Source organism: Cupressus sempervirens, chromosome 11 (genome assembly GCF_028749045.1).
Source record: "Cupressus sempervirens isolate cs-2001-9-10 chromosome 11, ASM2874904v1, whole genome shotgun sequence".
Classification (NCBI taxonomy): domain Eukaryota; kingdom Viridiplantae; phylum Streptophyta; class Pinopsida; order Cupressales; family Cupressaceae; genus Cupressus; species Cupressus sempervirens.
This window is the reverse complement of record NC_143128.1, coordinates 34,675,569-34,819,747: the sequence shown is the minus strand read 5'-3', so window position 1 is coordinate 34,819,747 and position 144,179 is coordinate 34,675,569. Positions and strand designations below refer to the sequence as shown.

The window sequence follows — 144,179 nt, the reverse complement described above, 5'->3', positions numbered from 1 at the left end:
TTTTTGGGTTTTGAGGGCCAAATAGGGAAAGAAAGTATTTTATGGTTCTTACTAGGAATTTTTACTCCATATTAATCCTTTTAAAAAGTTTGGTAGAAAGTAGAGCAAGTCTGGGTAGACAATTTACAAAATTGCAAAAATGCTCAATTCTTGCAAAGTTGTCATTGACAACTTTTGCAACTTTTATGCAAAAAGAGAAAATTATTTGTGGGAGAACTTCGACCACTTAAAGTAGTGGGAAAATTCCATTCCAATCCTATATAAGTTCAAACTCAATCTTTTCAAGAGGTTGGAAGAAAGAGAAATAATAGTTTATGGATTGTAACAAGCAATTTTATCTATTACAACAATTTCTTGCTTTGAGTATTTTTTTCATGCGTTGTATGGATTAGAATTAGGTTTTTCTAAGTTGGAAGTGTTAGTAGTGGTTTTACTTCATTTATATTTTTATCTTTTAGTTGTTATAGAGAATTTTGTGTGTTCAAATAAATTATTTTGTAAGTTAGCAGGTTGTTGTTCTGAACTGTGCAGCCAACAAAGAAATAGAGTCTTAGGGCCATTTCCCATCGTATAAAATGTATGGCATCTTGTAATTTGGAACCAAACTCCTTGTACATTATATAAAACAAAGGAGAACCCATGGGAAGCACACCAAGAATTTTTAAAGTGATGCCCTAGGCAAGCCAAATGTAACTTGGCTAGGAATTGCAGTTGGAAAAATGAGCTATGGAGGGGATTAAGTGTGTAAATACCTCAATCTAGCCACATGGTGCGAAAGGATAAGGTCTAACCTTTCTTTAGTCCAAAGGATATGTCTTGGAATGTTTTCCAAGGTGATTTTCCATCACAACAATGATAAAGCACATGAAACCCTCATTTTTGGCCTAAAATTGTACTTTGGTTGTATAGATAGTTTGGGGGTTGAAAAATCATAGAATATTGAAGTAATCTAAAATGGGTATCCATAAATGTAATTTTTTTGTAGGTTTGTTAGGAATTTTTCCAAGAAATCTTGGTGCCAACTATTTAGGAGGGCTAATTCCTAGTAGCCTTTTTGGAGCAATTTGGTGTATTTTCCATAGTAGATTGAATGCACCTATGAAATCAACATTATTTAGATTCATGGATGTTAGAAGGAGTCTAAAAAAGTCCTAGATAAAGAACTAGCACCCTTGGGATATAGATGGACTTGAGCATTAGTAGTGGACTAGAGCCAGCTAGTAAGAAATTTGATGTTACTTTGTTGCTATGCCCCCAACTAAAGGATTAGGATCTCTTGAGCAAGGTCCTAGTAAGCATAGGGTGTGAAGAAGCCCTAGTGGGTGTAGTGAATGACCTAAGGTAGCCATGAGAGAGCTTGGGGTTTGGAAGCAAGGTTGGGGTCTTACATCACACAATAATAACCTCCCACTTAGAGATTGATCATAGCACTACTAAACCTGTAGCTCCCACTAGAATATTAAACCACCATGGACTTTGCTATTCTTTTAGTCTTCTCAGTCTAGAAGACTAACTAAAGATAAAGAGGAGTTTAGTTTCTCCCTTGTTACTAGCTTGGTAAAAATATCAGTTGGATTATCATCTATATGTATCTTCTCCAGCTTTACCTATCCATCATTCAAAACTGACCAAATGAAATGGTACCACAACTATATGTGTTTTGTCCTTGAATGTACAATTGAATTCTTTGTAAGATGAATGACACTTTGGCTATTTGTGAGCAAATAAGTATCCCTCTATGGGTGTACCAATTCTTCCATAAAGAACTAAAGCCATATCATGCCCTTGGCTACCTCTATAGTAGCAAAATACTCTACCTTTGTATAGGATAAAGCATTAACTTGTTGTAATTGAGAAACCCATCTGACTCTTACCCCACCAATAGTAAATAATAACCTACAACACTCTACCTACTATCTATATCCCCTACCAAATCTGACAACATATACCTATAAAGTAGTAATAGAGCCCCCAAAGTGTAAACACTTATTGGATGTTCCTCTCAAATATCCAAGAATCCATTTAACTACATTCCAATGCTCACTTCTTGGATGACTCATATACCTGCTAACAACTCCCACTGCATCTGCAATATCTAGCCTAGTACATACCATAGAGCATACATTAAGCTTCCTATTGTACCTTAGACATCTTGTCCTCCTCTTCTTGTGTCTTGGGACATATCTCTTTAGTCAACTTCAAATGACCAAGTAAAGGTGTGCTGACAACTTTAGTATTCTCCATAGAGAAATGTTACAACACCTTTTCAATATAATCAACCTATGATAATGTCAATTTTTTGTTCTTTCTATCTCTACAAATCTTTATACCAAGAATTTTTTTGGCTGCCCCAAATCCTTCATAGCAAATTCATGTGCTAACTGGCATTTCAGCCCCTTAATATGATCCATGTTAGACCCAACTACAAGCATACCATCAGCATATAGATGTAAAATAATAGCTATTAGCATTCAACCTCTTAAAATAAACATAATAATTTGAATGACACCTAATATATCCATGCTCATGTATAAAGCTATCAAATTTTAGATACCATTGCCAATTTGCTTGCTTCAAGCCATATAAACTTTTCTTCAATTTGCATGCTAAGTTCTCCTTACCTTTGACCTCAAATCCCTATGGATATGCCATATCTATCTCTTCATCCAAATCACCATGAAGGAAGGCTATTTTAACATCAATCTTCTCTAAATGTAAATCTTCATTAGCCACAATACTTAAAACAGTGCAAATAGAAGTTATTTTAATAGTAAGAGAGAATATCTCATCAAAATTAATTCCTTTTTTATGCAAATACTTTTACAACTAACTTGGCTTTAAATCTTTTCTTACCTCCATCCTATTCTTTCAACCTATAAACCCACTTATTCTATAAATCCTTTTGACCTATAGGCAACTTTCATAATTCTCATGTCTTATTTTTCAATAGAGAGTCCATTTCTTCTTTCATTGTAGACTCCCACTCCTTTTTCCTATGGAGTCCTTGGAATAGTTATTTGTCTATGAATACCATCAATGGAAAAATAATCTTCAAATTCATGATTACAACACTCACCACCATTATCAGATCTAAGACATTTTAATTTCTTTCTAGTCTTATTTTCAACCAAGCATTTTCATTTCTTAAAATTTTGAAATACATCAGATTTTTGTCTAAGGAAATAAACCCATACTTTTCTAGTTGCATCATCAATAAATGTAACATAATAATGAGAGTCACCAAGGGAAAATACTTGAGCTAGTCCCCATACATCTGTATGCACAAGCTTTAATCTCTCACTTCTCTTTTCCTTCCCAGTCTTCACAAAACTCAATCTCTTTTGTTTTCCATACACACAACTTTCATAGAAATCCATATTGACACATTTTAGACCTGGTAAAATTTTCTTTGAATGAAGTACTCTCATACCTTTCTCACTCATGTGCCCAAGTTTTTTGTGCCATAGTGTTGTATCAAAATCTACAATAGCTATTTTTTCTCCTTGCTCAATTGCAGCAATTGTTCCTAAAAATTTATTTTTCTTTGAAATAATCAAAGTAGAAGGAAAAATATAACATATACAAAGATATAAGGTGGCTACTTTCACACCTTTTTCTAATATGAGAGAACCTTTTGAAACCTTTCAATTTTTATCATTAAAAGTAACTACACAACACTCATCACTGAATTGCCTAGCTAAAATTAAATTCCTACTCAGCCTTGGAGCCAATGATTCTCATTCTATAACTTAATCTTAACTTTTGCTTTCCCAAAAATTTTATAGGGTTCATTATCCCCCAAATAAACAAGCCCAAAATGCCCTTGGACATAATCAATAAAATAACCTCTATGAGGTGTAGCTTGAAATGAAGCACCAAAATCTAAAATTCATGAATCATCAACACTTTCTAAAGGTAGAAGCAAAGCATCCTCTTTAGGTTTGTTACTTACCACATTTGCCTCCTTGTTCCCTTATGGTTTATCTCCTTCATTATTCTTTTAAGTCCAACAATATTTCTTCTTATGCCTTATTTTTTTACAGTACCAACAATCTCTCAGTCCTCTAGATTGAGACCTCTTCTCCTTTGACTTTTCTCTTGATTTCCAATATTTTTGGAATCATTTCCTCTCTCAGTCATTCTGTCTCTACTTTGTTCATTCAAAGAAATTCTTGATGTAGATCCACTTGAGGATTTCTTATTAATTTCCTTACTCAAAATAACACCAATCACATCATCAAATTTTAGGGTATTAGATCTAGAAACAAAATTACTCATAGCCATTACCAAGCCATTCTAGCTTCCAGGCAAAGAACACAAAATCAAGAGAGCCCTAATTTCTTTATCAAAATTAATATTCATAGAAGATAATTGACTATTAATAGTATTAAACTCATTTAAATGATCTGCAATAGATCTACCTTTTACCATTTTCATATTAAATAAATGCTTCATGAAAAATATCTTATTTGAAGTAGAGTACATTCCATATAATTTCGCTAGGGTTTCCATAAACTTTTTCATCATCTTCTCTTTCATAATGTTAAATGTTAGTGATGGTGCAAAGGATAATCAAATGCTTCTGAGTGCCTTTCTATCTACAATCTCCCAGTCCTCATCTGACATAGTTCCTTGTTTCTTGAATTTTCCTTCCAATGGCTTCCATAAATCCTTCTGATAAAGATTTTCTTCCATTTACATCTTCCATAAATAAAAGTTTTGCCCATTAAACTTCTCTACCTTTAGCTTACCCTTGTCTACCATTGCTCCCACTCAATCATGAGACTCCCACTCAACCGTGAGACCTTCCTATAGAGGATCGCTAAATTTTTTTTTAAAATGATGATGGTCTACCAAAAAAAAAATGATAACCATTTGGATTTGATGCCACTTGTTAGGATTAACCTTAGAAAAAAATAATAGTTACATACAATTATAACCAATACCAAAAAATAGTAGATCACACATAAGAGAACACAAGACAACAAGATTTAATGTGGTTCACCCAATCCCTAGGCTACATTTACCAACAAAAAGTCCAATATTATTACGATCTAGTGATTATAAACAGATTACAATCCATAATTCCTTACAACTCAATACCACCATAAGAACCAATTTTTACTTCATCCCTTATGAAAATCCTTAACCCTAAGCCTTTTTATAGAAGATTTTTTTCCCTTACAAAATTAGGGCTAGAATAACAGAAAAATAGTAGCCAATGCCTTTTATAATATAAGGTCATTTTTGGCTTCAAGGGCTCTACTGATGTAGGAGCATCTTGGGTTTTCTTGCAATCCTACATGTTTGGAGGGATTTTGGTTAAGTGTTATGGAGCTTGGTAGATACTGGTGTTCGACATACACTAGGAACTCGACATGGTCTTTGGTTGCTCGACATGGTCTAGGGACTCAACATGGTCTTTGGTTGCTCAACATAGTCTAAGAACTTGACATGGTACTTGGTTGTTTGGCATGGTCTAGGGACTCAAAATGGTCTTTGGTTGCTCGACATGGTTTATGGACTCAACATGGTCTTTGGTTGCTTGGCATAGTTTGTGGAGCTTGGCCTTGCTTAGGAATTTGGTGCTTATTACAGGCTATGTAACTAATTTTTGACAAAGAGTTAGAAGATGAAAATTTCAGGTATTGAAGAGGGTCTAGAGTATGAACTATGGTTCAAAGTGAAATTTCTAATTCATTTAGAGCTAGGAGATATCATGATTTTACTCAGACATTGATTTTGGGCATTTAATTGCTGTTGTAGGCTGACTTGTGGCATTTAATTTATGTATTGGTATTTAATTTTTATTTTGGTCTTACTTATGGCTTTGATTGGTATAATTAGGGGTTTTGGGGAAGTCTTTAGTCATTATTCATCCATCATGGAGATGAGGAGGAGCTTGAAGAGAAAATTTGGAGAAGAGCTTGTAGTTGTGGCTTGGAAAACAAGGAGATTGCTTCATGGGCTTGCGAGCACAAGTTGAGATCTTCCTTGGGGGTTTCTACCAGAGTGTGGATCTAGAATAGCTAGGGTTTGGATTAGATCTTGAGGGATCTTATAGAACTATTATTGTAATTACTATTGTATTTGGCTATAATTGGGAAGGCCTTACAACTGGGCACATTGCATGTAATAGTTATTTCATAAATAAAGAGTTGTGATTTGGTATTAGATCTTGTGTTATTGTTTCTTGTTGTTGTGTTTCTACTATGTGGTGATATAGATGGGGGCTTGGACATATCCTTTGGGGATTCTCCTACCTTTTACTACGTCAAGTGGTATTAGAGCATAGTTGTTCTTGAGAGTGTTGACATATCACCAAAGTTGTGGTAGTGTGCACTAGGACTTGGGTTGATCTTGTGGATGATTGATCTTTTGGTTGGTGGATTTGTTGCTTTGGGTTTGCTATAATTTTGTAAGATGCCTCCAAAAATATTGGACCCTAGGGTAATTGTTGATCTTATTGATGTTGCAGAAGAATAGATTTTACAAAAGGTTAAAGAAAATTTTAGTTATGAGATGGAGGATGTTAGAGGAGAGTTTAGATCTTAAATATCATCAATGAAGAGTGACATGATTGCTGAAATTGTGAGTGCTTTAGGTGGTGTACCTAGGCATGTGGGTACTAAAGGTAGTTATGAGGAAGTTTTTGAAGACTTTGAACTTGCTGGATCTAGTGGTGAGGATAGATTTGATCATGTGGAGAGATCTATTGGAATTAGGGCTAGTCAATTTGCTTGACCCAGATCTCAGTTGAAGTTGAAGCATAAGATGGAGGTTTTTAATTTTAAAAGAAATTTGAATCTTGAAGACCTAATTGATTGGATTGGTGAATAGGAAGACTACTTTGAGCTTAAGGATATTGAGGATCCACTTAGAGTAAGGTTGGCACAAACTAAGTTGAAGGGACATGTTACTCTTTGGTGGAAAGACCTACAACAAGATAGGGAAAAAGAAGATGAAATGAAGATAACTAGATGGAGGTTGATGGTGACTAAGTTGAAGGCTAAATTCATTCTTGTTGATTATGAACTTGAGTTGTTTAAGAAGTTGTAGAATCTAAAGTAGAAGGACATGATTGTGAAAGATAATATAAAGAGGAATTCTACAAGTTGACTATTTGGTCTAGGCATCAAGAATTGTCAAAAGAGAAGGTAGCTCGATATATTAATGGTTTGATATTCAATATTCAGAGGTTGGTATGCTAAATATTTTTTTAGTTGAGGATACTTATCAATATGCCTTGAGAGAAGAGGAGAAGCTAAAGAGGAAGAATCAAGGTAGCTCCTAAGGGAAGAAAAAGTAGGATAGTTTAGCACAAGCTAAACCAAAAGCAGAAGGTGAACCAAAACCTATTGAACAAAGAAGAAAGATAGGTGGAGGTAGGTTTAGAGGTAATTATTTCTAGTGTGATCAAGAGGGGCCTAGATCTTTTGAATGTCTGATTGGTAGGATAGCTACTATTGTGAATGAGGATGAAGTCCAGAATAGTCATCCTGAGCAAGGAGAAAGTTTGATGGCTCAGTGAGTTGGTTGGTGAGAGGACATTGGATTCTTGTCAAAGGACTAGTTTGTTCAAAACTCATCATAAGTCTGGTGGTAAAGTCTATAAAGTGATTGTGGATGGTGGTAGTATGGATAACCTTGTTGCTAAAGAGATGGTTTAGAAACTTGGTTTAAAGAGAATGAGACATCCTTATCCTTATAGGATTGGCTGGTTGCAAGGTGAGCATGCTTATGAAATGAGGAAGCAATGCCTTGTTGATTTTCAGAATGAGAAGTATAAGGATCAAGTGTTGTGTGATATTGTGGATATGAATAGTTGTCATGTATAAACCATGGTAGTATGATTGTAGGGCTATGCATGATTATGTTAGGAATGTGTTTACTATTGAGAAAGGTGGTAGGAAGTTTTCCCTAATTTCTATGTAGAATGAAGAGCTCAGTAGGAGGAACTTGAGTATTGGTAGTTGAGTTGAGTTGGCAGATTTTGAGAAGGATGGAGATCAAAATGGAAAGAATACATATGGAACACTTGTGGTGGATGTAAAGAAGAAGAAAGACAAGGGAAAGAGTGTACAACTTGAAGGCTCAGAGGATATGTATGTGAAGAACTAGTTTGGGATTTATGTGTTGAATCCTAGAAGATGTTTTTCCAATTACTAGAACATCTTTTTGAACCTAGGGTGTCTAATGTAGGAGCATCTTGGGTTTACTTGCAATCCTTCATGTTTGGAGGGATTTTGGTTAAGTGTGATGGAGCTTGGCAAATACTAGTGTTTGACATACACTAGGAACTCAACATGGTGTTTGGTTGCTCAGTATGGTCTGGGGACTCAACATGGTCTTTGGTTGCTCAGCATGGTATGGAAACTTGACATGGTATTTGGTTTCTCAACATGGTTTGGGGACTCAACATGGTCTTTGGTTGCTTAGCATGGTCTATTGGCTTGACATGGTCTTTGGTTGCTTGGCATTATCTGTGGAGCTCAACCTTCCTTAGGAATTTGGTGCTTGTTGTAGGCTATGTAACTAATTTTTTAGAATCAGTTAGAGGATAAAAATTTCAAGGATTGAAGAGGGCCTAGATTAATAACTATAATTAGAAGTGTGAGTTCTATTTAATTTGGAGCTTGGAGATATCATGATTTTAGTTAGACATCAATTTTGGGAATTTAATTGTTGTTGTAGGCTAACTTGTGACATTTAATTTATGTATTGGTATTTAATTTATGTTTTGGTCAAACTTGTGGCTTAATGTAGTATAAGAAGAGGTTGTAGGGAAGTCTTTAGTCATTATTAATCCATCATGGAGAAGAGGAGGAGCTTGGAGAGAAAATTTGGAGAAGATCCAGTAGTTGCAGCTTGGAAAACAAGGAGATTGCTTGGTGGGCTTGCAAGCACAAGTTGAGATCTTCCTTGGGGGTTTCTACCAGAGTGTAGATCTAGACTAGCTAGGGATTGGATTGGATCTTGAGAGATCTTGCAAAACTATTATTTTAATTGCTATTAAATTTGGCCATAACTAGGAAGGCCTTATAGACTGACACATTGCATGTAACAATAATTTCATAAATAAAGAGTTTTCATTTAGTATTAGATCTTGTGTTATTGTTTCTTGTTGTTGTGTTTTCACTACATGGTGATATAGCTAGGGGATTGGACATCTCCTTTGGGGATTCTCCTACATTGTACTAGGTAAGATACCCCCAAAAAGGCCCCTCAACCCCACCCTATGCTATGACAAGGAGCACACCTGGGGCATTGTCCCTTGAACCCATCTTGGGGGCGCTACCCCCAAATCTCCATAGATATAATGTAGAGGGAAATTGTGCTGAATAAAATTTTGAGTCTAATTAGGCTCCACATCACAACACTTCATCCTCTTCATCCACCTTAGGGATGGTTTTTGGGACTAAAAAAATAGGTATCACATTTCTTTATATCTTCAACTTCCTAGTCCTCCTAACCATAGGTTTAATCATAGCTTTCTTAGAAGCTAACAAAGAGGCTTCTTCCTCTTGTATAGGTGGGGATACCTCCTATGCTTCCTACTCTAGTTTTTATTCCTATTGCTATTCTGGTGGAGGCACCTATAGAATATATTAAGCTTGAGCTACTTCTTCATTCTGAGGCTCTCGGTTTTTAGGTGCTTGAGCTACCTCTTGAGGTTGAGGTTCTTCAGCTATGGTTTCAGCTTGCTTTGGAGAATCTCTTTTCCTCTTATTCTTCCATTTTTCAGCTTTAAAGTAACCAAATTTCCTATCATTCTTATATATCATTTCTAGCCTAACCAAAAATTGCACAAGGAAAGCCAATACTATTACTTTTGCACCTTTACCCTTAACTAGGCATGTTGTGGCTTGAAAGATAATTGTCTAAGGAATTGGGTCTAGCTTAAAGGGCTTCTTGATCCATTCCATTGTCAATTGGATTATATGTCTCACCCTATGATTGATATCTATAGTCTCTTCCCTATCAACCTTTTCATTCATAATTAGTCTATCAAATATCTTGTCATAATTGTACAAGGGATCTAAGACATCTTGAGTGTCTTGTTTTACAACCTTTAGTGGGATTTTTATCTTTAAAGCACTTCCTTCTAGATATAAATTAATCCTACAATAATTCCTAATTTGGATATCATAGTCATCTATGATATTCATCCAATTATCTTCTATTGCATCTTCATGAACAAATTTTTTTTCTGCCAAAAGTTAAACTCTACCAATATTGTCAAAAAATAGATGAAGGGATTTGTAGTTCTCTATAAGATATTGATCCCATTATACATCAAAGGTCATGATGTCCTATTTCTACTCAACTTCAAATGGACCTATAGTGATGGGCCATACCTAGGTCTTCCTATGTTGTTCCCTCACTCTGTCATATGTAGATGTGAGTTGTCTTGCAATCTCCAATAAAATGAGCCTATCTAATAGATATCTTGAGAGTTTATTCACATTTATAATTTTATATGCTACCCTTAGGTAGGTGAATGTCTTAAACTAGATGTAATAGCCACCCATCTTTGTAATCCTTGTTGCTACCTCTATTGACATTCTCTTGGCATAATCACCCTCATTGAACTAGATGATTGTAATATAAAAGTATCATTCACTATCCTATACTCTTTTCTTTGATTCAATAGCTTATTCTTTACTAGTTGGGGATATACCACATAAGGCCAGACATTAGCATCTTGCATGCTTCCCTTATTATACAATCCTAGATAGTCATTGTCCTTGCTGCCAATAAATGCATCAAGTATGATGTCATGTAAAACTTGGGGTTAGATTTGACTCCTACCAATTTCTCATCTAAGTTTTCACTTAGTATTATAGCCCAATCAGTTGGAATTTTAGCTATTTTGATGGTCTAAATGAAATGTACCATCCAAATATTTAGGTGCCTAGCTATTGGTAAACCAATAACACTTCTCAGAAGCACAATGAAGTATCTTGTAGTCATATCTACGTTGCATGCTCTTCATCTCACTAGTGTTATATCAATAAGGAATGATGATTGTATGATCTCTTTAGCTTATTTTTATCATCCCTATACCATATTTCTACTTGATGATAAGTAATTTTCATATATTGATCAGCTCTTGGGAGATGGAAAAATTTCTCAATGTTTCTCAATCTTAAGTCTAGGACTATCTCCCCTGGTATACTCTTTATAACTCTTTCTTCTAAAACATAGTTCTCATCCAAGGCCATGATTAGCTTTGAAGATAGCACTACTATGGGATGTGAGGTTGCAATAACCAAGCTTGATCTAATAAGTGTTGAGACCATCAGGGAGCACTCTTTTGGCTTGTTGCAAAGTAATAGGAATGTATTCCAATCTATATGGCCCAATTTCATATTTCTAATCTCTAAATGTGCATCATGAAAGCATGATTTCTTAGGTGCCCCTTGAAAATTGAAAAAAACTTGTTTTAGAGTGATCTTTTCTACAAGTGAGAATGATGATGAAACTATTTTATCTGCACAAAACATAAATGTATAGTTTGGAGAGGTGAAAATTAAATCCTAACAAAACCCTAATTACTAAAAACCAAATCCAAGACCTTAAAACCCTCACAAAGCGAGTTTAATTCCCCTTTTAGCTCTATTTATGAAGTTTAGCACACCTTGCACACATTGATAGGTATACTAGGTGCACTAAATAAGCTTTACAAGGTTATTTTGTAGTGGTGCACTTGTGTAGGAGTGCACCTTTGTGCATGAGAACACCCTTGTGGAGTGTGCATATGCATATGTGCACTACTGAACACATTGCAATGTGATTTTAAGGGTTGTAAAGGGTTTGCAGGGTTAAGGGTGTGCATATGTGCACCATTACCAAGGTTCTTTAGGTACTATTATAAAAGGTGCACACATGTGCATGTTGGATAGGTACACATATGTGCACCTTTCCCTTAGGTAAGTTAGCATTTCAAGCTTTTTTAAATGACAAATAAAAGTGTGCACCTATGCACCTTGGATAGGTGTACAAGTGCACATCTTTCTTTTGTTAACCTAATGTTCAAGTGTGTGCACATAGGTGAAGATATTAGTGCACCACAAAGGGTGCAGAGATACTCTCCTTGATACTCAAAGGAAAATTATGAATAAGGGGAGGGGGTGGTCCTAGGTATTTATAGACCCAAGACCATGCACACCTTTATGTTGTGTGCACCTACATATGTTCAAAAGTGTGCACCTCAAAAGGGTGTACATGTGCTCTAGTTCATCTAGGACACTTACACACCTATGATAGGTGCACGTTTGTGCTAAGTGTGCTAGAGTGCACATTAATATAAAATTTCCCCTTTTTCCTCAAATCCATCAATTTGAGCACATGGTTTTTAAGGTAGAGGACCAGACGGGACCCAAACTCTAGGTAGAGCCCCAAAAAAGACTCAGACCCTAGACTAGGGGTCTGGGAAAGTAACAAAAGGAAAGAAATGACAAAGGTATTACTTCATCAACAAAAATTCTTCTAACATATGTTAAATACCAAATTATTCTTGAATACTACAACCGTATTTCAAGTCGCTTCATAGTCAAAACCTCAGAATCTCAAATCTCCAAGTTGAGTTTGTATCTAGTGTATTCATTTCCTTTGACATCTTAGAATGCAATATATCATGAGTTTCTAACAACTTGGAGACAATCTTCCACCTTGTCAATCCATTCATTATGAATCCCCACAAAAACTTGTTTATCAATCACTTATCTAACCAGATGGGAGAATCCATTCTGAGGGATTTTAACAGGTTATCATTTTTCATTTGAGGTCCTGGGTAATCTTCTAAATTTTTATTCATGTAGCTCTCATGTTTTCATTTGATATTTCCATGAAATAATGTTTTAGATACTAGATAGCCATTTTGGAGTGCATATCCCTATTGTCACATTACCCTTTTCATACTTTTTCAGAATCTTTCATTCTTAACACCACATTTTTCATTTTTTCTTTTCTTTCTATACATTGACCATGCTTATATTGTGTATCCAAGATATTGGTTTCATTTCTTAGATTCATTATTTAGTTGACATCCCTTGCATTCTTCTTTTAAGAACTTTTGAAAACTCTCATGCCAAATAGTAACCTTATCAATTCTTTGAAAAGGACCTTTTGTTTGAACTAGTAGGGTTTTGACTATTGCTTGCTACCATCAACCTTGGTTTAAAAATAATAAGATAGTCTATCTTTAAATTTACAAAGTGTTGAGAATTGTTTAGCAGCAATTATGAATTCAATATTGAAATTCCTCTATTACTGCAAGTAACATCTGTTCTTCAGTTGTTATAAAAAAAAAATTGAATGCTTTGAAAAAGAAATACCTCTTCCCAAAAGTCAAAATGAAAAAATGATTTATGAAATGCATCAAGATAAAATATTTATTGTACCTAACCTTGAAACTAACATAACTTTGAAAGAAAACAAACAACTAAAAGCAAACACACTTGCAGAAATAAGCACATGACTAAAAGAAAACACACACAAAAATTAAACACACATGCAAAAACGATTTTTTTTTTTTTGATTTTTTTCTGGTTTTTGGCATCAAAGTAATGTTTAAGGAACTACCCATTGACTAGTAGTGGAACCAATTCCCCTTGTAAGAAACTCAACCTAAAAGTATTTTGTCCCAAAATTTCTAGAATTTGATAAGGACCAATCCAAAAGAATTAAAACTTAGTATCACTCACTAGTACATGTGGGGGTCATTTTCTACCTAAATTTTTGACAGAAAGCCAATTTGGCTTGTCAAATTCATTTTAAAAAAAAATTATCCCAATAACATTGGAATTTTGATGAAAGTTAAGTTGGGAGTCAAAATCTCAACACCATCAAGGATATAAAAAAAAGAAAGAAAGTGAAACTTCATTTTTTTAATGTAGAAAAGTCCAGGTGTGTGGTAGGGAGGCTTGAGGAAGATTTTTATAGCAACATTTAAAGGTAAGGGTTTTCTAAACAACTTAATAGTTTGCTAGCTGAGACAAGTAGTTTCTTTTTTTAAAAAAGAAACCCTTCTTTTTGCCATTGTTGGAGTTTATATACTATTAGATTAGGAAGATATCACATCTATTTGGTTTCCTATTCCACCATGTCAATCATATTTGAATTTTGGTCAAGCATTTATCATGCAGTGTTGAGTTTTGTGCTTTGAGCATTTTATTGGTGTCATTTTTCAAAAAATTGGAGGGATAAGATTATTCATTGACAATTGTCCTATCCAAGTTACAAAAAATTTCTGGTGCTGGGAAATGACCTACAAATTTTGTGGTTCTCCTGTCATGTCCTCATCCTCACCTGCCTACTCATTCAACATCATTGTTCTATGGCATCCAATCATTACTCCCATGGTTAAGTTGATCACCCTAGGTGTCTAAAATTTCCTTTGGGCTTGTGTGACTAAATCACAAAGGATTTTCATGCCATTGAGAAGCTTTCCTAGGGCTATTGAGGACCTTCTTCACAAGAACCCTTACACTTTCTCTTTATCACCTACCCTTTGTATATGGTAGAAATTGACAATGAATAGTTCCTCTTTGTGTTTGACATTATGAATTTTCTTTTCCTCATTTTCAGCATTTTCATCAATTTTAGTAGATTAATTCATTTTTTTCCTAACAGGTATGGGATGCTTCAACCCCTATTATTTTTAGGGAAGGATTCCTTGCCTTTTAGGCTTACATGATGTTTAGTTTTGGGGAAAAGTAAGCATTTATAGGATTTCAAAATGAAGGTGAAAGAATTTATATCTTGTTATTTCTTAGATTAATGTGATAATTATACTAAAACATAGTTCTTGTCCATAAAATTGTGTTAAAAGTGATGATTGACAATGGGAAGAGAAATACAAAGGTCTTCAATATGATTGTAGTTGTGGAAGCTAGGTTGTCTAGTTCTACTTTTTGGGTTGTGGATTTTGGTTTTAAACTTTTGCTTCTATAGAATTAGAAAATACCTTGATGCACAATGACCTACAAATCCCCACTAAAATATTTGATAAGAAGCTACATTAGGTTCTATTAGTTCATTTTCAAGAGAACGATGAACTAGAACTTCAAAAACTTGACAAATTCATCATCCAAAAATATATGGTTATTCAACAACCAACAATTATCAAACAATGGTTTCCTTCTATTTATAATTTTAATTTACCCTTAAGAGATTGAACACTATTTTAAGATACAATTATCTATTATCTTTGGAAACAAAACATTTTAATTGCAAAATATTTAGGAATGCAAGTGATATACCCCTCAAAGAGACCCCAATGATAAGGATGGTGAGTTGTATTGGCTTGAAGTACTTTCTACAACTCCTCTCTATTTAGATAAATCAGTATCTTATCTCCAATGTAGAGATCAATTTCATTTATTTTTTTCAAAGCTTGATGAGAAATAGTAGCCAACCAAATTGAGGTGAAAAAATTGTGTCAAGCAAAATATATGTTAAATTCCTAATTAGGTTAGGTGCAATTAGATTATTTATGTTATCATATGTATCTCTTTTTAGCTATGCTAAGAAAAATTGTATTTGGGGTTTGATATACTTTTATTCCTATTGCTTAAATAAGATGGAGTGCAAGGTTCCTTTTGAGTTTAAAGGATGAAAAATGAGCTAGTGCCAAGAGTTTACCATGGTAAAAATCTTTTCCTTATCTCTTGATGACATTTCTTGAGTTGAAATGTCAACTAAGAATTCATGTAATGTGACATCATGTATATCTACTATATCTCCTATATCAGCTAATTATATTGTTGTTCATGTCATTACAAGCTTGTGACCATTTATCTTGGTAGTATTCTTTCAAATATTCTAAATTGTTACACACATTTTGATCCATTAAGTATGAGCTATTTGATACTAAACCATGTGACCATAAGTATTCTCCATTTTTTACACTTATCTCCAAATCCAAAATGGGATTCACTATCTACAAACATCAATTTTAGAGTCCACAGTATTATTTTATACAAAGTTGTAATCATATAGGTATCATTGAAGAAAACTAGATGAATGATTCTATAGCTTCATATATTCTCAAGAACACTACAAGTGTAACTATTGTCACAAAATCTTGCACGCTTGTCCAAATTTTTTACCTAAGGACAACCTTGTGAAACATGGAAACAACCTCCAAGCTATGGGACTCAAACTATGGGGTTGAGTTTTCGGAGAAAGCTAGCTTCCTCTACTATCAAGATGTACGTAAACTATTCTTGAAGAGAAAAGGGAGAAGGAATACATGAAAGTAACTACCTACTCTATTCCAAGGAGGTGATGCACCAAAATAGGGTGTTTAGACCAATCTCTGGCAATACATGCACAATACCATTATCATGACAATCCAAAGATATATAGATTCAGACTAGCTTTAATCTATTAGCTACATATAGATCAAACAACCAAATGAGTGGCACAAGTAAAAAGGGCATCACTTCTTATCATTCATAGGCCAAAAGAGATACAAAAATGTAGATTATAGATATCCATAGTACATCAAAGAGAGATAGACAATGCTTGCATAGTACATTAGTGGCTGAAGGAGATAAGACATGATGTCATATAATTTAGAGGTAAAGAGGGAATTTATAGTAGCATGTCAGGGAAATACTAGAGAAATAGAGAAGATTCGACCCTAAGAAGAGTACAAAATCTACCTTTATACTATAAGCACAGCTTAGATAACTTCGACCCTAACATAAAATTCAACCACTACATCAAATTTATAGAGAATAATTATTGCAAAAATTGGAAAAGGTTTGATCACAACAAAAATATAGATGCAAAATGATTATGTATTTACCAAAAAAAAATTTTGTGAGGTCAAGAGAAACAATCATTAACTTTTGACTAAATAGATGGATCAATAGATAATGATCGAGTATCCCTTTGCATTTATCAAACCTAGGGAATGATGAAAGTGGTTGTAGGAGATCAAAAAGATTAGACCCATCATCAAGTAGCTACTTCCTCTATCATCAACTTGCCAAATCAGTTGTATTATTTGATCAACTAGAGTCAACCATCAAGCCTTTCTACATGGACAAAAAATCTCTTACCATTCTACCACTATATTATCATTCAACCTTATATCTTATGTTTGGCTGCCTGTGATCACAACTTCACCACCGCCTTTCTTCAATAATAGTTCTTGCTTGCAAAATCATGACCAATTGGTTATTGCTACTTCATGACCTGGCCTTGACATCTTTTATTAACTACTATGATCTTGCAAAGAATGAGATCCTAACCATGTCTGCACCATCACCACATTGACCTAAAATTCACCTTCTAACCTTTCAATCAAGTGAAACAAGGGAAAGTGCTTGATTGCAACTCTAACCTTAGCTTATTCTTAGCTTGATGTGACCATTCACTTTCCATATATTTGAAAGATCTAAGGTGAGAAATGTATCCTTGAAACACTTAAGACATTCCCTTTTCACACTGTCATGACTTAAACCACAGTATGTTAATATAACCTTGTGACCAGGCAAAAATAATACAATTGTGCCTTTGCCACCTTGACCTTGGTTGATCCAACTAACTCTGTGATGATGTGAACACAAAGAAATCACACCTTTTCCACCTTGACCTTGGTTGATCCAACTCTATGAAGATGTGAACACAAAGCAATCATGCCTTTGCCACCTTGACTTGAGTTAGCACTTAAGCAACTGTGACTTTGTGAATCACATGGTTGCAACTTGAAATGTTCTAAGGCATAACATGAAATAAAGGATATAGCCATTGTTAAATTATTTCATAAAAAACCCTTTGTGGCTATTGAAAAAATTATCATTTGAATTTGATTTTTTGGCAAGAGGGCATTTGGCTAACATTTCTGGCCACTCAGAGGGGATACAAGCTTGCTTGGCATAAGACCAATGATTGCTAAAATATCCATTGGGCTATGGAGTCTCTACATTTGAAAAAGAAAACTTATCCATTTTTTCACATTTGCCACATTCAGAGCTATAAAACATACCCTTCTACCTCAGCAAGTCTGCAAAAAACAAGAACCAAAACTCTTTGCTACAAAAAATAACATGTGCCCATGCACTTCTTGGAAAATAGGAAAGAATAGGAAGTAAAATAACTAACTATATACATGAAAATTCATTCCTATTAGAAACAAGGCTTGAGATATATTCCATTGATTGGAATAGGTAAGATTTCACCATTAGGCTTGCTTAACTAGAAAGCATTGGCTTGCTTAAAACTGATGATTACATAGGGACCACTCCATAAGGCATCAAATTTTGAGTGTCTCCTAGCTTTTTCTCTACCTACATCCCACTTCATCATAGGATCACCCTCTTTAAAAATTATGGACTTAGCCTTCTTATCAAAGTTCCTCTTCATCTATTGTTGATGTATTTCTAATGTCTACATAGCCTAATTTCTTTTCTCCTCTAGCCCCATCAAATCTACCATTCTTATAGATGTAGCATCATTTTCAATTAGTTCTAACTGATGAGCCGACTCAAGGGTAGGGAACTCCAATGAGATAGGAAGTCTAGCTTCCTTGCCATATACTAACATAAATGGAGAATTTCCAATAGCCCTCTTAGGCATTATTCTATCAGCCCATAGGGTCATCCTCAATTTTGGCTGCCAACATCTTTGGCTATCCTCAATAGCCCTCTCGATGATTATGATCAAATCCTTATTGGATAACTCAACTAAACCATTACCTTGAGGGTAGTAATTGGAATATGTGCTCAAGTAAATACCATGATAAATTACCTATGTGCAAATATAAGCTCCTAAAAATGATTTGGCATTATATAATATTATGGTGGAAGGAGAACCAAATGTTGTAAGAATTCCATTAAAGAATTTGACAACTGAAGCTTCTATAGAATCCTTGAAGGTTACTGTCTCTGTCCACCTTGTTAAGTAATCTGTTGCAACCAAAATCCACTTGTGACCAGAGATAGAAGGTAGATTAATAGGACCAATAAAATCTATTCCCCACTTAGCAAAGGGCTGATCAACCTAGATGGGGTGAAGTGGAAGGGTTGTAAGTTTCTATTTACTTAAGAAGAAATCACAATTTTCACACTTCCTTACATGTATGTGGTAGTCATGGATAAAGGATGGTCAGTATTAATCATCTCTCATGATCTTAATTGTAGTGGTTCTTGCTAAAAAGTGGCCACCATTAGGACCATCATGAAGCTCCTTAATCATTCTCTCTTCTTGATCTACATCAATACATCTTAGCAAGGCTCCATTGAAGTCCTTCCTAAAAATAACACCATCAAATATAGTATAAGGAATAGACTACAATCTGAACTATCTTCTTTTATTTTTATTCAACTCTTGAGGATATCCATTCCTAGATAAGATAGTATTCATGTCATATATACAACTCCTTGGGTTATCATTCCTCACCTCCTACTATTCTCACAACACCAAGACAAATTTATCATTAGTTTCGCAAGATGAGATCATATATTTGCACTACCTTTTCCCTCTTACTAGTTTGGTAATCTAGATTTCCACATCATGCTCCATCACCTTAGTGATCCAACCTACCCTTTTCTCACTAGTATTTATGCTCACCAAGAAATATTTAACACTTTCATGAGGGATTAATAAGTGGATCCTATTGTGGGATAGAAGATGTCTAAATTTTTCAAAGATCTTATGACTATGAGGGATTTCTTCTCTACACAGCTATATTTAACTTCATACTCCTTCAATCCTTCACTAAAGAAAGTAATAGGTTGTTCTTCATTCTTATCATTTAATTGAGTCAAAACAATAGAAACACTCGACTAACCTCTTAAGGTGTAAAGAATGAAATCCTTATCAAAATTTGGATTGATGAGAGTAGAGGATGAAGCTATGGCTACTTTGATCTCTTCAAAAATTTCTTTCCCTTCCTTGGTCCATGAGAAGACCATATTATTTTAAAGAATGGTTATAAGAGGTTCACCATGGTAGCTAAATTAGGAATAAATCGCAACACAAAATTTATGTAGAAGTCATGAAAACCAACTTCACAGATCACTGAGACCACTTGCATGCAAATAACCCACTGAAGAGAAACTAGAGAAGGAAAGGAAATACTTGGAGAATCTCAATGATGTGAGAGAAAATATATTCCAAAAATGACAAATGAAATTTCTATAAAAAAATATGGTAGGAGAGCCTACTTATAAAGGCCTCTAGGATGCTTCTAGAATTAGCTAGAAAGATATGGCGGATAAGCATGAAATATAAGCACATGTCCAAAAAAAGTGGATTATCCTCCACATAGATGAGAGGATAAGTATGACAAGGTGTATCTCATGTAGAGATGATGTAGAAACCATGTTCTAAAATAAAGTGCTAACTCCTATGTTGTCAACAGGACAACTTGTGAGAGTATGTAAACTCCTAGGTGACAAACTAATAAATAATGCATTTATCTAAGTAAACTTAAGTAAAGTGTAAATAATAATAATTTACACTAAAAACCCACCTTAAGTGCAACTTAGGGGAATGCACTCAAGGTCACAAAGGCTATGATGAAAAAACATAATGGGTCCCAACAATTAGGCCAAGAAAGGTACCCATGTACAAATGCAAAGGAATGCAACTTCTAAAAATGGGGAAAGAGGGAAAACCTCATGGGAAAAACCCTCCCCCAAAAAGAGGTAAGTACAAACATGCTGAAAAAACATGAAGGAAGGAAGGCCTCAACAAGACCTCCTAATGACAACTTTCATAACCCCAAGAATGGACCACAACTGAAGATAGCACAATGGTGTAAAAGGTTTGGTGAAGATGTTAGCAACTTGCACGTCAGTGGGAATGTACTCAAGAGAGATAACACCATCTTGGATTAGCTGATGAATGAAGTGTATATGAAGCTCAATGTATTTAGTGCATTGATAATCCACTGGGTTGTAGGAAATATGAATAACACTCTAACTATAGCACTATAGAATAGTGGGATGATCCAGAGGAAAACCAAACTTAGTCATCAACTGATAAAGTCATAAAATCTCCTGACTAGAAAGCACTGCTACTCTATACTTGGCCTCTATAGATGAAAGTATATGAGCATGCTACTTCTTGCATGACCATGTGATAGGACTAGAGCCAAGACAAAAAACAAAGCCAAAAGTAGACTTTTGATCATTGACATCACTGGCCCAGTTTGAGTCAGTGTAGCCAACAATGTGAGGAGTCCCTGATGTGTAATGGATTCCATACATAAGTCTACCTTGAATGTATCTCAAAATGAACTTGGCATCTTGCCAACGAATCTCATGAGGCTCCTAGGAAAATTGAGAGACAAGGCCAATTGTAAAGGAGATGTCAAGATGAGTGTGTGTTAGGTCCCACAAGCTACCAACCAACTACTAATACAAAGTGGCATCCACTAAAGGAAAAGAGTAGTAGGTAGACAACGTGACACCTAACTAAAAAGGTGTTGGAACAAGCTTGTAATCAAGCATGTCAAAGTGGTGAAGCATGCCAAGATCATACTTCTACTTATAAACAAAAATCATAGTAGAGGATTGAACAATCTAGAGACCAAGAAAATAGTGTAATAGGCCAAGATCAGTCATCTCAAATTGGTCCATCAATACACACTCAACATCCTAAAGTATAGAGGATGAGCTACTTGTGAGGATTAGATCATCACTATATAGGACAAGGATCAAAACCTCAACTCCGAGATAATAAATGTATATTGTAGGATTGGAATGGTAGCGAGTGAAGCCTATATAAAGTGAAAAGGAGTCCATCTTCTCATACCAAGTCCTATGGGCCTATTTGAGACCATACAATGAGCATCAAAGTCTATAAAACAAGGAGGAATCCTACACAAATCCCAGAGGCTACTCCATGTAAATTTCCTCAGTAAGATCACCATGCAAGAAGGCACTCTTCACATCCATCTAAAAAATGGGCCATCTCTATGAAATTGTGAGGGATAAGACAATGCAAATAGAATTCATCTTGGTGACAGGAGAAAATGTCTTAGTGTAGTCAATACCCTCAACTTGTGAAAAACCATTAGAAACAAGACAAGCCTTGTGCTTATCAATTGAGCCATCAACAAAAAACTTAGTACGATATATCCATTTGCATCAAACTAACTTTCTTCCCTTAGGAAGAGTAGAAAGATCCCAAGTACCATTCTTCATCAAAGAAGAATACTCTTCCTTAGTGGCATGATCCCACTCTGATTATCTTGTTGCTACTACAAATGTCTAAGGATCATCACAAATAACATGACTAAGAAGAATAGAACCCACAGTATGAGATCAGGTGTGACAAGAAGTGGAAGGGTCACTAGCTAGAGATCTTATAGCCTCAACTATAGCCTGAGCCCATTTTGGTATTTTTGGAGGATATTATAGTGAAGGTAAATGGGGATCACCAAAATAATCATCCTCATCATCCCAAAAAAATACTAGAGAAGAGGAGGGAGTAGTGGTAACTAAAGTAGACTGTGGAGGTAGGGTATAAACTGTAGGAAGGCTCTCATCAAACTAGACATCCCATAAAAATAGGACCTCTCTAGAATTATGATCAAACAACCTGTAAGCATTAACATCCTCATAGTAGTCAAAAAAAATAAGGGGTCAACTCTTCCACTCCATTTCTCTCCTCTAAGCATTGGGTACAAATGCCCATGTTGCACTACCAAAAACTTAGAATGAAGATACATTGGGCTTGACATGAGACCAAGCCTCCTTAGGAGTCATATGTCAAATAAGCTTGTGAAGCATCCAATTCAAAATATAGGTTGCACAATTGACTACCTCTTCCCAAAAACATGAATCCATGGACCTAGACTAAATCATAATTAGCCATCTCCTGAAGTGTTCTATTCTTTCTCTATACCACATCATTCCACTAAGGGGTTTAGGGCACTAATAATTGATGTTGTAGACCATGTTCAAAGAAAAAATCTCTGAAAGCCTAGTTCACGTACTCCCCCCATTATCTGTGTGTATCTACCAAATAGAAAGACTAGACTGCTTCTCCACAAATTTCTTGAAGACTTGAAATAAATCAAAGACATCAGATTTGTACTTCAAAAAATAGAGCCATGTAAATCTGGAGAAGTCATCAATGAAAGTAAGCACATATTTGACATCAAAAAAAGGAGTGGGGAATGACATTAGGTCACTATGAATCAAGTCCAAAGGTGCCAAAGTACAAGTAGCTCATCCATGTGGAAAAGAATCCCTATGTTGCTTGCCAAGTGCACATCCCTAAAAAATAGCATCTATACAAGAGATCTATGGAAGCCAAAAAACAAGTGCCTATGTGCTCATCTGCTAAATATATTTGTAATTGACATGGCCAAAATGCTCATGCCAAAGCCTACTTACTGAATCAACATGTGCAACAAGATAGGAACCTGTGTCATCAAAAGACTCAAATCCATCAAATTTGTAGAGGCAAGATGCAAAGTTAATACTCCCAATAGCCACAATCATCTTAGAATCATGTAAGTCCAAGATAAACACATCATGTGGTGAGAACTCAATTGTCCACTTAGAAGACTAAGCAACCAGTGCTTGGTTGGAAGAGCCAAAGGCATCCACCTATTGGATCATTTTTTGTTCCCATGTCAACCAATCACAAAATGTCTCAAAAGAAGGCATTTGATGTTTGTTACCCAAGGCATCCATAGTGGAGTAGAAAGTAGAAGGAAAGAACTAATACTATCCTTGCAACTTTGAGAGAATAAAAAAAAATACACTCATCATCTATTTTATTTTTCCCACATCCCAAAAAAACTATATGTACAGATTTGAACTTCATCAAGAAGACTTCAATGGTGGGGAAGCTAATTGGTGTCAAAGAAGTCAACTCTGCATCAAGCTATAGTGCCCATAACTCATTCACTATGCCAAACAAGCTCTGAAACTTGGTCCAAATAGCCCAAGGAGTGGTTAAACCATATAAGTGAAATAGTAGACTATCAGAGATGTTCAATGCAATCAATCTCATGGCTTCATCCATTTTGTTTCTATGTTGAAGAACCTCAAAAGGGCACTGCAAAATAGGTTGGTTCTCATCCAGATATGACCATAATCCTTGTGACATAAGAAGCTAAGTCATTTGTGCTTTCTAGGTGTGATAGTTGTGTGGCATGAGCTAGGTCATAGAAGGGTCCGACATTGAGAGAAGAAGATGGAAGCAAAAGGGTTGATTCTAAAGAAAATTATAGAAAAGAAAATGCTCCCCCATTAAATGTATAAATATATTTCTCAAATACCAAAGCAACAACTATTGAAAGCACAAAAATTGAGATAAGCACCTAGATTTCAAATGTATAGAGAGAGGAAATTGAAGCCTCTACTTCAATGCCAAAAATAGGAGCCCAAATGGACTCAAAATGAAATGAAACTAGCATCATTGTCTCTATCTTAGAACCAAATTTTGACACTTCTTTTAGATGAGAAAAATACCTCCGTATGCTCAAGTTATGGCCAAAAATCTTACTCCTACTCCAAAATCAAGCTTTTTGGAAAATTAAAGTCACTAAATTTTTTTTGATGGTGATATAGCCATCAACTGCTCAATGCTAAAATAGAAATTCGTCTGCCAAAAAATGATGTTAGTAGCCGAAAAGTGATGTCACCCTACTGGAAAATGATGTTAGGAGGGGGCTGAGAAGATGATGTCAGTAAATCATGAAGTGACATTAGCAATCAAAATTTTGATGTTAGCCACCTATTTGGTGACTTTAGTAGCTATTAGAGAGTGAGTAATGGTTGAGTGGAGCTCTATGATGGTGGTGGTAGAATAGGGTGGCTTGATCAATGGAGGCAACTGTTGGGTTGGGTGGAGGTGGTCAGAGGGTAGCCTACCGGTGGCAATGAGGTGTTGGCTAAGCCATGGTTGTGCAACCAATGGTGACTAAGCCCTAGTTGGGCATGGATTGTGCTCTAGCGGTGGTGGGGTGGCCACTAGGCGAAGTAGCCCGGGTGACCAAAAAATAAGTTTTTTTTTTTTAAATTAATTTTTCATCCATATAGCCCTCCAAGAGGCTAATATTTTTTTCTAAAAGCTATAGTGGCCAAAAATTAAAAAAAATTACATGAATTTTGGTTGTACCAAGCCTTCTGAGCATGATGTCTACATCTATTTTTTCCCAAAGTGCCTACAAAAAATGCACTTCCTCCTGATTGAAGAAAAAACCTCAAAAAAGCTAAGGTTTGTGTCTCTAAATTGTAGCTTCAAAAATCTTCAAACTAGGAAGTAGTAGGGATGCTTAGATACCATGTAGAAGTTGTGAAAACTAATTTCATAGATTGCTAAGACCACCTACATGCAAATAACCTACTGAAGAGAAACTAGAGAAGGAAAGGTAGGACTTGGAGAATCTCAATGGTGTGAGAGAAAATATATTTTAACAATGAAAAATGAAATTGTTGTACAAAATAAAACTAGGAGAGCCTATTTATAAAGGCCTCTAGGATGCTCCTAGAATGAGCTAGAAAGAGCTAGGAGATAAGCATGACAACTAAGCGCATATCCATCAAAAGTGGATTATCCTCCATGTAGATGAGAGGATAAGTATGACAAGGTGTATCTCATGTAGAGATGATGTAGACACCATGTGCTAAAATAAAGTGCTAACTCTTATGTTGTTAGTAGAACAACTCATGAGAGTATGCAAAATCCTAGGTGACAAACTAATAAATAATGCATTTATCTAAGTAAACTTAATTAAAGTGTAAATAATAATAATTTACACTAATAATTTATTCTACCAAGAAAAATTTGCAGACCTTTCTTGTGACTAGGAAGGGAAATAGCAAGTATTTCCTTTTTTATTTCTATATAAATGGTTAGATCATCCTTAGATACAACATATCCTAATAATTTCCCTTGATTCTCAGATTTAAAGATACTCCATATTCTCTAAATCTTACAAGTAGTTGTCTAAGATGACCAAAATGCTTTGCAACATCTTTTGAATACACCATGATATCAGCAAAGCAGACTAACACAAACCTTTCAATCTTGTTTTTGAAGGTCATCTCTATTGCCTTTCGAAATGTGGCACTTGCATTTTTATCCCAAAAGGCATTTACTATAGTCATAGGTGCCCCATTTGGTAGTGAAAGTAGTCTTATATCTGTCAGCCTCTTTGACTAACACTTGATTATAACCCAAGAATCCATCCAAGAAAGAGAATCTCTCTGAACCACTAACCTTTGACAATATCTATTCCATGGAAGGGAGAAGATGATGATCTTTAAGGGAGGCTGGGTTAAGATCCCTAAAATCTACACATAGTCTAATTTTTGCATTCTTTTTCCTAATAGGGACAAGGTTATCCACCCAAGAGGAGTGCTTAATAGGAAAAATGATATTGCCCTCAATTAATTTGGATAGTTCATTTATCATTAGTGGCTCAATCTTGGGATTTATTGGTCTCTACTTTTGCCTAATAAGCTTGACATTGTCAACTAGATCTATGGGATGTTGAAACAAACTAGGGTCAAAACCCTTTAAAACATCATATAGCCAAGAAAATACATCATTAAATTCTTGACATAGATGAATATAATTTTCTTTCTTAGTTTTAGAACATACCTTCCCCATGTTTATCCCCTCCATTAGCAATTGCAATTGGCATATGATCTCATTTGTTTACAACAAGATCCATGCCTCTATCCCTTTCTTTAGGATTGAAGATGCTCTCTGATGTAATAAGACCCGTAAGAAACTTATTGGAGCTAAGGTTGATGATTTCATCACCATACTAGTCATGCAATCTTAGTTGATTTCTATCTAAGAACTTTGCTTCATTCTGATTGATCACCAACTCACTATCTCCATATACACTTAATGCTTGAATTTTTCTTTTTTGAACAAGTAAGAGACCTTGAATCAATGCCTCATACCTAGCCACATTATTGGCACAACTAAATTGAAGCCTAAATTTAAAAAAATACCTTTCTAATGTAGGAGAAACCAACATCACACTAGCCCCTTATTCATTTTTGTTCCTAGATCAATAAAAATTATATACTCCATGTCCCACTTATATCTTCATTGATTTTCATTAAGCTAGGAATAAGAGAATCCTTTTGTAATATACAATAAGTTCCCAAGATGGTCTCCAAGGTTTCTAGTATAGGATCAAACTAATATGCATTAGCCCATTCATCTAAGAGGAAATTAGGTATCTCTATTAGGGAAGTGGAAAAATTATTTTCTATGTCATTCTCATTTATCTCTAGAATGGTTTAGTTCATATTGATGAGATTAGGAGTGTAGGGCTCAATATGATGGAGGGCTAATGGTTCTACTCTAATTGAATCTTTGGTTCCATATCTAGTTCTGAAAAACATATATGACCAATCATAAGATATGTAACCACCTATTTGGGTAGTAAAATCTCTTGAAAGACAAATGAAAAATTGTGATTTAACCTCAACAATTGATATATCTAAAACTATAGTTCAATTAGGGAATGCATATAGGGCCATTTCAACATTCCCAAGGATTCCTATAGTCTTGATAGTACTACTATCTAACTATAATATGTCCTTAACAATGGGTTCATATTTCACTTCTAAAATGTCAGCAACACATTTGGACATTATTGAACTACTAGCCCGTAAATCAATTATACAATTGTGGACTAGTTCATCACCTATAATCGAAGAAACATAAAAAAGAGGACATCTAACCTTTTTACTTGTTTCTACCTACTTTGATGGTTGTACCAAACTCACTTCATATGTTATATCTTCTATGATGATGTATCATGTATGAAAAGTGGTTTCATTTACTTTATTGCACTTGCATCATGGATTAAAATATGATGATGTACTTTATTTCACACATGTATATTCTTTTATGTCTTTCATACCTTGTGACATGTACAGTGGTAATATTTGAGTTTAATGCTTTACAACTCCTACTATAGCAGCCTCTTTTTTGATGGTATAGTAGCAACAACATCCCACATAGAAACACAATTGTCTTCCTCATTTAATCTACCACAATAAAGAGGCATTAGATGCCTTGGTAGAATCCCTTGATGTAGAAGGTTGAGATGGAACACATGGAGGGTTCTTCACATATCCTTTACTTTTATTTTGCCTTTGTTGCTAAGGAGAATTAGCAGGTTGCTTAGCATTGTATTGTTGGGTAACTATTCTACATAAGGAACTGCACTTGATGTTGAAGCCTGATTAGGAGCAGGAGTAACCTCTTCCATAGGTCTTCTCTTTCTCCTTGTATTATAAGCACAAGAATCCTAGTTTACATTACAATTCTCTTCTACAAGATAGTTCGTGAAAGAATAACCATCTTGCTAAAAGGTATCTACATGTTGATTAGCATTGTGTTTCTAGGAAATTTCTTGCTCTAGTATAGTTATAGCTAAGTAAGATTCTATCTTTTGACACATGCAATATCCATAGGAGTAGTTACAATAAGGGTAGAAATATTGATCTTGGGAAGGATTTTTCTAAGGGACTAAAGCCCTATTTAGGTTGGTGTTTGAAGTTTGGGGGTGGTTGATAGGTCTATTTTGATTGTGATGATGGTCAATAGGTCTATTTTGATTATAGAGGAGATGACTCTAGTTTAGGGGTCTACCATAAATGGGACCTTGACTCTAGAGTTGGAGAGGCTTATTATTTGTAGACTGCTACCTCTTTATAGTCTTCAACTCATTTCTCATCTTTTTTACCATTGTGCTATTATCCTCCATCTTCTTTTCTTGATCCTAGATCCTCCTCTACACATTCTACATCAATGTCTACATCATGGCCTTAATCCTATCAGCTCCATTAGAGGATTTGGAGTCTACTGGGACCACAATGAAAGGCTAACTTGTAGAGGAAGTATGAATAGGGGCTATAGTAGGCTAATGATTGGGCATGTCGAGGAAGAAAGGCATTGGGGGCCTTGGAGCTAACTTCCCTCCCTATATCAAAATATTTTTTGCTCTTATGGAAACTTCAAAAGTATTTGGTAAAGTGTCACCTCCCATAGATTGTATACTGGTAGCAATATCACTATTCAAGGCTTTGGGATAATACAAGAATGCATTACCGGAAGAGGGCTTCATTGCAGTAGATATTTTGTCCCATGCCTTTTGAAATCTACAATTGAAATCAATTATATATTCATTGGGTACCATCTTGGTAGTTGTCAGATATTCTAAAAGTGATAGGTGATCACTTTTGTCCTCAAAATGCTTGCATAGGCCTACCCCTAACCCATCTCAATCAGCAATAGAGTTTTGAGGAAAACATCTATACCATTGTAGTGCCTTCCCTTTCAAGGATGAGGCTAGAAGATTGACTACTACATCAACATTAGGGATGCTATGAATATTATAGATGTTAGACACCTCTTGAATATGCTTGATAGGGGAAATGGAGGTTTCACCAATAAACTTAGGTGTACTTTTAAGAGCAGATACTAGTATGTCATGCCTTTGGACTAATAGGAGGGGGCTTTTGCAAATAAAGGTGGTGAAAGTATGAGCTCTAGTCATGTAAACAAGTGATCTAATGATATGAGAAGATGGTATTCTAGGCTAAGACCTAACAATATGACACAAGGAGCTCCCCTTAATACCATAAACTCATAACAGAAATAAAGAAACAACAATAAATGTGAGGAAAAAAATGGACTTCTTATTATCACCACAAAATGCGGAATTAAAAAATTCTCAATTACAATATACTAACCCAAATGGATGCCTTCAATACAGTAATCTACAAGATAGTACTACAAACTATCACCTAGAGTTGTCCTAGACAATGTTCAGGCCTTTCTTAAATAGGTAGTTGTATGCCACTCGAGAAGGTTCTAGATGCTCAAACTTAATACCTAGGGCTAACAGACCCTAATAATACACATAGATTCAACCAAATAATTTTTTGACAAATTATTTTAGAAATTTTGGTAGTCCAACTTCTGAAGGCCATAACTCATGAATTGTTCCTCTAATTGGCTATTATAACCACTTTTCAGAAATGCCAACTCATGATCTACAGGCTCAAAATGGTTCTAGTGCCCTTCCCTTGACTTTTTGAACCTCATCTAGGAACTCTAAGGTGTCCAATAGTGAGCTTAAAAAATTTTCAACAAAATTTTCCACCAAAAAACTACAATAACTTCTCCAATACTTATGATTGAGCAATGAGAATTTTATGGTAGGCTTACAAATTTAAAATGAACCTTCCTATAGAAAATGAGAACATTATAAGGTCATATGAAAAAAATATTAAAAATAGAAAGTTCCCATAAAAAGTAACCACTCTTTCTACTAGTCCTTATTAAAATAGAAAAGACTACAATACAAATATTTTTGGGTGATGCAAGATTGCTCTTACACCAGGATGCTCTTGCATTAGACACCTGAGGTAATTTGAGAAGTGATCTTGTCATGTCTTAGATGTTCAAAGGAAAACCAAGATGGTTAACCTCCTTCTATGCTAGCCATGACGAATCCTCAACTAATATCCTTTTTCATTTGACCAAATATTCCTCATAAGTTCTATTTTGGTACTTTTTCCAACATGACTATCTAGTATCTCCTCAATCTCCTTTATAGCCAAACTAGTTGTTGGAATGCTCCATTGCACTTTTGCAAATTCATCTCAATCACCTCCACAATACTCTATCAAATAAAAAATATTAAATATTAATAAAATATTCAATACAGTAGGCAACTCCACATCATGTGCATTTCTAGAATCATGCATCTTCACTATCTTGCATGGTCCAAACTTCTTCATGTTCAACTTATTATATGTACACTAGAAAATGCTCCTTTCTCAAATGAACCATGACTTTATCTCCAATCTAAAATTCCTTATATCTCCTTTTCACATTTTCCTTAGCCTTATACTATGTATTCATCTTTATGATGTGCTTCCTCACTATTGGAGTTGATGAAATCCAACTCCGAAGATGCCCAAGATCACCTGCATGCAAAAATCTGTTAAAGAGAAGCCAAGGAAAGAAGAGTGTGGAGCTAGAGAAAAACCCTAAATGAACATGAGAGAGAGAATATTGCGAAACAAGAAAAAATGTATTTACAATATGAAAGAATGAGTTGATACAATGAGGGAGCCCAAATATAAAGAGCTCCAAGAATCTCCTAGAACAAGCTAGAAGATGCTAGGAGATAAGTGTGACAACTAAGCATACATCCACATAAGGTGGAAAGTCCTCAAACAAAGTGAGAGGATAAGTATGACTTAGGAGAGAACAAAATCCCATATTGTCAACAATTTATACAAACTCCTAGACTACAACTAATTAATAAATGCATTTACCTAAGTAAGCTTAAGTAAATAGAATAAATAATTAGTAAATTAATTATTTACTCTAACACCCACCTTTAAGTGAAACTTAGGGAAATGCTTTAAGCTCACAAAACTAAGATGAAATGCAAAAATGCAGAATGGGTCCCGGTAATGAGGCCATGTTAGGTACCCATGAACAATGCAATCTCTATAACTAGAGCAAAGGAGAAAACCCAATGGGAAAAACCCCTCTCCAAAAAGAGATAAGAACCTAGTGAAAAAATGAAGAAGCCTCCAACTAGGGAATTGTCCCCTAAAATAGGAATAAGGAGTGATCATGAAGAAGCATCACTAAAGCATGAAGAAGTCACAAATCTACCAAACTATTGATCTAAAGAACCTCCATGGAAGAAGAGGGTACAAACCAAGCGTGTCTATATGGTAGATGATCCATCTCACGGAAATGCATAGGTAGCCAGCCACTGCAATCACCTTGTATATAGGATCAACCACTGAATACATAGCTCACACTAACAAAGTATCAAATCAAGGATATATTAGAACAACAACATAATGTTCCTTTAATGCAAATGGGGTGAGATGATAGGCAACTGAGAAGGTGGGCCAAATTCTCCTATAGATGAACCAAAAATGATGAGAGAGGAAGAGGTACAAACACCTATAAAGACACGGCCGCATTAATGCTACATGGGGCTAATATCATGGAAGGGAAACTCACTTGACAAAGGGAGAATGCTTAAAATAGCAAACAACTATCCCCTCTATGGTGTTTTATAAAAATAGTGCATGTACAATAGACTCAAAACAATGTTCATGACCCCCGAAATGCAAGAGTGGCACTTTATCTTAGTGCGATATATAAAAGTGCTTCAAAATGATAGCTACAATGATCAAAACCAAAAACAAGCTGATACAAAATATAGTATAGCTCAAAAAAAAGGAAACCATGCCAAAAAAATAATCCTTAGGCTTAAAACACTCAAGATATCCACCATATAGAAAAAATACAAAAAATATGATAGAAAGAGCATGGGCAAAAAACTAAGGAAAAAGACTATATTTTTGAAAAGGTGATAAGAACCAGCTTTTCAAAAATATAAAATTTTTAAAAAATTGACATGGGACACAAAAGATATGCATGCCAAAGCCAAAAATAGAACTTTGGACTTCAATAAAAAATAGGCAATTAAAAAGCATCAAAACCTAAAAATACCTACACCAATGTCTCTGCCTTGGAACCAGCTCTTTTGCACTTCTTTCAGATCAAAAAAATATGTCTATATGCTAAAGTTATGGCCAAAAAATTTAAGATAGGTCCAAAATGACCCTGAAGGAGAGGCAGGAAGGTGTTGATGTAGTGTTGACATCATGCTGACATCAGCAAGTCACGTACTTAAATTTGACAGCCTCAAGGTCATTGCCACAAAAAAAGGTACCACATGGCACACCACATGGAAAAAATGATGTGGTAGGGGTGAGATGGAAGTGGCCACATGATAATGTGCCATGTGGTGCACGTGCCACCTGTCACTCCCACGTGGTGCAAAGTGGCGGCAAACTTGTGAACTGGGTGAATGACATAGTTGACATGCGTCATTGAGTCTGCTGCTTACTGTGCAACTTCCCCACAGGCAGCGAACTTGCTAACGAGGCAGAGCTGCCAAGTGTCATGACCACAAGATCCAACTTGGGCGCAGGTGCTAATGGTGTAGACTGAGACAGGAGCAGTGTAGAGGAGGCTATTTAAAGAAGCATCGTGGTGGAGGCAGGGGAAGAAGGCTGAGCTGTCGAAGAAGTTGAGTGGCACGGTCGAGCTGGAGTACGAGGTAGTGCTACCTGTTGCAATAGCTGTGGGTCACATGCAGGCAGTGCGATGGTGGTCCCATGGTGGTGTGATGGTGGTGCATTGAAAAATATATATTTTTAAATTTTTTCGGCTCTGTGCATTTGTATAGTCCGTATGGCGGGGCTTGGACTAAATTTTTTTTTGTCCCAGAGCTCTATCTCCAAAATTGACAAATTTTATATGGATCTTAGCTAAAAAGTGCCTTCCAGATCCAATGGGAGCATCCGTTTGGGCTGAAAGTGCTCCAAAAATTTGCTGATCCCTCGATTTGATGAAAAAATGCACAAACAAACTAGGGTTTATGACTTCAAATTATGGCTTCAAAAATCCTTCAATAAAGAAGTAGTAGAGAGGCTCTAATACCATGTTGGAGTTGATGAAATCCAACTCCAAAGACACCCAAGATCATGTGCATGCAAAAAATTGTCAAACAGAAGCCAAGAAAGGAAGAGCATGGAGCCAGGGAAAAACCCTAAACATACATGAGAAAGAGAATATTGCAACACAAGAAAAAATGTATTTATAATATGCAAGAATGAGTTGATACAATGAGGGAGCTCGAATATAAAGAGCTCCAAGAATCTCCTAGAACAAGCTAGAAGATGCTAGGAGATAAGTGTGACAACTAAGCATACATCCAAATAAGGTGGAAAGTCCTCGGAAAAAGTGAGAGGATAAGTATGACTTAGGAGAGAAAAAACTCCTATATTGTCAACAACTTATACAAACTCCTAGACTACAACTAATTAATAAATGAATTTACCTAAGTAAGCTTAAGTAAATAGAGTAAATAATTAGTAAATTAATTATTTACTCTAACACTCACCTCCTCATGGATGTTCTTCAAATGTTCAGCAAAATCTTTTGCTTGAACAATACTTATATCTCCTTTATCTAACTTAATCAGTTTAGAAGCATTTTTGGGACTACTCCCATAAATAATCTAGAATGGTGATTTACTAGTACTCCTATTAACAAAATTATTATATGCAACTTTTGCCTATGGTAAAATCATATCCCATCCTTTTGGTTTATCTCCAGCCAAGCATCTCAACAAGTTTCCCAAACTGTGATTCATAGCTTCTATCTATCCATCAGTCTATGGATGATGTGATGAACTAAATTTCAAATCTATCTTCAACTTCTTCCATAATTTATGTTAGAAATATCCAAAAATTTTGGTATCTCAATCTAAAACTATACTCTTTGCTAGACCATGTAATCTCACCACTTCTCTGGAATAAAGTCTACTAGATGAACAACATCACTAGTCTTCTTGCAATGAATAAAATGTGCCATCTTTGAAAACCTATCAACCACCACAAAAATAGACTCATGCACATGTTGTGTCCTTGGTAATCTAAGAACAAAATCCATGCTGATATCCTCCTATGACTTATCTGGTACAAGTAATAGTTGATACAACCCTATATTCTGCTTCACTCCTTTTACCATCTGATATACTCTACAACTTTGTACAAATTTCATCACATCTTACTACAACTGTGGCTAGTAATAATTTTCAGCAACCAAAGCTATGGTTTTATCTCTACCAAAATGTCCAGCCAATCCTCCACTATGCTTCTCCTTGATGAGATTCTCTCTCATTGAACTTTTGGGAATCCACAACTGGCTTCCTTTGAACAACGTATTATCCTGGATCATGAAATTCAACCACTTTGTCCTATCAAGTGTAATAGGTTATGTACAAGCCTTCCATGCTTCACGAAAATCAACATCACCTAGGTACAATGCACTAAGTTCCTTGAAACCAACCACCTGTATCTACATTTTTGTCAACAAAATTTGTCTTCTTCTAAGAGAATCTACAACTTTGTTAGACTTGTTAGAATCTGATAAGATTAATAACCCAGAAAACTAGTGCAAAGAGTAAATATCTAAACTATGAATGCAAATGATACAAAATCAAAATAGCATCATAGAGTTACTCTCCAAGAGAGTAATGCAAATGCTGGAAGCAAAAATAGCATTAAGAGGACACAAAAACAAGAGATACAAATACAAGCCAGGTAGCATGCTTATAAAGGCTAGGAAGAGGGAGGAGGTGGCAACACCAACCAATGAGGAGAAACCATCTATCAGACTAAAGATAGCAAAGTATCTTCCCAAGATAGCTAATGGATGCTCACATGTAGGAAGGTGACACCTCACAACCATTCACCTAATAAGACATGCTTTATTAACCTAAGAGAGATTATTAAAAGTGTAGGAAAAACTTAGCAAAATAGAAAAAATAAAAAACTACACTAACACCCCCCCATAAGCGAAGCTTAGGTGGATGCTAACCTAGCAAAGCTATGAAAGAAAGAAAATGGGTCCCGGCAATAAGGCCTGATCAGGTACCCAATACAAGAAAAAGAACTAGATGAAGGAAACTAAGCCTCCAATCTAGGAAATGTCCCACAGAGAGGAATAAAAAAAGAGCATGAAGCTTCTCCGAAGCATGAAGCCTCAAACACTATCAGAAGAAACTACTGGAACCCCCACTGAAATAATGCATGACTAGGTAGAGAAGACAAAGTCTAAAGAGCTGATCAATTGAAGAGGTGACCTCCAAAAGTAGGAATGAATGAGTGTCTATATAGTAGATGAACCATCTCACCGAAATGCATAGGTGCCTAGCCACTACATCTACCTAGTACATAGGAATAAAAATTGAATATGTAGATCACTCAACCAAACCAAGGAAGCAATAGAGCCAACAGGTGAACCTCCCCATAATGCTAAACTGGGAGAGGGGTGACAAGAACACTGAAATGCAATGCCAAAAACATCTGCAAGAAGAAGAATCAAGAACACCAACAGTGCAATCGAAGTAAAAGCATAGGATAAAGGGTGGTGTCATCGACACACTGCATGGGCTAATGTCATGGAAGAAAAATTCACTTGACAAAGGTGGATGAGCACAAAATGGCAAAAAATCATGACCCCCCATGGCACTTTATAACTGAGTGCGAGTACAAACAAACACAAGGTGTACAAGATCCAAGATATGCAAAAGCAGGCACTTTATCTCAGTGCATTTATAGAAAAAGGAATGCAACAGAATAGAAGCATACAATGCTCAGAAGTCAGAAAGAAGAGTGAGACAAAAGAATAGAAGAAGAGATTCCAAGACCTGTAGAATCCAAGTAATCCGCTAGAGTGCAAAAGTGAAAAACTTGAAGGAGAAATAACTTGGATTAGAATCTGGATAAAAGACCTCTGCAACTGAATAACTCATAGAACCAGCTTTCCAACAATATCTGGCAAGCCCAGAAAAGAGTCTGAATGAGGGAGATATGGCTCCCGGAAGGCAAAATAGAACATCTAGCTTTGACTACAAAAATAGGCAACCAAACTATAGAAAAAATCAAAAAAACCTATACCATCATCTCTGTCTCAGAACCAGCTTTCCGACGCATTTTTTGGATCGAAAAAATACATTCGTATGCTAAAGTTACGGAAGAAAAACTAACAAGGCCTCCTCATGAAGAGCATATGCTAAAAGTGAAACTTGGGCACAATAATCAAGGAAAAAAATAGCACCACTGTGATCTACTCAAAAAATAATGCACTTTAAAAAAAGAATTGCCTCGATACGAGGTCGTATGAGAAAGTTATGATCCTTTGAAGTTTTCAAAACGAGAACTGTGCACAGTCATGGCTGAGAATCTGCAATTTTTGAAGAATTCATGCATGAAAATCAAAAAACAACTCTCCTAGTGGATAGAGCACAAAAAAAATAGCCAAGATCATAACAATAATCATCAAAATTGGAGTCCGTATGAGCAAGAATGAAACATTTGAAAACTGCATTCAAATCTGTGACTGCCAACGGAGAGGGGTATGGCTGTAGCTTTGCATGCTCGATTTTGCAAACTATACAGCTTGCATGCAAAATCTAAAAGATACCCAGATGATTTTTTGGGGCTGTAAACAAAACCTAGAAAGCGTTTTTCTTGTTGATGTATAGAAGATGTTGTTGTAGTGTAAATCAGACGCCTTTAACAGTAAAAAAATGGCTCCAAAAATCAAAAAATGATCCCAGCAACCAGAATATGACATGCAAATGCTGTATCAACTTCCTAAGTCCATCAATGGCATGCTGGAACCTGCAAAACTGATTGAAAGCTCCAAATATGCAAGTTGGTTGTCAGATTTGAGATTGAAACCCCAGAGAAAAACCATTTTTGTCAAAACTTTTCTGATTCTCAAGATCATCCAAAGATGCAAGAGAAGAGCATACTTCATTTTTCAAAAAACTACAATAAAGTTTATTTGCCTCCCCTGAATCTCTCAAATAAGGAAACTAAAATCTACCCTTGCACATAGAAAAGCTCTAATACCATGTTAGAATCTAATAAGATTAATAACCCAGAAAACTAGTGCAAAGAGTGAATATCTAAACTATGAATGCAAATGATACAAAATCAAAATAGCATCATAGAGTTAGTCTCCAAGAGAGTAATGCAAATGCTGGAAGCAAAATAGCATTAAGAGGACACAAAAACAAGAGATACAAATACAAGCCAGGTAGCATGCTTATATAGGCTAGGAAGAGGGAGGAGGTGGCAACACCAACCAATGAGGAGCAACCATCTATCGAACTAAAGATAGCAAAGTATCTTCCCAAGATAGCTAATGGATGCTCACATGTAGGAAGGTGACACCTCACAACCATTCACCTAATAAGACATGCTTTATTAACCTAAGCGAGATTATTAAAAGTGTAGGAAAAACTTAGCAAAATAGAAAAAATAAAAAACTACACTAACAAGACTTCCTACTCTTGTGCTTCAAAAAAAATGTATAACTTTGCAAAAACTCAACCCACTTTAAATGCCTTCAATTCAATTTTCCTTGACTATTCAAATATTGCAAAGCTTGATGATCAGTATAAAAAACAAAATCCTTATGAAGAAGATAGTATCTCCACTTCTTCAATGCTTAAACTATAGCATAAAATTCTTGATCATAAATACAATTTTTTTTTTGCATCATTCAACTTCTCACTAAAATAAACAACATGTCTACCTTCCTAGCTCAAAATAGCTCCTATTGTAGTACCACTAGCATTATAGTCTACTTGAAACACCTTGTTGAAATTAGGAAGTGCTAAAACAAGTTTCTTAGTAACCTTTTGTTTCAATAGATTAAAACTCTTATCTCTTCCTACAGTCCACTTAAACTATTTCCTATCCCCTCTCATTGTTTCAATCAAGGGTCCATAGATACTGCTAAAACTTCTTATGAAAATTTTGTAAAATGTATCCAGTCCATGAAAAGATCTTACCTCTGTCAAACTCCTTGGAGTAGGCCATTCAAGGATAGCCTTCACTTTCTTTGGGTCAATATTCAAACCTTCTCCTGAGACTACAAATCCCAGGCACACCAACTCTTTCTTTACAAAACTACATTTCTTCATGTTTATTAGCAACTTTTCTTCTCTCAACTTATCAAACACCTTGCAAATATGAATCAAATGCTCCTCTAATATCTTACTAAAGATCAATATATCATCTAGGTAAAAAATGACAAATCAAATCCATCTTCAACTTCTTCCATAATGTATGTCAAAAATACCCAACAAATTTGGTATCTCAATCTAAAACTATACTCTTTGCCAGACCATGTAATCTCACCACTTCTTTGAAATACAACTCTTCTACATGAATAACATCACTAGTCTTCTTGCAATGAATAAAATGTGCCATCTTTGAAAAACTATAAACCACTACAAAAATAGACTCATGCAAGTGTTGTGTCCTTAGTAATTCAAGAAAAAAATCCATGTTGATATCCTCCCATAGATTTTTTGGTATAGGTAATGGCTGATACAACCCTATATTCTAATTCACTACCTTTGCCATCTAACATACTCTCCAAATTTGTACAAATTTTATCACATCTTGCTACAACTATGGCCAATAATAATTTTCAGCAACCAAAGCTATGGTTTTATCTCTGCCAAAATGTTCAGTAAATCCTCCACTATGCTTCTCCTTCAATACTAAAGATCAATATATCATCTAGGTAAACAATGAAAAACTTACCCAAAAACTCCTTCAATACCTCATTCATGAGCCTCATGAAAGTGCCTGGTGCATTAGTTAGCCCAAAAAGAATGACTAACCACTAATATGGTCCTTCACTTGTCTTGAAAGCAATCTTCCACTCATCACCTTCTTTGGTATGAATTTGATGGTACCCACTCTTTAGATCTATCTTTGTGAAATACTTAGCTCCACTCAAATAATACATAATATCATCCATCATTGGCAATTGAAATCTATACTTTATTGTGATCTTGTTGATAGCATGAGAATCTATACACATTTTCTATTCTCAATTCTTCTTTGGTGCAAATACTATAGGTACAACATATGGACTCAGACTCTCTCGAATCAACCCCATTTGGAACAACTCATGAACTTTCCTATTCGACTCTTTACTTTTTGTTAGTATCAATCTATGCATTGCCTTGTTTGGAAAACTAGCTCCTAGAACCAAATCTATTTGGTGATTGGTCTTCCTCACCAGGGGCAATCCTTCAGGTACATTATCTAATACTATATCAAAAAACTCTCTCAACATTTTTGCAACTTTTGTAGGTACCTCTTCTAGTTCTTCTTTACTATCTTTACGAATTATAGCAAAACACATATGCTCATGCTTCATACCTTTAAGAAAATCTTTTCCATCAACAAAACATATTTTGGCAACACTATATACCTTTTCTTCTTTATCCTTCAATAGCTTCAACTTATGTCTCACTCCATCCTTAGTTAGAGTGTAGGTATTTGCTTGCCCATCATGTATGATATGCCTGTCAAACTGCTAAAACCCACCTAGCAACATATGACATATGTCCATAGGTATGATATCACATAGTACCTCATCCTGGTAGCTTCCAATCTTGAACTTCACAAAGCACTGCTCATTGACCATGACCTTATGGTCATCTTGCACCCAAGCAATACGATATGGACACAAGTGTTTCTCCCTTTTTAGCTTTAACTTGGTGACCATTATTTCTAACACTAGATTTTTATTACTTCCACCATCAATGATCACATCACAACACTTATCTTCACATCTACACCTTGTGCAAAACAAGCTCCTTCTTTGTTCAAGTTCATTCTCACCACTCAACAAAACTCTTTAGTTAACTAGGACTTCTCCTCTTTTAACATCTTCATAATGTGAGGATCTGGCATCTTCATCAACATACACAACTCTCACCTAACCTTCTATTCATCAATCTATCCTTCCTTGGTGTTGGGTACATTAAAATCGTCTATGCCCTTCTTCCACATAGTGAAAACATTTTCCATGGAAACCTCCTCTTCCAGATCCTTGTCCTTTGTCTCTTCCTTTTTGATCTCTATTGTTCTAATCATGGAAACAATTGAGATTGTTTCCCCTATGGTTCTAACAACTACTTCTAGCCTCATCCTTGTTCTTTTGATAATCATTATGACCAGCATAAGATCATTCACCAGATCTTCCATCATGACCTCTTCCACTATTCTTATTGTCAAACTTCTTGATTAGTTTCTCCTCAACTCTTAGGGAAAACTAGTATGCCTACTCAATACTTCTCATTCGAGCTAGACTTAGCTCATCCTGAATGCTTGAGCTTAACCCATTAAGATAATGGGTGACTTTCTCCTTATTAGCTTCTACATGGCCACTTCTAATGAGAACTCAGTAGAACTCTTCGATATACTCTTGAATAGATTTTCCTATTTGCTTTAACCCATACATTTTCTTGAACAAATCAAGCTCATAATCCATAGCAATGAATTGTAACTTCAATTTTGTTGTGGTCTCCACAACACATGCCCCATTCCTTACTAAGAATGGGGACCCCTACTTTTTTTGACTCCCAAACTCATAGTTCAAGAGTCGGGAGAAGAAAACTCGATTAAATAAGTTAGAAACTTGAGTCCAAAAATCACAAAAAAATCAAAAAATTGAATCAAGTATAAGTTGATGTATATTTAATTTCTTATACTTAAGATATATTTTAATATATGCGACAAATCTTTTGAGATAGGTTTCAAACCTCCCCAAGATAAGGTAAAGATTCTAGGAAATTTCAGGACTTCAAAAATCTAGACTTAGCCAAATTTCAGGGCTTCAGGAACCTTGACTTAGCCAAATTTCAGGGCTTCAAGATTTCAGACTTAGCCAAATTTTAGGATTCATCTCCAGTTTTGTTTGAGTAGCTAGTGTGTCTTAACTATGCATTGTTAACTCTACAGACTAATATTTTCTTCTTGTGTAGGTAAAAATGGCATCATCAACTTGTCAAGGTCATAACTTTTGACTCAGGCATCAGAATTTAGAACCACTTACACCGTTAGAAAGAAGAACTGAAGATCTAATTTCAATCCCTAAAATAGTGAGCCTTTGATTGCCCAATTTTAGGGACCAATGAGAGTTTCAACTTGAAATTTTGAGCAGAAGACCTCCAAAAGGGTCATTTAAAAATGCTTAGAAAATTTGTGAAAAAATATGAAAAATTTGCAAACATTTGATAGTCTTGGATAATCTAGATCACTTGGTTACTCTCTGGGAAGGATTGGATAGGTGAAGAGAAGAAAAAGGTCAAAGATACAAAGGTTGGACACATAAAGAAAATTAGGTTCCTCATCTTATGCAGCTACTGGGGACAAGATTCAACATAGGTGTCTGGAGATTTTTCGATTGAAGAAGCAGAGCGAGTGCAAGTTTATGAAAGTAATTGGCTATAAAGAGGGTGTAAATCATCAGGAAGGGGCATGGGGCATATACAAAAAGTGATCTAAAACCTCATTTGAGCAAAAGCCAAAAACTATTTTCAAAATTGAGAACTTCAATTTTTTGGCAAATTGAGCTCCGCAGGTATGTAGCTCTATAGGTATGTAGCTCCATAGATCCGTAGCTCCATAGCTCTACATTTTTGAGCTCTGCAATTCAGAGGTGCACCAACAGTTAATTGCTAGTTCCAAAAATATCACTTTTCATGCATTGGGAGCACATTCTGATGGCAAGTTAACTCTGATACATGCCTAATGAAGGGCCAGCTTCTATTTTTGGTGTCTCCATGCACTTCTACTTCAATTGATGGCTCCCTCCTATTTTCCCTCTCATGCTTTCATTTTTTTTGACATGTAAAGGTCTCATCCATCCAATTAATAAATAAAATATGGATGGAGTCCCTCTAAGCACCAGTTAGATTGTCAGTTTGTATATATTTAGTTTGTTTAAATGTTTTAAAAGCATTTTATTGCATCAAGATATCTCTCACTCTCAACATGAATTGAGGAGAAGATTTCTTATAAATACCCCATTGTAAAATGTAAAAAGGGTTGCTTTTATTAAGCAATAAAATTATGCTTTTGGTGCTAGCATTCAGAGTGTAGTTATTCTTGCCTGAATGTGTCATTGTTTTGTTGATTTTATTCATGAGATTGTGATTGAGCCAAAATTTTATTGCGTTATTTCTAGTTGTTTGATCTTTAGTTCTGGTGTTTGATACAGATATATGAATTCCGTTGACATAACGAGCTTGAGAAGAAATCACTCGATTGTGTCTACATAGCTTTTTGTGTTTCATGAGCACACTTTTCGTGGCCTTGCAATTTGATGAAGAGTGAAACATCATTTGATTTGTTAAATATTCTCATTGACGATTGCATCAGTAGATTCTAGGAAGCTCTACTCTTGTTTTCATTGGTTTCCTAGCGATTTCTTCGAAGGTTCAACTCACAACATGTTGTGTTCTATAGCTTATGTCTGTTTAGGAATTTCAATTTCAAGTTATTTGATTTCATGTTATTTGCTTTATGTTTTGTTATTTTCTTTGCTAACCCCCTTGTTAGAATAGGACCTCATAGTAGCTGCATTGTTAAAGTTGCATTCATTGAAAAATAGAAAATACACAAATATTGTTCTTTTGGTGTGATACTTTGAGACAACGAACATATTTTACTTGATTCCAAGGTAAAAGAGTTTTGGATTCAGCAAAGGCCTCGTCATGAACATTCACATTTATCTTCTACTAAGAAGATTTTGGTATCTCGCAAGACAAACACTAAACCTTGGAGTGGATCCTTAAAAAGATTTTCTTTTCAAGAGAGGAATTACATTATGGATTTCTACCATTGACCTCGTGCAAAATGAATGCCCAACAAGTTTATCTTTCTTCCAATCCCATATGGTGATTTTGTCCTTTCCCTTTCTATTTTGCTCCAACTAAACCTCTTGCCATCGGATCTTTGCATGTCCCTTTAGTTTTGCCGTTGCAAACTTGACCCTATCAGGATCATCAATATCTTCATACTCAAAGTACTCCTCTAGTTCATTGATCCAATCAATCAGCTCCTTTGGGTTAAGATTTCCTAAAAATGTGGAAACCTCAAACTTAGGTTTTTTTCCAATCTTGGAGATGGCCCTAAAAAGCCTCCCTTCCTTTGGATTTAGAACTACTTTTGCTTTGGCATTTTCTTCTACTTCATCCTCATCCTCACTTTCATCTCTTATGGCAAGTTTTATTCCTCTATGAATTTGTTCTTCTAATGCTTGCATTTGTCTTTGGAGGGCTCAAAAACCCTTAGGTGTAACACCAACAACTCTTCATGGAGGCATTTTTGTTCTTCCACTAAAACCCTAGTACAAACTACCTCACAATTAGCTATTTATCTACACACTCAGCCCAAACCATAGTCCTAGTATGAACTACTTCATAGCCAGTGATCTATCCACACACTCAAGAGCTCTAGCTCTGATACCACTTGATGCAGGGAGCTCCCCTTAATACCATAAACTCATAATAGAAATTAAAAAACAACAAAAAATGTGAGAAAAAAATATGGACTTCTTATTATCATCGCAAATGCAAAATTATAGAATTCTCAATTACAAGATACTGACCCAAATGGGTGCCTTCAATACAGTAATCTACAAGACGTGCTGCAAACTATCACCCAAAGCTATCTTAGACAATATTTGAGCCTTTCTAGAATAGGCAGTTGTATGCCACTCGAGAAGGTTTTAGATGCTCAAACTTAATACCTAGGGCCAACAGACCCTAACAATAAACATAGAGTTGGCCAAATATATTTTTGACAAATTATTTTAAAAATTTTGGTAGACCAAGTATTGAAGGCCATAACTCATGAACTGTTGCTTTGATTGGCTATTATAACCACTTTTTAGAAATGCCAACTCCTAATCTATAGGCTTAGAATGACACTAGTGCCCTTTCGCCAAGTTTTAAGACCTCATCTAGGCTCTCTAAGGCCTCCAATGGTGAGCCTAAAGATTTTTCAGTAAATTTTTCCATCAAAAATCTGCAATAACCTCTTTGATACTTATTCTTGAGTAATGAGATTTTTATGGTAAGCTTACAACATTCCAAGATCATATGACAAACTTACTAAAAATAGCAAGTTTCCATAAATAGTAACCACACTGTCTACTAGTCCTTATTAAAATACAAATATTTTTGGGTGATGCAAGATTGCTCTTACACCCAGGATGCTCTTGCATCACAACAAGAGGAGTGGAGATGGATCTTGTAGGGGTATGTGCTATTGCTGCACTCCTAACTAGTGATAGAGATACCCTAGCCTTTTTTCTTGGATTAGAAAAAGAAAGCTCTTAATATTGGAAATTACCTCTAGAAGATTCCCTTGTATGTGTCTTGGGCATGAATCATAGCAACTTTAGTCTAAAACTAGATTTTCCTTGAAGCTTGGAGTTGCAAAGTACCTTTGAACAAATGAGCCTCTTGAAGGCTTTATACTGAAGGTGGTACTAACTCCTCAACATGAACATGTAATCTCTCTTTGACACTAGTGAACTTTAAATGTTTTAATATGTGGTCCCACCAAGCATATCAAGAACTGTTGTCATGAAAGCTTGTACCCTTTTCCAAAGTTTTTACTTGAGAACAACCTTGTGAAATATGGATCAAACCTCCAAGCTATGGGACTTGAACTATAAGGTTGAATTTCTAGAGAAGGTTGGTTTCCTCTACTATTAGGATATAGTTAAACTATTTTTGAATAGAAAAGGGAGAAGGAATACATGAAAGTAACTACCTAATCTATTCTAAGGAGGTGATGCACCAAAATAGGGTGTTTAGACCAATCTCTACCCATACACAATACCATTATCATGACAATCGAAAGATATACAGATTCAAACTTTCTTTAATTTATTAGCTACATATAGATCAAACAACCAAACAAGTGATAGAAGGAAAAAAGGCTTCACTTCTTATCATTCAGAGGCCAAAAGAGATACAAAAATGTAGATTATAGATATCCATAGTATATTGAAGAGAGGTATACAAAACTTGCATATTAAATTGCTGGTTGAAGAAGATAAGTTAGGAAGTCATATAATTCAGAGGAAAAGAGGGAATCTATAGTAGCATGTCAAGGCAATACTAGAGAAATAGAGAAGATTCAACCCTAAGAATGAGTACAATATCTACCTTTATAGTGTAAGTATAACTCAAATAGCTTCCACCCTAAGATAAAATTCAACCACTACATCAAATTTATAGAGAATAATTACTACAAAAACTAGAAAAGATATGATCACAACACAAACCTAGATGTGAGAAGATCACTTATTCACCAAACAAAGCTCTGAGAGGTCAAGAACTATGATCATTAGCTTCTAACTAAATATATGTATCAATAGATGTTGATGGAGTGTCCCTTTGCATTCATCAGACCTAGGGAATGATGAAAGTGGTTGTAGGAGATTGAAAAGATTGGATCCATGATTGAGGATCTACTTCCTCTGTCATCAACTTGCCAAATTGGCCTTGTTATTTGGTCAACTAGAGGCAACCATCAAGCCTTGCCACATGGACCAAAAATCTCTTACCATTGTACCACTTTGTCAACAATTCAATCTTATATTCTATGTTTAACCACTTGTGATCTCAACTTCAGCACCACCTTTATCGAATAATAGTTCTTTCTTGTGAAACTATGACCAATTGGTTATTGCTACTTTGTAGGTTGTCCTTAACATCTTTCATTAACCACCATGATGTTGTGAAGAATAAGATCTTGACCTCATTTGCACTGTCACCACTTTGGCCTAAGGTTCACCTTCTAACCTTGTGACCAAGTGAAACAATGAAAATCTCTTGATCACAACTCTAGCCTTAGCTTCTTCTTAACCTATTGCAACCATGCACTAGCCATATATCTAAAAGGTCTAATGGTGTGAAATGTATCCTTGAAACATTAAAGACTTTCCCTTTCCATATTATTGCAACTTAAACCATATCATATCAATATAACCTTGCGACCAGGCAAAAATAATACAATTGCACCTTTGCCACCTTGACCTTGGTTGAGCCAACTAAGTCTATGATGATATGAACAAAAAGTAATTGTTCTTTTGCCACATTGACTTTGGTTAAGACAACTAACTCTATGATGATGAGAACACAAATCAATTATCTCTTCACCACCTTGACCTTGGTTGATCTAACTAACTCTATAACACTATGAACATAAAGTGATTGTACCTTCACCACCTTGACTTTAGTTGGCACTTAACCAATCATCAATATGTGAATTGTACAACCACAACTTGAAATTTTCTAAGGAATAACATGAAATGAAGGATATAGCCAATGTTAAATTATTTCATAAAAAATCTTAGGTGACTATTGAATGGATTATCATTTGAAATTTATTTTCTAGTGGGAGGGAATTTTTGGCTTATATTAACCTTCTTTTCAAGTGCCAAATGGATTATCCAAGCTCATTATTGATGGGTTCTTACAATGCACCATTGATGGAAGATGGTTCATTTATGCAATTCAAGTTCACAGGTGACGTATTCTTGTGAATGACTAGTTATATGAATCATGTAATCTCAAAGAAAGACACCTAATTATACTTTATTACAAAAATTCTATCTAATTAGTAAGGCCATGTAGTTTAGAATGCTTGGATATATACAATGAAAGAGGATAGGTGTGTACATGCAAAGGTCTCTCCTACTAAGTAAATGTCTAAATCTTTTAGCTCAAGAAATTTCTCCAACCAACGAGCAAGGAAATTCGAATTATCTTGACTTGTAACATGATACATACAATTGATTTATTTCAAGAGTATTTTTACAATCAGTACTATCATGCCACTACTAGTTATGTACTCAAAATATGTAGTATAATAGAAAGGGTCACATTACCCATGCCAGATTATGTATCATTGGAGTTATTGTCTACAGTAGTATTGGAATATGAGAACCCCAATCCACTAGTTCTCTCTACATACAACATGTTTTATTCTATCACTTCCAAAAGGCCAGACATAAGTTTAGCTATGCATTGAACCATGGGACATTCTTTTGCATCATCATTATATTTGAAAGTTTTAATTGATTGAACCTATTAGACTACAAAGATTGGTTCTAATTTGGATGCTTCCTTAGCTATATTTCTAATATCAGGCATAAATCCCTGCAACCAACTATTTTTTTGAAGAAAAGCCTTATAATATGCTATACATAACCTTTATTATTATAGGCTATGGAAACTATTATATGAACTTTCAATTTACAATTCAAATGTAAACATCAAAATCATGATTCTATAGAAATATTTAAAAGACAACTTTGAAAAACAAAAATTCAATAGAAAAAGTCAATGGAATTTCTTCAAAATCCTATTAAGAAGCAAGTAACCTATAGATACTATTATTATATTTCTTTGATACCTATGACAATTTTACTATTACACATATGATAAGGTGTGGACAAGATTTTGAACAATGTCTACACCAAACTTGTTTTCATCAAGTAGTACATGCTAATGTGTACCTCTAATATTGGAAATCTAATTGAAAAGATCATATTGATTGAAAAGAGGGAGATTGTTGATAAACAATGTTTTCAATCATTGTTTTGTCACTAATGTCAAACCTATCCAAGTACTATCACTTAGTTGATTGATTAAGAGGACTTAATCAACAAGATGTAACAAAAGTACCTAAGGGAATGGTTGAGTTATGGATTTGTAATAAAGTTCAAGGATTAGTTAAGACAATGGTAAAATGATGTATTGATAATATACTTGAAAAAAATAGAGGTTGGCCAGACTTAGAAACTTTAGAAGTATAATATGTAACAAGGTTGTCTACAAAGCTTGACTAAGTTCATTAGTGAGTGTCGAGCAAGCTAGTTCATACTGAACATATTTTTAGTTAGTGCTGAGTGATATAGAAGGAGATGAGATAATTTAGGTGCCAAGTGTATATGAGCAATGTTAGTATGCTAATAGAAACCAAATTTAAATAAAGCTTCTACAAACTAAACAAAATTCATAAACTTCAAGATAGACTAAGATGAACTCTCAATTGAGAATATGAGCCATTAATGGACTCTCTCAATGAGAAGATCTCTTGTTGAGTGGCTTTGTCTAAATAGATAGGATGTATGCTCAAGCTTATGCTTCAAAAAGGGCTTCAAATGGAGTTGGAATTTGGGTGTGAGTGTATGGTTTTGATGTAAAATGGCTTCTCAAAATGGCATTATGACTTTACTTCATGGATTGTGTTATTTTGCAAAGGGGAAGGATCCAATTTATAGCAAGAGGCTTGAGGGATTGAGGGCTAAGATGCAAGGATGGGGACAAGCTCATGGAGGGCTGAGATTGCATGAGAGGAGAGCACATGGATTGTGCTTCCTTACAACCAATCAGAGAGTGACACATGTCACAGGGTGAGAGGATGGAGGAAAGGGGAAGGATGAGTCAACAAAGGAGGCTCAAGGGATAAAATATTCATAAAGACCCTCATAATGGCTTGTAAGAGAAATAAAAGGGCTTGGAAGAGTCATTTATGGCCTAGTGGGCTTCATAAAGTTTTATGGTTGAGATATTTTGACGGAGATGAGAGAAATTTCAACTTGGGCTTGATTAGGAGGTTTTTAAGCTTTCTTAGGCTTGTGCAAATGATTAGAGGATGGATTAGGATGGTTTAGGATTAGCTTAAGGATAGGCAAGTGGATGGCATTTAATGAGGGTGGGTGAAGGAGGAGATATTTGTTAAGTTTGGCTTGGGTTAGTAAGTCTTAACCCATGTTTAGAGAATGTGACAATGTTAGGAGGGGATTAGGATTAGGTTTAAAGACATCTTCTAGAAGAGTCTAGACTTTGGATGAGGATAAAGACTTTCTAGAATAGTCTAGAACTTCCTAAGATGAGGATGAAGACTTTCTAGAAGAGTCTAGAACCTCTTAGGATGAGGATAAATTAGATTTTTAGGAAATAAATAAAGTTTTATTTATTTCAAAGGTTTGGGTTGAGGAGATATTTATTAAAACTTTTTTAATAAACATGAGGATTAATATTTAATCTTAATTAAATATTTTGAGTTGAGATTAGGGGTAGGAAATGATGGGATTAGCCTTTAATCAAAATTCAAAAAGAATTAGAAGATTTTGAAAGAGGTTAGTGGTCTTAAGAAAATTGGCCAAGTTTTGGGCAAAAAATAAATTTTTTATTTATTTTGAGTTTTTTGGTCAATTTATTAATTAAATAATTAATAAATAAGGAAATAATGTTTAAATAAGATTTAAACATTTTTGGGAGGGATTCCTTAATTAAATATTTTTAATTAAGATAAAGGGATTTAATGGCATAAAAATAAATAAATAAATAAATTAATTAATTAATTAATAAATGATGATGTCATCAAGAATTTTTCAGAAAATAAAAATACTTTATTTTCTAAAGGTTTTTAGGTTCTACATTTTGCCCCTCTTTGATGTGATGCCGCAAGCGGCATGGTATCAAAGATAAGAAAATAAGATGCCCAAGGCTAGAGCAGAAGAGGAGAGAATGAACTGCAAGATGCCCCCTCAAGAAGGTGGCGGGGAGAGAAAGTGAGGCTTGATGACTTCTTGAAAAGTACAAGAATTCAAGATGAGCAAGAAGACTCAGATTGGCTTAAGAGAAGAGGTTTAGTTAGTGCAAACTCTCACTACGGGAGAATGATAAAGGGAGAATCAGAGGCACAAGAGGAAGCAAGCTTAAGATCTCAGGGATTGCAGAGGATGAAAGAGTGGAGCGCTATAAAAGGAATCCAGGATGGGGATATGAATGAGGGGATTAAAAAGCTAATGCAACAAGATTTCAAAGAGTTAGATTGGTGAAAGATGGGTTTTGAAGATCCCTAGGACTAGGATTGTGGATCTCGAAAGATGAGGCTTGGTGGATTGATTTGGATTGGTGGATCCCTAAGACTAGGATTATGGATCCCTAAAGCTAAAGGTGAGGAGTGATTCAGAGAGATACTGATGCATAAGCTGGGGTAGGAGAGATGGATGCTGGATATGGATGGGGGATAATGGAGATGAAGGAAAACCATTGAAGCTTTTTGAGCAGGGGGGATACTTCAAAGAGAAGTACCACCATGTAGTTGAGCACTAGATTTGCTATAGGACTGTTGGTTAATTGCCAAGGTTACCAAGAACATCAAAGCCTTTTCACCAACTATCTAGAGGACTGATGAATTGACTCAAAACAAGCACGCAAGGATTGCCCCAGTATCACACATGAATCCCAGAGGAAGCAGTGTTGAAATGACATTGGGTAACCCACAAGCAGAAAAGAAAACAAGCAAAAGACATGATCAAGACCTTACGCTCTGATTGCCCCATTTGTAGTATACCATGATATGGAAGATCATGACAACCTTGAGGAGGGCACAAGGAGATTTCTTGGAAAAGGTATTGCAAGACCCAACAGGGAAGAGTCCAAATCGAAAGAAAGTTAAAATCTAAAAGAGAATCATTTGCCAACGAGATGGGTAGGACGAGGTACTAACAGACCAAGATCAGACATGAGGAAAGCTATATCCTGCAAGGACCTATCAGAGAGCACCTAAGCTGGTGGATTTGGATGAGTGATGCATCTTACAAGCTGAACTAAGAAGGATAACACTTTGGTGACATGAAATCTAGCTAAAGGATGCATTGGAATAGCTAACCAAGATGTGTGATGGGTGCAAGATGTTGATGAAGGATGAATTGACATGAATGCTGGATAGATACAATGGTACTAAGCTAAAGAGGATGTACAAGCTGATGGACCAAGATATGTTACAAACTAAAGCTGACCAAGATAGTTACAAGCAGGCAAAAGCTTAGGATGATAGGATAGCAGGATGGTTCGATGCTATGCAAGATGCAAAAGCTAAGGATGGGGTGATAGAAAAAGATATGGATTTGGGGAGGATGTATCCCAATGATGATGAGAGATTTTGTGACAAAGGATAGCTAGAGGAGTAGGATGAGATGGCTAGATAGGATGGTAGATAGCTAGGATTATGATGGATATAAAGAGATGACATTGGGTTTGCATGAGGATAGCCTAGAGCTAGATACCAATGACAAGGGAGCATGGACAAGAAAAGATCTCCAAGGAATATAGTGCCCCCAATAAGAAGATAACATGTGGAAGGAGGTCTTATGATGGATGTGATAGGATTGAAGATAGGATGGAAAAAGTTGAAGGGGCTAGGGAGATGGATGATAGCTGGGATGGTTGGCTGAAGCTGCATGAGATAAGTGGATGGTGTGAGATGGAAGATGGAGGGTGGAGGATAGGTGCATAGATTGGAAGATGGAGTTGGATGTCAAGAGATGACCAAAAGCATGAGGGTGATAGGCTAAGCTGGGGATGGTGGGATTACGCATGACGCTTGTTTGCCAAGTTTTCATCATGGTACTTGTCCAAGGCGCTTGAATTGCCAAGTTTTCACCAGTGGTCGCTTTATTTTTCTTTATTTTTTTTAACTTTTTGACTTTGGACTTAGCTGGAATGATTTTGGCTTTCTTCAGCTATTTTGGCTATTTTGGGATTTTTCACTAGCTGTTGGAATGTTCAATTTTGTTGCTAGCTGTTGGCGCACCGGATGTGTGATTTATGAAATAGATTGGATTAGATGGGATTGATGGTAGGAGATGGAGGAATGAAAAGGTTGGAAAGGAGCATGAGATGGGGATGCTTGCAAGAGCAACATTGGCACATGTTGGGACGGGTGTGAAAAGAGCATATGGGAGATAGATGGTAGATGCGGGCATGATGGAGGATTTGTGGAAGCGTGCTTGGGGATATAGGCACCCAAGATGGAGTTAGGAGATGGGGGACATGAGTCATTGGATGGAGGATTAGCAATGGTGGATGCCATTATGCATTGGGTTTCAACTTTTTTCTTTGGGATCCACATGGTTTTGGATTTTCTTTTCATAGGCTTTTGCATTATTTTGCATTCTTTGATTGGATTTTTCCTTTTTGGAGTATGTCTTTTAGAATAGACATATGATTGCCTAGGATGTGGATTTTTAGCTTTATGCATTTTGAAGTTGGCATTTACATTGCTATGGTAAGCTTTGGGAAGATGTTTAGGAGAAGCTTTGTGAGATGGAGAGGATATGGGAGAGCATGTAGGGGGATGATGATGGATGATGTGCCTCAATATGTGCCTTTGTTGATCTTGCATAGGAATGGAGGGAATATGATTTGAATGATGGCTGATAGGAGGATGGAGGATGGTAGATTTTGGGACATAGGGACCCAAAATGGATTTAGCGGATGAAGGGGGGATATGGTAGGTTGTTTTAGTTTGCAAAGATGGTGGAGGGGGGATGACATAAGATTTCTTGAAGGAGTGATGGGAGGCTGGCATGGGGGGTTTGGAGATAGGCTTGGTTTGGGGGTGTGGTGTACCAACACCTTTAGATGGTGAGCCTTTGGATACATATCCAAGACCATGAAATCCTAGATTTTTTTGTGCAATAATAGGCTTTCTAATTCCTTTCTCTTATGGTCCTAAACCTTGACCTTGATAATGCCATCGATTGAGCATTTGAACTAGCTGAGGATACTTTTTGTTTGCAGAAAATGGTGGAAGTGCTTTATCAGATGTACTGCAATAGGGAGATACTATTCTTAATTCTTATGTTGAGAGGAGGCCACTATGGATGAATGTAAGTGAACCAAGAGGGTATATTATAGATGGTGAAATAGCTTGGATAGGTGGTAAGAGGGAAGCATGGAGTGGAGGAGATGGTAGGATAGGATCTTGATTTAGCTGATGGGATGAAAAGATATCCTACAGTAGAGGAGGTATGGCTTGAGGTTTTGGAGATGGAGGGGATAGTGATTGCACTATGGATGGAAGACATGGTACAATGATATCTTCTTTTATGCTTTGGGGGATGTCAACATGCTTTTGGGTAGGATCTTGATAGGATTGGAGTGGAGTGGATGGTGTGATAGGAAGTGAAGGGATGGACTCTTCAAAGGAAGCAGATGGATAGATAGGAGATTCAATAGTGGAGGTGGGTGAGTAGAAGATGGATGCATAAGGGTCATTATGGGAGATTTGAGAAATTCTTGGAGGTGATGTGGATAGGATTTGGAGGGTTTTGACAAATGGTGGTATTTTGATACTTGCAGGAAGTGGAAGGATTTCAAGCAATTTGATGGATGGTATGGGGATGATAGCTATGGGAGATGGAGGTGATATCATGGATGGGGAAGCTTCATTACTGACTACTTCACATGGTTGGATTAGATGACATGGCTTATCGACTGCTGGAGGCAACTTTTCTTGTATTTCCTCTAGGAGATTCCTTGGAGACTCGTGTATTAGAGGTGGAGGTGAATTGACAGGAATAGCTAGTGTGATGGGGGTGGAGGATTTGAAGCTTGGTTGATTGGGTGATGGAGGAGAAGCTGGGATATCAGATGGCATGACTAGATAGTTTGGAATAACTCTTGAATTTTGGGGGATGGTTGGTGGAATGTTTTTAAGGCTCTCAAGATACCCTTCATAGTCAACAAGATCTTCATCATCATTGGAAAAGGAGGTGGCAGCAGCAAGCACAATACAACCAAACACATCATGATAGGATTGGTACTTCATGCTTTGATGATGAGTTTTATGGGGATGGGGTCTTGCATATGGATGAACATGGAAGCTCATGGTCGGATTTGGATTAAGCTCAGATTTTGTATTGGTTGATGAAAGATTTCCTAGGGAGAGTCAAAGCTATATGATAGACCTAAGGAGGATTGGCTGGAGATTTTTGGCTTTTTGGTGGATGGAAGACTTTCAAGGGTATGCTGTTAAAAAGTGAGAGTTTTGCTTTCCTATGCGTTGGATTGGTGGAGATTGTGTCAACTTAAGGATAGACTAATGATCCTATGGGCATGACACGAGATTGACCACTTGTGGATCCCAACCTTTAGCTCAAGGTGATGAGGGATAACAAGTGACAAAGCTAGATTACCCTAGACAAAGCTCTGTTAAAGGGATAACCTTGGTGAGGCTGGTGGATTGGTCAGATTGATTGGATAGAAAATTCTAGTAGAATGACAACAAATCTCTAAAGGCTTGGGTGTGATTTTTGATTGGGTTGCTAACTGGTTGGGAGGGGTAATTTGGAGAGACTTTGGATTTGGGATTGTTCTAAAGCAAGGAACTAGATAGATTCGGTTGTAGCAGGGGAGCTTGGATGATTTTTTGATGAGGTAGTGACTATGCTAAGTATGCCTTGAGCTAGGAGATTTTTTCTTTTTTGGGATTTTGACCAAAGTTGGCAAACATTCATTCAAAATCTATGAACAAACAAGCAGACAAAATTTTGGAGCAAGCACGTCAAACACACCAACATCCTAGGAAGCTTTCTACAAGGATGAAATTTGTTATAGCTAGGGAGTCCTCGATATACGCAAGGTACATGAGGCCCAAATCTGTAGATGAAACCAAAAAGATGTCAAACAGCTGAGAGGAGCGGTAACCCACTTCTCCTCTTTCACTTCTTAAGGGTATAAAGTTCCTTGAGGCTTAGCCCGAATGACAAAATCTTGATTCCAAGAGAGGTTTCTTTGGATTCACCTCCCGGTTCTTATACTCTGTCAGAACACGGGAGTTGAGGTCATCCAAGGGGTGATGAAATCCCCAAGATGGCCTCGAAAGACGACAAGGGGAGAGAAGACTTGGATGACCTTGGGCTAAAAAAAAAACATGCTTGTTCTTTTACCAATTGACTCTTATGTGTGCTAATCTAGACTTTGCAAGCACTCATGTTTAAGAGACAATGTTCAATTCCAACTTGAAGCACCAACAAAAGTAAATCGATCAAAGAATTCAAACAAGAAGAAGAGTTAGGGTCAACAAAAGCAAACTCGTGCGCCTGGAGGCCCTCCACGTCAAGTATCGATTAATTTCCTTTAAAGAATTCAAGAGTTGGTGTGATTTTGTTTTTAAGCCCAAAACAAAGATGTGTGAGATTCAATTTCAAGCGCACACCCGGAGGCCCTCCACGTCAAGAGTTGTTCAATTTTTATGCCCAAATGAAGTGTTAGCGAGACTAATGCGCATTCAAGGAATTTTTTAACTTAGAAAAACCACTAAAAACCCAAGTGAGTGGAGTTTGATTTGCATGGAGCACTTAACACCCTCTTAGGTAGACCCATCCCCATAGATGGCGCTGAGATTGCAACCAATAGTTAAATTGATGGGTGATTAAAGAGGGTGAGTCCAACTAAAAACTTACTCAAAGCATCTTTATTAGTCTTTATAACTTAGAAGATTTCAAAAATGTGGATTCTTTTTATGCTCCAAAAGATGATTATTTGATCTATGGCATTCAAGAGTGGATTTTTTATTTTAATCATGTATTCATAAAAAAAAAAAACTTGATTTTAATCCATGGCACTCAAGAGTGATTTTAGCAACATGCATTCAAAGACAAGTGATTAAACATTCAAGTTTTTTGCTTTGAGCATTCAAGATTGAAATTTTGTGTGTTGTTTTAAGAACTTTGAAGTGCTTTGTTTTAACCTTAGATCATTCAAGATTGTTTTGGACTCAAAAGTGAAAATGACTCTTTGGACTTTGGTTTTCATTCAAGATTTTGTGTTCTAGTTTGCATATTTTAAGCCCAAAAATGATATTCATAGATTGTTTTGATGCATGAAAAACCTAAGAAAAATTCCAGATTTTGCAAAAAGACATTTGTTTGGAACAAATAACAAAGCTTTTAGGACAATTTTTGGCAACCATTTACGAATCTTACTTTTCATGAGATTTTTAAAATAACTTTAAAATATTTGCAAATGAGGTTCATTTTATCCTTGATTGATGCTTTGAGTTTGATTTAGATTTTAGTGTGCACTTAGTGTTGATTTTGAACCTTTTGAAATGGAAACTTTGAAGTTCTTTTTAAATTCCCAAAAATGAAGTGTTCCTAACTTTGCATGAATGCATCTAAAACCTTGATGTTGCAAGGATGCAAATGATTGGATTGGTTTAGTTTCACTTGTTAAAAGATTTTTTCTTTTTTGCAAATTTTTAATTTTTTAATGGATTTAAGTATGATTTGGCGGTTCATTTTAAGCACTAAAAAGAAGTGTGTATGATGTTGCTTCCTTAAAAAAAAAATGGCCAAAATCTCCCACAATAAGAAGAAGAAGAAGTAGATGGAATAAAAAGAATATAGACAAGAATAGGAAGAAGAATTCCAAGTTCTTTGTCCACCTATAAGCTTGAAAAATCTGAAAACACTATGAGATAGATTATGAGTTCCTTTGTCTTTTTCATGCTCATGTGGACCTACAAAACCAATTTATACAATCCTACCAATCACGAAAACAAGAAAAATTAGCCAAAATTAGAAAATGACATACAAAACTTGACTAAAAAAGCTAATGAAGATGACCCATGCGGGGTCCCACTGGGCATGCCAAAATGTAGATGAGCAATGTTAGTATGCTAATAGAAACCAAATTTAAATAAAGCTTCTACAAACTAAACAAAATTCATAAACTTCAAGATAGACTAAGATGAACTCTCAATTGAGAATATGAGCCATTAATGGACTCTCTCAATGAGAAGCTCTCTTGTTGAGTGGCTTTGTCTAAATAGATAGGATGTATGCTCAAGCTTATGCTTCAAAAAGGGCTTCAAATGGAGTTGGAATTTGGGTGTGAGTGTATGGTTTTGATGTAAAATGGCTTCTCAAAATGGCATTATGAATTTACTTCATGGATTGTGTTATTTTGCAAAGGGGAAGGGTCCAATTTATAGGCAAGAGGCTTGAGGGATTGAGGGCTAAGATGCAAGGATGGGGAAAAGCTCATGGAGGGCTGAGATTGCATGAGAGGAGAGCACATGGATTGTGCTTCCTTACAACCAATCAAGGAGTGACACATGTCACAGGGTGAGAGGATGGAGAAAAGGGGAAGGATGAGTCAACAAAGGAGGCTCAAGGGATAAAATTTTCATAAAGACCCTCATAATGGCTTGTAAGAGCAATAAAAGGGCTTGGAAGAGTCATTTATCGCCTAGTGGGCTTCATAAAGTTTTATGGTTGAGATATTTTGAGGGAGATGAGAGCAATTTTGACTTGGGCTTGATTAGGAGAATTTTAAGCTTGCTTAGGCTTGTACAAATGATTAGAGGATGGATTAGGATGGTTTAGGATTAGCTTAGGGATAGGCAAGTGAATGGCATTTAATGAGGGTGGGTGAAGGAGGAGATATTTGTTAAGTTTGGCTTGGGTTAGTAAGTCTTAACCCATGTTTAGAGAATGTGACAAGGTTAGGAGGGGATTAGGATTAGGTTTAAAGACATCTTCTAGAAGAGTCTAGACTTTGGATGAGGATAAACACTTTCTAGAATAGTCTAGAACTTCCTAGGATGAGGATGAAGACTTTCTAGAAGAGTCTAGAACTTCTTAGGATGAGGATAAATTAGATTTTTAGGAAATAAATAAAGTTTTATTTTTTTCTAGGGTTTGGGTTGAGGAGATATTTATTAAAACTTTTTTAATAAACATAAGGATTAATATTTAATCTTAATTAAATATTTTGAGTTGGGATTAGGGGTAGGAAATGATGGGATTAGCCTTTAATCAAAATTAAAGAAGGATTAGAAGATTTTGGAAGAGGTTAGTGGTCTTAAAAAAATTGGCCAAGTTTTGGGCAAAAAATAAATTATTTATTTATTTTGGGTTTTTTGGTCAATTTATTAATTAAATAATTAATAAATAAGGAAATAATGTTTAAATAAGATTTAAACATTTTTGGGAGGGATTCCTTAATTAAATATTTTTAATTAAGATAAAGGGATTTAATGGCATAAAAATAAATAAATAAATAAATTAATTAATTAATTAGTAAATGATGATGTCATCAAGAATTTTTCAGAAAATAAAAATACTTTATTTTCTAAAGGTTTTTAGGTGTCTACACCAAGCAAGTAATAGGTGTTGAGCATTAGAAAAACTTCGTGGATGTTGAGTGAATCCATAGTAGGTGTTGAGCATCACTAAAATGTAGTTGGTACTGAGTAACTCACCATGTGTCGAGCACCAGAATTTCACTAGTGCCAAGCTACTGCATTATTTGAAAAGTCAAAGATTTTCCAAATCTAAGCTGACAAGTTTGTTACCTTGAATTTTGTGAACTAGATGGAGGATAAGAATGATGAGTTGGTGGCACAAAATTCTAGGTAAAACATTTTTGAATGAATTCAAGAGGATTCTTCATGATGTTTCTAGAAAGAAAAAGATATGGGGTAGATTCATTGAATCCTACCTAATCCATTTGATCTGAAATTAAAAGTGGGAAGATTAAAGAGGGAAAAGTATTTTCCAAACTTCTATTTAAGGACTCATAGGCCAAGAAGAAAGAGTTGCTAGGGTGACAAGTTGTGAAGTTATTGAAAGGTGTCAAGGAGAAGGCATTGTGTAGGAAGAACAAGGCATAGAGACTCTGCTTCAATAGGTGACCATATAGGAGATTTCACTAGTACATCGAGCATGGAGACTGAAGGAGACAAAGCTTGAAAGGAGGACAAGTTGTTAGAGCTAAAGAGATTGAAAGCGAGGCAATGTTGTGAGATGAACTGAGATCTAAAATTAGCAAGTTCAATTGTGAGTTGTATCAAGTCAAAAGCCCTTGTTGTTACTCTCTAACAATTATATCAGTTAGGGTAAAATCCTATGGACTTAGGTTGGTTTAACAACCATTTTTAAGTCCTCTAAGAGGGTGGCATTCCAAGTGAATATTCTATAGTCCTCTAACCAGGCCCACTTTTAACAAGGTGGTTAATTCATTTAAGCATGTCACATTTAACAATGTGTTGTAGCCTTTAATAGGGCAAGCCTTTCACAAGGCATCACTTTAGAAGAGTGAGAATTGAGTAGCATGTTACTAGTGGTTTTTTTCAAATTGGGTTTTCACATAAATCATTATGTTATGTGTTGATTCTTCATGTGTTATTCTTGCATGTTGATTTTATAGTAACTTGCTAAGTAGGAAAGCTTAAGCTTGGATGCATGAATAGTTCAATGGGCTCACTTTACTTGATTAAAAAGTTTTATTAGGAAATTTGGACCTTGAATAATTGATTCACCCCCCTCTTAGTTATTCTAAAATATTTCTAACAATTCTTATCAGAGACATCTTCTAATTTAGTTTAAAGGTACTAGAAGCAAGAAGATCAAAGATGTGCAAGAGAGAAGTTCCCAAGCTCAACAAAGATAACTTCACTACATGGTAAAAGTTAATGAAGTTACACCTTGGATCAATAAGTGATCATGCAAAAACCTCAATTAAAGTGGAACATGTTGATCTAGTTATATCCACTATAAAAGATATGAAGAAAAAGAAGGAGCACAATTAGGCAATGCTAGAGATTGCCTCTGCCCTCAATGATGCTAAATTTGATGACATCAAGGGTTGTGACTCTGCATTCAAGATGTAGAAAGTCTTGAAAAATATCTATGGAGGAGATTAGAATGTCCAAAGAGCCAAAAAAGAAAGCCTTAGAGGAAAGTTTGATGACAGGAAAATGGAGGAAGGTGAGAATGCTACTCAATATGCATCTAGAATGATCATCTAGATTGAAAGAAGTATTAAGTGCAATAAGAAGTTTTGGTAGTCATTTAGAAGATGACACTATTAATAGAAAGTTTTTAAGAACCTTGCTCCCCATCTATGCTATTACAGTTTCAGCCATACAAGAATTAAGGTGTGTACTAGGAAACCAACTAACTTTTGAAGGAATATTGGGAAGACTCACTACATTTGAGTTGTCCATCTTTGATAACTACAGACCCAAGAACCTTGAATCTACTTTTAAGGCCAAGTTATCATTGAATGATATAGAGGAGGTGAAATAAAAGAAGAAGAAGAAAAAGTATAATATGCATCTAGTGATAGCAACATAGATGAAGAAGATGTGGAACAATTGGAAGCACTATTGGCTAGAAGATTTTACAGAGGCAAAGGAAAATTCAAAGGTAACCTTCCTATCATTTTTTTAATTCTAATAAAGTAGGAAATATTTCTACAAGATGCACATAGAAAAAGAACTTTTAAGAAGGAAACAAGAATAAGAATAGAAGAGAAGATAATGGTAGAGATTACAAAGACAAAGGAAAAATGTGTTACATTGTTGAAGAAGAGGATTCTAATGAAAATGGTGATGAGGTAGTCTATGTAGCCATGAAGGATGAGTGAGATGAAGATGAAGCAACAACACTGGTAAACTATATGAACAAAAATGACAAATGGATCATACACAATGGATGCTTACATCACATAGCAAGAGACAAAAGTAAGTTTGTTACCTTTACTCAATATGATGGAAATAGTGTTAGATATGGAAATGATGTTCCATGTCTAATTAAAGGAAAAGGTTCTATTAGAATCACAAAGAAAATTTCATGTGATAATGCATACTATGTTAAAGGATTGCGTGTGCTAGAAAATGTGACCTATTAGGAGCATGGGTAAACAAACATTAGCTAAAAATTTTGAAAGTGCACCAAAGATTCATCAACATGAAAAGAATAAAAATTAACTAATGCTTTCTTGGGTTTTGAAACCCTAAGCAGCTAACAAACTCAATCTTTCAGCCACCTCTATAGCTCAAAAAAAGCACCCATAAGAGGCCTTGTTGGTGTGTTAAGATGGGGAGGTATGTTTGGTGTGCTCTCCCAAACACAAAAAAAGTATGAATCTCTTGAATGATTATGAAAATGTGAGTGCAAATGCAATATGAACCTAGGCTAAATGAGATGAGGAATACCTCAAAAAATGGCTATGGAAAAAGCCATACTTGAGGGTATTCAATAATGAAATGTGAAATGCAACCAAGAAACTAATGAAATGTGCAAGCTAAACTAAGATGGAGATGCTAATACATGAAGAAACTAGATTAACAATGCATGAAACAAACTAAATCAGCTACCAAATTGTTAGTATGATCCTAGGAATCTCTATGAAAATCAAACTGCAATGCAAACTCTTAGCATGAGAACTCAAAACTCAAAATGGAATGGTAACAATGCAAAAATGGGAGATGAAAATTCTTGAGACAAGCCCTCTATTTATAAGCTCAAGAGAGGGCTTGCTTAGGTGGCATCCATATAGATGCCACATAATGTGCATGCAAGCCATGCAAATGGTCAAGAATTCAAAGTTTGCTTACACATGTGTGAGCAAACTTGAGAAGAAGAGTGGGAGACAAGAGCGTGTATGCATGCCATCTCACACATGTGTGAGCACACTCTTAGGCTAATGAGGGGGATTAGGGAAATGATTAGGAATGATTAAGTGGGATTAGAGAAGAAGTAGGCTTAAGATGATGAAAATGATGGTTATAGGCTAGGCTTAAGATTAAATTAAATAAAATTTATTTTAAAAGAGGAATATGGAGGATCATATGTTAAATTAATTTAACACATTAAGGCTAGGAGTATTTAAATTAAATTTAAATACCTAGGAGAATGAACTTATTTAATTAATTAATTTAATTAAATAAGTAGAAGAATGTGAGCAATATAATTAATTAATAATTAATTACAATGTCATGAGAAATATTAAAATTAATTAATATAGTGTTTAGGGATGATTTTAAGCATCTACATTTTTCCCCTCTTTGATGTGATGTCGGGACGACATCATATCAAAGAAAAGAAAATATAGGTTTCCCCAGAGAAGGAGGGAGTCCTATGGCGATGATGCCCCCTCAAGAAAATGGGGTGAAAAAGGAATATATTTTGCCCCATTTTCTCGAAAATAGACATGGAAAGGAAAAGGGAAAGAGAAAAGGCTTGAAAGATGACCTCACATGACTTGTTGGTAAGCTTGACATGAAGTGAGGTGAAGTGGATAATGATTAATCTAAATGCAAATTAACTACATGAATGCATGAGATTCAGTTGTGTTCATATGGAGGGCACACCTTATTTTGATTTTGCAAAGGGAGTTATGCATCAAATGCTATAGTAGCATAGATGACAAGATTCCTTTGCATGGACTAGACTCTTGACACAATAGACGTAGGTTTCAAAGTCATGATGGAATAAATGATAGATACACACTAGAGAGGTCTGGGCACACCCAAAGTCTTATTAGGGATCTTGGTGGAAAGTGTGCTCACTCGTTGCCCCGAGTGAGAAATGCATAACCATAACTTGAAAACTAACAAAGATGTGCTAACGAATCAAGAAAATAGATCATATTGCAAAATGACACGTGTAATCAAGTTAAGCCATTCAAATGATACCAAGATATTGAAGATCGAGGCACACATGGAGAGGCTATCGCTGATACACAAAGATAAAATCACCAAAAGACCTTATGACCAAGTGGTAATTTAGTCCACAATTTTTGCCATGAACTTGATTTTGATAGTGAAATTTGTTAAGCCTGTGTTGGAAGGATTCATCTTGTAAGGCAAAAATTGATTTTTTGATTGAATTGTTTTGAAATTTTTGTGATTGTTCACTAGCAATAGTGTGAAAGGAAAAATGTTCTTAAATCATTTAGTCTAAGTGTGAATTTGTGTAAGTTTGTTTGCAATCACTATTTGATAAGCTCAGTTTGATGGGTTGAAGCTCAATGCCATGAGAGAAATAGAAGAATGTGGATAAGATAAGATAATATAATGGATGAATTGAATTGGAATGGAAGGGGAATGCGAGAGAGGAAGTGATAAATGTTTGATAGAGGAAAGTGTGTTGAATGGAAGACTAGAAATTTGATCAAGGTATATGCAAATAGATGGATAAATGAAGGATTGATTATGGAAATGATTTGAATGAAATGATTAGAAGAAGGAAATATGATTAGATTAGAGAAAAAATGAATTGATTGAATGGATTGGAAGACTTAAAAATTGATGGAAGGTGGAATAGAGTAGAACCAATGACAAGGGATAACCAAGGAATGGGCAATGGATGGGAAGGCAACATGAGTTGGTGGATGAAAGGAATGGTGAAAGGATAATGGGGAGCCAAGAACCATGTTTCAAAGGAGCCCAAATGCCCCATACCAAGGATAGGAAAATGGAAGACAATATGGTGGGAAAGGATGCATGAAAAGGGAAAGATGGTACGAAGCCTATTGTGTAGAGGATGGGAAGGCATGTGCTCTTCCAAAGCATGTATAATCATTTTGGTAGTGTGCCTCTAATAGTGATCACGAGCATGTGCATGAAAGGGGAATGAATAAGGGATATGGGAGGGAGGGTATAAAAAAGGGATAATGATATGAAGGATATGGATGCAATGTGAGATATGAATTGGATGAAATAGAAGGGATGACCAAGATCAAGGACATATGAAAGAAGGATGGAAGTATGTATGTAGGTGTATGGATGGAAAATGGATGAACATGAAAAAGATGATGGGATGAAAGATATGGATAGCATGTCAAGATCAAATGCATGAAAGGATGATGGAAGCATGTAGGAAAATGTATGAATAATGAGAAAGGGACATGGAAAGTGCATATGGATGGATGAAAGGAAAGTGAAAGTCAAGATCAAATATGGAAAGGGATAATGAACGATAAATGGAAGTATGGAAAATATGTAAGGAAGAGTGGTATGGATGAAGCTTGCCCCCAATGTAGAGTGCAAGTGGAAGAGGAAAAGTGAATGGCTGGATAAGAAGAATTGGAAGGCAATGGATACATGATAGGAGAATGAAGGGAGGACTCAAGCATCTATTTATCATGGATGGCATCCCTTGATATTTATGTCTGTGTTATTTTCAAGGAATTTTTATTATTTTCTCATAGATGTTGATAAGGTAGTGAAAAGAAGGATGAGGTGGATTGGGGAATGGAAGATAATGCCTTATGAAAGGGTTTAGAGTAAGGGGGTAAAGTGGGTGGGAGGAAGACGTGGTTGATGGATGTTAGGTTGGAAGACTTGTGAAGGAGTGGATGAAGGAGGCAGAAAGATCATCATTGGAAAACACCTTGAAGGGTGATGGAAAGGAGGAAATTGTGGAGGATATGTAAATGAGGATTTTGGGATATAGGCACCCAAAATAGATGAAGGAGATGATGGATTCAGGATGGTGGATTTGGGTATATAAGGACCCAAAATGGATTTGGAAAATGGAAGCATGGGTAAGTTATGAATGAGGGAAGCCTTTGGATTAGCAGAATTGGATGTCATTGTGAATCTTTCTTTGAGATTCATTGCTACATTAAGTAGCTTTGGTATCCACAAAATTTTTGCATTTTTGATTTTGAGCCTTTGTGGCTTTTGGATTTTGTTTTGGATCATATTTTTCTTTTCTTGGACATGTCTTTTAGAGGGGACATGTTGATCCTTGGATTTTTGTGGATTTTTGGCCTTATTCACTTTTTCTTTGGCATCCAATTTTCTTCCATTGGCCATGGTATGGGTGCATGAAGATAAATGGGATGGAGAGCGTATGGATGGTGAACATGGTAATGAATTCAAGGATGTGTGCCTTTGTTGATCTTGACTAAAACCAAGAGGGAATGAAGTGGAAAATATGGATATGGTGGAGGGATGTATGTAAGGACCCAAAATGGAAGGAAGGGATGAAGGGTTCAGATCTGGAACATAAGGACCTAGAATGGATGGAAGTGAGGAAGGAATGGGAATATGGATATAAGGTCCTAAAATGGACTTGGAATATGGAGGATGGGAAGCTTTAGGTTTGGAAGGAGGAATTGCGAAAGGTGTACCAACATCTTGAGATATTATTTCTTCAATGGGATGCTTATCATTTTCAATACAAGATGTGAGTCCAGGTAGATGGGCTTCATGAGTGGATTGAATAGGTGTGATTGGATCATGTGGAGGATTAGGATCATGAAGGGGATTATGAGGGCTAATAGGATCATGAGATGGAGTGGGGTCATGAAAAGAAAATGAAGGGGTGCTTTGATCTTGACTTGAAAGAGGATCATGTAGCAAAATGAGTGGATCATGGAATGGGACCATGAGATGGGGTGATTTGATCTTGACATGGAGGAACATTAGTGGATGGAGTGTAAGGTATTTTGGCATGAAGTGGAGGAGCTATGGATGCTAACTCTTGAGATGGAGCAGAATCGGTAATGTGCATGGTACAAGGAATGCCTTGATCTTGGTTCGGAAGGGGATCACGAGATGTAATAGGAGGGATAAATGGATCTTGAGGGATAGGGGAACAATGAGATGGAGAAATGCTTGGATCTAGAGCAGAAGAGGCATCTATGATATCATGCTTTGGAGGAAGGTCATGAGATGGAATTTGGTGTATGAATTTGGGTGATTGGCTCACTTTATCTTGTTCTTTACATTTATCCAATAATGATGAGAAAAACCCCTTACAAGGTGGGGATGATGTGGATTTTGGAGGATGAGGATCATGTGAAGGTTGAACTATGGGGAGGAGATTGCATGGGGGGTTGGGTTTGGATGGGACATGCAAACTATGGTCTTCAAAACATGGGGGAAGAGGAAAAATGGCATGGAAGGTGGACTCTTTTTGTTGACTTGCTAAGAGATAATTCTTTAGTTGTTCCATTTCCATGGCAACGACATTTGCGCTTGAGGAATTGTGCAGACTAGGAATGGAATTTTATGGAGTTGAAGGATAATGAGGTGGATTTCCCTTGTCAAAGGTAGAAGAATAATGAACATGAGATGGATGCGAGTTGGGTATGAAATTTTGAGGATGAATTTGATATGTAGGTTGAAAGGGAGGTACAACTCCATATTGTCTTTGAAAATTGTCAACCATTTGATTAAGCAAATTCAAATCCATAGATGTTAGACAAAGAGTGATGAAAGATTTTGATATGAACTTAGGACTAGGAGCCTTGGACTTTGACTTGATTTGATTTGAATTGAATTAAACTTGATATGGATTTGATTGAATTTTGATTTGATTGGATATGATATGGATAAGGGTTTGATTTGATTTGATAAAAACCCTGTGAGATTGTGAACAAGTGAATGTAACATTTGAATGAAAGTCCAATGTTAATGATAATGCTCCTATGTTTGAAGTAGAAGATATGATGCAAATTTGAATTAGAAGAAGACATGAATGAAATTAGAAAGATTGATTATGGAAGAAGATGTAAATGGATTCAATTAAGAATTGATTAGAAAAGAACAAATTTGACAAGGGATTGGATTAAGAATCATGAGGATGAGTCATTGAATGATGGAATTGGATCTTGATGTGGATTATGAACCATGATTAGGATTAAGATTATGGATGATATTGAATGATGAGGAAATGATTTGGATGAACGGAGATGATTAAGACATGGAGGAATGGTTTGAATGATGAAGATAAGAGATGGATGAGGGTGATGACTTGGATGGAAAGAAGATGTGATGGAGAAAACATGAGCTTCTTTTTGTTGTTTTTGTTGTTTTTGAAATGTTTTCTTGATTTTTTTGGATTTTTTAAGTTTTATGATTTTTTGGGGTTTTTATGTTTTACAATGTTTTTGGATTTTTAGGTTTAAGATGCAAAATCAAATAAGGAAATATGTACAAGGAAAGTGTGTTTCAAACACTCAAGAATGTCAAACACACCAACAAAACTATAAGGTTGCAACTAGGATGTACAAGGATCAACTAGAGGGTGTCCTCAATATATGCAAGGTACATGAGGCCCAATCTATAGATGAAAGAAAATACTACCACACAGTCGGGGGACAATGGTAACCCAAATCTCCTCCTTCACTTCTCAAAGGTATAAAGTTCTTTGGGACTTAGCCAAGAGTGAAAATATTTTTCTTCCAAGAGAGGTGTCTTTTGATTCACCTCTCGATATTTATACTCTACCAGAACACTGGAGTTGAGGTCATCCCAAGGGGTGATGAAATCTCCAAAAAGGCCTTGTGAAAAAAGAAAAATAAGACCACTTATTTCTTGTGCACCCAAGATCACCCAAAGGCACGAGGGGAGAGAATATGTAAGTGGCCTCAGGGTTTAAAAGACACTTGTTCATTTCTCAATGAAACTTTAAGTTTTCTATCTACTTGAAGACACTTGTGATTAAAACATGCAAGGTTCTTTCCAACTTGAAATAGCACCAACATAAATAAAAATGTAGATTTATCAACAAAAAAGTAAAGCAAGTGTGTGAAAGTAAAATACTGAAAATAAAAATGCAAGAAATAAAGTCAATTTACCTTAGGGCATTCAAGAGTGTATGACTTCATTTTAAGCACCAAACCCAAATGTGATCTAGCCTAGGCATACATGTCCATTTTAAGTACCAATTTTAAATATTGTCTAGCCTAGGTATACATGTCCATTATCCTTTAAAGCATTCAAGATGGTGTGAATTCTTTTTATGCACCAAATCTAAATGTTTGCTACCCTAAACATGCATTCCAACAAAAGTGTGAGCATTCACAAAAAAATTCTTTTAGGCATGCAACAGTGTGTTTAGGGTTTACTTATTAACTTGCATTAGACATTCAAATGAAAGTGATTAAACATGTAAGTTCATTAACCCTTAAGTTTAAGTGATAAAAATCACTACAAACTCCCTTAGTGATGAAAGTAACTATTGTTTTTTTTAAGTCTTTCAAACTTAATTCTCAAGAGTAATAAACATTAAGAAAAACTTGCAAGAAAATATGGTTAGTTGTTTAAAATTCTCGCATTTGCAATGCCACAATAAACAAGTTAATTAGCTTCAACAAAATCTCAAAAATGAAGGCTAACTATGAGAAAATTTCATTTTAATTCTTTTTGTAATTTTTTCTATACATGAATAGGCTTAGAATGACCTTAATTCCATGGAACCACCAAAAGTCCAAAAAAAAAAAAAAATGCTGACAACAAAACAATGAAGACGACAGAATAAAAGGTCACCAAAAAATTGTAGACGATAGAATAAGTTGCCAAAAAATTATAGATGACAAAGTAGCTAGTTGTCAAAAAAGCACAGATGACAGAATAGGTCACAAAAAGTGTAGATGATAGTTTTAGAGGCAGAGACGACAATTTAGCGCACCCACAACACAGATGACAATCTACGAAGTGGAGACGAAAAACAAAATTCGTAGATGACACAATAGAAATTTTTGTAAAAAATTGGGGAAAATGCAAAGACACCAATTTGCATAGATTCTAATCTACGTAGACGCTAATCTGCATAGACGACAGAATGTAGATGACACTGCATTTAGCATAGATGACAAATTGAAGTTTTTAGTGACAAATTATGGATTTTTTGACAAATTTTTGGATGAAAAATAGGGACGTGGGTCCGACCAGGCATGCCAAAATGTGTGCTAAAAAATTTGACCTATTAGGAGCATGGGTTAACAAACAAACATTAGCTAAAAATCTTGAAAGTGCATCAAAGATTCATCAACATGAAAAGAACAAATATTAACTAATGATTTCTTGAGTTTTACAACCCTAAGCAACTGAGAAACTCAATCTTCTAGCTACCTCTACAACTCAACAAAGGCACCCCTAAGAGGCCTTGTTGGTGTGTTAAGATGAGGGGTATGTTTGGTGTGCTCTCCCAAACACAACAAAAGTATGAATCTCTTGAATGACTATGCAAATGTGAGTGAAAATGAAATATGAACCTAGGCTAAATGAGATGAGGAATACCTCAAGAAATGGCTATGGAAAAAGCCATACTTGAGGGTATCCAATAATGAAATGTGAAATGCAACCAAGAAACTAATGAAATGTGCAAGCTAAACTAAGATGGAGATGCTAATACATGAAGAAACTAGATTAACAATGCATGAAGCAAACTAAATCAGCTACCAAATTGTTAGTATGATCCTAGGAATCTCTATGAAAATCAAACTACAATGCAAACTCTTAGCATGAGAACTCAAAACTCAAAATGGCATGGTAATAATGCAAAAATGAGAGATGAAAATGCTTGAGACAAGCCCTCTATTTATAGGCTCAAGAGAGGGCTTGGTGAGGTGGCATCCATGTAGATGCCACATAAGGTGACATGAAAGCCATGCAAATGGTCAAGAATTCAAAGTTTGCTCACATGTGTGAGCAAACTTGTGAAGAAGAGTGGGAGATAAGAGTGTGTGGGCATGCCATCTCACACATGTGTGAGCACACTCTCAGGCTAATGAGGGGGATTAGGGAGATGATTTTGAATGATTAAGTGGGATTAGAGAAGAAGTAGGCTTAAGAGGATGAAAATGATGGTTATAGGCTAAGTTCTAAGTTAGGCCTAAGATTAAATTAAATGAAATTTAATTTAATCATGGGTTTAGAGAAATTAATAGATGTGGGGAATTTAAATAAATAAAATTTATTTTAAAAAAGGAATATGAAGGATCATGTGTTAAATTAAATCTAAATACCTAGGAGAATGAACTTATTTAATTAATTAATTAAATTAAATAAGTAGAAGAATGTGAGCAATATAATCAATTAATTAATAATTAATTACAATATCACGGGCAATATTAAAATTAATTAATATAGTGTTTAGGTATGATTTTAAGCATCTACAGATTGAATTACAACCTGTTGAGTGTGTCATAGTTAGGCAATGTAGGATACAAAGTAGAATTTGGAAAAAAAATTGCCAAAATCTATGACATTGATGGAAATCTGATAGGAAAAGGAGAACAAACTAGGAGTAATTTGTTTTACCTAGATGTGGAAGATATAACCTATTTTATTATTAAACTTGATGATATTTGGTTATGTCATAAAAAGCTATGTCATGTTAACTTTGATAATTTGATTAGCATTAGCAAAATGAAGAAAGTTAGAGGTCCACCTAAACTGAAGAAGCCTAAAAATATGATGTGCAAATAATGTCAGCTAGGAAAGCTAACTAGGTCAAGTTTCAAAAAAAAAACCTACACTTCCAAAGAAGTACTAGAGTTACTACAAACTGATTTATGTGGCCCAATAGAAGTACAAAGCTACCAAGGATACATATACATAATGTTGTTTATGGATGATTGCTCTAGGATGATGACTACCATGTTCTTAAAGAGAAAACATGATGCATTTGAAATATTTAAGTGGTCTTTGGCTAGGGTTGAGAAGGAAACAAGAAAGAGTCTAAAGTGCATAAGATTGGACAGAGGAGGAGAATTCATATCAAAAGAATTTGAGTCATTTTGTAATGACAAAGGAATCAAAAGGCAGACATTAGCACCAAGAACTCCATCTCAGAATGGCATTATAGAGAGAAGCAATGGATTAGTGATAGACTATGCCAAAACATTAATGATGGAGAAAAATGTTACTCTAAAGTATTGGAGAGAAGCTATAAGTACTGTTGTCTACACCCTGAATTGAGTACAAGTCAAGAAAGGTACAAATGTAACACCTTTTGAATTATGGTATGGTCACTCACCCAATGTAAAACATTTCAAAGTATTTGGTTATAAATGCTATATTCTTTAAAGACTCTAGAAATGGAAATTTAAATGCAAAGAGTGATGAAGGCATATTCCTTGGATACTCCACTAGAAGTAAAACATATAAGTTTTTGAATACTAATAGTAACAAGATTGTGGAGAGTGCAAATGTAAATTTTGATGAGCATGCAGAAGCTCAGGTTGATGAAATCAAGAAACTAGAAGAGTATAGATCATTTGTCTATTTATATGAAAGAATGCCTACTAAAGATGAAGCTGCCAATCAAGTTAGGAATCATAAACAAATTTCAGTATCAGCCAAGTCACAACTAGTGAATGTTGAGTTGCATTAACTAGTCAAGTTACAAAATGAAGACAATACACATTCTGATTCTAAAATTAGTACACATGAAAGAGATGATGAAATATTTAAAAATATGCACAATGACTCTGAAGCTGAAAGATCAAACATGGAAAGAAGAACATAACCAAGACTATCTAAGTATGTGAGAAGACATCACCTTGCAGGACAAATTATTGGTGACAAGGAAGCTAGACCAATGACAAGGCATAGATTAAGGAATGAATCATATCTATTGAGCAAGATTGAATCCAAAATAGTGAAAGATGCACTACAAGATGATAATTGGCATAAAGCTATAGAAGAAGAGATAGATCAAATAGAGAAGAATAAAACTTGGACCTTCACTAGTATATTTGAGACCATTTTTCAACCATTATTGGTCGAAAGTTTGACCCAGTTTTGACCAAACTTTGACCAACTCATTGGTCAAAAAAATTTTGGTCAAAAAACTTCCATAGCCATGGTGTGAGTTCTTCTAGGAATTGGTCAAAATTTTGACCAATGAAGGTAGAAATTTTGACCAATGAAGGAAGAAATTTTTGACAAATAAAGGTAGAAATTTTGACCAATGAAGGTAGAAAATATTGACCAATAAAGTTAAAAATTTTGACCAATAAAGGTAGAAATTTTGACCAATGAAGGTCAAAAATTTTGACCAATGAAGGTAGAAATTTCTACCAACACCTGGGTGTAAATTTTTTTTCAGGCATTCTATAAAACTATTCACATGCCTTGCATATGATATGACATTTTGCATGCATCTCGTACTCTCTCATCTGACTAATGATGGATTATGAAGAGTGATCTAAAACAATGATGCTAAAAAACAAACAATCAAACCCAAAATGAACTTGCATTACAAATGGATTGTGGAAATCTGATATTGTTGATTTTGCATGCATATCTACCAAGACAAACACAACTTAAATATATAAATCAATAATATGTTTAAGTTGTGTTTGTCTTGGTAGACATGCATGCAAAATCAACAATATAAGATTTCCACAATCCATTTCTAATGCAAGTACATTTTGGATTTGATTGTGTGTGTTTTTTAGCATCATGGTTTCAGATCACTCTTTGTAATCCATCATTAGTCAGATGAGAGAGTGCAGGATGCATGCAAAATTTTATATCATACACAAGGCATGTGAACTATTTTATAGAATGCCTGGAAAACATTGACAATAAGTAATATGCTTCTTCATTAATATGCTCGATACAATAAGCGAACTTGGCAACTATGCACAACAAGTTATATGCTAAAAGGAAATCATTTAGGAGATATAAAATTTGAACAACCATATGTTAAGATTTTACAATTTTTATTACTTGCCTAAGTCTGACTGTTGATTTTAAGTTCATCATCCTCCCTGCAGTATGCTCTGATGGCTTGCACATCCACAAAAGTTCTAGCATCTCAAATTTGTAGAATATGAATTGTTTGGTAGAAAATGGACATGATTGACGATAAATAATCATATAAAAAGACTCCAATGTTGTGACCTAGATGAATAAATTCATTGCAAAAAGTTCGTACATCCATGACTTCCTCATCTATCAAACTTCAAACAAAGCCAAAGTAGGTTAGTGCAATTTTTCCTAGACTGCAATGGGAAACTTCAATCATGGTTATTATGACTGAATTAGTCATCTGTCACAAGCATATAAATAACTTTTTAGTTCAATTACAACTTATTACTATTACATTAGATGCTACAATCACATTGAGAAGGGCAAGCCAAATGGCAAGGGACACTAACTACAACATCTATGTTTACTAGAAATGCTTGTCTATGCAACATCTATGTTCATTGGAAATGCTTGTCCTGCAAATGCTTGTCTATGCACTAGATACCTCGCCCATGGAAAGTATTTCAAGAGCCTCTTTATATTATGATTTTTCAATTAAATGTCAAAGTTTTGCATGAAGCATTAGTCCCATCATAACAGCCCTATTCAAGGAAAAAAATCCTTTAATTCAATATGGTTCACAAGAAAAGACTTATGCAAGTTTATACAATTAGGATGAAAAACATTAGTAATGGACATTGATTGCGAGCACAACAAATATATTGTTGATGAAAATGGTAGTGAAACTATCATTTGTATTTGTGCCAAGAACAATTAATTATGTTATGTATCACCACATGGGTACCATATGAAAAAGAAACATTAAAAGTCATCATAAAATACCACCTTTGATTAGTCTCTAAAATAAATGACATCTTTTCCCATGCTGATTCTCGAGTTTGATGCAAGGCCAGTGATTCAATGCTCTTCTATCCATCTGACACTTCAAGCCAAAGATATGCAGCTGTTCCCTTGACACTACAATAAAACTTAACTTGCACATAAAGATATATCCTTGGGTAATCATGAAAAGAGAAATATTGATTGGAAGAAATTGGAGAAAAGGAAAATACCATCAATAATAAAAAATAACTAACCAATGAAACACCTATCATATCATAGGATTTATATCACAGACTCAAAAATCATAACAAACGAAGGGCAAAGTCCAACTTTACAGGCAGACAAGAGATGCACATAACTAAAGATGGGGATTGAGAAATATGCTAAAAATCTATATCACAAATAGTATTTTAATTGCTACAAGTGATTATAAATCAAATGATGCATTTGTGAAGTGGAATCGAGAATTATTTAGTCATATTTTGGTTCTTAGAAATTATAATCTGACCTGGGTGGTGTTGTGGTAGGCAAGCTTTCTAATATTTACCTTGCTGAAGAAAAATAATAAGAGTTTCTATTAAACACTTTGGTATTTAAATAAATCTGGAAGTGAACTGCATCCATTTACAAGTGGCTTAGCTATAAATATATTGTGTGGCATTTCCTATATTGAGAAAACCACAACAATCAAAGTACACCAGCAAACCATAAGTAAATCAAAAAATTAAGTATTTATATCACAAATAGATTGTTTGGAGAATAGATCATAAATAATTTTGGAAATAGGAGAGATACATTACAATTTATAAGAATTACTAGTCAAGACTTTATTATTGACAAAATTTATCTATTACTCAGAGAAGTATTTAATAGTGAAATAGTACAAAAGACTGGACACATTTGAATAACTTCACCTGTATAACTACAACTCCCCCAGATAGTTTAGCAATCCCTTAATTCATTTCTTCTTTCTTGTAATCTTGTTTAGAAACCTAGAAATAAAGAAAATATTCAATTGTCAAATACATTCTACAAGCTCGGTTGACAATAGCACAATTCTCTAATGAGTTATTCTTTGCCAATATATTGATATGATAAAAAAAAAATAGAGTGCTAACCATGATGAGATACTAGGTGCAAACAAAGGAGAAATAACATAAAGAATAAAACTAAAGTGCTCTAATTACAAAGCATAAGACTAATAGTGCATGTTAAGGCCCGAAGAACACACACAAAGAGACAAGAAGGCATACCTCAATCATGCTCTTAATTTGATTAACTCTTCTCTCAATAGCCTCCCGAGTCATTCCATCACTAACTTTTGGTGTTGAATCTTTTGTCAACACTATCTTGGCAGTAGTTCCCAAAACCTCATTCCCAACAGTGTCAAGGGCCAACCCCACTTCATCTCTAATGACAATGCATGCATTAAAATACATGGTTCAGATTATAGTTGTCTATATTACTGAATAACATATTAGGAGAATGAACTCTGAAATGACAATCCTAAGCTAATGACTTACTTTTTGCACTCAATTTAAACTCATGTTCAAAATATTAAAAAGGATACTTCATTATGGCCTATGAAAAACTGACCAATATAATTAACATCAAATAGAAAACTACCATGATAAATGATTAAGACAAAAAATTAGGGTTCAGTTGATAATCATACTACTAAATAATACTCAATAATACCTCCAATCAACACGTCAAGTTGGGGGGTGGGGGGGGGAAGTTTTTTAAACTACTCTTAATTAATTTTCCTTCCTTCAAACTTTAGAACTCCTTTAGCAGACCCTTGAAACCTACAAACATTTAGTAGACCCAACTGTCTCTCTCAATGATGATAAAATTTTATTGAAGGAATATCATTTTAAACTGCCCTTGTCATATGATTTTTCCTAGCTAGGCTACATGTTAACTTTATTTCTCTCTAAATCTCTGATAAGCATTTTGCATGCTTCTCGCCCCAATTTACATTTGTTTGAAATAGGCAGTGCATGTTTCTAGATTCAATTCAATAGAATGTAAAAAAAAAAAAAATAATGATTAAAGAGTTGGAAACCTTTTTAGGAAATGGTGTAGGATACAAAAGGTTCAAATAAATGTTCAAAAATTATTTGTATAGACTCATAAGTAGAATCAATGAAACATGTCTCAAAATAAAAAGAATGGTGTAAGATGTACATCAAAAACATGTTGGAGGCAAGAGAATTATATTGATTAATGATGGGCAACAATTTGTGAGCCTTCTGAAAATCGTTTTGCATGTTCATGCTACATCTCTCCCCCCTCAACCAGTAGGCATCTTGATGGGTGCAAACTACGTTCACACCTATCTTGGCATTTATTTCCTGCCACCAAATGAATGAATGATTCTTCTGTGAGTAGGATGGAATAGCAAGAATATTGCATACAAAAGAAAAAGGGTAAAAAGGAAGCTACCAAAACTCATTCAAAGCTTCATCGAGATCAAGTTGTTTTGGGAGATGTGACCACTATCACAAATGGTTGAATTATTGTTATTGCAGAACAAGTCATAAGATACATTGATCTGGAGGTCAGAGTTGCAAGAAGTATCATCTTCATCTATGTTGCAAAAAGCATCAATAAAAATCACCGAAAGTGATTAATGAAACTACAATATGCATCAAGCTTATTTATTCCCTACTTAAATGCCTAGACTAGGCTAGTGGATCTGGATTAAGTGATTAATTTCTATTATGGCATCTCATGACTGCTAAAAGTACATTTTCTATGATGGATTCCAATGCCATTAAAGTTCTCAAAGAATGAATTGTACAATTTTCATCCAAAATGGCATAGGTGACTATATTGATATTTAGTCAAAGTCCATGAAAGTGCTTAAAGAAACCAAAGGAAAGAAACACACCCCTATGTTTGGATCTTGGGAAAATATAATGGTATCTAGTGATTATCTCTGAACTTGCATTTTTAATAGTATGAAAAATAACATCGAATTATAAACCAACAAAAAATCTAGAATAATGTTCCTTTGTCCAAGCCATGTACATAGACATGATAATTTGCTTTGCTGAAAATAATATTTGTATTCTAGATTCATCTTTCAATTGCTACTTGCAAATAATGTGTGGTAATTCCCATCTATTTATGACTTCAAAAGTTAAATCCATGAAAAATGTTATTACTTCATCCTGTTTCTAAGTGATTATCAAATCACTATTTGGTAACATTTATCTTAATCTAGATATGCCTAACAAGTAATGGATTGTTTCTCAAATAGACTGATATGGACGAAGCTATTGTATGCTCTTCTATCCATCTGACACTTCAAGCAAAAGATATGCAGCTATTCCCTTGACACTACAATAAAACTTAACTTGCACATAGAGATATGCAATTAAATCACAAGAATGTATTTAATCATATTTCCAACTTCATAATTGTTCCCAACACTTATTGGGAAAATACAATTAAGGAAAGATCATTGCTGAAAATACTATTCTGGAGGTTGCATCAGTGAAGCTGTCAAACCCCTGTTTGAACTGAAGTTGTCCTTTCCTTAAAAACCCTACTTATAATATAAGAAAGAGGACTAAATATAAGAAAGAGGATTGTTTATAATACTAAGTGACAAGACAGTCTACAAGAAGAAATGAAAGTTCAGATTGAAATAGAGGGTAGAGGTTTGGGAGCATATGATGACTAGACAATGTGACCTATGATAGTGAACTAAGGATAAAGAGCATAATGATCTTAAGTGAATAGATACACCAATGTGGATTAAATTGTGAACCTTATCTCGATTCTACTACTTGTAGTTATTAGTCTTTCACATATCTCAAAAATATGGGAGAGAAATATGTTATTTATACCTAGTAACATGCTCACCTATCCATGACAACTATATGATACTTATGAGCATCATATGATTCTGTACCACCCATTGATATTTATAAATGCTCCCTTGTGAACCCATGAAAATTTGTCAAGATCTAACACTAAAGAAATCATACTAGAAAAATGTAGCACACTAAAACATGTAATTAAGAAGGTATGGTCAATCCTCACTGGTTAAGTGTCTTTACATCTAGAGCCTTTTCATCTACCAATTGCAAATACTTTGATATAAAGTTTTGGTGTCAAAACTATGATGATCTGCAACCTTTCATATAAAACCATAGGATGTGTCAACCCCCATAGTATTCTTAAATGATATTTTTCCTTAAACAATTCTAACCAAAAAATTAATACCCATGGATAGGGGAGCATGTAAATTAAGACGTCAACTATTACAAGTAATATATAAAAAAGACATTAACAATTCTAAAATTTGCAACAACTAGCAATTCAAAAATGTTTCACTACCTTTCAAGGGATTCATTTATATTTTGATTTAACATAGTTTTAATTCATTTGCAATGGCTTTTCATTCTAATCATATTACATTGACTAACTGAATTGTAAGTTTCTTCATTGTTATGTATTCAGGCAAGTATAATCCCTTGGGATGGAAGTGCAATGAAGTGATCAAAATTCTGGTAATTTTTTATTCCTAAGGGATTCTCTTCTTTAATTACTAGATTTTAGATCTATGGTAGTTGAGATCATTACATTCACACGTACGTCCTAAAAATGAAATCTAAATAAAATGTGGAAGATTTAGAAGCTTTAGTCTCTAGTGACCATAGATGGATTGGTCACCAAAAGGGCTTGTAGCTTAGTGGTAGATCATCCTAGAATCAAACTGGTGGTCCTCAGTTCGACTCCTGGTTGGTACACAGAAAATTTTACCCTGGTATTAAAGCCAATGTAAAGTAGATCGGGGCCAGGATAGGAGTCCCAAGTACTTGCAGTTTTGATGAAAGGGAATATAGGAAACACCTGAACCATAGATGGACTAGTAAACAAGAGAGCTGGTAGTATAGTGATAGAGAAACCCAAAAAAAAATAGATGGTCCCAAGTTTTATGCCTAGCTGGCCAATGAATTTCTTTATTACTAATCCAATTGAATTGTCTTTCTTAGCTTTATCCTTAAAACTTGAGTTAACAAAAGTATGACTCTTTGATTTTACTTGATCTGGGTCATTCTTTATTCAATACCAATATTATTCCTAAGATTTCAAGTCATATATCCACTCTTAAGAATGTTCTTATTGTTCTAGACTTTCAATATATCCAAATAAGCCTAAAGGTTAGACAATGCATAGTGCAAAAATTGTACGTTTGAGACAAATCATCTCTTTAGAAAGCTTAAATAATAGTTCTTCTATCCCATAGGCTATCTTTGTTCTTGTGGATATTTAAAAACTTATATTCAATTGTGTACACTACAAAAGTGCTCAAGTCTCTAAAAGAGCCCTCAAAATACTATACTATTTCTAGACCTTATATTTTGAATTTACTTAATAGGTTTCTATGTCTAACCATTGTCTACCACTTATCTTTATTACCTATGATTATAAAGTTTCTCAACAATACTTGTTTCATATCCTAGGTTGGCATGGTAGTGTCTTTGAGGGAACTCCATGTAGGAATTGAAGAGAGAAAGATAGTAAAATAATTTTTGTGAACGACACAAACATAGATCAACAAAGGGTGTAAACTGTAAATAATCTTCTCCCTTGAATTACACAAGACTACCACATTGTATAGCATGTAGAAACTACAAAAAGAGATTAATGAGGAAGCTTACTCACCATTGATGGCATTCAAAGTTCAAGAGCTTTAGTAACCTCATTATAACTCAAATTGAATTCACAGTAATAACAACTAAAATAAGAAAAAATGTCTCTAGAGTTTTAAGAGCTTCACAAAACAAAGGAACTAAAGTATATAAGATGAATATTCATTATCATGAATGGAGATAACTTCTAGCCTAGCATGAAAGTGAAGCATAACCAATGGGCTACAAAATCTAGAACATTAGTAAAGTAGTTCAAATTGGCAACTGTAATCTCATAGAATTGAGAGTGTATTTTACTTGTAAGCTTTAACCACATAATCATCTATAGCACAATGGAAAACATACTTTGAAGCTTAAATCTCCTATGCATAAGGATGATGTATGAAGAAGAATGCCTTATGTGCTTGAGCTTCTTACTTTCAATAAAATGCAAATGAGTGATTATGTTGTTCAAGACAATTCTAAAACGTAAATTCATCACAAAAGCATCCAGATGACCCATGAGTTTTGAGTATATTGAAGCAAGAGTATGTTATAGATTGTACCTAGGTAAATTTGGGTCTATTTTGTAGGTCCTAGCCAAATCCACAAGAGAACTATGTTAGTACCCAGTCTATGTACAAACTGGTCCTAGATCTAGGCTACACTATGAGTGAATTAGTAACACAATTTTTAGGCTCCATGAAGCCTTTCACACCAGAGAAAAGGATAACCATGTCCTAAGAATTATTAACACTAATTCATGGTTATTTACGATCAAAAAATACATCGCAGTTGCTTGTGGATATATTATCAACTTACTAAAACCATATACTAATTCATGGCCACTTATTCCTGACTTATTCTTGAGATTATAATATGAGCTAGAAGAAGTTGTTGAAAGCCAACCTATAACTAGCTTTAAGGGATGCCTCAAGAAATACCCACCCTTTGTCAAAAAAGGGTAGTAAGCAAAGAAACAAATAGAAATTGTCTCCATGCATTAACCAAAAAAAAAAATCCTCTCATAGTAAGAGAGGTCAAAGCTACTGCCTCAGGAAACTCTCCTCACTCTATTTAAAGCTTGATTACACAATATTAATCCAAAAAAATTAAAATTAGTTCACAATAGAAAAAGGAACATCAGACATTAAAATGACTAAATTTGAGCATTCTACTTTCATGAATTTAAATCATAATCTTGTACACTTTGTAAAGCCTAAGTTTAAATTAGGAAAATTATTTGTAGTTCATATCCATATGTGTCAAGCAGTCATGTGATCACCTCAAAAAACTTGTAGTTTAATTATAAATATAACTTACCCAAGACTAGACAAATGCTACCATTTCAAAAGCATTCTGCAATATCAACATAAAGCCTCTATTAACATTACTAAAATCCAACATAGACAAGCATGTATTCTTAAAGTAAATTTCAATTTTAGGACACCTACCATAAGATCATGATTACCTAAAATGAAATGAACTGAATCAACCACAACAAAAGTTGAGGTTTACCAAACCAGAAAAGTTGATCATGAGGCTTCAATTAAGTCCCTATAGCTGCATCTATTGCTGCATTGTCGAAAGCTAGTTTTTCTATTACATGTTGAAGTTTTGTGCCAATGAATAGGATCAACTTTCATGAGTATGGAGGAAAGCAAAGAGATTTGAATCAGAATAAATAAGGTGGTCTCTATACTTAGTAGTTTAGTGCTTGATAGAATTAACTAAACAAAAAAGTCATTGGACATAAGACAATATCAGAAAATAAAGATAACTACAAATAAATGAGTGACTAGCTTTAACCGATGAACTTGTCATCACTTAGTATCATAGGTATGAATGATATCCAAAAGTAGAAGTTCAATCCTGATTCAGAAATTAACAAGATTTGATTAAACAATTAAATGTTAAAGACGATGGTTATTAGTTGAACCCAAATATAATTTTAGAACAAATTTCTTTATGAAGATAAGCAAAAACCATTTTGTCATACATAACAAATTGAGGAATTGAGCATAAATTTACCATGCGGATTGAAGAAAATGCATATACTTGCATATCCCCAGAGTGGCTAGCTACAAAAATACCAATCATTACCTAATTTAAGATTATTCATTCACTTTTACAGATCATATTTTTTTTTTTTCAAAATCATACAAGTGGAGATTGACTCGCTATAATAAATTATTAATTATGTTAGTGTATGTTCTCTAAAAGAGGCCATAAATCATCAATAAACATATCCAAAATACAAAAGGAGTTCAATAGATTACAAAAATAACTATTTTTCTTAAAGGGCCATGTGAAATGCCACATGTATATTTGTCTCTCCTCTCTTTGGTCCTTTTACATGCATCATTATCTCTTGTATTGTCAAACACATTGTTGTGCAGGACTTAATTTCAATTCTGTATTAGTAGGTATTGAAGTTTCACCATAAGTTCGTCGTTATAAGTTTTGGTGAATACAAATACTACACTCTCAACATATATGCTTACATGGATAACATTTTAAAATTTAATACCTCTCCTGACTCAGCATGTATGTATGTTCTTTTCAATTTCTATACTATAGTCTCCTGTTTCATTCTAGAAGCAAAAGATATTTTCACTTAATAGTTAGGGATTATGAGGTAACATAATCATCAACAATGTCCATACTAGTTTCAACTGCAACAATTTTAATATGTGTGGATAAGTTTGACAATCAGGAAGTTATCATCAAAAATCATAGCCAACAACATTGTCAAGTATTGGCCAAAAGTATTTGGAAGATAGGGCCCTTATAAGCTGAATGGTGATCCGACCAAATGGGAAGCCTTGGTACATGATTGGTCAATTATTTGAGTTTTGGCACAAGAGATTTGGTTTCTTGCACAATTGAGCTCTACCTCTCTTGAGGAATAATCTAAAACTAAGTTCTTGGTTACAACTGAGAAACTAGCTTTTCCCCATTTCAATCCAAGGGAGTCTATGCACATTTTTTGATGTGATAATTGGTTTTCATTATTTTCGCACATTAAAGACATGCATACAAGGTAATGGTTCTCTTTGTCTAGCTCCATTACCATGTTGAAAGCTACGTTGTGTGTTGTGCCCATCGATTCTATTTGTTGTTTAAATTTGACAAACAATGTGGTGGCAAAACTGGATGAAATTTTTAAATGGTTTTTTGGGTGGCTCAAAAAAGTCTCACTGAATCCCTCTAATAAACTAGAATTGTATCTTTTACAATAAGAGAAATAGGAGCCTACCTGTCAAGCAAATTTTGGTAATACTTGACACTAGGAGCAAAACTTGTCGTGGAAGTGTTCAAGAGCTCAAAGAAACATTGGTGCAAAGTAATATAGAACAAATACTAGGACTCAAATGATTTAACAGGAATTGCGGCTATGTTTCGACTGGGTGATCAACTATTAGGCAGTTCATGTGGGAGTGTAGAAGCATCATTGTGAATCACATTCCGTGGAATATTACAAAGGGAAACATATTAGACTTTTGGGACAACTCATGAGAGGGCCACCAAGCATTAGGCTCTATTGAGGACTATAAGAATCCTAAAGGAGAAGGTCGTCTCTGAGCTCTCTAATTACACTACCAAAATCTATTCTATATGTTACTTTAACACACAAACTGTAATGGTACAAATACTAAAGTGCGAACTACAAACCATTCATGATAATGTTAAGGATATAAATGAAGAAAAGTAAACAAGCACCAAAAACAAAACATGAACTCTTTTGTTAATAATATGAGATGTACTCCTATGCGATGTGATTTTGCTATAAATTCAAACTAAAGGAAAATATAACCAAACCCAAGTTTGAAATTTGGTAGGCATGCCCCTTAATTTTCTTTACAGTTTGACACTTTAAATGTCGAGGTTAAATATGATCTGTAGTATTCATAAAATCATTTATAGGTAAAATTGCAAAACATAATAAGAGTGTTAAAAAAATAGTCCAGCAACAAATAGTCTAGTGGTAAGATTGATTGACATGTACCAAAATCCTTTAGTCGTGCAATACATAAATGGAAAAAAATCTAGTGGTTACTGTAGACACCTAAATTTGATTACACTACTTTGGTAATCTAATTTAGCCATCTCTAAAGGCATCATTAATTAAATTCTTATTTAATTAATCCTTTGTCATCCCCTAGTTGATTAATTTAATTAATCATCTATAGTCCTAATTGATAAATCAAATAATCTATTATTTATCAATTAAATCCTTTTCTCCTATCTAATTCCAAAAATCCCCATTTATTAAATAAATCTATTTGATAAATGAAATCCTCAAATTCAAAAAAACCCTAACCTATCTCTAATCCTCCATTTAGCCTAATCCACCCCATCCACCCATACTAACCAAGCTTAGCCACTAACTCACCCACCCTCATTAATTCCATCCACTTGCACATCTCTAACATCCCTAATATAATCCTAAACCCAAGCCTAATCCACCCCCTAATGTTGTCACATTCCTTAAACAAGTTTAAGACTTTCCTAATCCAAACCAAAGTCTCCCCTCAAAAAAACCCAACCACTAAGTCATGAGTGCTCTTACAAAACATAAAGACTCTTACAAGCCCACTCATGACTCTTACACCCATCTTCCACACTCATTCCTCTTACATCCCTCTTACATACTCAACCCCACTCATCATGCCCTTAACCAACCCTTAACCCTACCCTCTCACACTCATCCTCCTTGTGTGACAAGTGTCACCTTCCCATTGGTGCTAAACAAGTACAATCCATGTGCTCCCCTTTGAGTGCATCTTAGCCCTCCTTAAGCCTTCATCCATCCTTGCATCTAAGCCCTCCATCCCTCTACCCCTTAGCCTATAAATTGAATCCCATCCCAAGCCATTTCATCAACAATCTTTGAGCTAAAGTTACCATGCTATTTTGAGAACCAAAGCCATCAACCATACCCTTATAATGCCAAATTGAGAGCTCACAAAGCTACCAATTTGCCATTACCCATCTCCATTGAAGTAGCTTTTGAGCATCTTGAGCATACATCCACAGCAAAAGGACACATCTACAGAATCAAGAAAGCATGGAGTGTTTTCTCTTGTGAGGTTTGCACTTCTTGTTCTCTTTCTTTGTCTAAGCATATATGTGAATTTAGTTTTTGGTTTGTGAATGTTTACTTTATTTGTTAATGTTCTTTGCATACTAAATTCTTGTTCTACATTTTGGCACGCCCGGTGGGACCCCACTATGGGTCATTTAATCATCTATTTTCATCTATATGTCATTTTTCTAACCATCTAATGTTTGCTGTTGTTTGAGTGTGTTGTGAGGGCATTTTGCTTGTTTTTGCAGGTTAAAGAACGCACTTAGGAAGAAGAAATACCTTCTAAAAAAAAAAAATCGCATTTTCAGCTTTTTTTGGCACGGTTTTGGCGTCTGCAACCTGTTCTGTCTGCGAAAATCGACTTCTGCGAAAATTCGCATCTGCAAAAATTGACATCTGCGAAAATCCGGGTCTGCGCAAATTGAAATCTGCGAAAATCCGCGTCTGCGCAAATTGACATCTGCAAAAATCCGCGTCTGCGAAAATTGACGTTTGCGAAAATTGACATCTCTGCTTGTCACCTGGGTTCTCTGCTGCAAATCTGTTTTGTCCTCTTCATATTTTGGTGCCTCTGTAGTTCAGCATCTTCGTATTTTGGCAGATTGTGTTCTCTGCTTGCTTATGTTCCATTTCTGCTTTACTGGTTCCATAGGATTTAGACCATTTTAAGCATTTTTACGCGTAGAAAAAACAACAAAAAAAGTTAAATTTTTTTTTCCCATAGTTAAGCTCTCATTTTTGAAGATTTTGGCTAACTAACTAAATTGCTTTTTTTTGTCTCATTGCAGGTTGGAGCACATATGGAACCACTAACCATGCTTCTTGCAGGTTTTCATGTTGCTAAAAAAATGAACTTGAATGTTTAACCATTTGTCTTTGAATGCATGTTGCTAAAAAAAAAAATGAACTTGAATGGTTAAACACATTTTTCATTGAATGAATGTTGCTCAAAAACACACTTTTGAATGTCATGGATTAAAATCAACTTTCTTTGGAATGCATGCTTAAAAAAAAAAAATTCAATCTTGAATGCCAAGGTAAAGTTGGATTTTTGGACATTTAAGAAACTTTGTTAAGTTAAAATACAAATTTACAAAAATCAATTTGAGTAGTTCCTTGGACTCACCTCTTTTCTAATCACCCATCAAATATTAACCATTGGTTGCAATCTCAGCGCCATTTATGGGGATGGGTCTACTTGAAAAAGGTGTTAAATGTTCCACAATCTAACTCACTCACTTGGTCTTTGAACATTTGCTTTAACTTTATCAAAATTCTTAAATGGTCAAAACTCTAGATTAAATCGATCACACTTCAAGTTTGGGCACTAAAATTGAACAACAACTGACGTGGAGAGCCTCCGGGCGCGCGCTTGAAATCGAATCTCACACACTTTTTTTTTGGGCTTAAAACAAACTCACACTCAATCTTGAATGCCTTAAAGAAAATTAATCGATACTTGACGTGGAGGGCCTCCGGGCGTGCGAGTTTGCTTTTGTTGACCCTAACTCTTCTTATTGTGTGCATTCTTCAATCGATTTACTTTTGTTGGCGCTTCAAGTTGGAATTGAACATTTTCTCTTAAACATGAGTGCTTGCAAAGTCTAGATTAGCACACATAAGAGTCAGTTGGTAAAAGAACAAGCGTGTTTTTTAGCCCAAGGTCATCCAATTCTTCTCTCCCCTTGTCGTCTTTCGAGGCCATCTTGGGTGCATAAGATTAGGATCCAAAACCTTGTTTCTTTTTTAGGAGGCATGCTTGGGGATTTCATCACCCCTTGGACGACCTCAACTCCAGCGTTCCGGTGGAGTATAAGAATCGGGAGGTGAATCGAAAGACAGCTCTCTTGGGATCAAGATTTTGTCATTCGGGCTAAGCCTCAAGGAACTTTATACCCTTGAGAAGTGAAAGAGGAGAAGTGGGTTACCGCTCCTCTCGGCTGTGTGACATCCTTTTGGTCTCATCTACGGATTTGGGCCTCACGTACCATGCGTATATTGAGGACTCCCTAGCTAAACCAATTGTCTGCCTTGCAAAAAACCATCTAGGATGTTAATGTGTTTGGAGTGACTGATCGAAACATTTGTAGAACATACACACTCCTTGGCGCAAGTACCACATTCTGAGAACCACAAACTTCTATCTGGGTGTTCCTATCTATTGCTTGTTTTTATTTTTACTTGTTGAATGAATGTTTGCCAAACTTGGTCAATCCTAGCTTAGGGCACACTTAGCGTAGTCACTGCCTATTTTGGAAGTTGAACAAGTTGAAGCAAAACAACTGAGATTTTTCCCAAAGCCAAGCAGATTCAGGAATTTATGTCGGAACAACCCAAACCCAAACAGAAGTTTCACAAGGTCAAACTCAAGCCATCTCTAGCATACCAAGAACTTTCAGCCAAGAGAAAAGCAATAACACCAAGCCCACAAATTTCCAAACTCCACAAAGCAGAGGACAAAGCTACCGAAGAAGCACTTCAAGAGGCCTGGTTAGAGCGCACCATCAAATTTAGCCAACATCCAGGAGTTAATCCTGCTTATTCCTTACCAACTAGGCATGATTTCTATGATTAGACACCCTTGTTTCTCCCCATCTTCTTGGATAAGCTTCACTTTAGAGTCATCTTTGTAGAAAAGCCAGCCATCTTAGGTTATCCCCTTAAGCATTATTAGCTCATCCATCTCATTTAGAATCATACCATCTAGCTAGTAATCAGAAATCTGCAAATCTAAGCTTACAAAATTGTTGTCACCTTGCTAAAAGTTTGCCAATCCTAAAATCTTCCAAATCCACCAATCTCACCAAGGTTATCCCTTTGACAGAGCTTTGTCTAGGGTAATCTAGTTTTGTCACTTGTTATCCCTCATCACCTTGAGCTAAAGGTTGGGATTCGCAAGTGGTCAATCTCGTGTTCTTCCTAAAGGATCATCAGTTTATCCTTAAGTTGACACTATCACCACCAAGCTTGCACATAGGAAAGCAGACCTTTTGTACTTTGACAACATATCTTTGAAGTTAGAATCCCCAACCCAATCCTCCTTAGGTTTTTTCATATAGCTTTGCCTCAACCTAGGAAATCATTTGCATAGAAAAGCCTTCCCCCTTTTGCATCCATCAGCATTATTGCATCTCATCCCTAGGAGCATTTTTCATGCCACCCGTCACTCGCTTAGCCAAGAAGAAAGAAACAATGGAGCCCTATCATTTGGATCGAACAGCCTCACCCCCCTTGAGCACTCAGCCATCCTTCAACCCAGAGCCAGCTATGCCATCACCTACTGATATTGAAGCTTTCATGAACCAACTAGGAAATGCAGTATTGGTAAACGCCATTATAGACAAAAACAAAGAGACAATCATGGCTAATTTTCGAAGGGACAATGTAGGAACCTTTGACTTTGGAAGACCCCCTCCATTATCAGATCCATCTCACCCATTGTTTGGGCAGCTGCCACCACCCATAGGCTCTTATGATCCAAATTATCCTCAATTTATTCCAAAAGAAGAGCCTCCAGCCAATCCATATGACCCAACAGACCCAAACATACCATCATCCACCCAAGTTGAAATCTCCATGCCGCAAGCCAACCCAGCCACCACCACTCCATCCTTGGTTCATACCTCTCCGCTCCAAACCCCCTTTACCCAAAACACCTCACCATTCACCCCCTTCACTATTGCTGCTGCTCCCCAACCTAGCCTTCCCAATCCACCCATCTCCCAAATCAGTGCTAGCATCTTTGGCCAACCTCAGCAATATGCAACAGGGATGCCACCCATGGGGCCAAGTAATCAACCTTTCATCGCCCCCAACTTGTTCACCATAGCCCAAAGCACAATCCCATCATTTCCATTAGGTCTTGGGAGCTCAATACCACTAGCCACAAATCCACAAGCTACTACCTTCACTCCACAAAGCTATCAAAACCCACAAGCTACTGCCAATCTTCTACCAAGCTCCCAAGTGACCCTAGCTCCCACCACCACTCTACCAAGCTTCCAAATCCAGCCACAAAGCTATCAAACCCCATCAGTTCCATTCCCAAGTTTTCAATTCCCACCACCTCCACCACCAACTAATCCATTACCTCCAATTACCAACTACTTTTCAATGCCACTTCTAGGAGGTAATCCACCACCCCAGCCAACCACCAATTATTTGCAGATGCCATCCCAAATGGGGGCACAACCCACATATATTGGTCAAGCCCTCCGATCCTTTCCCCAAGCCTCACAACCATATTATACCTTACCTCCACAAAGCAATCCATTTACCCCACAACCATCTTATGTTCCTCAATCCCAACCTCAAATCCCATATCAACAGCAAGCCTCGCAGCACATGCAGCAATATGCGCCACCTCCCCCTCAACAACCCGTCATCCACCATGCAGCTGCCCAAACAATGTACAATCCCTATCAGCAAATCCCTCATAACCATCCATATTCAATGGCCCCATCCAGCACATACCTACCTCAAGGCATTCCTACATTGGGGGCACCCCAACCATCACCTATCAATTCAGAGTGGGAGCAAATGAAGACAGCCCTGAAAGCCATCCAAGAAGGGAATGATCCAAAGACATTCAAGTTTGAGAATGTGTGTCCTTACCCATTTGACAAAGCCATTACCACAACACCATTTCCCGAACACTTTGAGGTACCTAAATTTGACAAATTCAGAGGAAAAGGAGACCCTGTCACACATATCAAAGAATTTTACATGCATTGCCTGGACATGGCATACAATGATGTCTTCCTCTTGCACCTTTTTCCCAAAAGCTTGGCTGGACCAGCTCTCGAATGGTTTTATAGAATCCCCTATGGCACAATTAAGAACTTTGCTGAATAATCTGAGGCATTTGTAGCCCAATATGCCCATCTTGTTGAAACAGAGCTATCAATAGTTGATCTTGTCCACACCAAGCAAAAAGGTGGAGAAAGCCTTGCCGAATACCTGCAAAGATGGCAAACCCTTACCACCCGCATATCCTGCACCTTGCCAGAATGCCATGTGGTGAAAATGTTTATTGATAATGCACATCCCAGCTTGGCTCACCACATGACCATGAACTGTTTGCAGACCTATAAGGATATCAAAGAGAAAGGAATGATCCTTGAGAAAGGACTCATCAAAGATGGTGTGGTAAAGATTTACAAAGAGGCCAACCAAAATCAATCACATTCCAATGACAAGTCTAGGTATTGGAACAAAAAGAAGCATGTTGCAATAGATGGGGTTACTGACACCAGACATGTGAATATCATTGGTCCTTCTCGAAACCAGTCTAACCCACCATATCAAACAAACAACCAACAAGCTACCAATTACCAACAATGAAATAACCAAAGCTATCAAAACCACAATACAAGACCCAACTTTCAAGGGTCTAACAATCAAGCTAATGCCATCAATGTAGCTGCAGGGCAAAAGCCCAGATTCCAACCTGCACCTAGAAACTATACACCCCTTGGTGAGCCATTGGATGTTATTTTTGAGAAATTGGCTAAGGAAAACCTTATCAAATTTCCTCCTACCCAGCAAATTGATCCAAGCCAATCCAAAGCTGCATGGTACAAGGACAATGAGTATTGCAAGTTCCATAGGGTAAATGGTCACACCACCCTCAGATGCATGAAACTGAAAGACTATGTACAAGACCTCATTGATCAGAAGGAAATCACTGTTGGTGCCCAAAACTCTCCCAATGCAGGCTTACAAATTTATCAAAATGCTTTTCCTCCACACAACAACCAAAATCTTGGAAAAGCACCTATCCAAAACAACACCAACAATCGCCAGCCAAACCAACAGCATGGGAAGAACAATGACCACACTTCATCCTATATAGACTATGGTAGCCTTATAGGTTGTATATCTGAGAAAGAGCCTTCAGTCAATGTTATCAATATCCGAGGACCAGACAATGAGTGTGCGGTCACCACTCGAAGAGCGCAATTTAACATCGCAGGCCCACCAATTTCATCAACACCATCAGCTCCATAAAAAAGCTGGTACAATATCTTGGAACACCTTGGGAACATGCCAGCCCAAATATCCATTTTAGACCTTCTCCGCACTAGTCCTGTGTACAAAGACATCCTTGACAGTGCTCTCATAGAATCCTGTGTCCCTTCTAATATCAATGCTACTGATTTTCGTAATCTTGTTGGACACCTTTCATCCTCATGTGCCCTATCTTTCAAACCCACCGACATACCCGCGGTTGAGCCAGATCACACCCTTCCGCTTCGCATAGCCATCATGGTATCCAATTTTGACATGAAAAGAGTAATGATAGATAATGGATCAGCCTTGAACATTTGCACCCTAAAATTCATAAAACAAGCTGGGTATACTGAAGCAGATATGATCAGTGAGGTTATCACCATCAAAGCTTATGACAACTTGGAAAGGACCACAGAAGGGACTATTTTGCTACCAATCAAGGTTGGGCCAGTCATTCAAGAGACAGTTTGCCATGTTGTTGATCTAAACCTACCATTTAACATCCTCCTCGGTCACTCATGGATTCATGCTATGAAGGCCGTTCCATCCACCTACCATCAGTGCATCAAATTTCTGCATCAAGGCACTGAGGTAACCATCCATGCCGATCCAGAACCCTTTGTTTACTGCAATGCAGTTGAAGCTTCATATACAAACCATTGCCCTGGAATAGACATCGGCACAGCCATCGCCAGCTCATCCCACACTTGTAATGATGCAGAAACCATCCTTGCCTCCACCCTATCTACTGTAAAGATCAACAACAAAGGATGTGGAGAATATAGTCTATCAGATGCATTTGCTGTCGGAGCAATCCCACTTGATCCACATACCCATGGACGGCCAACATATCACAAAGCTAAGGAGATTCCACCTCCTCGATACAAACAGTTTGGCCCAACCACCTTTGTGTCCTCAAAAACCCCTCTTCATGAGGAGCTCACTCTAGATATCAACAATTGGCTACATAAGGATGCACCTCCAAGAAATCAAGCGTGCCTTGATCACTTCAGCCAGAAGTATCCCCAACAACATAAGCTTGTCACTGAAAAATGGAACTATCAAGGAGGTGGACTAGGACCAGAAGAAAGGGGCATGCAATGTCCCATCAAAGCACATGATTGGGAGATAAAGTCAGGTCTTGGCTTTGGCATACCCACAACTGGGGGCACCAACGAGAATGGTCACGCTTTTTTGAACATCCACCGCGACCTTGTCGAAATCGAAGACATTTCTGAGGAAGTTGAAAAGAGAGCCTACGACGATATCCCAGACCAAATCTTCCTAGGAGACTCTGTTCTCCGAGAACTATCCATCCATCTCATTGACCTACCACTTGCTCATCCACAACTCATAGATTGGGACCAACCAAGTGTCATACATATTGATGAGTTCACATCAGAGGAAGTGCTTCTAAGATTCATGGGAGCTGAAACTCCTCATAAGAAGACAAAGCCAGATTCTGCCTACATCTACAAGCTAGATCCCAAGGGGTATTTTGGAGAAAATCCCCAACCTAGTTTTGATACACCCAAAACTGGAACTAAGGTAAATCTAGGACTAGCTAAGGCAGCGAAGAGAACCCCTCAGCAAGAAAATCCAAAGCCACAAGAAGAACATGAGGATTTAGTATTGCCTCCTCAAGATAATTGACCAGAGGTGTCTTCTATTCTAATAGAGGATACTAGAGAAGTCAACATTGGTTCTTCAGAGATCCCTAGAATTGTTCACATTGCTGCATCCCTATCACAAGACCAAGCTGACCTCCTCTTTGAGGTTTTACGAGAGAACATTGGCCGATTTGCATGGTCATATCAGGACATGCCAGGACTCGATCCAAAGCTTGTAGTTCATCATCTTGCAGTCGATCCAAAGATCAAGCCCGTCAGACAAAAGCTTAGGAAAATGCACCCCAAGGTGGCATTACTAGTCAAAGCTGAACTAGAAAGAATGTTAGCTGCTAAGGTTATCCGACCTATTGACTACTCAGAATGGATCTCCAACATGGTCCCTGTCACTAAGTCTTTCGATGACATCAGAATCTGTACTGATTTTAGAGATCTTAACAAAGCTTGTCCAAAGGATAATTTTCCCTTGCCCAACATAGATATGATTGTAGATCTTACAGCTGGACATGAAATCCTGTCCCTTATGGATGGATTTTCTGGGTATAATGAGATCAAGATTGTAGAAGAGGACCAGCATAAGACAACATTCACTACCCCTTGGGGAACCTTTTGCTACACCATGATGCCTTTTGGCCTAAAGAATGCTGGGGCTACCTATCAAAGAGCTATGACAGCCATTTTCCATGATCTTATCCATAGCATTTTGGAGGATTATGTGGACGATATCCTAGTCAAATCTCACACCTTCATGGATCATCTTGCTGACCTGGAGAAAGTCTTTGATAGGTTGGCCCAATATTATCTCATGCTAAATCCCAAGAAGTGTGTCTTTGGGGTCACATCTGGCAAGCTTCTAGGCTTCATAGTTTCTAAATGGGGTATAGAGATTGACCCCAAAAAGGTCAAGGCTATCTTAGACATGCCTCCTCCCTAGACACTGTGACAGCTTCGCTCTCTTCAAGGAAAACTTCAATCTGTTCAACGCTTCATCTCCCAACTTGCAGATAAGTGTACACCATTTTCACACTTGCTAAAGAAGAATGAGAACTTCAAGTGGGATCTTTTATGTCAGCGCAGCTTCAATCAGCTCAAGCAGTATCTCACCAATCCCCCTATCTTGGTTCCACCAGTTCCTGGTCGTCCCTTGATCTTGTATATATCAGCAACACCTACTGCTCTAGGGGCACTTCTAGCACAACATGATGATTATAGCAGAGAGAGAGCCATCTACTATATCAGTAGAACCCTAGTTGGTTATGAACTCAATTACACTCCTATAGGAAAAAGCTTGTTTGGCAGTTGTTTTCTCAACTCAAAAGCTTTGCCACTACATGCTAAGTCATACCATCCAACTAGTCTCCAAGATTGACCCTCTCAAGTATATGCTCTCCAGAATAGCACTTACAGGCCGTTTGGCCAAATGGGTTATGCTACTAAGTGAGTTTGACATCCAGTATGTGGACAGAAAGGCAATCAAAGGGCAAGCTATAGCAGATCACCTAGCTGATGCACCTCTAGTAGATGCATATCCTTTGCTCACAGAATTTCCAGATGAGCATATCTGCCTAATTGAAGAACAGCCCCCATGGAAGCTTTATTTTGATGGCTCATACACCTCTCATGGATCAGGGGCAGGAATATTATTAGTTACACCTCAAGGAGATTACATTCCAAAAGCCTTCAAGCTACAATTCCCTAGCACCAACAATATAGCAGAATATGAAGCTCTTGTAGCAGGATTAAAGATAGCTAAAGAATGGAATATCACTGAGTTACAAGTCTTTGGTGATTCCCAACTCATCATCAAACAAGTCTTAAATGAATATCAAACCAAAGATGAAAAGCTATTACCCTACAAAGAGCTAGTTGATCAGCTAACCCAACATTTTACAAAGCTTCAGTTTACACAAGTGCCTCGAATGCAGAACAAGGCAGCAGATGCCATGGCCACTATCGGCTCACTCTTGGAAATTCCCCAAGAAGCTACACAGTATGAGTTTTTAGTTGAGCAGCTCCTCACACCTGCCTATGTGAATGAGGATTCAAACCGTGTTTGTATCTTGGTTGGCCCCCAATCCCCTTGGTACCATGAAATTCACGCTTACCTTAACGATGGTATCATATCCCCTCACCTCACAGGTACCCAACACCAAAACCTCATCCAAAAATCATCCCGCTATGTTATCATAGCCAATACCCTATATCGTCGGGGTTATCACGATACTCTCTCTTGATGTTTAGATGAAAATGAGGCCGCGATGGCATTAAAAGAAGTACATTCCGGACTTTGCGGTGCCCACACGAGTGGTATTGTTCTAGCATGACAAATCCTTAGAGCAGGCTACTATTGGCCTACCATTGAAGAAGACTCTTGTGACTTTGTTAGAAAGTGTCTCCCATGTCAGCAGCATGCAAATCTTGTGCACGCTCCAGCACAGGATCTACAGCCTATTGCACCACCTTGGCCTTTTGCTTGTTGGGGCCTTGATCTAGTTGGAACTATCACACCTCTCTCATCTGATGGACATAAATGGATAATAACAGCTATAGACTATTTCACTAAGTGGGTGGAAGCAGTCCCCCTAGTCTCAGCTACAGGAGTTCAAGTCTCCAAGTTCATCTTGTACCACATTGTTTGCCGCTTCGGCATCCCATCCACCATCTTCACTGACCACGGAGGTAATTTTGAAAATCTCAACATGGAAGAATTATGCACTTCCCTCTGCATCCATCACTGCTTTTCTAGCCCATATTTCCCACAAGGTAACGACCAGGCAGAGGAAACTAATAAAACCCTCCTCAAAATCCTAAAGAAAGTTGTCAATGATTCCGGCCGTGATTGGCACCTTCAAATAAACCCGGCTCTATGGGCCTATCGAACTTCCTTCCGTACATCCACAGGCACAACTCCATACTCCCTAGTCTATGGTGCCGAAGCGGTATTACCTATAGAAGTTGAACTTCCCTCACTACGCATATCTTTGCGAGGGCAAATCTCAGATGAAGAATACAGAGTAGCTCGACTCACCCAGCTAGATCTCTTAGACGAGAAGAGACAACAAGCCTATGACCATCTCACAGTCTATCAAACTCGTCTCAAAAGGAATTTCAACAAGAAGGTGCTCCCACGACACTTTCAGCCAGGTGACATGGTCCTCAAAGAAAATATGAAAGTCCAAGCAAATCAAGAAAAGAAAGGCAAGTTTGAACCTACATGGCTTGGTCCCTATGTGGTTACTGCCTCCTTTGGCTCTGGAGCCTATCAATTATCTACACCAGAAGGAGAACTCTTGAATGATCCCACTAACATCATTCACCTCAAGAAGTTCTATGCTTGAAGATCCTTGGTATACCCAGCTTTTGAAAAAATACAAAAAAAAATAGTAAAGAGAAATAAGCGTCCAATGGTGAAAACTTGGCAATTCAAGCGCCTTGGATAGGTACCTTGGTAAAAACCTGGTAATTCAGGCGCCTTGTGTGCTAAAGACTAATCCATTATCTATCACTATCCTATCCCTCATCCATCCACCCACCATCCCATAAAACACCTACTTGTTCCCTTGGTGTTCCAATCAAATATCCAAAATCTGATGGAGCTTGTCAATACCTCCTGTACAGCATGTAAATCTTGTACCAAAGCTTGTATTATACCTTGTAAATCTTGTACCATACCTTGTATATATCCAAATCTTGTCCAAAGCTTGTACCATATTCCAGCTTGTAAATAATCTTGTACCCTAGCCCATATCCTATCACATGCACACACAGAATCCCATTTTCCTTAAGCTTTTCACAAACCATCTACCTGTCCACCTATCAACTATTATAGACATCCCATCCTTCACAAAAATTTCCATCTCACAAAAAACCAAAACATGAACAAACTTGTACATTTGTAACATATCTTGGTCTGTCAGCTTATACATCCTCTTTAGCTTAGTATCATTGTATCTATCCGGCTTTCATGTTAGTTCATCCTTGGTCAACATCTTGCACACATTGCACACCTTGGTTAGATATTCCAATGCATCCTTTAGCTAGATCTCCTATCACCAAAGTGTTATCCTTCTTAGTTCAGCTTGCCAGACACATCACTCATCCAGATCCATCAGCTTAGGTGCTCTCTGATAGATTTTTGCAGGATATAGCTTTCCTCATGTCTGATCTTGGTCCGTTAATACCTCATCTTACCCATCTCGTTGGAAAATAGTTCTCTTTTGGATTTTCACTTTTTTTTTATTTGGGATCTTCCCTTTTGGGTCTTGAAATATCTTTTCCAAGCAATCTCCTTGTTCCCTCCTCAAGGTTGCCATGATCTTCCATATCATGGTATGCTGCGAATGGGGCAATTAGAGCGTAAGGTCTTGATCAGGTCTTTTGCTTGTTTTCTTTTTCTGCTTGTGGGTTACCTAGTGTCATTTCCATGCTGCCTCCTCTGGGATTCATGTGTGATACTGGGGCAATCCTTGTGTGTTTGTTTTGAGTCAGTTCGTCAGTCCTCTGGACGGTTGGTGAAGAGGCCTTGATGTTCTTGGTAACCTTGGCAATTAACCAACAGTCCTATAGCAAATCTAGTGCTCAACTACATGGTGGTACTTCTCTTAGAAGTATCCCCCCGCTCAAAAAGCTTCAATGGATTCCTTTTATAGTGCTCCGCTCCTCCATCTCCCCCCCCCAATCTTGGAAAGTCTTAAGCTTGCTTTACTATTGTGCCTCTGATTTCCCTTTATCATTCTCTCGTAGTGAGAGTTTGAGCTAATTCAGCCCCTTCTCTTCGCCAACCAGTGTCTCAGCTCATCTCAATTTCTTGTACTTTTCAAGAAGTCATCAAGCCTCATTTCTCTCCCCGCCGCCTTCTTGAGGGGGCATCATCTAAGTCTAGTCTCTCCTCTTCTTATCCGAGACTGGGGCAACATTGTTGCTAAAACATCTTCCTCATGTTGTCTTCATTCAAACTTCTTTGAAATAGTGTTGTCTCGACACTATGTCAAAGAGGGGCAAAATGTAGACACCTAAATTTGATTACACTACTTTGGTAATCTAATTTAGCCATCTCTAAAGGAATCATTAATTAAATTCTTATTTAATTAATCCTTTGTCATCCCCTAGTTGATTAATTTAATTAATCATCTATAGTCCTAATTGATAAATCAAATAATCTATTATTTATCAATTAAATCCTTTTCTCCTATCTAATTCCAAAAATCCCCATTTATTAAATAAATCTATTTGATAAATGAAATCCTCAAATTCAAAAAAACCCTAACCTATCTCTAATCCTCCATTTAGCCTAATCCACCCCATCCACCCATACTAACCAAGCTTAGCCACTAACTCACCCACCCTCATTAATGCCATCCACTTGCACATCTCTAACATCCCTAATCTAATCCTAAACCCAAGCCTAATCCACCCCCTAATGTTGTCACATTCCTTAAACAAGTTTAAGACTTTCCTAATCCAAACCAAAGTCTCCCCTCAAAAAAACCCAACCACTAAGTCATGAGTGCTCTTACAAAACATAAAGACTCTTACAAGCCCACTCATGACTCTTACACCCATCTTCCACAATCTTCCCTCTTCCACACTCATTCCTCTTACATCCCTCTTACATACTCAACCCCACTCATCATGCCCTTAACCAACCCTTAACCCTACCCTCTCACACTCATCCTCCTTGTGTGACAAGTGTCACCTTCCCATTGGTGCTAAACAAGCACAATCCATGTGCTCCCCTTTGAGTGCATCTTAGCCCTCCTTAAGCCTTCATCCATCCTTGCATCTAAGCCCTCCATCCCTCTACCCCTTAGCCTATAAATTGAATCCCATCCCAAGCCATTTCATCAACAATCTTTGAGCTAAAGTTACCATGCTATTTTGAGAACCAAAGCCATCAACCATACCCTTATAATGCCAAATTGAGAGCTCACAAAGATACCAATTTTCCATTACCCATCTCCATTGAAGCAGCTTTTGAGCATCTTGAGCATACATCCACAGCAAAAGGACACATCTACAGAATCAAGAAAGCATGGAGTGTTTTCTCTTGTGAGGTTTGCACTTCTTGTTCTCTTTCTTTGTCTAAGCATATATGTGAATTTAGTTTTTGGTTTGTGAATGTTTACTTTATTTGTTAATGTTCTTTGCATACTAAATTCTTGTTCTACAGTTACAAGATTGTTGGCACAAACCAAATTGCATCAGACATGCAACCTGCTTCAAAACAACCACAATAATGTAGGTCCACTAAGACAAGGCTAAAAGAAAATACCACAGGTACTTTTGATAGAAAATATATACACCAAGCATGACTTCTATGCCAAATAATATTCAAGCTTGATAGTCCATTCTCAATGCATCAAGTGAGAGAAAGCTAGTTTTAACCACTTGGGCAAAGAAATAAGAAAATAATGTCTATAAATAGAAAACAAAAGTTGACAACTGTTTGAAATTGACAAAAAGAAAAAATGTGAACACCTTGTGAGCTAAAGTGTTAAATAGATCACTCAATAAAAATAGTATAGTAAGAAAAATGTCATCCAAATTCAAAATAGAAAATGACATGCCTGAAAGATGCTACTGGCAGATAGTAGGACCAATACTTTTTGCCTAATAGAAGGAGCCTAATTTAACTTTAGTAAAGCTAATAGTATGTGGAAAAGTCAAAATCAATGAAAGGAGGCTCAATTATATCTCCTTAATTTATGACTCAACTCTCAGAAGCAATATTATTATTAAAAAATATCACTTGCCTATTAGCAGTTTTTGACTAGTGACTGCTAAAAAGAATTTTCAAGACCATTATAAAGAGACATGAACTAATTATGACATCATCATCTTATTTTTTATATTGAGTATTTTTGTCCTATAAAATTATGGAAATCATAGGCCAACCCTATTAGTGACATTATTAAACAATTCATTGCTGAGAGCATGGAGCATATGTCTTTGGCCTACCAAATTTAAGGTGCTAATGGTTAAGCAGTAAGCCTATAGATAAATTGTTAAAAAGGTAATGTAGTTTAGGCTTAACAAAGCCTTCATCAGTAGGAAATCTTTAGTTACTATAGTCCTAATCAATGTAACGAATGCTTTGTTTAGGCCTATAAATGCTACTTTTATCTTGGTGATTCAAACTAGCATCTCAGGTGTCTTCAATCATATTTGACATCCATTATCCCAACTTATAAATTGAGGAGGCTAGAGTTCACAAGATGTAGCATTTTAAAGAAAATATGAAGCATTTTAGGCACAACATTATGTTATCTGTCATGTATGATTCTGATAGATACTATCAGTGTCCTATTGCTGAAAGTTTTAAATCCAATAAATATTTCTTGTAGCTTCCTTATCTGATCAAAGGCAATAAAGACCAAAAATAAGAAATACTTTGGCATTCCACTAATTTGAGAGGTAGTTTAAGTAAATTTGAAAAATAAGAGTTGAAATCTATCATTTCTATGAAGGATCCTAGTTATCGGAACCTAAATTTGGCAAAAAAAATAGCATTTATATAGATTGTGAAAAAGGCCCATATGAAAAATTGTGCTTAAATAGGAGGTGGATGGAGTCACTGCATTTAATTAAAACTCCATTTTCATATAAATATTGCAAAAATGATTAAAACCCACAACTGTAACTAACCATCCAAGAAATGGACACTTTTCACACCACCCTCCATATTCACAGTGGTTTATAAGTATATATAAAGTAACAAAAATAATTGCAAGCTTTTATCTAACTATACAAAAATTAACAATTGTTACACAAAATACTCTTGTTTAGCTATTTCCTATTAGGAATTGGCCCAAAACATGGGTATCTTCCTTCTCACAAACCAATAACAAATTTCAACTGAGAAAAGAAAATATTTATGAAATTAATTTATGGCATGGCCAACTAAACTAAAATTAGGCTCAACAATCAATAGAAGTAGACCCTCCTAGCACTCATTCATTTGAAGCAATATACTATATTGTACAAAATATCATAAACTAATAAAAAGGAGCAGGCCAAAGTGACAAAATCATTGTAGACAGTGTGGAATGACAATATTGTGTCAATAGTTCACTTTAATATTGCTACTGAACAAATTTCTACTTAAGCAATCTAGAGAGAACACAAATGAACAAAATAGAAGTATAATGATTGATTGTATTCAAGATAGTATATTATAGGCTTGAGATTATTCAAAAAGATTTCAGCTCACACAACCCTTCATGACTTGAAAGTTGCAACTTGTGAGTTTGCAAATCACTCATTTATTAGCAAATTGGTAAAGATTAACTTAAGAGCCCATAGACAACCTATTTCAAATAAACATGCCAAGGAATATTAACCATTTACTATATGGGAAGATGTCTATCGACAATGAACAATCACTTGAAGTTCTTTCTTACAATTAAATATGAGTAAAAAGGTAAAAAGGTAAATTTATATTTTATAAAATAAATAAAAATAATAATAGGAGACCATACAAGTACACCATATACAAAAGACCATATATTTATGATTTTATCCAATATTGTCAGAAATGGACTAAAAACAACAAGTATACATCATTGGATGTGCTATAAATGCCAAATGCAAGTGGCACTATCATCTAGAAATAGATTGTGTGTTTATAAAATCCAATGAAAAAAATAATTCAATAAACTTACCTATATGTTGTTGAATTCCAAATGTGTATAATACCATTTTCAAAACCTTTGATAATGATAGGAAGTTCAGGATGAAAGCCAACTACTAATACATTATGGGTATGTCCATCAAGAGTCTGGATACAACCTTTTGTCTGGTAATCCCACACCTGAAAAGAAAATGAGCCGTGGACTATTATTCAAAAAGATCCATACAAAAAGTAACAAATGTCAACTAGGAAGGAATTTGTAAAAAGAACCTTGGTTGTATGATCATCTAAATCTGAAATCAAATACAGTTTGTCACCTCCTGTAAAGTAATCAACACAATTTACACCCTTTGTATGGGCATCAAGGGTAAATTTTGGTTCTTATAGTGAATCAAGACTCTAGATCTAGATGATATATTCAAGTTAGGCAAATTAGTTCAAATAAACATGATATCTAATAAATAGAAGCTAATCATGAGTGGCAACTAACAATCCAGGTCCATGCTTCACTTATACAAATCATGTTAACAAATGTTCCAATTTATCTAAATAATGTTTTATAGACATGTGCACTAGAAGAATAGTTTTCAAATGCTCTTCTCTTGATATCCACAAAAAATGGTATTAGTTTGAAATATCAATCAACCACTCAGTCATTCAAGGTCTTGTGAAAAGTCATCTACCACAAAAAATCCCATATTAATGCAAAAAAAGCATGATAACTAGTCAATTCTAGAAACCAGTGACATCCAAATCAACATTATTCACACAAATATCCCAAAATAAAGCAATGACATATCACTAGATGATAACTTTACTAATACATACTGAGGTCGATGTTTTTAGTAGTTCATGGATAGCCATTGTTACATAGCATGAAGTGGGAAGGGTGAAGCTTATTTGAAGAGTAGTATGCGATGAAGGTTCAGAGCCACCATCAAGATTAACTTCCTTCACATTCTTTTTCAATTTCTCTTCATTGTAACCTTCAACTACATTATTCTGTGGGCTCTTCTCTCCCTCTAAAGACAACAATTTTTCATGTTTATTTGATTTTTCATTTGATGTTTCTTGCAACACATTATTATTTACATTATTACATTTAGCTAGTTCATCAAGATCTATTGTGACCAACTACTATGTAGGTTCCTCATACTTGGTGATATTCCTACAAAATATTAGCACTAATAGTAATAAGAGAGAAAATCATGTCAGAAGGAAAACAACTCATTTTATTTTAAAGGATAGTAAGACCTACATATAGAAGCTAACTTATAAAACTAGAAAACAAATAACCATCTAGCAGATGAAAGGATCAAAGCCAAACTTATATAGTAGTCATTTACAGGTATAGCTATCAATTAAAAGTGATCCCCTCAATGAAAACATGAAATGAAAACAAAATCATAAAAATAATGAAGTCCTCTCATACCACAAATAATAAATTGGCTTCTGGATTAATCTTCTCTATCCTCCTGCCAAGTTCATTATTGAAAATTCCCTAAAATGATGAGAAAGAACTTCAAAATAATAAATAAACCACAATCATGGATGGGTAGCATGGAACAAGACAATATTCACTTATGCTTCCCTACTAAATTTCATAACTCCATTGTTTCTAATCAGATCACAAGCATTGCTGCACTTTAGTCTTACAAAAGTCCTTTAGATATTCTAAATTTTGAGAATAATAAAAGAGATATCCTCAAATATGAAAATACATTGAGGAACTTACTTCACACTATGTGAGTTGTCTTGCAAGTTAACTAAATCCTACAAAAGAACCACATGATCACCAAAACTGTGTATCTTGTTTTCAGGAAAATCACACGAACCCTTGATCCATCAATTGAATGCTACTAGAGCACATTGTTTTTGGCATGCCAAGTGTACATGAATAGATATATGAGAAAAACAAATTAAAAAATTGATGTCATTGAAACCCAAAAAATTTAAACTAACAAAGGTTGACAAAATATCGATACTTCTTTTAGAAACATATATTAGGATAGTCCAACTTCAAATAATACTAATTGTGGGGTAGACATGAAGACATCATTTGGATTTTGGAATACCAAATTTCCTCTATTAGTTAATGGCTTAACACAACCTAGAATTAAAAAATAGCCATAGCAATAGAAGAATTACAAAAACAATTGAAAGCATGACATTAAGATACAATCATGTTAACTTGTTCCACTACTTTGATAAAGATAGATATCATATGAGTTCATTCAATTTAAAATGCATTAAAGTGAAGAATTATTCTTAAGTAGGAATTCAAATATGTAGGACCACCTTGTGTAGGAAATTTATACACACTTTAAACCCTAGATAATTGTGTAAAACCCTAAATTTGCAAATATGAGATTTGTTGCAAAATAAAAAAAAGAGGGATTCCTAAACAAAATTGGTCAAATTCTGGTTAGCAAACTAATAATCATCAAAAACTATATCACCAACCCTAGCCACTAAAGGAACACCCCTGATTTTGTTTCAAATATCATGGGAAACACTAATGAAAACGTAGGCACAACTTTTAGCTATTTAAAAATCTGCAATTACTACAAAAATTGCCACACAAATTCACAAGTATTGGCACCACAACCTTTTTAAAATTCTCACAATTTTCCTACCCTTAACGAGTTCATAAAATTGCATACAAACTCTTTTGGATCTTGAATCTTCACTGGTGTTCACATCCAATTTGACAACACATCAAAATCAATAGTAATCCCTACAATGATTTTCTTTCTTAGATCTTGAAGCTCAACTTAAGCTTCGATACCATATTAAGAAAACAAAAAACAAAAAAATTATCAAGATATTCAATTGATAAACTAAGAAACAAAAACTTTCTTATATAGACTTACAAAAAGTTAAAAAGTAAATAGAACATAAAGACTTATTTCAAACTAATCTTGTTAGTGTAGTTTTTTATTTTTCCTATTTTGCTAGGTTTTTCCTACACTTTTAGTAATCTCGCTTAGGTTAATAAAGCATGTCTTATTAGGTGAATGGTTGTTCCTACATGTGAGCATCCATTAGATATCTTGGGAAGATACTTTTCTATCTTTAGTCCGATAGATGGTTGCTCCTCATTGGTTGGTGTTGCCACCTCCTCCCTCTTCCTAGCCTATATAAGCATGCTACTTGGCTTGTATTTGCAACTCTTGTTTTTGGCATCCTCTTAATGTTATTTTGCTTCCAGCATTTTGCATTACTCTCTTGGAGACTAACTCTATGATGCTATTTTGATTTTATATCATTTGCATTCATAGTTTAGATATTTATTCTTTGCACTAGTTTTCTGGGTTATTAATCTTTTCAGATTCTAACATGGTATTAGAGCTTTTCTATGTGCAAGAGTAGATTTTAGTTTTCTTATTTGAGAGATTTTGGGGGGCTAATAAACTTTATTGTAGTTTTTTGAAAAATGAAGTATGCTCTTCTCTTGCATCTTTGGATGATCCTGAGAATCAGAAAAGTTTTGACAAAAACGGTTTTTCTCTGGGGTTTCAATCTCAAATCTGACAACCAACTTGCATATTTGAAATTTTCAATTAGTATTTCAGGTTCCAACATGCCATTGATGGACTTAGGAAGCTGATCCAGCATTTTCATGTCATATTTTGGTTGCTGAAGTCATTTCTTGATTTTTGGAGCCATTTTTTACTGTTAAAGGTGTCTAATATACACTACAGCAACATCTTCTATACATCAGCAAGGAAAACACTTTCTGGGTTTTGTTCGTAGCACCAAAAAACCATATAGGTATCTTTTAGATTTTGCATGCAATCTATATATTTTGCAAGATCTAGCGCAGAAAGCTACAGCCATACCCGTCACCGTTGGCAGTCACAAATTTGAACGCAGTTTTCAAATATCTCGTTCTTGCTCATACGGACTCCAATTTTGATGATTCTTGTTATGAACTTGGCTATTTTTTTGTGCTCTATCCACTAGTGGAGTTGAATTTTGATTTTCATGCATAAAATTTTTAGAAATTGCATATTCTTGGCCATAACTGTGCACAATTCTCGTTTTGGAAACTTTGGAGGATCATAACTTTCTAATATGACCTCGTATCGAGGTGATTCTTTTTTGAAAGTGCATGATTTTTTGAGTAGATCATAGTGGTGCTATTTGTTTCCTTGATTATTGTGCCTAAATTTTTCTTTCAACATATGGTCTTCATGAGGGTTTGTAATGCATTGAAATCAAGACCACTAAGTATTTCTTTCTAGTGGTAGTTGTAAACGCACTAAAATAAAGTGCCAAATCATATTTCTTTTGTGGGGTTCTTTGATTGAGTAAAAGGGGGGGGGGGGGGGGGGGGCATTATCGTGACTGGGTTCTCTTCTTTTTAGCATTTCTTCATCATGGATCAAACCAATATGCCCATCCTAACTCCATACAATTACTTTGAGTGGAAATCATGCATGAAAATTCACTTAAGGAAAGCTGGATTAAATATGATAACTATGGGACTTGAAACTGAACCTTCTAAAGATGAAGATAAACCTAAGTGGTTTAACAAATGCGATGAGGCATATGGAATATTGTGTTTGTCTATTTATCCTGACTTGCTATTTCACATTGAGTCTTTAGATACACCAAATGAAGTATGGACAAAGCTAGAAACATTATTTGGCACACAAGATTCAATGAGGGGTCATATGTTGGAAAATGAATTAATTAGTTAAAGTCCAAGCAATTTTAACACAATCCAAGATTTCTTCACCAAATTGAAATCACTAAGGCTAGAGTTAAAACAATGTGGAATTGAAAAGAAAGATGAACAACTGATTCTTAGTATTCTCTCTAAGCTAAGTTCAGAATATTCTGTGTTTGTCTCTACCTTCTATGCTACTAAGGGTGCACTTGGTACTCAATTCACCATGCCATCTTTAGATAATTTTGTTGTCAATCTCACTCGAGAACAGGACAAGCTAATCCAGATGGGCACTCTTAAGTCCTCTAAGTCACGACTCTATATGTTTTCTCACTTTGTTCTTGATCCTCCTTTGACTATTTCACTCACTCACTCTAATGATGTGAGTAGATTAGGGCATGAGCAGTTTGGACATCTTAACTTCCACTACTTGCATCAGCTTAACCAGCAGAGCATGGTCACAGGGTTGCATTCTACTTTGACATTGGAGTCACTTGGAATACATGATCGATCCTCTAATGGGTCAGATTCACTTGAGCAGTCTTCTACCTCCACTTCTGATGCAGAGAGTGATTCAGAGGACTCACCTCCTTCCTCTCCTAGTCATCATTTATAGGTTGATGATTCTCCTCTAGATTCTCCATCTTCTGGTCCACTTTGGGCTAGATAGACCTTGCGGTTTGCAGGTGATTGGGTTGGAGATCCATTAGACGCCAAGTAGACTCGTTCACAATTCTAGGATGCTCTACATATCTTCATTGCTACTGCCTCAAATCCACAGTCCTTTCATGAGGCTTCTGATATTTTTGTGTGGGATATAGCCATGTAGGAAGAGTATAGTTCCTTGATGAGGAACCAAACTTGGGATCTTGTCCCTTTTCCTAAGGGAAGAAAACTTGTTCGATGTAAGTGGATCTACTAGACAAAATTTGCAAGCTTTGCTAGAGGTGTGGGATGCTTCATCTTTTGAAGGGGCCTCTTCCTCTCACTTGGAGTCCTAATTTTCTTTGGGGAGTCTCTTTTCTCTCTCTTTTGGGGGAATTTTATGTACATGGGTACCTCATCAGGCTTGACTTGCCGGGACCCATTTCTACATCCACCTAAGCTTCACTTATGGGGGGGGGGTGTTAGTGTAGTTTTTTATTTTTCCTATTTTGCTAGGTTTTTCCTACACTTTTAGTAATCTCTCTTAGGTTAATAAAGCATGTCTTATTAGGTGAATAGTTGTGAGGTGTCACCTTCCTACATGTGAGCATCCATTAGCTATCTTGGGAAGATACTTTTCTATCTTTAGTCTGATTGATGGTTGCTCCTCATTGGTTGGTGTTGCCACCTCCTCCCTCTTCCTAGCCTATATAAGCATGCTACTTGGCTTGTATTTGCATCTCTTGCTTTTGGCATCCTCTTAATGCTATTTTGCTTCCAGCATTTGCATTACTCTCTTGGAGACTAACTCTATGATGCTATTTTGATTTTATATCATTTGCATTCATAGTTTAGATATTTATTCATTGCACTAGTTTTCTGGGTTATTAATCTTTCCAGATTCTAACAAATATAAACTCCAAAAGACTTTATTAAACTCTAAGTTGCACATTAATTGATCATTAAAGAATATAATTATATTCTAAAGAAGAACTGAAGTTTAAACTATCAATCCTGAGATAGAAGAAGAGACTTTGCATGAAAATATGAGTTCAATAAGGAAAAACATCTATGGGAGCAATGCCATGTTGGAAGTATAATTGTCACTATATCTGCAATAGGAATGCAGCTTCTCTAGTTGTATGATGTACATTTTGCAAAGCTCCCTGGAAAATGCTATGATATCTAACAAAAATATGTGAAGACATTGAAATAGGTAGCTACTGATCAAAATGATTGTCTTCCATAAACATTAAATTCCTTAAAAAAGGGGGCAATAAGACGAGCATTTCCAATTTCATTAATTTTTTTAAAAGTATATGTACTAAACTTGTAAACTCTAGTTCTCAAAACTATACTAAAGGTTTTTTTCTCCAAAAGACTTAAACATGTAACTTTTAAATAGTTGATGCATGTCAAGCATTGTACTTGCACATAATCAGGAAAATAGGAAAAAGGGAGAAAAATCACTTTCAAAATATCATATCTAGGAATGCATTGTCTCTTTGCTTCTCAATCAAGAAAATGTAACAAACCTTTCCAGCTAGATTATGATATGTTTCAGCAATATCATTTGTCAGGGACATTATTCTTGACCTGTAACTAGAATTTTATTCTAGCTCAAAAATAGAAAATCACAAAATAGATATAAAGCAAGAACATCAACTTTTGTCTAGATTAACTTTTTCCATATGTAATTCACTCTCCATTAAGAGGCAATGCTTACCTAGGACCATTTCTGAAGTGGACCGATTAAGAATGGCTCTTGTAGTAGCCTACTCATTTTTCCTAAACATAATGTAATTAGTTGATTAATTAAGAATGGCCCCTGTAGTAGTCTACTCATTTTTTTTGAAGATACTATAATCAGTTGACCAATCAAGAATGGCCCAGTAGCAGCCTATTCATTTTTCTAAAGATACTGGGAGTATTGCAAAATCTTGAGAACCTAGACTTGGAAAAATTGAAGTTTTTGTGGTGGTTCCATGCTATGTAAGAGTGTTGCATGGGGAACCAAAACATTTGGTGATCACAAATAATCTAAGCATGACATAATTTTCCTACTCATGTCACACTTTTTTTTAAGACACTACCATACAAGATAGAGTGACAAATTCAACTGAAGCAGAAAGTCTACTGTAAATATTTTGTAAGCAATATATATTGAAAGGACATTGCCAGCATAAATTGCAACTTGCATCCATAAATATTCAAATTTAGCTTTTGTATTTTCCTTGGCACAAAATAGATTTTCAACCTTATGAGTTACAAATGTTTGAAGACATACTATACAATACAGAGTGATAAATTCAAATGAGAACAACAAGTTGTTGTACACTATGTGTAAGCAATATTTATTGTGAGGACATTACACGTAAATTTATAGGTGTAAATTGCAACTTGTACCCATACATATTTAATTTACTTTTGCATCATCTATAATAAAATAATTGAATGAAACAAAAGAAACAACCAAAACTCCAAACTTCACTTCATTGTTGAAGGATACATAGCACACAACATATCTAACTTGAGCAATATATATACCACACAACATTTCTAACTATCGGTGTCATCATTGCACCTTATAGGTGCATGTGCTGGTCATTACAAAATACCGATATTAAATATTTATTAAATTGAATTAGTAAATAATAGATAAGAAAGGCTCAACTTCCTTATCCCTTCACACACATATAGACAAAAAGTCATCATATAGGAGGGGGCAAAGATGGGAAGGTATCCGCAAATCCAAGAAATATCAAAGTTTAGCTAGATGGTTTAACTCAATATTGTCAGAGTATCCAGTACTTGGTCAAGTAGGTGATAAATATGTTGGTAGAAGAGGAATTGGTAAGACAAAGCAAGTAAGTCTAAAAGAAAGTAAGCCTAATGGTATCAAAAGTGAAAGTAATGAGAAAGCAAAGGAGGAAGGTTCTTTTAACATTGATCTACCAGATGTAGAAATTGGGAAAGTTTGTACTCAGTTTCCTCCTAAGTCTAGTGGTATAAAGGGTACTTGATTATACGCTTTGATGACACAAACCCTGGTAAAGAAAGCAACGAGTTTGTAGAGAACATATTGAATGGCCTTGATATGCTAGGCATTAAAGGAGGAGGACCTACATACACTTCGGATTATTTTCCATAGTTAGTAGAAATGGCTGATAAATTGATATCTGAGAGGAAGGCATATGTGGATGACACACCTCAAAAGCAGATGTAGAAAGAGAGAATGGATGGAATTGAGTCCATCAATAGGAATAACTCTGTGGAGAAAACTATGTGTCTGTGGAAAAAAATGATTGTTGCTACTGAGAGGGGGATGCAATGTTGTCTAAGATGTAAGCTAGATATGCAAGATGTTAACAAAACATTGCGAGATCATATTTATTATAGATGCAATCCTATCCCCCATCACCATGTTAGATCTAAATATAAGATATATCCAACATATGATTTTGCATGCCCATATGTGGATAGCATTGAAGGTGTGACACATGCTCTCCAGTCAAGTGAGTACCATGATCATAATGAACAATATTATAGAGTCTTAGAAGACATGGGTTTATGGAAAGTACAGGTGTGGTATTTTAGCCATTTGAATTTTGTTTATACTATCCTAAGAAAGTGAAAACTATAGTGGTTTGTAGATAATGAAAAAGTGGAGGGTTGGGATGATCCTCGCTTCCCAATAGTGCAAGGAACATTGTGAAGGGGATTGACAGTAGAGGCCTTAAAGCAATTTATTTTGTCACAAGTTTAAATGTTGGAATTTTTCTTTGGAACACATTTTTTTTCACTTAATTTTCTATAGTTTCCATATAGATTCTTATAACCTATACCAATTAAGATTATAAATCTAAGTTTTCTTTGGCACTTTTTTTTCAAGGAGCATCAAAAAATTAAAAAAACTAAATCTAATGGAGTGGGACAAACTTTGGACAATGAATAAAAAAATCATTGACCCTGTCTATCCTAGACACAATTCTCTTTTTGAAAATCGTGTTCTTCTATGCTTAACAAATGGGCTTGAAGAACCTTTTTTCAAAATTTTGGCTAGGCATAAAAAGTATAAAGGTCTGGCAAGAAAGAAACTACTTACACACAACACATTTGGTTGGAGAGTGATGATGTTGCTCTTGTCTTAGAAGGTGAAGAGGTAACACTAATGGATTTGGGCAATGCCATAAAAAAAATATTGAGAAGGACTCAAAAGGTGTTATTGTACGGCTTCATGGCATGCTCCATCTTGAAGAATTAGTCAATACAAAAAAGCTAAAGTTTACTTGGCTACCAAAGATTTCAGAGCTTGTCAACTTGTCACTTGTTGAAGTTGACCATTTGATTACTAAAAAGAAGGTATATTTTTCACTGACTCAAAACCTTTATGGTCAATAATGGATGAATTTACATATGTTTCTGTACATTGTGTTGGTATTTTATATTGATGTCCAAATATGAATCTCATTGCAAGCTGTTGATATAGCTTTCAACAGTCTATTCAAACAAAGATGTCCTATTTGGCTCTGTGTCACATACACACTGGCAAGGGAGCTCTCATAACTATCAATGTTATAAATTATTTTGTATGGGAAGGTATCCGCAAAAAATATACTGGTGAACATTTGAGAATTTATACTTCAAGAAATGGTACAAGAGTATATTCTAATAATATATGAAAGTCCTAAAATTCAAAATTAAAATGCCTACTTTGTCTGACTTCAGGACATATTCCCACCCTTTCATTCTCTATGAAATAGTCTATAGATTGTTGTTCAGTGGAGAATGAAGAAGTAACCTGGTTCAATTTAATAGCATATTTAATGTGGTCGGTTAGAGTTATGTTACCTTGTAAATAGAGTTGAATCCCCCTTCTCCAAGCTTGTTATCATCATGAAATTTCTTATTGTAGCCTTTATATTTTCCAAGTTGAGAAAAATTCCATGCTCCTTCCGAACAGTAGAGTACACCTCTATATTAGGATTCTTTGCTAATTGATGCATCTGAAAAATATTACACATTTTGTATAGAGAAGATTTTATTTTACAAGAAAAAATAAATGGAATTTTTGCCCCCTTATTTCCTTTTTGAGTGAGTAGCTCTTATATAATCAACTAGCTAGAATTTTTGTTGACATTTGAAAGAATGATTTATCAAAAAATAATCACCTCAAAAGTTCCTTTCCTTAATGTCGCAGATTTGAATCTTTTTTTGAATGCAAATAGGCATAGCAATAACATCAACAAGAAGCCCCTGAGAATACCCAAAACTATACTTGCTTTATTTGAAGACTTTCCTGCACAAGAGATCAATTCAAGTGTTCAGTCATAAAAAAAAACCCCTAAACAAAATGCTATTTTGGTCAATTAAAAACATCAAGACATAATTAAAACATCGATGGTTGGAATCAATACTTCATGATAAGTTCTCATTCTCATTAATTCTAAAGATGAATCATGAGTATGATTTGAAACTTCTATTGAATCTTAAAATATGATGCAAAACTTCAATGCTAAAAATGCACATACAAAATGATTCAAAAATATATATATGTTACATTTCATAGATTGTAAAATGGGAAGGTATCTGCAAGACATATATTTGATCACTATTCTACCATATATCTTTTATTAAGTCACGACCAAAATCAGAATAAGTCTCTCTATTTGAAGTGGTGTCTTGTTGTCCAGATGGGGTCCACTCAGGTTGCCAAAGACATTCAAACATGGTTATGATCGAAGAAAAAATATTAAAAGAAAAGGCCTAGTTAGATACTCATAGTAGCATTATCAATATTGTTCAAGTTGTTCTTAATTTGTGTGATCAATCCTCTAATCTCTAGCATGCCCAACTTTCTAAATATTTCCTTGAGATTAAACATTCAACAGACCAGATATGAAGCTTGTGTTTGGCATAACAATGCAGAGTGTGCATAATAATCAAATAGGGCATGACCTTTTACATATTCAAAACAATATGAAGCCTGTGTTGGTCAAAATTTTGACCAACACAGGCATGGATTTTTAAAAAAACACATTTTTCCTTGTCTATTCCAACCAATTTGACCCCATTTTAATAGATGGTTGAAAATTTTGGTCTAAAAATGGGCTCAAATGTACTAGTGCTTAGTTCTAAGACCAGCTGATAAAAATGTGATTGGTACCAAATGGGTATTTAGAAACAAGCTAGATGAGAATGGTGAGATTACAAGAAATAAGGCTAGACTAGTCTACAAATTTTATGCACATGAAGAAGGACTGGACTATGGGGAAACATTTTCCCCTGTTGTAAGGATGGAAGGAGTAAGAATACTACTTTCATATGTTGCTTACAAAGGTTTCAAAGTCTACCAAATGGATGTAAAGTTTGATTTTTTGAATGGTATACTAGAAGAGAAAGTCTACATAAAAAAACTAGAGGGATTTGTTGATGACAACAATAAGGATATGGTATGAGAGACTGCACAAATATCTTGTGAAGATAGGATTTGAGAGAAAAAATGATAACAACCTATATATCAAGGCAAAAAAAGGTACATATATTCTAATATCTAAAATCTTTGTTGATGACATAATAGTTGGATGAAAAGATACCCTTTGCAAAGATTTTCTTGATCAAATGAAACATGAGTTTGAGATGTCAATGTTTGGAGAAATCAAATTCTTTGTTGGATTGCAAGTACATCAACTAAAGCATAACATATTTGTGACCTAATAAAAATATATCTAGTAGATACTGACAACATTTGGCTTAAAAGATTCAAAACTAGTTAGTACACCAATGGTAATAGGATATAAGTTATCCAATAATGATGAGTCAGCTGAAGTAAATCAGACAATGTATAGATCAATGATTAGAAAGTTGTAGTATGTTGTGCATAGTAGACCAGACATTGCATTAGCTATTGGAATAGTGGCAAGATTTTATACTAACCCAAGAGAAAATCATCTAATGGTAGTAAAAAGAATATTGAAGTACCTAAAAGGAACAAATGACTTTGGATTATACTACAAGAGGAGTGAAAATTTTGAGTTAAAAGCCTACACTGATGTAGACTAGGGAGGTAATATTGATGACAAAAAAAGCACCAGTAGAGGAGCACTTTACTTAGGTAAAATATTGGTTACTTGGATCATCAAAAAGAAAAGTTGTACCTCATAGTTGATACTAGAAGTTGAGTATATTTTTGCTGCTATCAAATACACCAATATTGTATGGATCAAACATCTACTACAATGTATAAAAGAAGAGGTAACTGAAACTATGATAATCTATTGTGATAACACTAGTGCCATCAACATATCAAAGAATCCTATGATGCATGCCAAAACAATGCACATTGCAATTAAGTATCACTATGTAAGAGAATTGGTGAAAGACAAGCAAGTAAGGATGGAATATGTCAGCTCAAAGGAACAAATTGCTGACAACTTCACAAAAGCACTACTTAAAGATGCATTTGAGTAACTTAGAGATAAGTTAGGGGTGAAACCCCTATCCAAGGCTATTTGAGAAACAACAGGATTGCCCTACATCAAATGAGTTGAATGATGAAATGTTACAAATTGATGCAGAGGATACTTACTTTAGGTTTTTTTCTTGAAGTAACTAAAGTGTTTAAGTTCCAAATCAGTCACAAGCAAGGTGACAGAGGGAGAAATTGGAGTACTTTCAAATGCTATTCTTGCATGTTAAGATGCTAAAATAATATATCTTTGGCATTTTTTTCAAAGAGGGAGAAATAGCAAAAACTAACCAAATCTACAAAATCAAATGGACAAAGGGAGAAGTAGTTGATACCAAAATAGTAGAAACTGATCAATTCATATAGAGGAACAAATACTATACAAAAGGAGAAATGGCATGGCTCATTTAAAGAAAGAAAATGTAAGAGGGAGAAATAGTAGTTAAGAAGAGAAAAGCTAATCAAAGTGGTAAGATACATAAAAGAGGAAGTTGTACAGGAATTGATCAAACATGCAAAAAGAGAAGAAATAGAAAAAAGGGAACAATAGCTAAGAGGGAGAAGTAGAAGCAAAGAAATCATGATAGTAGATCAAAGAGGAATATATGAAAGTTAATGAAAATAGAAATGGCATCAAAATTTCTTTTTGAAATTTGATTTACTATTTTAACCTAGTTAGCATTTTGATAACTTGGTTGATTAGTTTGGTTTGCCATCAAAGACAAAGAGGGAGATTGTTGGAAATTTGATTAAAAAGATCATATTGTTTTCAAAGAGGGAGATTATTGATAAAGAATGTTTTCAATCATTTTTTTGTCACTGATGTCAAACCTGCTATTTGCTGGAATGACAATTTATTATAAGATTCAAGTACTATCACTTAGTTGATTGATGAAGAGGATTTAATCAACAATATGTAACAAAAAGTACCTAAGGGAAAGGTTGAGTTATGGTTTTGTAATAAAGTGTAAGGATCAGTTAAGACAATGGTAAAATGATGTATTGATAATATACTTGAAGAAATAGAGGTTGGCCAAACTTAGAAACTTTAGAAGTATAAGATGTAACAAGGTTGTCAGCAAAGCTTGACTAAGTTCATTAGTGAGTGTTGAGCAAGCTAATTCATGCCAAGTAGATTTTTAGTTAGCGCTGAGAAAATGCAAAATCTAGTGTTTGCCAAGTGATAAAGAAAGAGCCAAGCAAGTTCAGGTGTCGAGAAAGTAATAGGTGCCAAGCATCGAAAAAACTTAGTGGATATTGAGTGAATCCATAGTAGGTGTCAAGCATCCATAAAACATAGTTGGTACTGAGTAAAATAGTATGTGCCAAGCACTGAACTTCCAATAGTGTTGAGCTGCTGCATTATATGAAAAGTCAAAGATTTGCCAAATCTAAGATGACAAGTTTGTTACCTAGAATTTTGTGAACCAGATGGAGGATAACAATGATGAGTTGGTGGCACAGAATTTTAGGTAAACCATTTTTGAGAAAATTTAAGAGGATTCTTCATGATGTTTCTAGAAGGAACAAGATATGGGGTAGATTCATTGAATCCTACCTAATCCATTTGATCTAAAATTAAAAGCAAGAAGATTCAATAGGGAAAAGTATTTTCTAGACTTCTATTTAAGGAGTCACAGGACAAGAAGCAAGAGTTGTTGGGGTTCCAAGTTGTGAAGTTATTGAAAGGTGTCAAGGAGAAGGCATTGTGAAGGAAGAATAGAGCATAGAGACTCTGCTTTGATAAGTGGCCATATAGGATATTGTACTAATACATCGAGCATAGAGACTCAAGGAGAGAAAGCTTGAAAGAAGGACAAGCTATCAGAGATGAAGAGACTGAAAGCTAGGCAATGTTGTGAGCTGAACTAAGATCTAAAATCTACAAGTTAAGTTGTGAGTTGTATCAGGTCAAAAGCCCTTGTTGTTACTCTCTAACAATTGTATCAATTAGGGTAAAACACTATGGTCTTAGGTTAGTTTAACAACAATTTGTAATTCCTTTAACAATGTGGCATTCCAAGTGAATGCTCTATAGTCCTCTAACCAGGCCCACTTTTAACAGGCTGGTTAAATCCTTTAACCAAGTCACATTTAACAGGGTGTTGTAGCCTTAAACAAGGGAGACCTTTTATAGGGCATCACTTCAGAAGAGTAAGAATTAAGTAGAATATTACTGGTGGTTTTTCCCAAATTGGATTTCTATATAAATCACTATGTTATGTGTTGATTCTTCATGTGTTATTCTTGCATGTTGATTTTGCAATAACTTGCTAAGTAGGAAAGCTTAAGCTTGGATGCATGAATAGTTTAATGGGCTCACTTGATGAAAAAAAATTATTAGGATATTTGGACATTGAATAATTGATTCACCAACCCCCCCCCCCCCCCCCCCCCCTCTTAGTTATTCTAAAGCATTTCTAACAGTCTACATGTCCCCTACAATCATATCATCAAATGAGAGATTTTTGCATCAATTTTTTGTTTTTTTATATAGGCATCACCGAGAGTAAGGATTTTATATATGTATGTGTATGCATATGTTATGAAGGTATGAAGATCAAATCAACAAGAGTAAGGATTTTCCTGCCAAAAGGATTGTTATTTCATTCCAAATCTATAAAGTACCATTTCAACCCCAAACTAGGTTGAAGATAATAAATCTATAGGTCATAACTCTTGACCTTAAAACTTTATCCTTCCATGTTTGATCAAAATGATGATCTGACCATTACACTTTCATATTGTAAGAAAAATTGCAAAAAGTTGCATGACAACTTTTATTCCATTTTTTGCAATTTTTACAACTTTTACACAAACTTCAAGACTCCACATGCCTTCAAAACTATACCACAATATGCAAAAAGATTATAAAACATAAAAATAGAGATTTTTGGCCAACTCACAATGTTTGACCAGTCATTGACAACCCTTTGACTTGCCTATAACCTTATTACAACATGTAAACAACTTTCCTAAATGCATGTTTGAGATTGTCTAAACTATCTTATTTCAACTTGGATGCTTATTGAACACATTCTATACTATCTTATGTGGTGTTTGATCACCTTATTTAGGACCTAGGGCCCCTATACTGAGATCTAGGATTTCATTTTTGTGTCCTTTTGATCGATGTATATATATGTATGTATGTATGTATGCATTTATGTATGTATATATGTATATACATATATATACATGTGTATATGTATATATATGTGTATATATTTGTATGTATGTATGTATGTATATAAACAATAAAAGCCACTCAATAGGTAGCATGGCCACAAGCTTTTAAACATAACTATATATGGAATGAGTTAGGACATATGCAAATTAACTAGTCTAGTTGCTGATTAGTTGGGCTGATTACAACTTCCTATAGAACAATCATCATATCAGGTACAATAAAATGAACAATTAGCTATTCCCAACTAATATTAACTTGACTAGTCTATATAGAACCATTGATTATTGTCACAAGCTTTAAAATATAACCATAGAAGGAGTGAGTTAGGAAATATATAGGTTAACCTTATATTAACTATAAACTACAAAACAAAGGTTGCACTAGGGTATTATAGGATTATCATTATAGAAAAGTGCCTAATTCGTCCTAGAGGGTGTATGATGGAGAAGAGTTGTATTAGGTGAGTGAAGCTCACCATTGGTTATAGGAATATAGCTACATTAAAATGATTAGAAACTAGAACTACATATTTGTTAGAGTAAGTAGTTAAAGGGTCTTGATCCTGTGTATACGTGTATGTAGGAAGCTTGGTAGGTAGAGTATGCCTCTAGTGTGTAGACACCTTAGACATAGCTAGGTAGCCTTGGAAATAATTAGGTAGCATAGATCATCACAATGTGGTATGCACTTTCTCCAGCATTACCTCATGGATTTAATAGTTCAAAAGCTCTCTACCAAGTTGAATGAAGTCTATAATCAATGTTAATGCTATATTGTTCAAAATCAATGCCAATATTTATATTGTATAAATCATTTGATTTTTTAAGATGCCATATGTACTAAAGAGATAGTAATATTTAATTATTTAATTATTATCAATTATATACAACATACTATTAATGCTTGTATGTTTATAGTTATAATTTTATAGCCCAAATATTTTCTTCTTAAGAAAGTCCACACCTAACAATATGGACCTAGAACAAAATAAGGTGACAATTGCTAGATTATGGTCTTAGTTCAAAAGAAATAGTGATGGAAAATGTTATTGTCCTAGCAAAAAATGAAAGGGCTTAAAGAATCAAAGAATTCTAATGACAAAAACTAAGAGACATTGTAGGCAACATGATCACATTGAAGGGGGAAAGGATTATTGTCCTTTGGTGAATGTGAATTTTGAATTGGTGGAACATGGAGGTGTGAATATTGAAGTAGAATAATGCTCCATGGAAGAAGATGAACATGAGGCGGAGAACACAATTGGAGATATTGGCATTGGTGTAGCAAATAATGTTCTAGAGAACAAGATTGAAGAAGATGTTACTTATGTAATTGATGAAGATGATAATAATCATGCATCTAATGATGATGATGAAGAGAACCTTGATATACCTATAATTGAAAAGGCATATGAGCCCTTGTACCAAGGCTCCCAAACAACACTTCTCTCCACTATATTATTGTTGGTAAACTTCAAGGTTATGAATGGTATATCCAATGTAGCAATCTCATGTATGCTAAGATATAGTGTCATTTTTGTCATCTTCTATGTTAGCATACAATTAATTTTCTTTATATTAACATCAATATTTTTCCATAAGTTGATAGGTGAGTGTTTTTTCAAATGTCATAACATTTTTAATGATCTCATAATACAAATGGCCCTAATTAGCAATTATTATGACCTATAAAAGGGATCATTACAATTGGAATAACATTTATACTTTATGATCATAAATTTAGATAATATGATAATATATATAAGTTGAATTAATATTACAATCAAATAGTCTACCTTGCTCTTACTAAGAATTATTGACCATTATGAAAGATATTGGAAAGAAGTATCAAACAATACATGCATGTCCCAATGATCATATTATATATCATAAATAAGATGAGTTTTCAACATAATGCCTTGGTTGTCACATTAGTAGATGCTCAACATATCAAAAAATGAAAAGGTGCCTCACAAGGTTCTTCGGTACATTCCCCTTATTCCACATCTAGAATGATTATTCACTTGTACTAGCTTGACACAATTTATGGATTAACATGCATATAATAGAAGTCAAGATGAAATTATGTGAATTCCTATAGATGGTTTAAAATAACCTCATAATTTGAAGCTTTCATTAGCAACAAACGGTGTGAATCCATTTGTAGAGATGTGATCTATTTACTTGGTATGGTGTATTTTTGTTATTAACAATAACATTCCTCCTTGGATGTCTATAAAGAGGGAACACATAATGTCAACAATAATTGTACTAGGTATTTTTCCATTTAATAGTCATGTAAATCAATTTATAGATCCAATATTGAAATGACCATAATAATTATGTTTTGTTTATGTTCATTCAACTAGGTAAGTACCAAGTGAAAGATATGAATGTATATATTGATCCCTTGATTGATGATTTTTTGGAGTTATGGAATGGGGTCACTATGTATGACATCTCTAGACCAATTGGTAAAAGGAAATTTAAATTCCATGCAATGCTTGTATGGACTATACATGATGGCCCTGGACTAACACATTTTTGTGGTATGTAAAACTATTAGCACATAATTTTTGTTGTATGTTTAAGTTGCATGTGATAATTGTAAATATGAATCTTATAATATGTTAGAAATACTTTAGAATAACTGAGAGGGGGGCTGAATTAGTTATTCAAGGTCCAAATGTCCTAATAAAACTTTGTAAAATGAGCCCATTAAACTATTCACCCATCTAAGCTTAAACTTTCCTACTTAGCAAGTTACTGTAAAATCAACATACAAGAATAACACATGAAGAATCAACACATAACATAGTGATTTACGTGGAAACCCAATTTGGAAAAAACCAATAGTAACATGCTACTCAATTCTCACTCTTATAAAGTGATGCCCTATGAAAGGCCTGCCCTGTTAAAGGCTACACCATACTATTAAATGTGACCTAGTTAAAAGATTTAACCACCTTATTAGAAGTGGGCATGGTTAGAGGACTTTAGAACATTCACTTTGAATGCCACCCTATTAAAATATTTACAAATAGTTGTTTTTTATTAGATAAATAGGTTTTATAGGGACCCTAAAACCCAAGAGTTAAAACATAAACAAGGCCGATAATAAGCGTTAAAAGCCCAGCCAAAAAAGAACAAGTCTAAAGGATGATAATAAGCACTAGGCCTAGCCGAACAACAAAGGCCATAGGAAAGGCCACACTATTTTTTGAAAAATGAAATAGGCAAAAGCCAAGACACAAAGCTAGACAAAAGGATAGAAAAGAGCTAATCCTTGTTCTTTCTTTCCATCTCCTGCATGACCTAGGTAGCCTTGTAGGCCATCTAGTTCCCCTCAGCCTCCTGCTAATGAGTCCTATGTACATCCTAGTCTAGACAAGTGTAAGTGATACCTATGATAGTTTCATCATCAGATCTGGCTTTTCCCCTATCTTTTCCTTCCTCATCCCCCAGTATTCCTCTATCTTTAAGAAAACCAATTAAATATAGGATATTATCATTTATTGAGTTGAGTAGTGAGATCATCTAGTTTGATAGAGTGGTTGTAATTTTCTAGGTTGAGAATCCTCCTATCCGCTAGGCTAATTCTTTCATCTTTGTCTGTCACTTTCTCAAGACTTGTTAGATTCTTGGCTCCTTCCATTTGACCCACCTTCTCCTTAACCTCCTCTAGCTCATGAAAAAGCCACTTGATTGACCTAAAATTGTCAATCATGTAGTTGTGGGTGTTGTTTAAAAGGTTCATCCCAGTTTCCCTAGCATTATCAGAGATTGCCACAATTGTAGGGTTAATTAGCTCTTCAAGTTGTAGCTTCTCCTAGTTCTCCATTAGAATCTGGAGGTTCATTGCTTCTCTGAAAATAACCATTTTTTGTTGTCCTCACATTAAAATTCCTCCAAGCTTTCCTCATGTCTTTAGCCAGCACTTCACCCCCCTCATCTCCAATACTATCCTTTTTCTACTCATCTGGTTGAGCTTCAGGATGGATAGGGGAGAGAGGTAGTTGTATTGCATAAAAATGTAATAAGAGGAATAAACATTAAGCAACTAACATCTATTCCTACATGATTATGAAAACTTCAAAATATGCAAGAGAACATGAAAATAAACATAACATGAAATCAAAAGAGTATAAACTATTCAAAATAGCACATATGCAAACTTCATGAAATCATCAAGTGTAGATAATTTCATTGTTGTGGGATGTGGTTGCTCACTATTCCTACAGCATAAAAATGAGGTAGATAGTGCTTGTGGAAATGAGGAGAGGGCTCTCCTTTTATAGGAAGTGAGATGAAATAGATGGTTGAGATTCAATGCAAGATGAAGGGCTAGGATCTCTCAGGATTGAAGAGGTGTCCATGAGGTGGAGGCCAAGTAGACTCCATGTGGATTAGGGTTTTTGACCATTCAAAGGGGGGAAGATTCTCACACATGTGTGAGCAACCTTTGATGTGACATATCTATGACAGGTGTAAGAGGGTTGGAGGCTCAAGGTTTCTCACACATGTGTGAGACACCTTGATTCACATGTGAAGGGGGACAAAGGTGTAAGTGTGTAAGAGTCACATGTCACATGTGACTAGGGTTTGATAATCCTTTGATTAGGATTGTACAAATGATTAGTGATGTGATTAGATGGGAAAATAGGATTAATTAGTGGATAAGTAGATTGACCTAGGTTAGAAGGATGGGTTAGGTTAGAAAAGTGAGGTTAGGTGAGGGTTAAAGTTAGGAGCAATGTGCTCAAATAGGATTAAATGCAATATTTAATTCCAAGTGGGATTAGGAAAGGGATTAATTAAGTAAATGAAGTACTTAATTAAAGTGCATGGGTTAGCATGCAAGGGGAATAGGTTAGGATTTAAATAAACTTTAGTTTATTTAAATCAAGAAAAGGTGAACATAATAAAATAAATGTAAGATTTATTTAATTAAAGGTAGGGTAATTAAATAAATAATAAATATCTATTTAATTGGTCAGGTTAAGGGTATTTGGACAATTTTAGGTGTCTACATTTTTCCCTCTTTGATATAGCATTAGTAATGTTATATCAAAGAAGAATAAAATATAGTGGTTGAGAGGATAAGACTAGTAGCATGATGCCCTAGTCATGGAAGGATGAGGAAGGATGATGAAGGTGGAAGGATATGCCCACTTGAGAGGACATGCAGGTTAGGAGAACATGGATGTTCTCTCAAAATGGATGAGAGCATGGAAGGGGGTTATGTTGCAATGGTGTGAACAACCTAAGTTTGATATTGTATTTAACACTATACACCAAGGTATGAGGAACCAAGATGACAATGTGTCAAGTACGTGATAAAAAAGGGGTCTAATACAACCATATGCCTTGTGAAACCATGTTATGGAAGACCATGATTCTTGGGGACAATAGGATGCAAAGACCATAAATGCATAAAATACTAATGCAGACAAGTGACAAGCAATCGTGCACAAGAAACCAAAAGCAAAGCAAAAATTTTCCCCTAGTCAAGCTGAAAACCCATGAATGGACTGATTGATGATGATTGATTAAGGATGACAAATTTAATGCTAAGCGTAATGCACATCCAATTATTGGGAAGGATTCATCCCATGATAATGATGAATATGGTTAATGGATTATTAGCTGATTGGGTCAAATTGATGAATTGATGTGCAAGATTGCATGATTGGATTGATTGGATTAGTATTGATTGCACAGTGAGATTTTTAATTTTTATTTTATTTTATGGGAAGTTGGATGAATAGATGAAAGTGAAATGCAAGTAGAATAATGAACATGGATGAGATTGGAAGAATGATGGTGATAGGATGAAGGATGATGAGAGTAGAATAGAAATTGATGTGAAAGGATGAGAATAAGGGAAAATTGATTGAAATAGAGGATGAATAAAGTTGATTGAAGTGAGTTGGAAGAATTAGATTGAATGTGATATGAATGAATGTGGGATATAAATAAATTGATTGAACGAAGGTGGAAATAGAATGAATTGGGACCAATGACAAGGGAGAACCAAGGCATGGTAAATGGAGGAAAAGCAACATGAGTTTTTGGATGATAGGAATGGGGAAAGGATATGAGGGGCCAAAAAATATGGTAGCAGACAATGTGGAACCAAGGACCACGTTTCAAAGGAGTGCAAATGCCCAATACCAAGGATATGAAAATGGAAGGAAAAATGGTGGGAAGAGATGTGTGAAGATGAAAAGGTGGTAGGAAGGCTAGCATATGGAGGAAGGGAAGGCATGTCCTCTTCCAAAGCATGTATGAACATTGTGTTGTTGTGCCTCTAGTATGGATCACAAGCATGGGTATAAAAGTGGAATGAATAAGGGATATGGGAGGGAGGATATGAAAAAGGGATAAGGATATGGGGAGTATGGATGAAATGTGAGATGTGAAATGGAGGAAAGGTAGGGACAACCAAGATCACGGGCATAGGAAAGGGGGATGGAAGTATGTAGGTGTATGGATGGAAAATGGAGGAATGAACATGAAAAGGACTATGGAATGCAAGATATGGATGATGTGTCAAGATCAAATATATGGAAGAAAGATGGGAGTATGGTAGGAAAATGTATGGATAATGCGCAAGGGATATGGAAAGTGCATAGATTGATGGAAGGAAAGTGAAAGTCAAGATCAAAGATGGAAATGGATGAATGGTAGATGGAATTATGGAAGAATGGTATGGATGGATCTTTCCCCTAGTGTAGAGTGCAAGTGGAAGAAGGAAAAGTGAATGGATGGATAGGTGGAATTAGAAGGCAATGGAGAGAAAGGGAGGACTCAACCATCTATATACGTGGATGGGGTCCCTTGATATTTTTTTCTTTTTTTATTTGTTTTTTTCAAGGGATTTTGACTATTTTATCATAGATGTTGGTAGGATAGTGAATGGAGGACAATGACTTATGAAAAGGTTTGGATTAACAAGGTGGAGTGGGTGGGAGGAAGATACGGTTGATGGATGCTAGGTTGGAAGACTTGTGAGTGAGTGGATGAAGGAGGCAGAAAGATCATCATTGGCACACACCTTGAAGGGTGATTGAAAGGAGGAAATTGTGGAGGATATGCAGGGGAAAGTGTGGATTTTGGGATATAGGGATCTAAAATAGATGAAGGAAATGATGGATTTAGGATGGTGGATTTTGGGGCATAAGGACCCAAAATGGATTTAGAAAATGGAAGCTGGGATGATTTATGAATGAGGGAAGCCTTTGGATTAGCAGAATTGGATGTCATTATGAATTGTTCTTTGAGATTCATTGCTACATTAAGTAGCTTTGGAATCCACATAATTTTTGCATTTTTGATTTTCAACCTTTGTGGCCTTTTGATTTTTCTTTGAATCATATTGTTCTTTTCTTGAACATGTCATTTAGAAGGGACATGTTGATCCTTGGGCTTTTGCAGATTTTTGACTTTATTCACTTTATCTTTGGTATCAAATTTTCTTCCATTGGCCATGGTATGGGTGCATGAAGGTAAATGAGATGGAGAGCTTAGGGATGGTGAATGTTGTAAGGAATTCAAGGATGTATTCCTTTGTTGATCTTTAGGAGAAGCATGAGGGAATGAAGTGGAAAACATGGATATGGTGGATGAATGTATGTAAGGGTCCAAAATGGAAGGAAGGGATGAAGGATTTGGTTGGGGAATATAAGGACCTAGAATGGATGGAAGTGAGGAGGGAATGGAAATATGGATATAAGGTCCCAAAATGGACTTGGAATATGGATGATGGTAATGTGTAAGTTTGGATGGAGTAATTTTAGGTTTTGAAGCAGTGGAAAGTATACCAACATTTTGAGGAATTGTTTCTTCAAGGGGATGTGTATTATTTTCAACACAAGATGTGAGTCCAGGTGTATGGGGTTCATGAGTGGATGAGATAGGCATGATACGATCATGTGGCGGATTAGGATCACAAGGGGGATCATGAGGGATAAAAGGATCTTGTGATGGAGTGGGATCATGAAAGGAAAATGAAAGGGTGTTGTGATCTTGACTTAGAAGAGGATCATGGAGTGGAATGCATGGATCATAAGATGGAATAGGAGTGATTTGATCTTGACATGGAAGGAAGTTTTGCATGAAGTGGAGGATCTACAAATGTTAACGCTTGAGATGGAATGGAATCAGTAATGTGTATGGTACATGGAATGCCCTAATCTTGATTAGGAAGGGAATTATGAGATGGAATAGGAGGGACAAATGAATCATGAGGGATAGGGGAATGATGGGATGGAGAAATGCTTGGATCTAGAGGAAAAGAGGAATCTATAATGTCATGCTTTGGAAGAAGGTCTTGATATGGAGTTGGGGGTATCACTATGGGTGATTGGCTCTCTTCATTTTGTATTTTACACTTAGCCAAGAGTGATGCGAAAAACCACTTACGAGGTGGGGATGAGGTTTTTGGAGGATGAGGATTATGTGAAGGTTGAACAATGGGTAAGGGATTGCATGGAGGGTTGGAGTTGGATGGGACATAAGGACTAGGATCTTTGAAACATGGGGGAAGAGGAAACTTGGCATGGAAGGTGGCCCCTTTTTGCTGACTTGCTAAGAGATAATTCTTTAGTTGCTCCATTTCCTTGGCAAGGTCATTTGTGTTTGAGGAAGTGTGTGGGCTACGAATAGAATCGTATGTAGATGAAGGATAATGCGGTGGATTTCCCTTGTCAAAGGTAGAAGAATAATGAACATGAGATGGATGAGATTTGGATATGAAGTTTTGAGGATGAATTTGATATGTAGGTTGAACGGGAGGTAGAACTCCATATTGTCTTTGAAGATCATCAACCATTTGGTGAAGCAAATTCAGATCCATAGATGTTAGATGAAGAGTGAGGAAGGATTTGATGAAGGATGGAACATGAACTTGGGACTAGGAGCAAGCTTGGAATTTACGTTGATTTGAATTGGATTTGATATTGATTTGATTGAATTTGATTGGATTTGATTTGATATTGAATTTGATTTGATATGAATGGATGAGGGTTTGATTTGATTTGATAAAAACCCTATGAGATTGCAAACAAGTGAATTTGGTATTAGAATTAAAGTCCAATGTTGATGACAATGCTCCTATGTTAAAAGTAGAAGATGTGATGTAAAGTTGAATTAGGAGGCATGAATGAAATTAGAAAGAATGATATTGGATGAAGATTTAAATGAATTGAATTAAGAATTGATTAGAAATGACTGGATTTGATAAGGGATTGGATTAATAATCATGAGGATGAATCATTGAATGAGGTAATTAGATCTTGATGTGGATTATGAACCATGATTAGGATGAAGATTATGAATTTTATTGAATGATTAAGAAAATGAGGAAATGATGGGGATGAATGGAGATGATTAAGACATCAAGGGATGATTTGAATGATGAAGACAAGAGATATATGAGGGTGATGAAAGTGATGGAAAGAAGAAGTGACATGGAAGTGATGTTGACAACTTGAATAAGAGGACTTGAACTAAGACTTTTTTTTGTTGTTTGTGAGATTTTTTTGATTTTTTTGAATTTTTGAAATTTTATGATTCTTTGGATTTTTATGTTTTATTATGTTTTTTTGGATTTTTAGGTTTAAGATGCAAAATCAAACATGAAAATATGTACAAGGAAAGTGTGTTTCAAACACTCAAGAATGTCAAATACACCAACAATCCTATAAGGTTTTGACTAGGATGTACAAGGATCAACTAGGGGGTGTCATCAATATACGCAAGGTACATGAGGCCCAGTTCTGTAGATGAAAGAAAATACTGCCACATAGCCAGGGGGAGATGGTAACCCAAATATCCTCTTTCACTTTCCAAAGGTATAAAGTTCTTCAAAGCTTAGCCAAGAGTGACAATATTATGCTTCCAAGAGAGGTGTCTTTCGATTCAACTACCAATTTTTATACTCCACCAAAACACTAGAGTTGAGGTCATCCCAAGGGGTGATGAAATCCCCAAGCAGGCCTCCTAAAAAATAAAAATAAGACCACTTATTTCTTGTGCACCCAAGATCACCCAAAGGCGCGAGGGGAGAGAATATGTAAGTGGCCTCGGGGCTCAAAAGACACATTTTTTTCTCAATGAAACTTTAGGTTTTGTAATAAAAACTTTCTTTTCCACCGGGCATGCCAAAATGTATTGCATACAAATGTAATAAGAGGAATAAATATTAAGCAAGTAACATCTATTCCTACATGATTATGCAAACTTCAAAATATGCAAGAGAACATTGAAATAAACATAACATGAAATCAAAAGAGTATAAACTATTCAAAATAGCACATATGCAACCCTCATGAAATCATCAAGTGTAGATGATTTCATTATTGTGGGATGTGGTTGCTCACTATTCCTACAGCATAACAATGAGGTAGATAGTGCTTGTGGAAATGAGGAGAGGGCTCTCTTTTTATAGGAAGTGAGATGAAATAGATGATTAAGATTCAATGCAAGATGAAGGGCTAGGATCTCTTAGGATTGATGAGGTGTCCATGAGGTGGAGGCCAAGTAGACTCCATGTGGATTAGGGTTTTTGACCATTCAAAGGGGGGAAGATTCTCACACGTGTGAGCAACCTTTGATATGACATATATATGATAGGTGTAAGAGGGTTGGAGGCTCAAGGTTTCTCACACATGTGTGAGACACCTTGATTCACATGTGAAGGGGGACAAAGGTGTAAGTGTGTAAGAGTCACATGTCACATGTGACTAAGGTTTGCTAATCCTTTGATTAGGATTGTGCAAATGATTAGTGATGTGATTAAATGGGAAACTAGGAATAATTAGTGGATAAGTAGATTGATCTAGGTTAGAAGGATGGGTTAGGTTAGGAAAGTGAGGTCAGGTGAGGGTTAAAGTTAGGAGCCATGTGCTCAAATAGGATTAAATGCAATATTTAATTCCAAGTGGGATTAGGAAACAGATTAATTAAGTAAATGAAGTACTTAATTAAAGTGCATGGGTTAGCATTCAAGGGGAATAGGTTAGGATTTAAATAAACCTTAGTTTATTTAAATCAAGAAAAGGTGAACATAATAAAATAAATGTAAGATTTATTTAATTAAAGGTAAGGTAATTAAATAAATAATAAATATCTATTTAATTGGTTAGGTTAAGGGTATTTGGACAATTTTAGGTGTCTATAGTAGCAAAGACATATCCAATTCCTGCTACGTCCTCTCATCCTCCAATCCCACCTACTTGCATTTCTTCCCACCCTGGTCTTCCTTTTTTTCCTCCTACTTCTCCTTATCCTCATCTTCAATCTCCATGTCCTCCTCTTTTTCATTGTAGTCCTTCTCCTCATTCCCAAGCATCTTTTGACCATGACCCCTAGGGATTTTTCTAATAGGGGTAATGGGAGAGGATAACTTCTTATCATGAGGCATAACTTTTTTACCAGAGAAAGTTAACCCCCCTTCCTTAGAGCTAATGCTCTAAATATCATCTGAGTCAAAGGAGTAGCTTGAGGTACCATTTTCCTCTTTCCCAGCCTGTGAGGGGATGTTACTTATCATTTGAGCCTTAAAGTGCTCATAGATAATCAATAATAGCCCCTCATGCAAAGTAGGGTTAACAGTGGGCTTCTTTTTGAAGCTAGACACCACCTTGCTCATGGAAGTCAACAAATAGAAAGGAAATGAAACTTTACTAGCATGCCAAAAATGATTCAAAAGAATGAAATGGTGGATCCAAAAATGATCAAACCTAGGGTCAAAAGTAATGTACTTAATGATGGTGCACAAAACATACATCCATAGTTTCATTATGGAATCTAGATCATAGAATGTATCACTCTTTTTCTAGGCATTATGCTCCTTAGTGTTCTGAATGAATTCCTTCACTACATTAGCTAAGAGCTAAAAATGGTTGTTAAACCAACCTAAGTCCATAGGATTTTTACCCCAGCTAATAAGATTGTTAGAGAGTAACAATAAGGGCTTTTGATCTCATACAACTCATAGCTTAACTTGTAGATTTTAGATCTCAGTTCAACTCTCAAATTTTTCCTAGCTTCTAGTCTCTATAGCTCTGACAGCTTGTCCTCCATTCAAGCTTTGTCTCCTTGAGTCTCCATGCTTGATATTCCAGTGCAATCTCCTCTATGGTCACCTATCGAAGTAGATTCTCTATACTCTATTCTTCTTCTCTCGATACCTTCACCTTGACATCCTACCAACCACTTTGCAACTTGGCAACTAAGAAACTCTAGATTCTTTCCCTGTAACTCCTTATATAGAAGTTTGGAATACTTTTCCCACTCTTTCTTTTAGTTTGAATGGATTAGGTAGGATTCAATGAATCTAGCCCTTTGTTGTTTCTTCAAGAAACACCATAAAGAATCCTCCTGAATTCAGCCAAAAAAGGTTTATCTAAAATTCTATGCCACTAGCTTATCATCCTTATCCTTCATCTAGTTCAAAAAATTCAAGGTAACAAACTTTGTCAGCTTAAATCTAGCAAAACTTTGACTTTTCAAATAATGTAGTAGCTCGACACTATTGAAATTCTGATGTTCAACACACATAATGTTAGTAAGCACCTACACTTGGCACCTACTATGGATTCACTTAGCATCAACTAAATTTTATTGATGCTCAACACCTATTACTTGCGTGGATCCTTTTGTTCACTTGACACACACTAGATTATGCATTTGCATGAAACTTACTAAGAATCTACTCGGCATGAACTAGCTTGCTTGGCATCCATGAATGAACTTAGTCAAGCTTTGTAGATAGCTTTATTACAACTTATTCTTCCATAGTTTCTAACTATAGCCAACATCTATATCTTCAAATATACTACCAATACATCATTTTACCATTGTCTTAACTAATCCTTGTACTTCATTTCAAAACCATAACTCAACCTTTCTCTTAGGTACCTTTGTTACATCTTATTGATTAAATTGTCTTCATCAATCAACTAAGTGATAGTACTTGGATCTTATAAGAAATTTTTATTCTAGAAAATAGCAGGTTTGACATCAATGCCAAATAATGATTAAAAACATTCTTTATTAGAAATCCCCCTCTTTGCAAACAATCTCTCTTCTTCAATAGTGATCTTTTCAATCAGATTCCAACAATCTCCCTCTTTGGCATTGATGGCAAACCAAACCGATCATCCAAGTTACCAAAATGCTAACTAGGTTAAAATAGTAAATCAAATTACAAAAAGATCACATCTCCCTCTTTGTTAATACATTGCTATTTTCATTAGCTTTCACTTAGCATCAACTAAATTTTACTAATGCTTGGCACCTAAACTTACTCAACTCCTTCCATTTCTCTCAACACACACTAGATTATGAATTTTCTTAGCACTTACTAAGAATCCACTTGGCATGAACTAACTTTCTTAGCATCCACTAATGAACTTACTCAAACTTTGCAGATAGCTTCGTTACAACTTATTCTTCCAAAGTTTCTAACTATAGCCAACATCTATATCTTCAAGTATACTATCAATAAATCATTTTACCATTGCATCTATATCTTCTAGAGTTGTTATTACCATTGCTATTTTCATTAGGTTTTACATCTCCCTCTTTGCTGATACATTTTCTTCTCTTTTTTTGTTCTACTTTCTCTTTGATTGATTCTTGACTATTTTCTCCCTCTGAGCTGCTATTTCTTTTCTTATTTTCTACTATTTTCCTTTTACACATTTCTCCCTCTATATGTCTAACCAATTTTTCTATGACTTCCTATTTTCTATAGTTTACTACTTTGATCAGTCATGCTCTTCCTCTTAACTACTATTTCTCCCTCAACATGTTATTTCTCGCTCTACATGCATTGATTAGTTTCTGCTATTTTAATATTGTAGTACCTAGAAAATGGGTTAAATGCATAATATACTATGAGAAATCACAAACTCAATTAACATACATTAGCACCCTCTAGTCTACCATGAAAGCCAAACTAATAAAGAAAGCAATTGAAACCCCCTCTTTCATTTGTAGCTCCCACGTCCTTATTTCTTCTCCAAATGATGTAGCTCCAACTTGCCTATAATGCACACAATATTGAAGCAAAATTCTATGATAATGGTGATAATGCTATGAGAATACTTGAAGTTGTGATTTTAGCTTGAGAGAAATGGTATGAAAATGCAAAAAGCTAAGGACTCAAGAACTAAAGAATTAGGACCTAACGACTGAAAATGCAAGAAAGAATGCTCATTTTATAATAGGCATGGAGGATGAGATCATTGGATTTATCACCCTTATATGCGATGTGGCAAGAGATTCCTCTGACAATCCATGATGCATATGACAAAAGATGCCAAATCTAGGATTCTATGACACATGAAAGTCAAACTTAGGTAAATGTGGAAGAGAATCTATGACGCGTCCTAAAACATCTCAACCCACTTAAAGCCAAGAATCTATGACAAAGAAGCCAAATATGGACATGCGTAAGAGAATAATAATATTTGATTATGACATATTTTATCCAAGTGTTAAAGTAGAATCCACAAGGTGTCATATCCAAGTGTCATGATGATGTCAATATTCTATGAAATATTTGAATTAAAAATCCTTTTATTCCACAAAATAAGAATTAGTAAAAAATAGAATTAATGATGGAAAATGTGACTTAGGAAATTGTGAATTTCCATGGTTTTCAAATGATGAATTAATTAATTAATTGAGAATGATAGTTAAGAAGAATAATTAGTAAGAAAGATACAATTAAATTATGGGTTATTTAATCCTATAGAGAAACTTAGTAAATGATTGGCCAAAACTAATTAAATAAATGTGACAGTATCCTTTGATGGGAATGTGATGATAACATAGATTGAATGAGATGATGATGAGTAGACAAAATCCAAGGTTAGATTGATTGATTGAAGTTGATAACATGCCAAATACATATGACATGAATTAATTGATATGTAACATTTAACCGACAATGTAAATGCTATAGGATCGAGATTGATTGATAAGGTTTGATCATAATAACATCGAAAAACACTATAAATATTATTAAAATGGTTGATGTTGTCATGATCTGACACTGAGAGCCTTGACAATGTTAAAGATCAGATGACACGAATGATAGTTTGACCTAGTACTGAGAGCCACGATAGTACTAAGGTCAGATTGATAAGATTGATAGGTTGATAGGTTTCCAAGGCACTGGAAGCCACAAAAATGCTTGGGATTGGATAGATAATAATTGATTTTTGATGTTTGATATGTTTCGGGTTGATTAGGATTGATTTGAAGCGATTCTAAGTTGATTTGGGGTGAGTTTGAGTTGATTTGAAATGATTTCAAAATGATATGAAATTGATGTGAAAGAGGATACAAATGATGAAATATGGTCAATCTGGCCAAAAGATTAGAGTTAGTAGATTGAGAAAATGGGACAAATTAGTATGAAGAAGTGATGAAACTATAGATGTGAACCATTTTTGAGCATCTACATTTTGCCCCTCTTTGATACAATGTGATTTAGAGCGTTGTGTTAAAGAATGCTAACGAAAAAGCCATAAAAGCATGCCCTAGAAATGTGGTATATATTTATGCCTCTTTGAGAAATTGACCAATATAGGCATATGATAGGTTTATTTCATTGACAATGAGAAAACAAATCCATAGCAACTAACAGATAAAAAATTGGAGTTAAAACATGAAATTTATGGGCTCTGGAGTGTAAAAGGGCATCACGACCAATGCAGAAAGGACTTCATGCACATCCATCTAGGAAAAAAAAATATATAAAAGAGCTTTGAGAGGTTTTTGAAGGTCATTTTCACTCTCTCATTTGGAAGAAAAGAGATTTGGAGTAACAAGAATGGATCGACTACTAAGGGAGCAACACCGTGGTGAATAGGTGTGGACCTTCTAACGATGGGCAGATACTGGACCTCTGATGAGTACATCAAGGCTATATTTGTGTTTTCTTTTTCTTTTTCATTCTTTTTAGTACTTTTCCATGCTTTTTACTACTTTTTAGGAACCTAGGAGTCTGTCAGGCAGAAACGGGAGTCAAACAGGGTCAAATATGGGTCTCGAGGCTAGGTAGGGCTTCCAAATGCCCCAACTATGCCCAAAATGCAGCCAAGTGCATCTTCGACATAATTGGAATTCCCAAGTGCATCCTAGATGTAGTTGGCATGACCAAGTTTGTCCATGATGCAGTTGGGAACCCCAACTATGCCCTAGGATGCTCTGGGGCTTCGATCAGGGTTTGATGGTCTTGGATCGAGCTAAAACTTGGCAGAGGCTAGCATAACCCTAGGGGGATGTTAGAAACATGATAAAATGGAGTCAAAGGTGGTCTAAGTGGTCAAAATTTGGTCAAAATTAGGGCAGATGTAGGTCAAACTTGGGTAAATCCTAACAATGAATAGTGCAAAGGGCCCGAAAGGGTGCAAATGAACTTGGAATGACTCAAAATTTAGAGGAGATGTTCAAAACCATATTAAGAGTTGAAAACATAGGTTAACTAAGGCTAGGATAGTGGGAAAAAATTCAAACTTGGTTAAACTTAGCTCTGATGGAGGAAAAATGTCGATAGATGGGTAGGGATAGGGTCAAAATGATGCAAATGCGCTCGAAATAACTCAAAACTTGGCAAACATGTTCAAAACCCTAGGAAGAGTGCAAAACATAAGTCAAATTAGTCAAACATGCTAAGAAAAATTCAAAATTAGTCAAATTAGAGTCAAACTAAGTCAAACTTGGGTCAAAAGTAGTGTAAACTAGATGCAAAACCATAGGAGGTTGACATAGGCTATATTATTATGTCAGAGGAGCTGCCCCTATTATAGATACGGGGAAATAGGCCACAAAGCATTACACGATGCCATCAGATGACACTAGGTGAATGGGGGATACTGGATAGGTTGGGATTATATCATGTTACTTTTATGCCAGAGGTGAGGGGGAACAGGGCTTTGTTGACAGCTTTGATGGAGAGGTGGCATTCAAATATTAGTTCATTCCACCTACCGATTGAGGAGGTGACTATGACACTAGAGGATGTATGGCACATCCTTAGGATCCCTATCCATGGAGATTTAGTAGTGTACAACCTAGCTATATGATGAGCAGGTCTACACCAACTATTTGGATGCTGAGATGTCGAGCTAGGGATCCGAGACTATGAGATTGGATGGAACCTACTGGTGGCACACCATGAGCGGTTGACAATTGTGATCTACTGGGTGATTAGTGGATTATTGATACTAGATAGATAGGGACATAGATTCCTAGTTGGATGGGGTTGAGCACTTGAGTAGATGATCATGGAGGGTACCATGTTTGCCTGGGGCTCATGCATGTTGAGGATGTTATATTATTATCTACATCAGGTAGCATATAGAGGGGGACTATCCTTTAGCACTGGCAGGACCTTGCTATAGATCTGGGCCTAGGAGCACATTGTCATATTTTTTTCTCTAGTAGAGCAAGAGTTGGTGGATCATATGCTATATTCTTACAGCTATAGAGGTGTACTAGCCCAAGGACCCTTGGGATATGCGAGATACTTCTGCCTTTAGATAGACATGATGGCATAGTTCATTTGGAAACCATATCGAGAGTGCCTTGGATGGGATGATGATGGCATTCACTTACCATACTACAAATAGGAGTGCTATCTCATAGGGCATATAGTGATTGGGCATTTGGTCATAGAGATGTACCTACTAGAGTAGGTATGGAGATAGTTTGGGGAGACACAGAATGTACCGACTGACCTTGCATTGTTTACCCAATCTACAACATAGGTTTGAGAGTGGAGACCACCAATTAGGACACATGGTGCATATCTACAGCTAGCAGAGTTATAGCCGAGGCTATGGGGGGTAGCAGTAGACATAGTTGATGTAGGCACAACAACAACATATGATAGGTGGTTTGCATAGCATTGGCCGAGACCTTTGATAGATCTAGAAGTACCAGTACCATGTGGGAGGCCATAGGTAGAATAGGATGAGGAGGATGATGAGGAGGAGGGGGATGGGGGAGAGGATGAGGAGGTAAGAGATGAGGGCAATGGGGGAGAGGATGATGTTGAGGAGGAGGATGAGGGAGAGGATGAGGAGGGAGGAGAGGAGGAGGGAGATGAGGATGTTCAGGGTGGTGCAAGGGGTGATGATGAGGAGGATACTAGGGGAGAGGATGAGGGAGATGATGAGGAGGGTGGTGATAGTGTTTGAGGTGGTGATGAGGGAGAGGATGAGGTTGACTACTAGGAGGATAGGGATGCAACTATGATGGACATGGAGGGTGATCCTGTGGACTATGATGATAGGGCACTAGTACTAGTACAAGTAGGGCCTAGTCTATTAGATCTCTTGGAGGTGATCATAGGGCTATAGATTAAGTTGGATCAGGTTGTGTTAGAGAGGGATCCTATGACAAGAGAGAGGGATGTATTTATAATAGAGATAGATTAGGTGATGGCTAAGAGAGACTTGGCTAGGGCTGAGAGAGACATAGCTATGCATAAGGTAGAGATGGTAGTGCAGGAGTCTCAAGAGTTCATTAGTAGCATCAAAGATGCAAACTTTTGAGATCTAGTGATGATGATGAGTAGGCCACACATGGAGGCATAGTACTAGAAAGATCAATATGAGAGAGTAGTGCCACCAGAGCAGAGAGTAGAGAGTTTTCATGCATTGAGATCTCATTCCCACAAGACATAGAGGACACAAAGTAGTGCAGTGGTGATACCATAGAGAGTAGAGGGATCATCCTTGAGGTCAAATAGAGGCTGCAAGACTAGGGATAGCATGGGATGACACTGGCATACTCATGTACAGAGGGGCTTCTCTATGTTTCTTTTTGGTTTCTATTATTCCCTTTCATGGTTCATTTCTATGGACACTTAGTATTAGTGTAAACCATGGTCATGTACTTTGACACTTTTGTGAGACATTTATGAGATGTACTTATGTTATGATGACTATATGAGATGGATTATGCATATGCTTTATATGCTTTATATGGATGCATTTATGCTTTTGTTATGTGGGCTTTTATATTACAACATCATGTGTTGATTTATCACATTTTATGCATAGGAAATGCCATCTTTTAATTTTTGCCACATGTTTTACTCATGAACGAATGTCTAATGCAATGTAAATGATATGAAATGAATGTAAATGAAATGAAATGAATGTAAATGAAATGGAAAATGAGAGGGAATGAAAGCAAATGAAATGTAAAAATGGATGCAAATGAAATCTAAATATAATATAAATGCCATGTTTATTTCTTTGGATCATTTTTTATTTTGGACATATGCAGGAATGTAGGATGAATGTTTTTTTGGTGTATTAGAGTAAGAGACCAAGGCAGAAAATGAAGAAGATGCAGAAGATTGAGCAAATGAGATGAAGAATTCTTAGTATGATGAGAAGACTTTTGCTCTTGTAAAGTGCACTATATGTCAAATGGAGCTTTATTTTGATATGGAAAATGGAATGCAATGCATCATGGCATAAAGGGCCAAAGCCCAAATGCAAGCCTTTTGTGTAGACAAGCACGATGCAGACAAAGAATGACCTTGTCCTTCCTGAGGCATATGTACATGTTCTAGAATCTCTAAGGTACATTGTAACATAAAAATATAGAAAAAGATGACCATGAACCATCCCAACCACTCTCATAGATTAGATTATATCATCAAGTGGCATAGGAACATGATCAAAGAAAAACAAAGGCAAAAATAAATCACTCACTAAATAGCATGAACCAATAGCTATTCTTGTCCATTATTACTTTCTTTTTAATGTTTGAAGGTGTGTAGGTAGTTTTTGACATTTTGATGATGTGATAGCTCTGCTTGTGGATTCAATTGATAGGTTCATAGTGATAAGTTGGATTGATAGTTGGTTCATGTTATCTAGATAGTATGACTGTCTTTAAAGTGTAGTGCTTTAAGCTTCAATGTAAAAAGTACAAGTGTGTATAAAATGATATATCTATAGAAAATATGTATAAAATGAATGGTTTCCCTAGAATAGGAGCCATTAAAATTGTTGGGTGTAGAAGATAATCCTTGAGCTATTGGAAAGATTCTTGGCATTGCTTGTTCCATTGAAAGGATACTCCTTTACATAAGAGGTGTTGAAAGGAGTGACACTTATCAGCCAATTATGCAATGAATCTATGGATAGGCTACAATCTTCCTTGTAGTCCTCTTAAGGTTTTTAGATTTGTTGGAGGAGGCATGTCAAGTATTGCTTTTACTTTCTCAGGATCCACTTCAATGCCTCATTGAGAAACAATGTAACCTAGGAGCTTTCCAGAGACAACTTCAAATACACACTTTTTTGGATTTAGACGAAGCTTATAGCTTTCCATTCTGGTAAATATATGATCTAGGATGCCCAAATGATCTTTCCTTTTATAGGATTTGCAAAGTAAATCATCAAAATAGTCTTCCATGAGGATGTGCATAAAATCATGGAAGATGGTGGCCATTGCTCTTTGATATGTTTCCCTAGCATTTTAAAGACCAAATGGCATGACATTCCAATAGTATGTTCCCCAAGGGCATGTAAAAGCTATCTTATGTTGATCTTCAGGGGCTATTCTTATCTAATTATAGCCATAAAAGCCATCCATTAGTGATAACATCTCATACCTAGTTGTCATGTCTACAATGATATCTATGTTTGGTAAAGGAAAATCATCCCTGGGACATATGCCTTGTTAAGATCACAAAAGTCAGTGCATATCTAGATGCCCCCAGAGTGTTTTCTTATTGGTACTAGATTAGATATCCACTCTGCATAATCAATGGGTCTTATGAAGCTGACATCCAATAGTTTCTTCAATTCAACTTTGACAAGGATGGCAACTTGAGGATGCATTTTTCTCAAGTTTTTCTCTACTAGTTTCATTCTTGGTTTGAGTGGTAAGTGATGAAGAACTAGTTCAGGATCTAATCTAGGCATGTCTACATAAGACTAGGTAAAGTTGATTTGCCTCTCTAGAAAGAATCTGACAAATTCATCTTTTTCTTCTGGTGATAATGAGGTTGCAAAATGTATGACCTTGGGGTTGTTGGGAGTTTCCAGATTAATATCTTTTGTCATTTCCACTAGTAATGCTGATCTTTCCTTCAATGGGGTGCATCCAATCTTCCATCCTTGGGCACCTCAGAGAGGTTTTCACCCTCGGATATGTCCTATATTTTTACATTTTCATGGTCTAATGGAACCTTTCAATTTTCACCAAGAGACCTACTATTATCTTTTTTTGTTATTTTCTCAATTTTGTGACTGGAAGATGGAGTTGACTCCCCAAAATATGCCATGATGTTTAGATCAATGGAAAATCTAGACTTGTGATCACCTTGTGGTACATCTTCATGGATCTCAAATAATTCTATGATGGCATCATCATTTTCAAACTAGTCAAACATTGGTGGTCCTTGTTGGTCCCAATCAATAAGTTTAGGGAAAACTAGGGAAATGCCATCATCGGTGTTGAATAAGCTTTGGTCAAAGGAATATATATGGATATTCACTTCAATGATATCATCAAGATCATGTTCAAAAGTAGGAGGGCTTGGATCCCAGAATGTTTCAACCCAAGGTGAAGAATTGGTTTGAGTGATAGGTGGATTGATATATTTATCTTCCATAGGTAGGCTATCCAGGTCTACAAACATATGATCAAGACCAAGGGAGGTATCAGGATCATCAATGTTGATATAGGTTGGGTGGGTTTGGGTTGGTTGTTCTCAAATGCCTTATCAATGTTGGAAGCATTCACCTCCTCAGATGAGGATGACTTAGTATTAGGAAGACCCAAAACAAATGGCTTGAATCCTAGTCCCAAGCTACAAGGTTGTCCTGGTGCAATGATGGGTTGAACAATGCCTTGCTTTTGGAGTCCCGGGCCACTACATCCATCATATCCCTTCTTCTACATGATGGTGAATCTAGGTCCATATCTATCAGGGGATATAGGAGTAATTTCTTGTTCTACTTTATCCTTTTCAACCCATGTAGAGGTATTTTCATAGACATATTCTTCATGTAGTCTGCCTCCACTAGTAAAAGTCACACAAGGTTTCTTTTGAAATGCGAACTTAGGCTTGTTCTATATAAGATGAGGTTTACCATATGACTTGGGGGATAAAGGAAGTTTCCCAATGTGAAAGGCATGAGACATGGAGTACTCACTGCAACCTTGGTCTTGGATTTTGAGCTTTCATTTGGATACAGGTGTGAGTGTGGAAGGATCAACATACTTGGAGGACTCTAGGAGATTTGCTGCATGGTTTGTTAGGACCTAGTATGTAGTGGTTCCTCTAAGATTGGCACTAAATTGGAAGGGATCTAGATTGCCTAGGATGGTTAACTCTACATTATTATAGGAGAACTTTAGGCACTAGTGATATGTAGAAGGAACTGCTTTCATAGCATGTATCCATGGGTGTCCTAGTATCATATTGCATTTCATTTCTATATCTAGGACCTGGAATAAAGTGTTCTTAGTAGCTAGACAATATCTGATAGGTAAGATGATGACTCCTATAGAGAAACATTCACCATCATCATAGGTTTTGATTATGATCCTTGGAGAGGGATCCACATCATTTTTATAATAACCCAGACCTTTGACTACTTTAAGTGTATAGATATTTAGCCCTGCTCCTCCATCTATCAAGAAATGTTTGACTTTAACATTGTGGATGAAAACTTCAAGGTGAAGAGGATCATTATGGTTGGGTTTGTCTTTAGGGATACCTTGAGGGGAAAAGGTGATATGTTGTGATGTAGATAGGTTCCCAACCATGGCTTGGAATTGGGCAACACCAATGTTATCTTGGACTACTAACTCTTTAAGGGCTTGATCCAAGATCTTTTGATGTTGGGGAGATGCACACAGTAGGTCCAAGGTAGATATTTGTGCAAGAGTCTTTCCAAACTATTCAACAAGGTTGTAATAAGATGAAGTAGGAGCAATAGGTCTACTAGGGGGTACAGGTCTAGTAGAAGTAGTATGTCTAGATGGGGCTCCAAGTATGGTGATCTTGCTATGGTGTGTAATGATAGTGCAATGAGGGTCTTCAACATTCAATGTGAATGTGGATATGTGGGATGTCTTTGAGGTTTGTCTTTCATGGAAGTCTCAGTTTTCTATTGTTGAGGCACTATTTGATTAGGAGTTTGTGAATATGTGGGGTTTGGACCTTACAAAGTCAATTGAGGTTGTGTTGTGCTAATCATGTAGGCATCCACAATGCCATCATTAGTCACATTCTTGTTTTTGGATAAAATTTTTGGCTTTTCATTAGATGAATTGGTGCTTGTGTTTTCTTTTTTTATCATGAGGATTCCCTTATGGATAAGAGCATCTTGAATACTAGCCCCCTTTTTCATCTATTTAGAAATGGTGCTTGGACTCTTGATTTTGAGTTCATACATTAAGTCCAGGACTAAGTTTTCAATGCACAAGTTAACTTGTTGTTCTTTAGGAATGTCTAGTGAGCATTGACTGACTAAGCTTCTCCAAAGAAGTAGGAATGTGATGAATGGTTCTCTTTCCTTTTGTTTAGTTGAGTACAAATAAGAAAGTGTCACCTCATTTGTAATGTTAAAGGCAAAGTGGGAGATGAACTTGTCTACAATTTTCGACCAAGATTTGATATTACTAGGAAGTTTGGAGTACCATTCAAGTGCAGGCCCACCTAGAGAATGAAGAAATAATCTCATGAGGTAAGTGGGCTCATCACTGATTTTGGTACAAGAGGCACAAAATTCTTTGATGTGATCAATGGGGTTGCCTTTTCCTCAGCATTTTTTGAACCTTGGAGCCTCAAAGTGGTTTGGGAATGGAGGCATATATATAATTTTATTGAATGGATTAGGATGTAAGTCCCTTTCTATATATAAAGCCTATTTTTTTTGGAATCCCAATGCCTTGACTTGTTTGGAGAGTTGTTTGAATTTTTGTAATAGCTCTTCATTGAGATTTTGTGTGATAGTCTTTCTTTCAAGTCTTTTGTGTCTATGAGTAGATTGTTTTCTATGGTGAGAACTATGTCTACTTGGCTTTGACATTTCTATATCTGATGAGTCTGGTGATGTGTCACTAGGTGGTGGAGGTATGTTGGTACCTCAAAGACAAAAGGGTTGTTGTTGTGATGCCTGTTGGGGTATTTGATGTGGCACTTATTGTGGTATCGACTATGATTGATGTACCATGTGTTGTTGTTGTGCCATTTGTTGTGGTTGTTGTTGGGATACCTTTGTTGGTTGCATGTGTGACCATGTATGTGATTGTTGTTGTAGAGGTATCTATTGAGGTTGTTGTGGCATATGTTGTTGTTGCAATAGATGGTGCTTGTATGCAATTTGTTGCTTAAGTCATCTTTGATATTCCAAATATTGCTTGAGTTGTGCTTGTTTTTAGCAAACATAAATTGTTGTTGTTGGATTTTTTGTTGATACATTACATGTAAGTCAAGTGGGTTTATGTTGGACTGTGTATTAGGGATGTTGGATGTTTGCACCACTTGAGGTTGTTGTTGTTGGGGTTGATGTTGCTATTGATATGTGGAATGTGTGTTAAGTGGATGTAGACTTTTTTGAGGTTTGGAAGTGTTAAGTCCTTGTACCACTATCGGTTGATGTTATTGTGGGAGTTGACTAAGTTCTTGTGAATTGACCATCATGTTGGTATTGTTGCTTTGACACCTTTGTGTGTTAGAGGTTTCTCCTTGGGACATCATATTGACTTGACAATAATGTGCATTCCTTTTGCGAATAGGTGTAATTTTAATAAGACTTTTTCTTTATGCATCAATAGGGATTGTTGTAGGTGATGTTGCACATAGTGTACTCATGGGGGGCTCCATAACATTTGATGTCATACCACTTGGTAGGGTTAGGAGCAAAGGTGGAATTTGGTGATTTGACTCCAAAAAATTTATGTCTAGCATTCCTAGAGCACAAGTCCCTTTATGTGCATCTTTTTGTTGCATCATGTGACTAAAATCAAGTATTAATGTCCTTTTGAGGTGTTTAGGAATTGGTGTTATTTCTTCGACCAAGGGATTAACATTGATGTGTTCAAATGTACTTTGGAGGATTTTGATGGTTGATTCTTGATGAGACCTTATAGGTGCCATTATTGTGTTTGAAAAACCCAAAGGTTGTTTTCCCTTATCTAAGTCCAAAGTGATCATAGGTTGTATGCTTTCAATTGTTGTGTTTGTTTGATGTTTGGACTTAGGTCCCTCCACATTTGGGTTGAATTTGACAATTTCTTGGGCTACCAAAAGTTTAAAGTTCTTGCAAAAAAAAATTTCTTGACATGCCCTAGCCATTTCTTCATCAGTGATGCCATAATTAATGTCAAAGTCATCATTTAGATGTATAGTACCTTGTTTTATTTTTTATGTGTTATAGTTAGAGGTGGTTGTATTAGGTTTGTTAAATTCAAAGGAATGTATTTGTTCATCCTCAGGTGTGGTTGGTGCACTTCCACCTTCCGATGGTATTGGCATGAATATAAGTTTAAAGTTAGGACTCCATTGAACCATACCATGTGTGGGGGAAGTGTTTGGAGGAAATCTCATGGTAGGTGCATTGTTCAAGGTTTGTTGTGTGATAGCTTGATTATGGTGCTCTTGCAGATACATGTTCAAGGGGTTTGCTAGTAATGGTTGTGATGCCTCAATTTGGTCTTTGTCAAAGGTTTGTTGGGTTTTCTTGCTCTTCTTCTATCTTGGACAAGGTTTTGGTTGTGTTGGTGTCTCAAAAAATAAGGATTGATAAATTTCTTTGGGTCTCTAGGCTGATTGTGTCCTAGTAAGTGCTAGCATGATACCTAAGAATGTAGATGCAATGGAGGGAAACCTAAATGGACCTTCTACCTCCCAAGTGCACACATAAACTACCAACTATGCTCAAAAAATACCAAGTGTGCCCATGAAATAGTTGGGGGTCTAAAGGTAAGAAGTTGGTAAGTTAGAGGCATGCAATGGGTAAATAGAGGTTTTAGGGTGCCTAAAAATGCAAATTTTGAGTGCTTTGAGTGATTTAGAGTGATTTGCAAAGTTTAGGGATGCAATGCAGGGTGTGGAAGTGTAGATTATAGTTTTGGAATGTAGAATGAAACATCTAATTACCAATTGCATCCTGAAAACACCAACTACACACTTGAAGTGTGCAATTGGTAAAATAGGGTTGCAGTTCGTAAAAGAGGTCAAAATTTGATAACTAAGATATGAGTATGCAAGATATGAGTGTTTTTTGGATTTTTAAGTGTTTAGGGATGTTATGAAATGTGAGGAAATGCTAAATGAATTAGGGTTTTGACATGAAAAGTGAAAATGTGCTAGGGATATTATGCAAATGCAAATGCAAGGTGCCATTTTGAAGGTATGCAAAATGAAGATTATGGTATGCAAAATCAAGGTTAGGATTGTGTTTTGGATTTGGTAATGAAACTAAAGGTAGGTGTATTCAAGGTATGCTATGCAAAGGATGGTGTTCTAAGGTTCATAATGATGTTGGGGATATGCAAAATGAGCGTAAATGATCAAGAAGGCAATTTGGTTGATGGACAATTTGATAGGGTTTGATAGTGAAAATGATGCTAGGATTTTGAACAATGTAAGATGAGGGGGATATGCCACTAGGGTAAGTCAAAATGAAATTTAGGAATATGATTATGATAATGATAGAGGTGTTAGGATAAACCACGGACAGAAATAAAAATTACATCCAAATATAACCAATAATAGAAAATAATAGAACACACAGAAATGAACACAAGGCACCAAGATTTAACGTAGTTCACCCAATCCCTAGGCTACATCCACCAAACAGCAAGTCGGGTCTTATTACAATCCAGTGATTACAACCTGATTACAATCTGTAATCCCTTACAGCTCAATACCGCCGCAAGAACCAATTTTCGTATCACAACATTATTATGAAAAATACCCAACCCTAAGCCCTTTTTATACAAGTATTAAACCACTTTAGGGTTATAACATGTCGACCATATGTCAGCCATAATATGTCAGCTACCATGTTGGCTACTACCCAAAAAAAATATTTTAACCGCACTATTTATGAAGTATGTACAGTACTTTCCTGATCAATCACCACAATCTAACAAGAGGTATATGGAAGGTTTTGAACTTGAGTGAAATTTTTACAAGGTATTAACCTAAGAGTTTAACGTTATGACAATAGACTTTGGATCTTGACCAAAAAAAGAAAAAAAATGATAAGATCAAAATGACAAAGCCAAATCTACCTTGACACAGCTAGCATTTGACCAAAGAAAATGATAAAATGACCATGGTCAAGATCCATCATCCATTGACACAATGTAATACTCTAGAGTTCATACCTTTGTTTAGAAATTTGACTAAGTTCAAAGGTTTCGAGGACTTGAAATGGCAGCGAAGCTGAGTAGATATGTAATATGGAAAATTCCTATGATGCAAAATGGGATTTTGGGTGCAAGATGTGGTTTTGGGTCAAGTGCAGAATGGGGAGGTACAGAGGCTCCTAGATGCAATTTTAGGGTTCTAAAGTGTAGTTTGGAGGCCCAAAATGCTCATGTAGGTGCCCAAGTGCACATTGATAGTTCCAAGTGCACTCTAATAGTTTAGACTATGTCAATGATGCAATTGGTAAGTTTTGGACACGGTTGGTAAGTTGGGTTGAATGTATGTTGATTCTGAAAGGTATGGTTGCCAAGTTGATATGCTAGGAAGCTAAGA

At 35.8% G+C, this 144,179-nt stretch overlaps 1 pseudogene; it reads left to right on the top strand.

Annotated features, from left to right (window-relative positions):
- Positions 1 to 32,619: 32,619 nt before the first annotated feature.
- LOC149528125 (glutamate--tRNA ligase, cytoplasmic-like) lies at positions 32,620 to 112,617 on the top strand (annotated as a pseudogene).
- Positions 112,618 to 144,179: the final 31,562 nt, after the last annotated feature.